Below are 141,542 nucleotides of genomic sequence, written 5' to 3' on the forward strand. Positions count from 1 at the left end.
CATGCAATTTGTACTGTTTTTTCACTTAAATGCTGTATTGCTATGCTAAACCAAAATCTTGCGTAGCGTCAATTAACTTGGGTAAGTAAAATTTCACTAAAAATTAAACCTTCCATGTGTCTCAGAAGGTATCAGATGCTAACATCCCAGCCTAAAACTCCCCAACCATTCGCCTGAGTACCATGAAAGGTTATATATTTGGGAACAAAGGAATACAAATGTCTGGGACTCAGATGCTAAGGGTAGCAAAAGGAAAGGCAGTGATTTATCGTAATAAGATGCCTCTTCCAGAATCCAGCATGGTTATTGACAACTTGTGCAAACATACCATGAATTATCTTAATAGAAAATGAGAATGAAACAGTCATCACAATCTTCACAAACAGCATGTCCAGGTATAACCGCTAATGAATTATTCTGCAATCAACCCTAAAAAGTTGTGAGAATATTAATTAACTGCAGTATTAATTAAGTGCACTATGCAGTTAATTCTGGAGATGCCAGGACTGTGAGAAGCCATTTTTTCCACTAGGACACAAAGCATATCCAAGTACCTTAGAGAGCCTAAGCGCAGATTTAGCTGCCTGTATAGACACTTGTGCTTCTGTCTCCACTTTTCCCCATCTGTCAAAGGTAACTGAGTTCTTCTTGTGGGGAATGAAGGTAGAGAATTGTTCCACAGCTCCAAAAAGGCCATGCAAGATTGGAATGTGCAATCTGGGCACACTGACGAGGCCTCAGGGTAAACAGTGGAAGATTTGGGGGATGTATGCAGACATATACAAAGTCAGGGCAGGAAAACCTGAGACCTTACACAAAGCCCAGACAGCCATGAAGCATGGTTTCTCTACTTTTCTCCCAGCACTCCCCCCAGACCTCTCCCTTGTAATCTCCTTGCACATACTCACCAAGGAGGACAACAACAAGGGCAATGCACACCAAGAGAAGCAGCAGTGAGATCAACCATGGCAGCCACAGTGGGTACTTCTGGGGATGTTGCTCAGACTTCTTTTTCTTGGGAAGTCCTAAAAGTGACAGAAACACATCAAACAAAACACTACAGTCAACTATGGGTCTGTCAGTCCACAGTCCATATTACCAAGGATGTACTACTCAAGGGAGGGCTCCTCAAAAGAAAAAAAAAAATCATTTCTGACATGGAAGTTACAAGGTTTGGGAGAAGAGCAGACTGGGGCAGAGCAGGGAATGTCTGTGGTTTCTGAAGAAAAGTCAAATTCAGTAAGTGTGTTCACTACCCAGCCAGTGAGCCAACAATGGTAATTGTTGGTGTTTGGGGGTGAGCCTTCACAGGGCCTCAAAAACTACAGTGAAACAATGTCTTTCTAGATTGAGCCCAAAGTGGCTAAATGCAACATTGCTCAAACCATGATACTTAAGACATACAAGGGAAGATTTCATGTTGACTTATTCCCAGAAAGCTTTTTCTGCCTCCTTCAGTACCCTTAGCTTTTTGAACTCTCTGTGCAGAAGATTGGTGTAATCTGAGTGAGGATGGGAGACAAAAAATGTGCAAGGCTATGATGGCACATCATCATTGGGAGATTGAAAGATATATTTTTCCTCCCATCTCTGTTTTCCAAGTCAGGATTCAAAGATTTGTTGTAATAAAACTAGGTTGTGCTAGGCTGGATATCTAGGGAGAAGAGAGGGCTGTGTCCAGCAGCCTGAATAAAGTACTCAGATTAAGATTTGCCAGGACGTCACTTTTGTCTAGAGGGATATTGCCAGTACTGAGGAGGTTTGGGAGCAGGCAGGAGAGTGGGTTACAGGGAAGGAGAAGCAAACACGCGTTAGGGGATTGTTCTAGCTTGTGGCAGGTACACAAGCCAGGGCAAATAGGAGGGTAAAGAGACAGCAGCACTCACTGCAGGACAGGAGTAAAGAAACTTTGGGAGAGACTACTATTAAAGATTAGATTTAGAGAGCTTTCATTCATTGTTCAGCATGAAGCTCCCAGGTCTGTCAGCAGCCAAGTGTGCCTGCCAGACATGCCTAGTAAGCAAGACTGTAAGAAACCTGCTCTTTGTGGAAGCCTTCTGACTACTTCCCAAAGGCTTGGGAGAGACTGCTACAGCAGGGGAAAAGGCATCATTTTTCATCATCTGGAGATAAAACATGTGTGGACAGACAAGGTCCAGGTTTCCCCAGTCAAATAATGTTTTTCTAGCCAGAGCTTTTGCCTTAGTGAAAACAAGGAGCCCCCTCAAGATCTGGAGTTCAGAAATAGCTCTAACAAATCTAACTGGTTTTTCTTTGATACATCCAGAGATTGTTTAACCTGTGCCCAGTCAGACCTGAACATCCCACACTCACACCCAGGTGGCACAGGGAGCACTGCATGCTGTGCACCTCAGCAACACAACTGAAGTGCAGTAATCTTGTGCACACTCAGTGGGTTGAACTCCCTGCAAAATGCTTTCCACAGCTGGTCTGTGCTCTGTAACATGTCCAGCATGATCACAACACAATAGACTTGATGTCTTTGGAATAATCATTTGGAACACAAGGGGGAACTTCCACCACCCCCACCTCACCACAGTGGAAATGTTAACTACATCCAGAACCAACTAATCTTGGTGCACTGAAAACAGTGAGCTTTCAAGACGGACAGGACTATATACACTATTTATTTCCATGACTCATGCCTCCGAGCAAGCAAGGAATAACCTGGAGGTGATACCTACTCTGTTTGGGATAGTAAAACTGAGATAAAGCTGTAAATAGGCAAGCTATTATATATCCTTAGGCAGCAGTAATTATTTATTTAATTTTTCAAAATTATTATTCATTGATTTATGCACACTTACTTTTCCTACCCTGGAACCTGCTGTTGTGTAGGGTCCTGCATGTCAGGCAGAAGCAGTGAGCCATACACAGAACACCTCTATGGGTTCCTACTTGTGGAATAATGACTACAGAGTACCTATTAACCAGAATATGCCTTAAATTTGCACGAAGTCTAGTAAAACAACAACTTTACCACTGCAATTTTTAATAGGAAAAAAACTTTGTTTGTTTGGTGTGTTAAATGTTTTTAGGAGTCACAGACATCAGTTACAGATTTGGATCTCCCTCCAGATCTTAAATAATTCTTCTTCTGTATATTTCAGAGTGTTTAAGTTTTTGGTCTCTCTTCTCCAAGGACCATTTCCCAATCAGCCATGGACAATGGGGCTGTGTTTCTGCAGCCAGTACCACTTCTCATGAAGCTGCAGAGTACAACTGACTGCTCTACTATAAGCAGGCATGTAGATTCTCCTACCCTCTCCACAAGCAGCAATCTGTAGTCTCACTCAGAGGCAAGAGCAGCCAGGACTTGGGCTTATTTGCTGCTTTGGGAGCCCCTCCACCTTTGTGACAGATCAGATTGTTTGTAATAAACCACAGCCTCTACTGTTGATACTCAGCATGGTCCAAAAATGACTCTTTTAAGACTACATAACATGTAGGGTACTGAGGGAGCCCAAACAGGTTCCTTAATGAATGTTTGTGCTCCCGGTAGTCATTCCTGTTCATGTTGCAACTCTCATTCACCTTTCCTCTTGGAGACGTTCCTCAAGACTCTTGTTTCAAAACTCTTTTAGTCTCCTGATCATTTAGCTCCTTTTTCTCAACAATCCATCAGGATCAGGTAGGAACCAAAGTCATAGAAGGAAAAATCTTCATTCCCTCTACTTCAGCCCTGCTCCCTCCAGCTCCCTTTCTCCCAAATAACCCGTTCATTCCTTACCTTTGACCACTGGAGCCGGCAATTCATTTTTGAACTTCACCTCAGCATAGGTGATTTCTGATGCCATTTAATCACAGTGTGACCCTGTCCTCAGTTTTGCCACATAAAAGGTGGTCCTTCTAGCTCCTTGTTTCCAGAGGGTGACACGAATAGGTTACTGAGCCTTTCCCATCTGTTCATTCACCCTCTACCCATCAATGAAGGCTGTGCTGAACACTGGAAGCACTGGTGATAACGCAAGAATTCCTGGGAGCTCAGAAATGCCCCAAAGAGATCTTCAGTTTCTCAGACCAGGAAATCAGCCCTGGCACCATGGAAGATTTTGAGACATAAAAGAAAAATGAGAACCTAACAACTGAAAAGGAAGTTGCACTGCTTCCCCATATCAGATTCTCAGCTGATAGGCTTCCTTTTCAAGACATTTATAGTTTTTTTCCCTCTTTTTAATTTTCTTACTTAATTATCTCCCCATATTTTCACACGTTTCTTTGTCTGTTAGTAATTCTACCATTACTCTCACATTTGCAGCTATCACAGGTCCTAGCCCAGTTTAACCTGCAGTCCAGAACAAAATGCATTCTGCCCTGTTTGGCCCTTGTGGTTAAGCTGCATTTGCTTAATGCATAGCTTGCATGTTGCAGCTATGTCTCGTTCTTCAAAGTCAGCTCCAGCTGGAAGCTAGCACTAGAAAAAATCTCAGACTAGGAAATGTTCCTGTAGAAGTGAGACTGGGGAGTTGCAGCCTTAGACAGAGCAATAAAAATAATCAGAATATTGATATATCCATGAAGAAACAGAAGGATCAGGCTGGAGTCAGAGAGGAGAACAAGCAAAGTGGAATTTTTAAAAACATATGTTGATGGTCTGAGAGATTATTGGGAAGAGTACACACAGAAACTTTTCTATTAAAACCTGATTCACAGCCTGTGAAGTTCAGAGCAGTGCTTGCTTCAGGCTCCATTTCAGAGGCTGAAAAGGGATGGTTTACATTTTTCTGCTACTTTTCCAACACTGTCATTTATCTCCCTTATCTGCTTTCTAGTAAAAACCTCTGATACCACCTTGAGCAAAATGTGCTTAGTCTGATTTCAAGCTGGAGCAGATCTTGAAAGGAGACAAGGGAAATAGCTGCTGAGATACATTCTAAATCAGAAAGACTTCTGAGAACAGACGCCAATAAGTCAGGCAGGGTGAGGAGGGTTTAGTCAGCAGATAGGACTAAGGTTTGGGTTGGAAGGGACCTTCAAAGACTATCTTCTCCAGCTCACCTGTCATGGGCAAGGACATCTTTTATTACATCAGGCTGCTCAAAGCCCCTTCCAACCTGGCCCTAAACATTTTCAGTTAAGGGGAATCTGCAACTTCTCAGGGCAATCTGTTTCAGTGCCTCAGCACCCTCATTGTAAAGAATTTCTTCCTTATATCTGATCTAGATCTGGCTTTTTCAGTTTAAACCTATGACCCCTTATCCTACCACTACAGGTTCCATCAAAAGGCCTCTCTCCATCTTTCTTATAAGCCCCCTGTAAGTACTGAAAAGCCACAAGAAGGTCTCCAAAACGACCAGAAAGAAGAAGCTAGTTAGTTTGGCTAGCTGGAATTCCCTTAAGGCAGAGCAGAATGAGATGATCACAGGACATCCAGAGAGCACAGAGGGTAACCAGAGCAGAGTTGGAGCTGAGCTAAGGCAGTAAAAGGAAGAACCTGAACCAGACAACAGAGAAGAACAACGTGGCAGAAGGTAAATGGAAGCTGAACATAGTTTATGGAGAACTGCCCCTAAGCAGAGTGAGGCAGTAACTGGATGTCTTTACCAAGGATTCTCTTTGTGTCTTGTGTATCCTGAGCTAACTTTACTTCTCCTTTATGTATTGTGTGCAAAGAGGATGACTTTCACCCAAGAATAAGAACACCTACAGGAGAGAAATCTGGTCCCTCAAGCAAGCATGCTGCCTGCTTCTCTTTTCCAGTCTTTCAGCACTATCCTTTGTCTTCAGTCTTGGCCCTCTCACTGAAATTAAGCCTCCCTAAATCTCTGCTGAAATCTAGTTAAGCTCTCAAATTTCTTGTTGAGAATTCAGAGCAATCTGCATGCTTCCCCCTGTCCCCACCCAACCAAGCCTCAGGAAACCAAGTCTTATGGGAAAAAGGCTTACTTCCTTGCAGGGTTTCAAGATTTCCACTGTGAAGAAAGAGGAAACACAATCAGCAGACAGAGAAGGAAGCTACAGAGCAGATTCATGAGCTTTTTCCACTGAAACACATCTCCAAACACAGCCGAGGCAGTTCAAATGCAAATTCAGGCTCTAGCTGTTTTTTTTTTTATTAGATTACATTAGACTGCACTTAAATATCAGTAGACAGTTCAATTCTTCTTTTTCAGCCATCAGAGTTGTTGCTTGTTATCAAAATTCAACCCTGAATCATACTTCCACGGGATGCAGTGCTGAGCCAACGTGTAACAACAATCACGTGATATTCCTGAGGGAAAAATTTGTCATTTGAATTTCATATACACTGAAGGCATGTAAATGAGTGAGAGATAGAAACAACTGGACCCTGCAGTTAGTTGTGGTGCTGAAAAAATAATAATAAAAAAAATTTTGCTTAAAACCCCCCAAAACTCATGCTTTGCTTCCTTGCATTCTTACTGCTCTTCCTCAGTAACTCCATTCCCCCTCTTCCTGTGTTCTGCTCACTCCCTTGTCCTCCCACAACACCTGTGTTTCCCCACAGATCTCTTTCAGCTCAGCCCTACCGCACATTGCCAGATGCCTCCCATTCTCTCAGCTCCCATGTGCCTCACAAGCTCCAGCTCCTTTGTGGGACTCTCAGAGTTCTGCTTTCCCTCAGAAAAGCAGCTGGTTGCTCTGTAAGATCCATGGGCACCCTTTCTCCCTGACCCAAAGAGAAGGCAGCAGAGGCACTAATGCTATTTCTCCTCTACCTGTCAGCGAGGTTTGAATAAGGTGATACCTGCAAGCCTTTCACCCCACAGCCAGCATCCCCCAATTTAGCAAGCAGGTCCATGTGAGCAGATGAAACTGTGCCATTGCACATGCCTTACTTCTTTTGAAAATCCAGCTGAACATGAGGAATCAAATTCAAATTTATAGGCAAAGAGTAGGACTGGAATCCTAAAGCTGTGACCCCACACATTCCAAAAGAAATCCCATTTTTAAATTGACCACAGCTGTGGTGGAAGCTGCAGGGAAGGGACACACTTCTTACAAGCCAGTTTGAATACAGAGGGGCAGCTGAGAGAATTGAGCCGAAGGCTGTGAGTCATCACAAGTGACATGGAGTTTACACAGGGACATCACATTTGCCACCCAAATACCTAGACCCTCTTTAGAAGATTTGACAAAAGGCAAAATGAAGCTGACATGGCGAAAATAATTTCCCAAAGGGATTATCAAAATGCATTTTTCAACAAGCTGACCTTGCAGCCAAATGAGGAAAATTGAAATGAGCATGACCTCCAGTAAGTGCAAAACCATAACAAAGCAAAGGTGTCAGAACTTCCTCGAATCCTTTATATTTGATATACTGAAGAGGAGGGTATAAAATAAGCAGTCAGAGAGAACAAGCACATCAAAACAAAGCTAAATTAATTATTTGTCACAATGGAATAAATTGGTGAAATTCACACACAAGAACCCTGGTTTGTGGAGAACTAAACCAAAGGATCTGTCCAAAATAAAAGTGATTGTGCAAAATGTATGGAATTAGCAGGCCTGGGCAAGATGGTTCCAGGGATTCTCAGGAAACTCAAAGGTGAAAGAGTTGCTAATAGCAATGGGTCATCTTTTGCCTTAAACTATCTTTTAATCAGCAAATCCCACACTGGCAGGGAACATATCAAAGAAGGAGAAGGGGAGAAGTCTCAGGGAGACTTAGGAAGTTAAAGATTTGACATCTCTAGTGGTCAGGTTAATATAACACAAGAATTAATAGATGGACATGTGTATAAGTATGATGTACTTTGGGGAGTGTCAGTATAACTCTTGTAACGAAATCCTACCTCTTGTGGGTCTTTGCCTACAGTCCTGGCATCACCTACTCTTATGGCACTTGTAGTTAGCACAGACTTCCAAGTCACTTAGATAAAAACCTAAACCAAATCCAGGCTTTATATCCCTGGACCTGGGTGAGAAGAGCATCAGAAGTGAATATATGCCACCTTCTTGGTCTTCTCTCTCCACATTACCTTGCTTCTTTTCAGGGATTAAGGCTATGGAGCAGAGCAGCCAAGGGAAGAGTTAAAAAGGCACTGGAACACAGAGAATGGGGACCCAAGGCCTGACATTGAGCAGTTAATAAGGGATATCAGATAACAAATCAAAGAGATTCAGGCAGCCCAGAGCTGCTTGAGAGCTCCTGAAGGATTTGGCTGGTTAGAGAGAATCTAGCAATAGGTGATCCCATTGTGTACCTTGCTGCATGGAACTGGTTAGGGAAGGGAGGGGAGGGGTAGGATGCTCCAGTTCATACTGCTCCAGGGGACAGTGTGGGAGCACAGCAGCCTCTTGGGATCTGAGAGAAAGGCACCCTATGCCCTTCTCAGCAAAGGCTGACACTGGCCAGAGCTGCAGGAAGAAGAGAACTCTTCTGGAATGACAGAAAGTGAACCAGGGTTCCATACAGATTGCTAAGAGATAAAGCAAAAAAATGGCTTCTATGGATCTGTGAAAGAACAGGAAAAATACATTTGAGCATCCGGGGTGAAGAGGAAACAGGGAAGTACTTAATGGACAGCGGGAAAGGGGAGTGAGAGCAATGAGTGGGATGGATTAAACAAAAAGTAGCATTGTAAAGCCACACAAGTTTTTGGCAGGTGGCAGCACTTCACCACAGGCAGACCTGAGTCGGCAGAAAGACACGGAATCCTGAGCAGAACCACCCAGCGTGACACGAATACACTGCCAGAGATCAGCAGCTCCCCAAAACACTATGGTTATAGTACCATGCAGGACACAGGGGAACAAAAGAAATGTAGGAGAGATAAAAAGAAATGTTCCTTCCCAAAACAGCTTGTGCATTTCTCCTCTGGCCACATCCCTGCCAAGTTTTAGTAAGTGCTGAGGGTTCCAAGCAGAAGAGATCATGTCCCAAAGTTACCTGAGCTGAGGGAGCTCAAACTCAGTGTGAACTGCAAAGGGAAAGTCATGTGCTCACTCTAGTGTGATGACAGGTTACCAAAATTCCTCAGGTGTAAGGGAAGGAATAAGAGAAGGAAGGACATGATCCAGAGAATTTTCAAAGAGACAAGAAGCCTCAACCTGCCTCTTTACATGTAGCATTAATAGAGGATTTTCTTCAGAAGAGCAAATATATGTTTTATTTATTTATTTCCCCCGATTAACAGATTACCAAATCAAAGCCAACAGAGGGCACATTCAGATGCAGTTACCTCAGAGCTTTGTTTTATGCCATTAATGGGAACATTGCAACTTTGTATCCTTCCTCTTTTGGATCTGAGTCACAAGTCTCAAGGCTATGTTGGAGATCAGAACCAGATACTGCAATTGCTTGCCACAGCACCATATCTGGCTTCAAACCTGGGCTAGATCTAAATCCTGGTCAGACCCCAGTGGCCTGTTTTCAGAGGTGGGGCTGCAGAGTTTATCTTCTTAGAGTGGGCATATGGAATTCACACACACAAGTTGTGGCCACATAACACCTCTCCACAGAAGCAATTCTTCATGCTTCATTTCCAGTTCGAAGGATCACACAGAGATCTTCAGTGCCTTGAATTCTGTTTGGCTACTCTCTGCCCAGTGAGGTGAATGCACATGATCTCCCTCTCTTGAAGGGGGAATAGGGGGAGTGGAAAGAAAAGCAAAAAAAAAGGAAAACAGTGGAAAACAACCACAGTCACCAAGCAAGTATCGGGCTGTCACATAAGTTCACCCAGAGTCATGCTGTAAGCTTTGGGCCACTCTTATTGGAACTTAAACTGTTTCCCTCCACATCCTCTGCATGCATGTAAGTGGAATGCAATAAAAAAACATTCTCATAGGGAGGTTCTGGGGTGAGCTGTACTGGTTAGGCTGTCCCAGCAGGTGGTACTGGAATAGCAGCACAAACCTCCCTGGCCCTGCAGAACTCCCTCACCCCCTCCTATCTTCAAGGGTGGATTTATCAGGAAGACTGCAAGTGGCCTGTGCTGCCCCTTACCCTGCAGCCAAGGTTGGCCCTGCAGGCCATTTGCAGCGTCCCAGCCCAACTTGTTACAGCCAGCAGCGAGGTGATGGGACATCATCTGCTTCCAGAGCAGCCATCCCATGTGTCCAGTCAAGATGGGACAAAGCCAAAGCCATCTGGAAATAGCCATAGAAAGCTGAACTAAATCCAGGGAGTACAGTCAGCTCAACCAAACACTTCTTGGCACCTCATCAATGAAACATAATGGGAAAGATTTAATGCCAGGCAGGGAGGCTCCAAGCTTTGGGGTTCAACCATATGCAGGAACCTCCTCATGACACAGATGGCAACACCATCAGAGGGGGAAAGGCAATTTTTTTTTGAAGAGCACACTCTCCAGGTGCCTGTGTCACCCACTTTTACCATGCCAGGACACTGAAGTCAGCACAAGGAAGCAAAGAGTGGGCAAATGGCACTCCAGGGTGCCAGCCTCAAGCACAGAGCTGGCACTGATCCAGAGGCCAAAGGGCTCATGCTGCTGACTTTCTGACAGCTGGGATTGACATAGAGGACAAAGTGCTCCTCGATGTGTCTTAAGACTCTGACTCCAGATCACAGTTATTTGCCTATTTAGCATTTTAAGACTGGATAGGACAAGCTCAGCATGCCATCCCGCTCTTCGCAGAGCCTCTGCCCTTTCTGTGGGGAAGGATGACTGTCAGATCTCAGTGTTTGCTTTCACTGACCAACCCCCCACATCAGACATCTCACCACACTGCTGGCCCAGTGTGGGATCTACCACAGCACAGCTGAGCACAAAAGTTGGGCTAGGAAATACTTCAGACTGGAGGTATCTTGTTCAAACCTTGCTCAAATCAGGACAACTTTTAGAGCTAGACCAGGGTACCCAGGGCAGGTTATCTGCTTACAGTAACCCTGTTTCTGTATGGAATGTATCACTTAAGGGCTTTTCCACCCAAAAAGAGTGATTTCCAAGCACACTTTGTACTTGCACCCATGGTATTGACTTCAGCTTTATGTACTGGTGACAGCAGCCCCTAACTCTGGGCCAGACACACAGCTGTATCTATACCCAATTAGCATATATTCTCCAAAGAAAATGCTCTCCTACCCCTTCCCTCTCACTTGAACACAGATCCTTGTCCCTGCCAGCTAACCCAAAGGATGGTTTGTGTAGCACTACCAACATAGCATCTCCCACATCTTTGAACAGTTTGCTTAACACCATAAACATGGACTCATAAACAAGTGCTTAGCCACCACTTTAAAGTTAGGCCCAAAGGAATGGAACTCCTCCTAGTTTTTTTTTTAAGATAACAGACATCCATACCTGTATGCACACTGACCACAAGAGTGGATGTGTTCCTGCCCTGGCACAGCTCAGTTCCAAGCCCTACAATACCGTGTTTGTGTATGAGGGCACTGAAGCACAAAGGGCAATAGCATAGCAGGACACGGCTACATTTGGAAGCACCAGTTCCGTCACTGCTAAACTATCATACTACAAATTAGCAGCTGCGATTTCTTTTCAGAGAGCACCCCACCAGTGCTAGCCAGGTCTCAGGTGATGTCTGCTTGCATACCACCTGCCACCCCCTCGACTGCCGGGCGCCCAGCCAGACCCTGGAGACGGAGCCCAGGGATTGTGGGAAAGCCCGCAACAAAGGGATTCGGCAGCAGATGGCAGCACATGGTCGCGGGTGAGACTGAACTCAACTCCTGGTCGTGGGTGTCACCAGCCCAGCCAGGCTCGCAGACCAGGCTTGCGGGGGCAGGGAGTGCAACTCCTCTGTACATGCCTAACACACAAGGCTCAACACAAAGGCTGCAAGTTACAAGCGGCTCCCTCCTTTAGGGAATGTCTCTTCAGACTGCTTCAAGGCTTCAAAAGCCAGTCGACTAAGCAAGGCAGCTGCCTCTACCTCAACACGCAGGAGCTGCCGTCCTACAGTGCCTGGGAAAGAAAAGGGAGAGCAGGCCATTCATTGCATGTCACCTGCCTGGCCTGCCCCAAACACAAGTGATGCAAGAAGTGCACCCCAGGATCCCAGCAGTGACTGGAAAACATAGCTCTGGTCAGGAGCCACTACGGGTCCAGCTGTTGCTGGCTGATCTTCCTATGCTCAACTTCAAGGAATGTCCATCATAGCCCCAGCTCTGGATGGGGACATCCAGCTATAGGTAATGGCAGGTGGCAAAATTAAGCTGTCATCCTGCAATGTGCTCTCCCTGACTATGAGCATGGACAGAGCTATTGTCTTGGAAGAAAAAGACCAGTAACAGTCTCCAGAGTGAGAGTCTATTGTTCACATAATGTAATGAGCACTCATCAGACTACCTAGACCTGGCGGCATGTGTGTTAACCACTTGTGCCATAGTACTCTGCTTATATACATTAACAGCCCCGTTTGGTTTTTGTTTGATTTCCTCCAACATACAGCCCTTCTTCTCCATTTCTTCAGGAGTCCAAACACAGCATCAAGACTTTGGGAAATCTGGCAGGTTTGTGTCTGCAATCCATATGGTGTGGCTGTGGTAAGAACAGTTGCTGCATGGCTCTGAGACACAAAGTCACAGAACATAGAACATAATTAATGGGAGAAGGGGCACGGAAATACGCACATCCCACCTCAACTACAGCTCCCACAGAAGAATTGACAACCAAAAACCAGACAAAACTGGGATCTTCCCTTTGACACTTGTTTCCTGATTCTTTCTATGTGCTACAGTCTGTCTCCCAATTGGAAGAAAGGGAAAACTTGCACAGGACTCACCAAGCTGTGCATCCTACCAGGTCTTGCTGTGAGGAAAGGCATGGGGCCTGGGAAGATCTCCACACATGACTAAGCTCTCCCTCATGAACTGTTTCCCAGTCTTCTGTGCTTCTTTATGCACAAACAGGAATATATCTCAGCACTTCCCCTTAGGTGAACTTCATCTGAAAATTCTTCTGCTCTGGAGATAAAAGACCCTTTTAGACTTTTCAACTCTTTCTGCTGCAAGTACCTACTGAAAGGTCTGAGAAGCTCTACCATAGCTTATGGGTAAAATGCTACATCTTCTCCCTGCCAGGACCTATACCACATGCCCATCCTATTTACAAAAATAAGGTAAAAGCTTTGGTCCTAGAGCTGAAAAAATGTCCTTTTTTTTTTTTTTTTTTTTTTTCCCAGACGCTACAGATACTAGAATGCTTGACAATTCAAATAGCTGTCTTCAAAATTTAAGATTTCTTATCTTTACCCAGGCCACAAGACTTGTGTTGTACTTCCAACACAGCCATATACACAGCTTTGCTGTCTGGCAGAGGAACATGGAGCAAGCATGCTGTGCAAGATGGCTGCAAGCAGGCTCGATAGAACAATGTCAGGGCCCTGAACATATTCTTCACCTCCTGGGGGACTGGCTGGACTCAAGTCCAGCTTAAGTAATAGAGGTGTTTGGCTTTGAGAAACCTCAGCAACATTGGCCTTATCATAGATAAGTGTCTCACCCTTGGACCCTGCCTGAGCTAGCACAGCCATGCCTGGCCATGTCCTTGTCTGGCCATGTACACTACTATCGAAATCCTCATCTATCTTTGATCTGCTCTATCTTTGTGCTTAGGTACTTCAGGACTGCTCCTCTGCTGGTGAGGCCACTGCCCCCGCCTGCTCTGCTGTGACTCATCTTCTTGCTTCCTCTCTTTCCAGGCAGTCTGTCCTTGCTGCCCCTAACAAAGGGCCCACTTGGCTCACCTTGACCATCTCTCTAGTAGGCAGAGACTGTTTCCCATCTACCAGCATGGAAAGAATAATTTATGAAAATATCTGCAGGCTGTAAAAGCCTTTAATGTCTGAGATGCTAAATATCAGGGCAACTAAGTCTTCTCACTTGCTTGTTTTCTCCACACTCTTACCAAGTCCCAAAGGAACCTACACTCAGGCCTGTTTCCATGTTGTTGATCTGTTTGGTATTGTGTGAGTTTTTTTGCCGTATGTGGAACGGCCATGTCATTTTTGTGTCCTTTTTCCACGCTCCTACCTCTTTGCCCAGACAGACCCTGAACCCATCACTCCTGGACTTGCTCTTGTTCAGTCTGCAGGCCACAACAGATATGCAGAAGGATAAGCAGGCTGTGAGGATCTTGCTGGAGACATGAAGACCTTCAACCTAGAGGCTTCCAAAGTAAAAACAATTTGACAACTTAAAAGACTCATATTTTTTCCCCAATAATACTTGTTTAATTACCATTTGCACCAGTACATCTTATGCTTTATATACATATATCTTTAATTTTTGCTTCTTCAGCTTTTCAAATACATAATATATTATCTCCAGAATACTAAGACAATACAGAAGAGGCTCCTAGTTAGTTGTTAATTGGTGCCATCAACTTCCTTGGTTGGGGAATTGATACGTAGTTGAAATGACAGGACCTCACAAGGACGGGAGCAAACAAAAAGACGACAAAGAAAACAAAATGCCAACCCAGGAGTCTCTGTTGTTGCTTGCAGACTACAGCCATCCACAAGTTCAGGAGGCAAGGAGTTGAAGTATAGTGAGACTGCAGCAGTGACTATAAAGGCAGGGAGGGCTGGCAGGGGGAAACACCAAGAGAGCCAGGGAATCAGGGTTAAATGACTACTTAAAATACATCCAAGAGCAGTCTGGTCCCCACTTCCACAAGTGGAACTGCAGCAGCTTTAGAGCTATTTCAAGAATGTTCCTCCCCAGAGGGATGGTCTAAGTGAAACTGTCTCCAAAATGCCCTCACTGTAGCCAGAAAAAAATGACAAAAGACCTTTGCCAATACAAGGTGCATACATGTAACTACTCTTCTAAAAGCCTCCCCAGAAAATTTTTGCCCAAAGGGAAACATTTCCTGGTAAAGGTGTGCTAGAGACACGGAAGTGTTGCTGTGTTGAGTGTTCAAAACAGGAAGAAGCCTTCCAGCAAAGCATCAATGCCCTAGTGTCCCAGTAACTGGGTACAGACAAGAGTTACTGAGACCAACTTCCCAGCTAGTGTTTGGGCTTCTGTGCCAGCATGAAGGGTAGCAATTCAGCAGCGTGAGGTTTCCAGCCTGCCCTGTGAGTTTGCCCACAGTAACCAACAGACTAATATCCTAATATCCCAGATCACATCCACAGCTGTGGAAGATGAAATAGTGTCCACGCTGCCTCAGGAAACTCTCCCAAATAAAAAAAGTAGGAAGTCATGGCTTTTTATCTCTCTCTAACTCCCTTAACCACACAGGAAATAGAGGGGGCTTGGACACATTAAAAATAAAAACATAAGTTCAATAACTAGCTCACATCCCTAAAAGTTGGATTCAGAAGAAAAGTCAAAATAAGGAATAGAGGTGGGAAAATTTTGCTCCCACAGATCTCAGGATTGAGCCTACTATACACTTCTTGCTCAAATGAGTGAGTTAAAAAGGGGAAGAAGACTGTCCATCAGAGAATAATCTATTGTCCCACCATAATTCTTACTGTAGCTATGCAATACTTGTAACACAGTGCCAAGTCACAACACAAGGCCAGGGCTCAGGATAGTGATGCAGGAACATGAAATGCTGAGTGGTGGGAATCACCTGGTTGTCATCTAGTGCAAGTAACTACCAAATTGTAAAAATAGGCGCTTTTTTTCCCTTAAAGCTATTTCCAGTTAAAACAGCTCAGTGACAGTGAGGCCTTTGCCTGGGGAGAAAGGAGTTAAAATGAGAGAAGTTCCTCCAGTGAACCTGCAATCCAAATCAGGAGCCTTGAGACAGGGTGCCCACCTGGAACTACAGCGCAACAGCAGCAGGCCTATTCAAGGACTTGCATGACTCCTCCCACAGGAGCACAAGGACATGCAGCACTACCAAGAATTGCACCAAAGATGGAAGAGTAGTGCATGCATGGGGAGAGTCACTCCTCACCACAGATGTCATTAATCCAAGAAGGTTTTGTGTTGAGAAAAGACCTATCTCCTTAGAGGCTCCATTTAGCAAGTGTAGCCAAATGCAGCTGTCCTCAGCACTGCAGGGGCTGCAGTCACTACTGAAAGCAGCCACAAAAAGCAACAGCTTAGCCAGACAAAATTTGAAGGACAAGGAACCCAGAGGCACCTACCCAGCCTCCTCCTGTACCCACTTTCTTCAAGATTCTTGCTTTCCCTGTATGGAAAGACAGGGAAAAAGAGCTAGGATGTACCATGGACTGGCCAGATGGAGGCGATAAGGCTACCCCTTTTCTCCTCGCCCATCTTGGGAGGAGTGAGTATGTTCTCTTTAGGTTCAGTGGGATCGAAAATAGTAAGTTTAAGTGAAGGTTTGATCTAAAAATGAAGGATTGTCCCAATTTGATTGAAGACTAGAGAGGTTTGTGCCCCCTCTGATCCCATTTGGTGCTTCTAGGTCATCGATTTGTCCCATTCCACTGCTTTGATCATTCAGAACTGGACCCAGTTGGACTGCTGAGGAGCCTGATTGGGAACAGCACTGAAACAAAAAAAGGAAAATCAAATGAGCAGAAGCAGTAAGACTTAACTTCTGGTTCTTCCCAACCCATCAAGACACTACCCTTCTTGTGTTCCATTCATTACAGTTTACCTGGATGCAGTGCTGAAGTCTCCCCAGAGATCTGTGGTAGCTGATACTGGTGCCTTGGATGCAGCTGCAGGAGCATCTAAATCTAAAAGAATATCTAAAGCAGAAGAGAGAGAGAGAGAGAAAAATACATCAGCTTATCTAGAAAACCCTACAGGCATTTTAACTGTCACCTTAAACAAACTCCTAGATGCAGGGCAGAAAATCTTTGAAGGGACTCCAGCTTTCCCTGCAGAAGTCAGACTTTTTGAGGGGCTTGTTGTAACAGCATCTCCTTTTGCTGAATGTGCACACCTCCAGCTTGCACTGCAAGGGTACATTGTCTTCAGGAACTATTCAGTCTCCACTCAGCACACCACCGGACACATTATTATCTCTCCCAGCAGACATAAGGCTCAGACTCAACCCAAGCTCAGCAATCATAACAGCTGCCAAACAGGCACCACCTTAACAGTACAAACCACACACTGGGACCACATGGGCCCTACTCAGAAGCTCGTGTTTTCTTCTCACTCAAACCTGTGGACAGCACTGCTGAAGTCAGCCTTCACAAAGGGATCATCAACTCTCCAGACACCTCTGCACGGTCACACTTTTAACACAGCATCCAGAAGACTGCAGCAACCTCTTTGTTACAGTATCACAGGATGATTTATGTTGGAAGGGCCCTCCAACGATCATCTCATCTAGTCCCACTGCCATGCCATGAGCAGGGACACGTTGCACTAAATCAGGTTACTCAAAGTCCCATCCAATCTGGTCTTGAACACTTCTAATGAAGGGGTATCCACTGCTTCTCTGGGCAACCTGTTCCAGGGCTTCACCACCCTCATGGTAAAAATTTCTTCTTTATATCCAACGTAATCTACCCTCTTTCAGTTTAAGCCTCTACCCTTTGCCCTGTCACTACAAGCCCTGGTAAAAAGTCTTTCTTCATCTTTCTTACAAGCTCTCTTTACATAGTGAAACATCTCCCCAGAGCCTTGTCCTGTCCAGGATAAACAACCCCAATCCTCTCAGTCTTTCTTCACAGGAGAGTTTTTCCAGCCTTCTGACCATTCCCATGGCCTTCCTCTGGACCCAGTATAACAGATCCACATCTTTCTTGCACTGGGGACACTGGAGCTGCCAAAGAGACCAAAATCCTTGGAACAGACCATGTCTCAGAGGGCACTAGGTTGAACACAGTTTGCTGAAGCAGCACCTGCCAGTGTCTGACAAACTGATGGCTCAGTGCTAAGGTTTACCTGCACTGTTTGCTTTACTGGATTTCTGCACAGGTGGTGGTGTGACATGGTTGGCAATGGCTGTGGAAGAAGGGGGAGGTATAGGAGGGACTGCAATTTTGCCTCCCGGTGGGGGTGGCAGCAGGCTTAGGCCCCCTGATCCAGACACACGGGGCTTGGCTGCTCCTCCTTTCTTTGACGTCATGTTCTGTGTTAAAAAAAAAAAAAAGGAAGCGTAAAGAAGAGTCTGCATTGCCACATCTAGAGAAAGAAGCAGGGTAAACTGGTCTGCTTACCCCAATGTTTAGTTTGATGGTCTGCCCTTCCTTAAACCCTAAGTCTAATTTGGGACGTGTGTCAGCTTCCTGGGACTCCTTGGAGATTTCAGTCTCCTGCTTCACCCACCTAAAAAGAAGAGAGGAAAACATGAGACCCTGTGTCAAAAAGGAAAAGTGTTTTAGAAAAATGTGTGGTTTCTCCATCCATCCCACCAAACTACTTTGCCTTGTCAAACCAGCTACCTCCCTACTCCCGATGTCACACAGCACAAAGCTAGGACCACCACAAACCCATGAAGCTGTTTAACACTGAACTTGGAGCATCACAAGACCTAAGCTTAAGACTTACAGATCTGACCCTGCAGGGGTTCTCAGCTTGCACGCTGGCAGCACACACAAGTGTCCCTTGCCAGAGCAAGGCTTCAGGGCCACCCCAAGGAAACCTGTGCTAAATGAACATGTACCACCACCCACCATGTTCTACAGGCCAGAGGAAAAATAGCATTCCAGAAAAGCAAAACTCACTTGAAGTGATCCTGCAAAGAGACGTTGAAGTCAAAGGCATCACCCCGATCTGTGAAGCCAATGCCTATAAAAGCACTTCGTCCTAGCAAGGAGACAGGAGTAGTCACTGGACGTGCCCTGCAACTGGGCCACAAATCCCTCTGCTTGTCCTAAACCACTCTGTGCTACCTCTCTTTGATACACCTGCAGCTGGATGCCAGCAGCTCACAGCAGTTCATTGTCCCCAGCCTTCAGGATGCACCTTTCTTCCCACGGGGCGTGCTTGGAAACCAAATGTCCCTTCCCAGCCCAGCCCCTGGACTATGTGCAATGTAGAGAACCTCTTCTGTTTACCTTGTCCTCAGATCCCTCCAGGCACACCACCTGGCCTTTTCAGCATTCCCAAAGTCATTTTCATCCTCCTGGCACACTCTCAGCTCTACCTGAGTCTCCTCCACCCCTAGCACTTGGCACCTACGTCAGCTCCCAACTCACCAGTCCCATCCTGAATTCGAATGACAAAGTAGCGGCTGGAATCTGCCACAGTCTCCACTGCAATGCCAGGGTATTGATCTATAGGAGCCTGGGCAAAAAGTTCTCCTGCAGACAGATAATCAGGTGTTAAGAAGAACAACCCCTTCCTAAAGTGTGCCCAGGACTGCCATGCACATCTCTGGGCAGGCTTAGAAACACAGGCTCGGGGGCAGCAATCACAGTCACAGCCTTGGCAAGGCACAGCCTTTCCCCTACCTGAAACCTTATCCTCCAGTTTTATGTAAGCAGTTTTGCCTTTGGAGGTGACACGAAGCCGTCCTGTCCAGTCTGGATGGTCCAGTTTCCAGTCAGATGCCCTGAAAGGAAGAGCAGCTGAACACTGACCATAGTCAACCTCTCCAATTCTGCCCAGCCACCTCAGCAGAAGTCTCTGCTCCCAAACCCTCAAGCCCTGCAGCTGCCTCATTCCACTTCCCTCCCCAAATAAGACATGGGGTCTCAGCTCCTCTCGTGCTGCGGCCAACTGACACACGACTCTGACTGGCATCTCTGGGCAAAGGGAAAGAGACACAGTCCAGAGAACATCAACTCCTCACCTGTGTAAGTTTGCCAAAGAGGGGAGACAGAAGCACAGAAACTCACTTCAACAGGAAATCCACAAAAGTGATTTGTGAGCATTGGGAAGACCCCAAAAATTAATTAGTAACATGCTGAAAAGACACTCTACATACTACCCTATGGCTGTAAAATAACACTGAGTACTTCATAGCCTAGAGGCAGCTGACTTACACCAGGCAAAACACACACACAGACATTTTGACTGATCCATCACACTCTGCCACAGGCTCTTGTGAAGGAAGAAAAAAGGAAAGAGAGAAAAAACCCAACCTATGTCATCACAGAATATTCTGAGTTGGAAGGGACCCACAAGGATCACTGAATCCAGCTCCTGGCCCTGCAGAGGACACCCCAAAATGACACCATGTGCCTGAGAGCATTGTCCAAACACTTCCTGGACTCTGGCAGGCTTGGTGCTGTAAAATCTACAGGATTTTATAACTGGAAACAAACATCCTTGGCCAGGCACAACATCCGCCTACAGTCTGTCAGGTTCAGGGAGTTCACAAACCCACTCCTCCAGCAGGCCTGTGGGCACACCTTACAAAGTCACCCTCTGCTGCTTTTGGCTGACCAGAGAAGGCATTTCTAACTGCTGGTTCTGCAGCCTCTTCTTAAAACTCACTCCGAATTCCGCCTGCTTTCCTCCCCACCACTGCGAGAGCCACCAGGCCAAATCCAACGTGCCGTTATAGCACATCAGCGTCACATCGCAGAGAACCCAGAAACCGGGAGCAGACATCAGCTCTGCCTGGAACAGCAAGCTGCCCCCTCGCCTCCTGCCCCTGATTAACAGAGCAGCCCCTGCTCGTCCACAGCACGGAGCGGAGGCTCCCCCACCTTCAGGCGCTGACCACCTGCCCACAAGAGGCACTTCCAGCCGGCGGCTCCTCCAGAGCTCGGCTGGAGGGGTCTACGGGGATGGCCAGACCTGCTCGCGGCCACAGGACACGGCTTTCCCAAGGGACGAGGCCGGGCCACGGCATGGCACAGCCCAGGCCCCGGCTGCCCTCCGGGCAGGGCCTGAGGGAAGCCGGGCCGCGCCGGGGCGATTGCGGGCGCCGCACGCTCCCTCACCTGTACCCGCGGTTGGAGGTGCGCGGCGGGATGCGGTAGACGTTGACATCGGGCTTCACGCAGAGAACGGACTCGTACTCCAGCTCGGCCGCCGCCATGTCGGCCGCGAAGCCCGGCGAGGAGCGAGCGGCGGGAGCCTAGTGACCAACGGCGCTGCCCACCGACATCTTTGATGAGGGCAGACACCGCCTGGGGGCGCCGGCGCGGCCGCGCCAGACGCGGGCCGCGTCCGTGAAGCGGATGGAGCCATCTTGGGTGCTGGCAGCGGGGAGCGGGGGCGGGAGGGCGCCATCTTGGAGCCGCCCCTGACACAGCAGCGGCGGCCCGCGCCATCTTGGGGCCTGGCAGGTCCCGCGGCGGGGCTGGCGCGGCCATGTTTGTTAGGGGCAGCCCTAGGGCGCACCAGCAGCGGGCAGGGCTGGGCGGGATGGCGGGAGCGGCGCGGGTGGTTGCGCCGCCACACGGTATCGACCTGCTCGTGTGGATCCCCCGGGGGCTGCTCCCTGCCGCCCTGAGGGGTTCAGTGTCAGTGTTCTTTCTGTGGTGCGGGGATTAGGTGGCTTTTTGGTAAAAGAGCAAGCCAAAAAGGAAATGCGGCGCAGAGCACGGCAGGGTTTGCTGCTGGAAGTGATTGAAATGGCAGCTGTGGAAAGCTTAGTTTCAGGAGTGGGTCTTCCCCCAAAAAGGGTGTAGATACTAGTTTATTTGTCAATAATGATAAGGCTGGCAGCATTTAAACCACTCTTTTAGAGATGGCTTCTCAGAGGAGACTGGTGTTGAAGTTTAGTGCTGTGCAGCGTCCTGTGACTGAGTCTCAAAAAGTACCAGTGTTTACTCTGAAAAGTGGAAGAAAAGGCATAAGAGAAGTTTAAAAATTACATAGAGCCATGTCTGAGCATTCCATGTCAAGCATTGGAACGGGCTGCCTAGGGGGTTGGTGGAGTCATCATCCCTGGAGGCACTGAGGCAAAAATAATCACGGAAACATCACTAAGTTTGAGGTTTTGGTTTGGGGTTTTTTTGTTTGTTTTTTTTTTGTTTTGTTTTTTTTTGTTTGTTTGTTTGTTTGTTTGGGTTTTTTTGTTTGGTTTTGTTTGTTTGGTTTTTGGTTTTTTGTGGGGTTTTTTTACTGCTTTTGTTGATTTTTGTTTGTTTTGGTTTTGGCTTTTTGGTTGCTTTTGTTTTTTTTGTTTTTGTTTTGTTTTGTTTTTTTTGTTTTGTTTTTGTTGTTGTTGTTGTTGTTTTGTTTGTTTGCTTGTTTTCCCAGTAGGGAAATAGCATTAGTTAATGCAGACAGAGCCATTCCCAGCCATGGCTGTCTAGTCACCATTCTCTTATGTTTTTTCTTGTTCTATAACTTCTTAAGATCAAGAACCAGTACAGCATTCAGAATTCAAGAAGAAACTTACATTTTTACCTTTTGGATAGCGTTGCTTGTTGACCTAATTTTTCATTAGAACTTCCTGCAGTGACTGCTAAGTTTTTTCATTAGGCACTAATAACTTACTGGGAGTACACCCCTCCATGTGCATAGTTATGGCTGCTTTTCCAAGTTCAGTGATTCACAATTAGCAGTATTAAATTTCACCTCCCTCTTCACAGTGCTGTCATTCAGCGTGCCACAGTCCTCCTACAGTCCCTCTAGAAGGAGAGCATCTCGGATGAGGGAGTGGCAAAGGGCCAACTATTATAAGGCATGTGAGCAAAGACTCACAAGCACCACCAGAATGCCAGGAATGCATCTCCCATTCAATTCCATTGAGACTTAACCAGCAGAGAACATAACATTCTTCAGCTTGGTTCAAACAAGCATCTCTGGACCAAAAAAATACAAAGCACTGCCAATAACTACTGAAGTTTAAATTTTTATTTTTATTATTTACTTTTTTTTTTTAAGGATTCAGCAGAGAGGTTGAAATCTTGAACTAGAACATTTAACCTGGAGGATAGAACTGGTTAAGGACCTTCCTGCAAAGCAGGGCTTGGCTGGCAGGTCCGTGGTGATAACCAGGCTATGTGTCCCTCAGCCAAAAGGAGCCCATAGGAGTAAGCTCCTATCAGCACTGCCTGTCTGGGCTCGAGGAGTCCCCCTGGCAGGATGGCAGCTGAGAATGAGATGAAGCTACAGGAATTTTCCTGGCAGGCTGCTGACAACCTGTCTATCTTTGTGGGTAGAGCTCAGCCCTGGCCTGTCTTCCTTTTTCTGGTTTTGTGTTGGAGGCAGCATCTGTGTCTTTAACAGACACACTCAGGAGCAGAAGTCTACTCTGTCACAGTTCATTTTCCAGGCCAAAACGAAAATACTGAGGCTGTTTCTTGTTTGTCTGGGCTCTGTCATTTCTGCTAGCAGTCTTGATTTCTCAAATTGTGAAGGGCAAGGGGGAACCCCCTTGTTAAACATTAGAAATGCCTTGCCCTGGAAGTCTTCCATTTTTATTGTCTTGCCACATTTTGTGCAAATCACCCGTTTCAGTTAACCACTTCTTTTTGTCAGTCAAGTTCCTTTTTAAAAACAAGACTTTTAATACCCTGAAAAGTAAAAAGCAGATTAAAATCCTTTTGTCATGACCAGTCACGGTTTGGTGAGTACAGTGTTCTGTATTTGATGAAGCAAACTGTCTCAAGCTGGGACAGAAGCTGCTCTGGATTGGTAAGAATCCTAGAAATGAGATTAGCTAGGTGAACGTGCTCACCTGGTAAGACATAGAAGTGGCTACAAGACAATAACAGATCAAACATTTTACAGTGACGTGGCAGGGTTTGGACTTAGGAATTACTTCCAGCAAAGGTCACACTGTGTCAACAGGCAAGATGTCATTCAGTTGTTTTACAGAATATAGTAAAGTATATGTCTTTGAATATAACTCTATTAATATTTTATTTCAAGCACTATTTTATTTTGACAGTTTTGAGAAACTTCCTGTGGTTTGACTCTTTATTTTATGAGCAGATGATATCTAAATCTTGAAATTACATTAAAATGAGTCATTTTATCAGGGTGAAAGAACACCCTTGGCACACACAGGATGCATGCAGGAAAAAAAATGCAGTTCCTAAAATGTCACGTGAGGCTTTTCTCAGTCACTCCAGAGACAGAATTGATGGTACTTGCTCCAACACGCTGAAATCACTGCTTTGCTCAGGTAGGTATCATAAACTGGAGAATTTTGCTATCCTCATCTACTTGCCATTTATTATTCTTTACTCCTGAAAACTCCTCTCCCTCCTCCAGTTCCCCCTTTCATTTTCAAACCACATTGCAGCCCTTCTAGCACTCTAGAAAATATAGTGTGGGCAGTATCTTCTAATTGATTCATCAGTTTACTTTAGAGTAGGACTTGCATTACTATTTTACAGCATTCCTTGTTTCCCTGTCTTCTTCATACCATTTTCTGTAGCTATATGGGGAGGCAGCAGGGTTCAACTCTTGCAGCACTGTTTGCCAGTTGTCCTTCTGAAAGTTGCTTCTACATGGATCAGCAAGACCACAAGAAATGGAACAAACTTGGGAGAATTTTAAATTAAGCCTCCAGCTTTAAGTTAAGCCTTCCAGTAATGTCTTTCATAGCTTTCCTTGCAGGTCACCCTCACTTACAAGTCTATTGGCAGATATTACCAAAACCTGATAAATGACGATGTTCGTTACAATTGTTTATCTCATTTTCTTCTTAGTGAAGCAGTTTGAACACTTATGCATCACTCCACTTTCTGACTGCATGTTATGCAAGAGTGAGATTAATGATTTGAATTTTGTCTAATAATATTTATATTTAGTCCTGCATACAACAATCTCTGACTTAAGTATTTAAGTACTGGCATAACAGAGGTTAAAAAAGGGTCAGTTGTCTTATTTATGTCTTCTCAGTTGCTTCTGCAGGCTGTATTTACCTCTTCCCTATTCAGTTTCCTTGCATTTTGGTAACATTTTTGGGACCTTTCAGTAATACAACTGCTGTCATCAATTCAGCAAGGGTTTAGTTAGCAGGAATTTTTTTGACAATTCTATTAATGCCTAAAGAATGAAGATTGGGGTTTTTTTTTTTGCAATTCTATCTTAGCTTTGCTGGTTTTCTCCTTTCTAAATGTATGAAGTCCAAGAATAATTGAGCAATTAACATTTTTCCTCTACTATGGTCATAGTTTTAAAATGTCACTTAAGTATGCTGTAGGTCAGCTTCATTGTCTTGCAGTAAGACACCTCATATCTAAAATGGCTGAAGAACATGACTCTGTAGTTTCATTTTTATTTCTACAAGTAAATATCTGTCTGTTCTTCTTAAATATTAATTTCTTGTCTTTCATAGAATCTTAAACCGTTAAGGTCTTGTCTTTCTCCTGGTCAAGATAAGCTTTCCAAGGAACCACCAGACAGCTCAGAACACATGTATAAGAAAAGGAAGTGGTCACTGGCACTTCCCTAAAATACCACTTAGCCAACAGAATTTATGTCCTGTCTGTTCTATTTGTAATGTTCAGAAAGTGGAGCAGGGTTATTTCAGAAAGACAGGCATTGCTTTCTTAACTTAAATGTACTTCACCAGTTATGCCAAAAGAAATTGCTCATTTTAAAGGAAAGAGGAACTAAAAATGCTGATTTGCCTTTCTGAAGCGGGAAGTCAACCAGGAAACACACCTGGGCACAGCATGGCCATATGAATAGAGAGCTCCACTTTAGAGACTAGGAAGAACCAGATGGAAATCAAAGGGATGACAGAGATAGGAGAACATAACTGTATAGAACCCCCCGTTTGAATAGCAAGCTTACGTACAGGTTTAGCCACTATGAAAATGATGAAGATGTACAACAGGTACACTAGTAACAATTTTGTGTAGGCCAATGCCTTTGTATCCCAACAGCTCTGTACTGTCTCCTGACTCAGGGGGGATGCTTCAGCAAAGGTTAAGAGAAGAATTTGGGGAGGAGGATCACAGAATGACTAGGTTGGAAGAGACCTTCAAGATCAAGTCCAACCCATGCCCTAACACCTCAACTAAACCATGGCACTGAGTGCTACATCCAATCTGTTTTTAAACACATCCAGGGATGGTGACTCCATCATCTCCCCAGGCAGACCATTCCAGTACTTCATCACTCTTTCTGTAAAAAACCTATTCCTAATATCCAACCTATATTTCCGTTGGTGCAGCTTAAGCCTGTGTCCTCTCGTTCTGTCAGCTGCTGCCTGGAGAAAGAGAGTGACCCCCACCTGAATACAACCACCTTTCAGGAAATTGTAGAGAGTGCTAAGGTCACCCCTGAGTCTCCTTTTCTCCAGGCTAAACAGCCCCAGCTCCCCCAGTTATTCGTCATAGGACTTGTGTTCCAAGCCCCTCACCAGACTCACTGCACTTCTCTGGACATGCTCTAGAGTCTTATGTCCTTCCCAAACTGAGGGGCCAGAACTGGACACAGCACTTAAGGTGTGGCCTCACTAGTGCCAAGTACAGGGGAAGAATGACCTTCCTTTTTATTCCTAAGTTCCTTCAAAACCTCGTTGCCCATCCAGGCTGGACGTTTGCCTCATTGACTCATCTTTCGCCACACAGGGACACACAGGTCTGTTCTTGTGCCCTCAAGATCTCTGTTTTGAAGTACTTTCCTGGACTCCTTTGTTTTTAAGGGCTGCTTCTCAAGGAACTCTCTTAATAAGTCTCCTAAATAGGCCAAAGTCTGCCCTCCGGAAGTCCAGTGTTAAGAGTCTTATCGATGTTCCTCCTCATTTCACCAAATATCGAGAACTCTCTAATTTCACGATCACTCTGCCCCAAGTGGCCTTCAACCACCACATCTCCCACCAGCCCATCTCTCTTTGCAAACAGCAGGTCTAACATAGTCCCTCCCCTGGTGTGCTCACTCAGCAGCTGTGACAAAAAGTTGTCCTCCACACACTCTAAGAACTTCCTAGACTGCCTCTTTTCTGCTGTACTAAGCTTCCAGCAGATATCTGGTAGGTTAAAGTCACCTACAAGAACAAGGGCTGCTGATCCTGAAACATTCTCCAGCCACTTATAGAATAAGTTGTCCACTTCTTCCTGGCTGAATGGATGATAACAGACTCCCAGCAGGATGCCAGCCTTGTTGGCCTTCCCCCTAATTCTTACCCACAGGCATTCAACTTTGTCATCATTAGTTTCAATACCCACGGCATCAAAAGCCTCCCTAATATAAAGGGCCATCCCTCCACCTCTTTTCCTTTTCCTGTCTCTCTGAAGAGCTTGTAGCCATCCAGTGCAGTGCTCGAGCCATGTGAGTCATCCCACCACGTTTCTGTGTTGGCAATTACATCACAGCTTTGCTGTTGCACCATGGCCTCCAGCTCTTGTTACCCACGCTGTGTGCATTAATATACATGCACCTCAGCTGGGCTGCTGATTCCACCCATATCTCAGGCTTACCACCCTTGGGCCTGCTTCCAGACAGCCCAGCTGCATCCCCTTCCCCCTTCAAGACCTAGTTTAAAGCCCTCTCAATGAGGTCTGCCAGTTCATGAGCTAAAATCCTTCTGCCCTTAACAGAAAGATGGAGCCCATCCAGTTCCAGCAGGCCAGGTGCCAAAAAAGTTGCCCCATGATCAAAGAATCCAAAATTCTGCTGATGACACCAACCCTTAAACCACTTGCTGATAATGTGGGCTCTCCTATTCCTTTCAACATTTTTCTCTGCCACCAAAAGGACCTGTTCTCCTGCCCTATCAACCACTTGACCCAGTGCCCTAAAGCCCCTTTTAATTGCCCTGACACTCCTCTTTTCAATCTCACCACTGTCAGCTTGGAATATTTTACCACTGCCAGCAGTGGGTAATAATGAGAGAGCCGAATCAACCCAGGAAGTCTCTCAGTGACATCCCAGACCCAGGCCCCAGGGAGGCAGCAGATCTCTCTGGGGTCTGGTTGGCATATGGGGCCCTCTGTTCCCCTCAGAAGGGAGTCACCCACTACGACTACCCTTCTTTCCTTTTTAACGTTAGAGGTGCTGATCCCTCTGGCAGATGAAGCATAATTAGGAGGTTCACTGGAGAGATCACTTTCTTCTATGTCCTCTGGCTGACCCTCTAGATCTAGGGCCTCACACCTATTCTGAAGTGGCACCTGGCTAGGGGATGGGAGTCGGGAGGAATTTTTATTATTATTACCTCTCTGAGTAGGGACCCATTTCCACTCCCCTTCATCCACCAGGTGTCCTCCTATTGTCTGACAGTGGGAGGCATAGGAGTCTTCTGGCTCCCGGTGGGCCTCCCTCAAGCATGGAAGGGCAGAACTCTACCAATCTATTTCCCTTTCACTTTCCCTAATACTCCTTAGCCTTTCTACTTCCTCCCTAAGCTCGGCCACCAGCGAAAGGAGATCGTTCACCTGTTCACACCGCAGGCAGGCTTCTTCTGCAATGACCTCTGGAGCCACTGACAGGCTCAAACACTCCACAAAAAACGAAACCAAACCAACCAACCAACAAAAACACAACAAACAAAAAACGCCACTAGCAGGAAGAAACCTGCGCCCCTGCCTGCTTGCCCTACTGCGCGAACTGCCGTGCCACGCCCCTGTCTGCCCGCTGCTGTTCCCCGCGCTCCCTAGAGCCCTCTTTTAATCACCCGCCGCTCGCCGGAGGCAAGCCCCGCCCTGCGCTTGCGTGGCTAACGAGAACCAAGGACGTGAATTACTGCTAATTTGCTGTCTGTTTTACAGTTGCAGAATGTCTCAAGTTCTGGACAACAGCAGTTCACAGGAACGGGCTGCTGTATATTATGCATCAGAATCAATTGTCTGCATTGCAATCTTCACCATCGTTTTCATCATAGGTATCCCCGGCAATGGGTTGGTGATCTGGGTAGCTGGTCTGAAAATGAAAAGGTCTGTGAACACTGTCTGGTTCCTAAACCTTGCTGTGGCTGATGTCATGTGCTGCTTGTCCTTGCCATTTTTCATTGTTCACCTGGCCCTTCATGAACACTGGCCCTATGGCTGGTTCCTCTGCAAAGTCATTCCATCAGTCATAATCTTCACCATGTTTGCTAGTGTCTTCCTACTTGTGGCCATCAGCATTGATCGGTGCCTCCTGGTGATGAAACCTGTCTGGTGTCAGAACCACCGAACAGTGAAATTTACATCGGTAATATGCAGTGGCATTTGGCTGCTGGCCTTCATTTTCTGCTGCCCTGTCTTCTACTACCGTGAGACAAGCACTTATGATGGCAAAACAGAGTGTGGGTACAATTCTGGAGTTGACGATTACATAGATGATCCTGTAAATGTATCTGTAAATGAGTTATGGGAAGAATACTCAACCTACAATGGTAGTGACTTGTGGGGAGATACCAATGAAGGTAATGATTCTGTACCCCTTGCCTCAGTGGTAATAAACAGCACTAGGGCTGTCTTTGGCTTTGTGCTCCCTTTTGGCATAATGGCAGTTTGCTACGCCCTCATTGTTTTCAGAACACATGCAAATCAGTTTCACAAGTCACACAACAGGACACTGCGAACAGTTGTGTTTGTGGTAGCTGCATTCTTCATCTGCTGGGCTCCATACCACGTAGTTGGGATGCTCACCATTGTACCTAGTCTTCGAACAAGACTGATGGAGTCACTGATCCTGTGGGATCACCTCTCTACAGCACTTGCATATGCCAACAGCTGCATCAACCCCCTGCTTTATGTTTTTGTGGGACGGGACTTCAGGGCAAAGGTACGGCAATCAGTGCAAAGAATCTTGGAAGGTGCCTTTAGCGAGGAACTCACATCTTCAGCCCTTCACAGAAGCCAGACTTCAGCTGACAAGAACCTGAGCAGCACCTTGTAATGCAGGACTTCCTATCACAACTGTAGAAAGAACAAGCTATAGCGCTGCACATCAATCACTCTCTGCTTTAGCAGGTGGTTTTGCTCCAATATATTTGATTAATCTGCCGCTCCAACGCAGGACACTGCAAGCATTCAGCTCGTGACAGATAACCCTCTTTATATCCTACACTGGAGACATGGGAAGTTGGAAGCACAGAGCAATTATTACAGAGTAATAATTTGAGGGATGACTGGTGAAGCAGAAGACACAGTATTTTAACCTACACAGACTATTTTAAGAAAGTGGGGCTGGCTACAGATTTGTGGTGGGAATCATGAAGTTGAACCTCTCAACTGAGATAAGAATGTTATTTGCATATATCTGTGTTCTACATCTCCTGTCTCTGATAAAGTGCAGCTAAAACTAACTTGGATATTGGTCCTCAGAAGGTCATCACAGCTTTCCTCTGACTCTACCAGGGCTCTGAGGTGTGTGTAGGAGTATCTGGAGATTCCCTAGAGGGTACTGCTACATTTCCTTATAGCCATGCACTAGAACAGCACTTGCCCCAGTCAGCTGCACTGAACTGACTTTTGTGCCCTGGTAGGTAATCTGCTTCTTTGTCCTGGCAAATACATCACTGTATGGTAGTAACTGGTCAATGCACATGCTGAACCTATGTTCATTAGCATGTGCACACTCGCTGTCTCCCAAACACTCCCTCCACCAGAGTCCCAAATCTTCCTTTTAGGAAGCAGTTTGAGATTATCCAAATGTACCTACTGTATTTTGAGATGGCACGTGAGCAGAATTTGAGCATGCAGTCACTGATGACCCAAGATTAGGTGACTGCTGGACTATCAGCCATTTGGCAAAACCCTGGAACTGAGAAGTGATAACCTCCAATCTGACCCTAAAAAGGTAGGGAAAAACCATGTTGTGGCTCAGTCATGTTGAGCTCTCTTTACAAGAGAGATGTGCTTCTTATGTCCTTCCAGTGGAGAAAAAGTTTCATCCAGTCAGGCTATTTGGGGTGTTCCCAAGTTTGAATGTTCCCCGCTCCTGAAAAGCAGAAATATATTTACTAGGTACTCTAAAGAAGCAGTTTAAAATCTGCTTTTAGTGTTCTTCCTTAAAAGAGAAAGGTCAGCAAATATTAAGACAAATAGACACTAAGCATTGGTAGAGCTTTCACTCTGCCTTTCTGGTGAGCATGAATTGAAAGACTCTGAGATCTCACTGCCCTGAGAACAGCCAGCTATGAGAACCTTCAGCTCTTAAAATCCTAAAAAGTCTCCATCTAAAGAACAGCCAGGTGTGGGGCGGTCTATTTAGCCATGTCCACACCCAAATTCTAAGGTGGGAATCAAGCCATCCTGACAGGCGCCGCTGAAAGAAAAAAATCAATACTGGCACCAAAACAGTTAAACCATAAACATTCACTTTTTCTTTTTATTAAGAAAGCATGCACAAAAATAAACTCGTGAGACCACGCCCCTCTCTCCCTGACCACTGACACGAAGCATTGGGGCCACATCAGGCTGGAGGGGCCTGCAAGACCCCTCTGTGGGCCAGGCTGGCCCCCCTGCCCTGCCTGCAGGCCGGTGCCAGTGCACCTGCAGAGCTCCACACCCACCCATCGATGTCTTACCACGCACTAACACCACACATTGATTTCAGGGGCAGAGGAACGAGGCTAATTTGCACACTGACCGGCATGTATTTACATATGCAAATGAGGCACAACTTAATACGCAAATGAGGCAAATATGCAAATGAGGAGCACTTGGATACGCAGAAGGAGCCATCTTGGTTTGTTTTTCTTCCGGTGGTGTTTTCAGACTTCCACAGGGCCGGCTCTCAGTAATGTCCACTGCAAAACACTAACTGGCACCTGCCGTAAGTTGTCTCTCATTGTTGTCTCCAGTGCCACTTTCCACAGAAACCTATCACACATGCTTCCAAATCTGTATCATTCGCATCCTGAGGCAGCAGAGATAACAGCTGACTCCATGTTGAAGCTGTCTGGGATTCCTCATTTCTCTTGGAAATGTTCAATGACGAACGCCCCCCCAAACACACATTTAAAACAAAACAAAAACAAAAAAAACCCCCAACAAAACAAAAAAAAAAAAAAAAAAAAAACCAAAAAAACACCCAACAAAATATAAAAAAAAAAAAGGAAAAAAAAAAGAAAAAAAAGTGCTGTTCTCCCCTTCCAATGCAATGAGACACTGTCCACTTCCCTGGCAACAATCCAATTTCCAATTTGTTTATCCCTACAGCAAATTTAAAAAGCAGTGCTAGTTCTCCACCTTCCTGCAGTCAGAATACAGGTTATTACTTTACTCCTGTGCTCTAGGTCTGTCAAGCAGCCATGATAGTCTCTTTCCACATTTATTCCCTTCACTGGTAAATACGGAATAAGGGCTGGGGGAGGCTTTACAAAATATTAAGAAGAAACAAGAGGTTTGACAGAACAGAGTCCTATGAGAAATGAAGGGGAACACAGGACACAACTTGGGGGAGGAAGCATCTCAATGCTCACTCCCGTTCCTGCACCTTTTCCACCTTCCTGATTTGCATGTGCTGACAAAGTTCATCCTTCAGGATTTACACTAGGTTACATCATCTCCCCAGCTGAAATGCAAGGGGTCTGAGACACCCTCCTCCCTTTCATACTACACTCTTTGGCTGGTTGGTTCAAAACCCTGCCCTGCTTCACCCTCTCTCCCCTCATGCCCCTCTTACAAAAACTGCTTCCAAGGGCCTCTCGGTCCCTGACCAGAGGGTAAAGCCCTTGACCAGCAGCCCCCCAGTTCAGCCCCACTCTGCACAGCAGCTTCCTCTGCCCACCACGAGCCCATTCACCAAGTGGGAACCACTGATGGAGGACGTGCACCTCTCTCTCAACCATAGGCAAAGACAGCCTCCAAAGAAATATGAGGGGTGGAGGACCAAATAACAATTGGACAAATACTGATGGGAGAAAACTTCCAAATTTGCATATAAAAGGGAGAGCCTCACTACATATTTTGAAAAAGGGCTTGAAGAGGTGTGGGGTGAAATTAAAAGCTCTGGGGAACAGAATTTGCTCAATCACGCATGACACCCCTGACTGCTTCTTTTACCTGATGGGTATGTAGGCTTCACCTAGAGACTGCAAAAGGCAGTGTAGGAAATGGGTCAGGATTCCCTCAAAATCTCTCAGTCTTCACAGATGGCACCACATTCTGAAACCCAACTTCTCAGCTGAAATACCATCTCTGCTACATTCTCCTTTCTCCAAACTCAGGTCTGCCCTCCCAGCTCAGCTCAGCTCTCCCTACCTCAGGGATTACCATCTCTCTGTACTTGGGAACACCACTTCTTTTCTTGCTGTTCCTGCTGGTGCAACAAAGTTAACAGAGCTAAGATCACCCCTCCAGTGCCCCTTCGGCCCCCTGACCTTTACAACATTTACGAAACAACATAACTACAGGCTCCCAGGGTCCACTAGGCTCTCTCACTCCAGTAGCCAATACGACAGATTCACCGGCCACCTTGAAGGGAAAGAGGGATTGTTAAACGCAAAATAACGGAGGCAGAGAAAGATGCACTCGAGGATTCAGCCTTCCAAGGTCTTTTCATGGCACCAAGGACCCATCTTCCCGCCCTCCACAGGGCACTGCGCAACATGAAAGAGCCGATCCAATGCGTCTGAGGCCACCGGAGGAGGGGGAGGGCTGTGCTCAATTATTGGTAATAATAATAATAATAACAATAATAATAATAAACAAAAGAAGAAAAGAAGATAAAACAGGACGCAAGGAAGGATTATCTTCGGCAGCATCTTGCGGTGGCTTCTCTGGCGGAGATAGAGAATATATATCTATATACAGGCAAGGCAGGGAGGCTGGGGAGGGTGGTGCTGACACCATTGACCCCATGTCCCCCTCCCCTCTCACGTCCTTCATAAAGGACGGACTATCAAGTCTGTAACTAGCTAGGTGATTAAGTCCCAGTCAAAATCATCGGGGATTTCCTCATTGGCGCCTGGAGGAGGTCCTGGAGGCCGAGGGACCAGATGATGAGCTGAGCCAAAAACAAGAAAAAAGAAGAAAAAGGAAAGAGAAGAGTTAGATTCTAAAACTACATGCTTTTTCACAGTAGGGCCTTGGGCAAAAGAAATCAAATTTGGGCCTTCTTTCCAACACTCTAACAAGCAAGAACACTACTGGCATTAATCTCTGTCAGTATCTACCAGTGTCTGGGAATGTTCTGTTGTGAAATTCTCCACAGTAGCTTCTACAGAAGTTTCAGCCTCCTTTACTTACCTCATAATTGACTGCTGATAGAGCACAAATGACTTTATCAACAGAAGCTTCTCATGTACAGCTGTCTTCAAACAACTTAACTGAGGGTGAGGCTAAGCTAGAAGACTGTTTATGTGAAGTGAAAGAAATCAGGCCTTTGAAATCCTAAACGTTCCCAGAGTATCACAGAGCCCTAAATGGAGGGTCCCTTGCAGTCCACGCTCCCTCTCTACCCACAGTGCTCCATTTGATTACTAAGTGCTTTGGGAGAAATGCACAAAGGGGTTGGGAACCAGTTCTTTAATATTTATTGGTGTAATATGCCTTAATGCCCTTACCTGGGCGATTATATCCAGGAGAGTCCTGGGTAGAAATCTGGTACATAGGAGATGGCCCGGAGAAGAGATGGGGAGGCTGGGGCTGACCATAGGAGTTCACTGAGAAAGGAAATTAATTAAGGAAAAAAAAAAAAACAAAACAATGGTTAATGTTCAGGTCAGAAGTCTTGGCCCAGACTGGGCGGCAGCTCAGCCACAGAGCAACTCACTCAGACCCACAGGATACTGAGGAGGTGTTCAGCTGTTGAGTCCTAACTCCAAGCTATGGCTTGGTCAGGGATCTTGCTCTTGAAACCAGCAGGAGTTTCTCTATTATTGTAAGAGAAGAAAATTTTCATCCAGAAACACTACAAGCTGGCTCAATATCATCCATCCATTTAGTTCAGTACTAGATGACACACAACATTACAGTTCTACCAAGACCACCATATCCCCTCCTCAGAATGCATCCCCTACTCCTTGTATAGTATTTCTCCAGCAAGGGTGCAGGAGCTTTTTCCTTTACTGTTCCTGCCATCTGGAATAGCAAACTCTCTACTTTGGCATTCCTCTGATGGTCACCTAAAAAATACCATCCTCTTCTCCTCTTCCAGGTTTGCCTTTTAAATATATTCCTGCCTGGAGGTTGCCTGTCAATAGTATGCATCACATAAGAGCAGTCTGTCCAGACCACAGGTATAGGACATCCCAGATCTTTAAAGCCAGAGAAGGCTGAGTTGCTATAAACAGCTCTGACAGCCTAGCTCTGGGCTGCTCAGTGCTGCATTGCCTGGTAAGGCTGCAAGTAATTCAGGATACTCACAGAACTGGGCCTTCATTTGTATGTCATTTTAGTCGCCTCCTAATTACCTTGGTTCATGGATTGCTCCTGTTTGCCACTGTTCAGGGCACAAGAATCAGAGATTCGAGGGGGCTGCTGTGGGCCAACCAGATGAGGCAGCTGACCAGTCTGGGTAAGGAAGTGATTAAGGGAGTCACAGAGGTTGGCAATATGGTGTTGATCCAGCGTCCAGTTCTTCCGCTCAGCCTGGCGCAAACTCTCCATGAGCTCTACAGGGGACAGAGGAGAGTGTCAAAGACAGTAGTCACAATGTGATCTTCCCTGCAAAGAATTTCTGTCTTCTGTCCCTAAATCCTACCTCCTCCTCACAAACCAAACTTTATAGTTTCAAATCTGTCACCAGATTCCTGAACAGTTCCACATCTAAGATACTGTCACACTGATTCAGGCAGGGCAAAGAAGAGTTGAAAGGAAAAATCTCAGTCAGCTTTCTGACATATTTTTATGACTTAATTCTCCCTGCCCCAAGTCCTGCAGTATTTATTCAAGTGTTTCAGGATCTTTAACAGAACCCATGAAGTAGGACACCTCTTTTTAAAAATGAGGTGAATCACTGAGAAATCCAGGCACTTGCCACAGTTACATTGAAAAAAAGATCCCTGCACAGCACTTGCATATTCTAGACTACAGCTCTAATCATTGAGTCACTAGGCCAACACTGACCTGAGAATTGAGAGTGCTCAATACTAGACCAGTTCAGCCGGTTTACCATCTTGAAGCTTTCCTTCAGGGAATCAATGTTGGAGCACCAATCAGGGGGAAATGCTGGAATGAAACAGGGACAAGATTAATACAATATAGATCACCCTTTCTCTCCACCTCTTAATTTAAAAAGATTGGCCCCTCTTCACCAAAGAGCCTGATGCTACAGCAGCTAGAAATCCTTTCTCCCTTGGAAAACCAGGGGCAGTATCTCCTTTTTCACTAAGGCCTTGACTTTATGCTGCATCCCATCCCTTAACAGAATCCCAAACCCAGGGTGGATATACGCTCCATTCTCCAGGTAAGAAAGAAATTTCCTTCTCCAATTTCAACCATATCTGGCTTTCCCCCATTTTCTACACACAAGTAGGCACTACTTAGGGAAAGCTCACTTGTGGGATTTCTGTCTGGGGGCTCCTCCCTGCTCCCCTTCCATGACCCCTGACTCACCAAAGCCAGCATTGTTGATTGAAGCCTGTGACTGCTGCTGCTGCTGGTGTGGCTGCTGCTGTGGGTGGGAGTGTGGGTGATGTTGTTGATGCTGGTGGTAACCTCCATGCTGCATCGGGGGCGGGTGCATGGACATCACTGGTGGAGGGCCATAACCTTCACCACCCTGCTGCTTTCCTCCTTGGGATGGGCAACCCTCTGGGGTTGGAGTGTGGAGTGGGGGAGCAGCACCTACTGAGGAGGGGCCTTGCTGCTGCTGCTGCTGGTACATGTAGTAATTGTGGTTGGAGGGCTGCATGTCACCAAGGAGTGAAGAGAAACCTGCCGAGTAAATGAAAGAGGAGGGAGCTTTAAGAAAGCCTGGATCAGACCTATGCTTACATTATCCAGCTCTAATTTCACACTGCTCATCCCGCTATTTATGAAACTTTAGGAGTGCCCTCTACAGGCTGCCAGCAACCATCACCTGTGCAGTTATGCCCTTGCTGTGCTCCAGACACAAAACAAAAGGCTCTACGACAAAGACCCAGGAGGATTTTAGTACAGCATTAGGCACTTAATTCCTCCCTGAATTTTTTCCTAGACTTACCAAAGTGACCCAACCTCTCCTGAAATGTCAAGCACACACTGCTTTCCTATAAATGACCATTAAGCATACTTAAACAGTAGAACATTTAGAAAATCGATAACTTAATGTATCTGACTTGCTCGTTTCCAAAGACTCCCTTCAAGTTCCCTTCTTACAAGCAGCTTGGTCAGGAATCTTCACAATTTTTCTCACACTGATCATAAGAGGTCATAAAAGACTCTGCTTTTGTACAAAGAGCACACTGCACACACCAGGGCTCCTTTATTAGTTTCGTTCCTCCTGACTCACTGGGTGTGTCATTTCTATCCTCCTGTATTTCAGGCAACCCTTACACGTGAGAGCATCAGATATTTTCCATCCTTCCTCAACACCAGGAGCTCAGCGTATCTCTTCTATCTGCTTCCTCTGTTCAATCTCTCCTTACACTGCAGAACCTCTGTGGAAAACCACAGTCAGGGGCACTGCATGCCATTAACCTGAGCAACTCACTTCTTCCTTTGAGTACCCTTACTTGACCAAAAAAATGTGAGATGCCTCACATTTTCACTAGATTCAACATCAACCCTTTGAGTATCCTACTACTGTCCTGAGGCAAAAGGATGAATACCGCCATCCTGACTCAAAAGTTGCCAACAAATTTTTTTTCCAAAACTGCAAGTTTTCCTACACTGCCATGCAGCTTACAACTTGGAGGGAAAAGAACAACAGACAGCTGCTAAGATTGTAAAATCAGAGGAACACACCAAGTCAAGGTTCTTCTCTACATTTTTCTAGCTTGCTCATACTACACCACCTTACATGACAGGCTCCTATTAGGAGTGCCAGCATGATGAAAGCAGTGAAAGTATACGCATTTTTATTTCACTGAAGCTTCAAGTTCAGGAGGCCCTTTCTGGAGTGGCAAACTTTGCCTGCACTGTGTGATGGCTGATAGCACAGGTGAAAAGCTCATGTAACAACATATTCTTTTTTACAGCAGATTAATATTTAGAAGACTGTTTAAAGGGAGAAAGAAAGTTCTTCTGAAGTATTTTCCATGGACATCTCATCCCTGAAGTGATTCTGCCCTCTTCTGGCTGCTTATTCACTCCCAGAAATGCATGACATGAATCGAGTTGGAGGCCCTCTCTTCTCTGCTCTCAACCCACAAAGCTCAATTTTCCAAGGCCTTGTACAGTCCTACTTTTAACATCTGATCTGAGCAATGATGATTTTTCACTCTCCTTTTGAGAAACTCCAGATGCAACAATCCCCTCCCTCTTAAGAGTTTCTAGCCTGACAGACTGAGAATGTTTCTCTGACATGCTTTTCTTCAGGACTTCATTTTTCTCAGCTTCTGCCATTTTAGTATTTGCATTTGTATCAACACAAGGCATTTTTAAATCATTGTGGTTTTTTATTCTGAGAGAACTAGGGGGAGCAATGCGTGAAAGAATGTGCAGATTTCTTATCAGCTCCCGGCAGAAGTAATTACAGCATGCCAAAGAAGGAAAGTCTGTTTGCACAGGCTCCTAAACGAGGAAAGATCTTAAGAGATGCCAAATGGACAAGACTGTGTGGGCAGATACCTGCCCACCCCACATGACGCATGTAGTTACTCACCGTGCTGAGAGGAAGATGATTTCTCCAGCATGGATTTGTAGAGATTTCGGAAGGACCAGCTAAGATCCTGGAAGTTGATCTCGGAGTAGGAGAACTTGAAGTCATGGTTGGCACTGTACAGCGGAGGTGGCACATCGGCCCCTTCACGGCCCTGCCCCCCTGCTACAGTAGAGGCAACATCCACAGGCCCTGCACCCTGCTAGGGGAGGCAGAAATAAGGCCTTTAGCCTGTATTAGGATTTTCAGCTTGAGACAGAGATCAGACTAGATACACATAGAACATGCACTGATATTCCATATCAGTTAGCTCATCTTCCAACACATCTTCCCAAACACCATTTTTCTTGAGGAACACCAACCAACCACAGCACAATGGCTCCCGCCTTTTCCTCAGCTAATACCATTATGCCTTTATCCTTATCCCCATCCAACCCTTTGCTAAAATTCACTTCCTCCTTATTTTCTATCTCTGCAATTTCAGCTTCTTCCCTTCTTTTTATTTTTGCCTCCATATCACAATTTTCACAATTCCCTCTTCTCACCACTTCGCTTTTCCATTCATGCACTCCTCCCACTCTCCTTTTCCTCCCACTTCTATCCTTTTCTCTGCGGCTCACCTGACTGTAGTTAGCAATGGGGGTAGTGCTCTGGATCGACATCTGAGGGGTGGCCTCAGGTGGCAAAGAGGCTTCTGTGCTGACTGGAACAGCCCCTCGGGGGCTTTTACTTGCCTCTTGCTCTGGGGAGTCTTGTGGTATCTGTGGATGGGGAAGAAAGAGAAAAGGAAAGGAGCAGAAATCAAAAACAGATGGAGAAGTGAAACTGCAGATGGGAAGCCAGCTCCCCCGCTGTAGAAGTTCATGGCTTAAAAAAGAGGAGGACTGGGCCTTAGTCACTGAAAAGTCAGGATAAAGGACTTCAAACAAGATTAACTTTGCTACTGAATAGCAGCGACAACAGGCAATCAACAGGACATACACTCTAGTTCGTTCAGTCCTGGCCTTTGTCTGCCCATCTGTACACCCTGACCCCAAAACTTTATCATGGTCTGGTGCTGGAAGGGAATTCCCAGCTCCATGCTGTGTGGAAAGAAAAACACTCACGTCATCATCTGGAGGATGCCGCCTCTTGCGAGATATATCTGGACATGTATCTATTGTCCAATAAGAGCCCTGAAAAAAAGACCCACTGGTGAATGAATGATGAAATCACAGAGCTTCCTGAAGTAGGGGGCTGCTGACTCAAGGCAGCACCAACTAAACATTAGGACCACAAGGACCATCCTCTAGAACCTCAGACAACTGACACTCGGGTGTTGCCAAGAGATTCCTTTCTTGCACTGGGTTGCATTGAACTACGAGGAACAATGCTACTGGTGGAAGGCAGAATCCTCTACTTTCCATCACTCTTGAGACAGGACACAAAAGGATGGTTTGAGCCAAGCTAAGTGAACTCTTTTGGGCCTGCACACTCCTTTCAGTGGCTTCCTCACGACTTGAATTTACGATTAACTCAGGAGAACCAACTCAACGTTGGTATTTGGCAGAGACAGCCAGAAGGATTGCTCTTTTTTCATGATTGTCAGACTCCACTTCAAGCATCCGCAGAGGGCCCATGATGGCTAAGAAATAAACCATGGTTAAGAACTAAACCAAATTATGTACAGAGAGGTCTGTTTAGCTTGGATAAGAAAAAGCTACAGGGATCAAACCACTGTCTTCAACTGTGCAAGCATATTATAAAAGACAATAGAATCAAATTCTTCTCAAAAATGTACAGCACAGGAAGAGGCAACAAATACAAGTTGCAGCAAGGGAAAGTACAGTTAGATATAAACAAAACTTTCTTCACAATGATGGTGTTGCAGCACTAGTAGATTGCTACCTCATCCCTGGAGATATTCAAAATTTGACAAATCTCATCAGCCTAATGTGACTGTTCCTGTCTGGAAAAGGATAGGGGTACATGTCAATCCCTAGACCTCCCTTTCAACATAAAACAGTGTATAATTATGTGTGTTGTCTTCTCACTAAGTATAAAAACTCTGAAGTGGATTTAGCTTGTTTTAACCTCCCATTGAGATCTGAATAATCTGAATAAGCAACAAGCACAGGTTTTCATTATAAACCCAGCCCAACATGCCAATGAACACCTGCAAACATATATCCTTAAGTCAGTTAGGATTTCCTGGAATAAGCCACATAATTAATGGTATTTTTGAGCTGTGATCCTCAAAGATCTACTATTTCCATTTATAGATGCCAACTGAGCACCACAAAGTCCTTTAAATATAACCTGAAATAAAGGCCTGAGCAAATGGTCCTTTCTTGTAACATTGGGATGAGGGGGAGGAGACAATCCTTGTGTCTAAATACATAGCTTCTTGCCCCTACCATCTCCTCCTGCTTGTTTGGTTGTGGGTTTTTTCAGACAATAAGAGCTGCATGCCAAGATACCAAGTCTTGGTTTTGCTAGCAATTCCCCTTTACAACCTATGCCTACTATCAGAGCTTTACCAGTCTTTAGTTAGCCAACATATTCCTAAATTCTTGAGTTTTACTCGTAAATAATTTCTACAGATTTAAACAATGTGATGACATATTTTCCCAACACCAAATACTTTGCAATCTATATAGGTAGCAATTCTGCTCTCATTTCCATGGACCTTGCCTCCATGAAATCCATGATGTCACATCATAGTCCTACTGTTCATCAGCCACTATGCTCTCTCATAACAGAAGGTTGGACTATATCCACATTTTACACACAAAGATAAAGAAGAAAAAGAAACAAAACTAATAAAGTACATTCAATCACACTTTTGACCTCTGCCAGTATCTTTAAAGTCAACTGAGGATCACAGATAAGAAAAATAATTATTAAAACCCTTGAAGTTCCTTTACAGGTTCCCTTTAAGTAAATGCTTCTGTAGCCAAAGGGCTGCAGTAAATCTTACTACTGCTTCCATTTTTGCCTACACTTTAGGTTTCAAATTCCAACCATGAGTTAGAAAGGGCAACCCCAGCTTATTTCCCTGCAGTTTTAAATTGCTTGCCCAGGAGCATGCAGATTTCTTACCTTTCCAGGATCATCTCTTGGTCGAGGCACCTTTCGAAAACATTTATTCAGAGAGAGGTTATGACGAATAGAATTCTGATGAGAGAGTAAGAGATACAGGTAAGTGCTACAACAAAAACATACAGTCTTCTAGGTATGCACTGGGGCAGAGAAAATAGGATGGTACATACTTAAAAGCCAAAGCACAGTACATATTGCTGGAATGGGGCAGAACAGAAGCTGTGGAAAGGGATGGATTAAGATGGTAATATGGGGCTGAACCACCTCTACACCTACAGAAGGTGCAATGAAAATAGTATTAGTGTGATGCAGAGGATGGTAGTGATGAGTGTTTTGTGGTTGTTTTTTTTTGGTTTTTTTGGTTTTTTTTTTGTGGTTGGTGGTTCTGTTGTTGTTTTTCTTGGTTGGTGGTGGTAGGTTTTGTGCACACGCCTTCTTAATGGACCACCACATACATTCAACAAAATTCTCAGAGAAAATGGGACTGCTGGCTCTGCATTTTCTCCAGTTGATCAACTTAGTTTTACATCACTTATTTTAATCAGTGAGGCTATTTTGCATAGAATTAAGAAAGTCTTATAATTAGGCAAAAAAGGGTACTTCAGTGATGCAAGCCCTCACCTTCCAACCGATACCAGCATTTTTGTAGTAGGGAAAGTTGTCGCAGATCCAACGGTAGATCTCACTAAGTGTCATCTTCTTGGCAGGTGATGAGTTGATGGCATATGTGATCAAAGTGGCATAGCTGTAACGTGGCTTCCCATCTTGGTGCACTGCTGCCTCATCCTTACTCAGTGTGGCATTGGGATCTGTTGGTGAGCCTGGGGGACACTTTCGGGCAGAGCCTGGAGGTCCTGCTTGTGAGGAACCCCCTAATTTTTCAATAGTAGCCCTTAAAGTAAGCTGTGGGAGCCAGTCTATGGAAGTGAGGCTGCTTTCCAGGTCAGAGGCCATGGTGCTGGAAGCAGGAATATCTGTGAGGAGAAAGGAGAGGAAAGTAAACGCTTGAGACACAAACAAGGTGAAGCCTAAGAACAGAAACATCCATTTGCATTCTTCTTCTGCTATCACAAACATCTGTATGAAGATCATCCTACTTCATGTATCTTATTCACAGCTAGCCAGAATAATTCCAAAAGGCCTATGGCCTCAGAGAGGACCATCCCTACTGAGAGCCACTGGGACAGTGCCTTTCCACACTGATGGTAACATTGCTAGTGCAGTCTTACCCAGGGCACTGTTCCCAGGTAAAAAGCTAAGATCTGTTTAAGGGAAGTGGAGCTCTTTCAGCAGGTATATCACATTCACTCCTTTACTGCATAATCCATGTAACCTTGGTACTCTTCACCAAAATGATGTGCAATCCAGTAGGTCTACAGTGTCAGGTAAGAGGAAGATCATAGCTAAAAGGGAATACTCACTCATGCCATACACAAACCACAATTTAATTAGATCATCTGTGAAGTCAGGACTATCTTAATTTGAGGGGAAATTAATTTCTCTCTGAGGCCTAGCCTCTCTTTTTGCATTATGTGACATTATAATGAATCCTATTCCTTAGAGCTAGGATTATATATCTCATTTTAAAACACCAAGATCATGCATAATACTATATATAGATAATTACATCTACCATGTCAAGTTGGAACAGACTATATTAAGCTCATAATACTTAAAGCTTTGCCTGCCATAACCAGTTTTTCCTAAAAAAAAAGGAAAAAGAAATATATATATATATATATATATATATATATATGTATATCCCACTTAATTCACAATATAGCAGGCAAGTATCTTCTCCAATTCTGAGACACAGAAAAAACTTACTTGTCTGAAATCACACAAGTTTGCTGCAGGAAGAGACTCAGAATCTTTTAATTCATAAACATTATATACTTCCCCTCAGAAAAATAAACCACACCTGGCTAGCAGTTGTATACAGGGATTTCTACATAACAATTATTTTGTAAGAAGAGAACATTTTGCAGCGTGAACTTTTAAGAACTTGCACACTTAGCACACTAAGTTTTCTGTAGTCTGTTGCAGTAGACAAGGCAGCAGGAAGTTCATCATTCCTACTCACAACTGGCTGCATTACTATACTGGGAGCAATCCCTTGAAGTCTGGACTGAGGTAGCTAATTTTCCAAGGCCACGACTTGCACTGCTCTTTTCATAAAGAGAAGAATCATGTCTTGAAGGCATGCAAATTCTACACCTTTCATTTCAGAAATTAGTCTTTCCAGAAGATTAAATGGTACTGTCTTTGAGCATGCTGAAGCATACACAAGGCAAGCACACAAACACACTTATGTATGTATAGCAAATTAAATGCTTGCATACATATAAGAGAGAAGAGACTGACATGAACACACTCTGCTTAGGAAAGATTCGTCAGCAGACACCTCCCACTGAGTGCATCACTCAGATGAGTGGATCAGATGAGACAGGGAGACACCCATCTGCATGAATACCAATTAGATACTCATTCTAAAAATAGGCATTTGACAATAACACAGTGTGGATGCACAGATCCAGGGACAGATGCACCCAGCATTTTGACACTGAAGCTACCCGTTCTTCCCCCACACCCATATGCACTATACCTTTCACTTCTGCACTCCAGTGCTCTCACAGCACTAAAGCAATGAAGTCCATACTCCAACGCATTCATATGCACTAAACCTTTCATTTCCATGCATGTGCTCACCACACCTCTTAGGGTTCAAACACCTACACAATACCCCAACAAAATCCATCCCTCAGCCCTCACAGGCAGTGGCTTCACAGCCCTGGCCTCAGGAAACACGTCCTAATTGCACAGCTAACATTGTCACTCACACTCTTAGGCACTCAGACTGAGAAGTACAATTGCAGCACCACAGCATCTATGGCGAGTGGAAACATTTTTATGTCTCTGGAGGAAAGGAAAAGCCCATCAGCTCCAACTTACCTATCTACTCATGTGCCACATTATCACTTAGGACAGGCATTACTACCAGCTGCACAGCTAACTGATCCAAGCTGCAAAAGACTTTCTATTATCCAGCTCCCTCAAGTTGTGCTTTACTGAATAACTCCTTTTGACTGGTTTAATCTAGTATCAAATATTTGAAATTTACACTAATTTTAAAAAATAGCAGGACTATTCTTTTGTGAATAATACAAGGGAAAAGCAACAATATATTTTTATCCAGTAGGGATGGACAGAGCAACCAAAACACAGCTACATTTACATGATAACTTCACAGGAAAAGCCCTCATTAAAAGTAGAATCCCACTTGGAAGAAAACAAATATGAACTAAATGGTAAGTTGAAAGCTTCATTTTGTAAGAGAGCCTCATAAAAATTTTTGTCTCATATAAATTTTCATTTCTATGGTGCAAGCAGAAAAAAATTACTGCTTCTTGTTAAACCATTATGAAAGATCAGTTGCATTAACAATACAGCTCCAAAGTAAAATAAACACAAATTTCTCTGTTTCACCCCCTCCCCCCTTTTTGGTTTTTTAAGACAAGCACATAAATCAAGAAAATTAGGTTAGAAAAGCCTATGGCAGTTTAAGATACCAAACTGAAACACCAGAAATTCAAGAAACAGAAGAAAGCACTGTTCTTTTCACAGAGCTTCAGGTTTGTCCACATTATGTTAGTAGAGCATCTGGGATGATTGGCTATGCAGTAAAATGTAAGGCTGATATGCAATATCCTCATCATCAAATACACAAGCTTTTGTGCATTTGTATAAAATACACTTGTCAGGGAGATAAGCAAATTAGAATTGGGTCAGATTACACCCACACTGAGAAATTTAATATTTTCATTCCTTGGCTTATAAAAATCTTTGACAAGAAAACAAAATCCAAAAATTAAAAAAAAACTTACCACCAAAACAAACCCTCTGTCTATATATGCACTTGTCACCCAGTACTGAAACAATCACTTTTCAGTAAAACACAGCAGCTTTTTAAGAACATACACACTAGACAGTAATTTAGGACAGAAAGCGAAGAGTCAGACCAAACAGCAATCACATAGGAAATTTCAAAGCAGTGGAATAAGACCTTTTTTTCCAAGTTTGCAATTCTTGATCATGTTACTGGATTTGCTGGCAATGTGGGATCTGTAATAATCAGGCATAATCAAACATTAGGTAAGGTGGCAATTCCAGAACACTTTCAGAGCAACTAATCCAGTGCAATTTGCTACTAAATTATTTAAAAGAATACTTGCTATGCAGTAAATGTTACTGTTACTTTATGTTGCATTTCTCATTCACCTGACCCAAGTGTTTGGCGCATCAGCTTGACACTACTAAATGGCATGATAAAACAAGACTGCAGCCAAACCAGAGCAGCTAATAATTCTTCCAACCTTCTTTTCCCAGCTTATTGCCTGGCAAATCTTTTGAACTCTTCTCTTATGATCCTACTCAAACAAAGAAAAAAACAGTAATAACTAATAAACACACTGAACTGAAATCAAGGGTGCTTTAAAAATCCTACCACATTGGCACGTCAGAATTTATTTTCAAGAAGTAAAAAGAAAGTCAAAGAGCAGAATTCATAATCTCCCACTTTACAAGGTAAATGCTATCTGTTTATGTATTTGGCTGAATTTAAAAAACAAGGGTAGGGTAGCCAAGGTCATAATCACCATCAACAGCTGGAAGGTACTGCAGAGTCTTCATGTCTCAAGCACTAAACAGTTACAGTACTGTACTGTACAATCCCAATTCAGACAGGTCAGAGAGATGCAAAAAGTCCAGCCAAGCACTGATCCCGAACTACAGTTTGGGACAAGAATCTGTCCAATTCATAAGAAAAATGTATTAAAGAAAATCCCTGCATTGAATACCTTTTAATAACCTTTAACTAATAACCTTTTAACTAATTTGCTTGGGACTAGACCTACAGCTTTCCAGGAAAACTACTGCCTTACTTTGAATCTTTGCAACTAGCAAATGGAAGCGCCTGCTGCAAATGCAAGCCAGGCTCCTGTCGATGGAGCAGTAAAGGCCATCCCTTAGCAGCACTGAAGAAATCTGTACTTTGCTACTTTGCAAATGCTCACTCTAAGCCAGTCAGACCTTACCCAGGATCACTGCTACCTGCCTATCAGGACAGAAAAACATATGAAATGTGGGGAACAACACACTAAGGGTCACACTGAACACACAGTTAATAAACATTTATAGCCTGAAGCCTTCTCTAAGGCTGGATTCAAAGGCTGGTCAGGGAGCCATACAATTAATGGCAGGATGCTGTGTACTGCCTACAGAAGATGCCTATTCTAGAATAAATATCTACATTTACATTTTTCTGTGTTTAAATTCACTGTTGCTTTATTTGCTAGTATTCTGATCCAACAAAACACTATGACAAACAGATTTAAAGGAGACTCAAGTTTCTTAACATGAACTTTGAGAGAAAAAATGCACAACAGACTAGCAAGCAATGACAGACATTGCTGTGGAACACCTATGAACAGGTGACCACTTGTATTTAGGTGCCTGAAACACAGATCCAGTGATCTAAATAACAATATCCATTTAATATACTCAGAGAGACCCCTAGTCTCTAAGGTATTTAGCAGATTAAAAAAACTGTCAAAAAATGACTATTTGACTACAACCTTTCTGAAATAATGTCACATTGTGAGGAGTAAAAGTATAGCATGCATGAAGAAATGAAGAGCCTCTACTTTGGTGAAAAAAGGCAGTTCTGACGTACTAGTGTAAATTACATACTCAAGGACACCTGTGTCCTCATCCAATATAAAAAGGGGAAAATAATCAATTTTGCTGAGTCTAGAAGGAAGAGAAATTTGCCATTTTAAGATATGTGCTTTTCCTCACAAAGAAGGTGGTGTGAACTAAGACAGCAGGAATAAAACACTTAAAAATGTGACCTTCTCTAAGCAAACATTTTCACAGAAATACTTGTTTCATGCAAGAAATAAGAAAAGAGGATACTGATTATCTGCCCAGACTGAAATTGCTATCCATCATCTTGGTAACTACTTGTGAGAAGCCTTCAGGAAATGTTTATATTTCTGGGATCAAATAAAGGAAGAGAGGCTGGTGGCTATAGCTCATAAAACGAAACTTAACCTGGAAGGAATGAGAGGTGTCATGCTACAGACAAAAGAAAGGCATTGCAGTTTGACAGCACCTTTCTGTCTGCAGTGCCATATGAAAGGAGGAAAACCCATCCCTGGGGGCAAGGAGGTAAGAGAAATTCTCATTCCCTAGAACCATGCTTCCCTTTTTGGGGAGCAGTAGAACAAGCCAAATAATGTCTTCCCAATTACCCATAGGCTTGCATGTATGGCAACAGGAGGCACATGGCACTCACTAGTCATGAGCCACAAAGGGAAAAGGGACCCAACCAAAGGAAGCTACCCTCACCTAAGAGCACAGGGTGTGGTATTGCCCGAGTATGAACTGTCACCTTGTGAGCCTGTCCATGCACCAGGCTCTGACCCCACAGCCCTGCTCAAAACTGCTGCGTGTGCAAGGCAGCATGGCTCTGAATGCTCAGTGCTATTTCATGGAACACAGGCAGTAAGTACTGTGACTATGGTATCCTGAATGGAAAATTTGCTCCAAGTCACACAAAACACTGAGATGGTGCTGAAAATTACCAGTTAGAGGAAGATGCAAACTTTTAGATAATGTATAGCTTAATATAAATTGCTGGACTAATTGTTTTGTTATAATTAAACTGTTATGCAGATATTATTTTCCTTTAATAAACAGAAATCTCAACAAAATAAGATTCATCTTAAGTCTCAAAAATGAAAAAAATTGTTTTCACTGTCACTACAGATTAGATAAATATCATGATAGCACATTTATCATAGGACCTTTCAATTCCCTCCATTTTGTGAAAGGTGCACAAGCAGGCTACAAATTTGTATTTTGAATTTAGTAAATGAACAGCACTGACTGTGCAGGCATTTTTGGTACTAATGAAGCATGAAGTCTTGTGAGAACTATGCAGTCACCCAAACCCTCGTGTTGGAAGTGCATCAGGATTCAATTCCAAAGGCAATTATGCCCTAGCTTCGTTTGAAACTGACAAATGGTATAGTTTACAAAACCTGACCCGCTTATTTAAACTTATCAACAGATGGCATTATAGCCAAAGTCTGAAATATGCTCATGTCAAGGGAGGCAGTATCTTTATGGGCATAACAGGCTAGGATTGAGCATAGCTAGGGCTTCGCCAGATTTTAATAAGACCAACTAATCAAATGTTTTTGTTGTCTGCTATATAAACATACAGGGAAAAAAAGCATTGATAAATACTACACAAACATTGCAGACACTCCTAAGACAGTCTGAAAATATGTGTTCAAAGTTAGGACCAGTTTGTTTATTTATGATGCTGTGTAAGGTAAAGTGGGAAATGTGTAACACCTGTCAAAAACCAGTAAATTATACTGAGAATACTGGTATACATAAAATATGTTTGAGCTGGAAATTATTTCCTTTGTAATAAGACTACTAGAAAAGATTTATTCTGATAATAAGCCAAATGTCCCATGACAACTCTCTCAATAACAGATTTGAAGTAAAAAGTAAACCAAGCACTTTGAAGAAGTGCAATGAAAATACATCACCACAGCAGAAGTGTCTCTGCAGCATCCTTCCACCCTCAGTACCACTATGCAATATTTCACCATTGGAAGTAGCAGCTGTAATTCCAAGCATATGCCAAGGCAGGAGAGAAATCTTTGACATTTGCTTTAAGAATATTAACAGAACAATTACTCTTACACTCAGAAAGGTATAGGGAACTGGTTTTGGAATAAGTCAAATTTATGAGCACATATCTGAAATGAAATTTTCCCTTGGAAACTGGGAAGTCTGTGGTAGAGAAACAGTAGGTAACAGCAGGTATTTCCCCTAGCCCTATGAGAGCCCCCAAGCTGAAAGATTTCACCTGCCTATCAGAATCACATGCAGTAATAAACCTGCAGCAGAAGATATGTAAACACTGATTTAATACCTAGATTGTCTCTGAAATTAGAGACAACATCAGAAGTAGATCAGCGTGCAGACTATCTTGCTCAGAAGATCTGCAGAGCATTGCAAAGATATATACAGAAACACAAGTTAAAAGAATGCAACATGTTTATAAACTAAAACTGTATTCTTATTCACATTAAAAAATTTGTCTCTCAGTGAAACATTACTGTTAGCCTTGCATTTTAATTATAGCAATAGTGAAAAGCTTCTATGGTAGAGAAAGGAACGTCAGCCACATACAGGGAAAATGAAAATCTGACTGCAAGTGGTCAGAACTTGTTCACCAAAGGCTGAACCACTGAAATCAGATTAGTCAATATGAACTCTGCAATAGTTGCTGAAACAAACCACAACCCGCTCGTGGAAATGGGTATCAAGCAGTAGCAAGAACTCCGTACTGAATTCACAGGAAAAAAGGAAATCAGTATCAAGTGCAGATTAGTTGAATACCATGCGCCCAAAATGTACATAGAGCACATGCTCCCAGGGTTGAGGTTACCAAAGCACTGCAGAGAAGCCTGTTAAAGAGGAGTCTGAGAGTAAAGCACAGCTGAAATTGAAGTTCAAGAATGATCAGAAGAATCAAATAATGCTGTGTGAGGCTCATAAATTAAGTCTCAACCACTGTTTTAACATAATTCCTTTTCACTATTCTGTTAGCTGTTATTCTCAAACTGACAGAACTCTCTTCCAGTAGAGAAAACACCTGACAATCCCTGCCTGGCTCACAACTCTAAAATATTTGTACCAGACTTGAAATTCAAGAGGATTCAGAACCAAACTACCACAGAACACACACCAATTAATGGCTTCTTTTTGCTTAAAACACTAGTACTGCTGCTTGGCATCCTACTCACAAAATGCTCCATTTTGTGTATCATCCTGAAACTAAATCTTCTGTTCATCTCTTTACAGACACTGAAAGAAGTCCCTTTCTTCCATACACATGCTTGCCACAGTTGTCACCTTGCAGCTGCAAGTAAATATTATTCTGCTCTAACCTTGAACATTCCAGTCTTCAAACTATTGTGTCTTTGCTTGTAACAACCTTTATTTCTTTTGCAATCATGCTTCTTTACAAAAGAAGCCAGGGAGAGTGGGGTACATACAGTAAGACAACTACATTTGAGTATCAGTTAGACCTTTGAATAGTTTTCAAAAATGCAAATAATGGCTATTTGCATATTTGAAAACAGCTAATTGCAAATATGCAATTAACAGTGGGACCCAATGATCTCAGAGGACTTTTCCAACCTTAATGATTCTAGGGTTCTATGAAATAAGTACTTTCCAGTATGTCTGGCCTCTATTGGCTGGCAATGTTCCTGTATGTATCAAGGTATGAGTCAGCTGAGGAAGAATGCAAAGAGATGCTCATGCAAAAAATGGAAAAGCACAATGTCATGCTTGGTGGCTAGCAGAGGAAAGGACAATGCAGTAAGGGACAGCGACAGATAGGGAAGAAACAGAAATGTGAAGGCCCCTTAGAGTGAGCACAACAAGATGGAACCTTATGCGGTGGATGATAGCCAAAGCACAGGCTTGTCAAGGAGGAGATGGCAACGTGTTGAGAAAACATGCCAGGAGGACAGCTTCAGCAATCGTGCTGCTAACAAGATGAGAAGGTAACACAGTTGTCAGAGGCCAGCAAGAACAGCTCACAGTAAAAGAGATGGTAAATGAAGAAGGAAGCATAAGAGTTACCCAAAGAGACTCAAAGAAGCAACAAAAGATTCAGGCCATGAACCGGAAGATGAGTCCTACACTGTGTGTTCAGAGCAAGAACATGTTATAAGCCCAGCTGTGGAAGCTTGCAGCAGAGGAAAGCAGGAAACAAAGGCAAATCTCAAAGGAGCTTTCTGAAGTTCCATATTGGCCTCAGGTGTCTTAAACTTGCAGCAATTAATTTAAAAAAATATGTTAAGGTGGTACGCAAAGTTGCATCATTTAATATTCCTGGCATGAAGGAGGTAAAGAAAAGCAAAGAGAGGATACTAGAAGTAGGTCATTGTGTCTAAGTCATGAAAAAAAAAAAGAAAAAAAAATGGAGAGAGGTAAACAGCTTAGTGCAGAGGCTACTAAGCCTCTCAATGAATGACTAGAATAGTTAGGAGGGAAACCAGGAAAATACTGTCACAAAAGTCAAGGGAGGACAAGATTTCAAGACTGGACATGATCAAGTGTCAAAAACAGCAGGGAAGCCAAGAAGGATGAAGATGGAATAGAGACCCTGCGACTTGGCCAAGAAAAGGTCATTAGAGATCTCAGGAGAAGCTTCAAGGGAGTGAGAATATCTATACTGAAGTCAACTTATAAAACAGTTCTAGACTGCACACAATCATACAGAATCTTTCAATTTTGGAGTGACTGGCACTTCAATGAAACAAAAACGCATCGGGGTTTTACTGTTTCCTAATGCCAAAAAAAAAAAAAAGGCATATAAAGGTTTTAAGTTCAATATCACATTGTAATTAAGGCAATCAGCAGCAAGAGCAGGCAGCCATTATAAAGTGGTTTTCATCCTTATACTTTGGAGCCCTTATAAAGGATCAATAACCTATTCCAGGATAAATGGGAAGCCATGCATGGAGAAGCATGCAGCCCAAGGTCAGCCAGCAAAGTAATAGCAGAACCTTGAAGAGAACATTGCTCTCCCAAAACCCAGACCACTTCTCTACATTCAAAACTTGTCTGCTTTGTTCAGGTAGAGATAAAAAGAATTTCAGATATAACTGTTTTAGCAGCTTGTTTATTTTTCTTTGCAAGTTCCTGATGGGAGGGAGAATTTGTCTTGGTTTAACTTAACAACAGTTTTTTTACGGGAAACTGAGAATTCAGGAACTTTGCTCCTTTAATTTGTGACCACAAAGTGCTCAGATTCTTTCCCAATTATTCAGATTTGAACTTTTAACAGTAATTACATATTTCTGCTATAATCAGCCACAGTCTTTATAGAGCAGAGAGCATAAACAAAATTTGAATTGCTAATGGTAAAAAACAAAAAAGCAAATATTTTTTTCCTCGAGGTATAAAAGCTCTCACTCATCATCTCACCCTGTCCCTCATTACTCAGTCTCTCTTATACATAAAAAAGGCCAAAAAAAGAACACACATTCCCTTAGTTCTTGATTTCACATCAAATAAACTGACCAGCTCAGAAAGATGAGGAATGAGGTACTGGGCCTTACACAAAATGCTCAGCCCAGTTCTGAAAACCAAGATCCTCAACTGCTAGAGGGAACCGGAGAATGCAATGGAAGGGATTTTTATTCTAACTAACTACAATATAGCTATTCCTGAGGAAGGAGAGGGGCCAGAAGAGAAGGGAGGGTGGGAGAATGAAAATGAGCTGGACTATGGAGACCAAGTGCCATTCCCCAGCCAAGCAGAACTGGATATTTTCAGTGATTAAAAAAAGAAGTTTCTTAAGATAACCTCAGACAAAACATCCTACATGTCCACAGGCATCTAATCTAATGAAAGGCAACCAGGAGAGAGTCAAAATGCAGGTGTGGAAGTAAGACCAGAGCCTGTGAGATACAGTCAAAGATTCCTGCCAGTGAAGAATCCTAGTGGGGAGATGAGGGATGCTTGCTTGATAAAGAAAAAAGCAGCATTTTAGGCTTCTAGGACCATAGGACAGAATGCCAAAGGGGCCACAAGAGAAAAGAGATATAAAGAACAGGAACAACTAAGAGGAGGAGTGGGTGTAGGAGGAAATGCGAGTCAAGAAGTAGGCAGGCTGGAAACATGCTGGGCCTTAAAGGTGCAGGAGAGGAACATGAGTGCCACATGATGCTATGGAACCCAGAGACTCAGGAAAGGTCAGGCACTACCAAAATCTCTGCTGTCTACCTTTAAATCTGTGCTGCCTACATAAGGAAGTATCAGGTTCATAATAGGAAGACTGGGCAGGTCAGAGACAGATGGATAAAACAACGATCTAGTCCAAATCTTGGCAAAGCACCAGAGGATATAGCATTAAATTGGTCTTAAAGTTGGCTGTGAGATCTCCAAATTTTGAAACATTCACAGTATTTTACATTTGCACTTCAAACTTAAGATGAAAATTTGCAATTAATTAATTGTGAAAACATACTGCTGCATGCTTGCTCTCAGTAATACACATACACAGACGGCCTTTAAAAAGTTAAAAACATGAGTTCGGGGCAGAAATAGGTTATAGATTTTGATGTTCATCATATATCCCTTAGAAGGAAGAAGGAAACAAAACCAGCAAAACAGATAGCAAGTAGCAATACTGCCTCCTACAAAGACAATAAGTATTTGGAGGTTGAACACATCAAGTGGATATTCTTGCTAAAATAATGTGTGCAACTGCCAACAAAACAGCAAATTAAAGGCTTTTCTTTAGGCCTCAGAGTTAACACAACTGGAGAGTTCAAACATGTTAGCTATCACATTAGGCTGCCCATCAATCTAGGGACTACTCATCTTCTTTAAAATGCCTCCCAGACTAAAACCAGTATCCTTTAAAGTTTCAGTTCTGATGCACCACTCAGGAGCAGATTCTGCAAATGGAGTACTACAAAAACATAGAAGGTTCTGCATGAAAATCACTAGTTACTACTCTACCCAAGGTTGGGAGAAACAAATGGAAAAATGAGTCCAGAAGCATTTTTCATCTTTTGGTTGCTAATGACCGAGATCCAATTCCTGCCTGACAGCTGTGTAAAATGAGATAATCAGCTCAGTCCTGCTCTTGAGGGACAGCTGTCCATATCACAGTTGCCATTAACCACACCTCCTTTCTGACATTTGAAGTAAAGAGCCAAAGATCCAAACTGGGATGCAGACTGAATTTCCCACTACATGAAGGTCATTTGAAGTTTAGGGAAAGAGGTAGTAACCTGTACCTCTGTGAATAGAATAAACTTCTTCAGAGATACCAACATTCAGCTGTATTTTTAGAGGGGGGGAAAAAAAACTCAGCAAAAAAACCCAAACCAGAAGGACTACTGTAGTCACAATCCCTCTCTCAGACTGAAAACTTAGATCCCAACTCATCAAACTGCTTCATTCTTTTATTCCAACTTTCTGGACACCTTATTCTAACCTAGAAACTTGCCTACAAAACCACATTTCAAGATAAAACCCAAGAAGTTATAGAACACATACTTAAACAGTATTACAACCTCATGATCTTTCAGTAACATAATCCATTTCCCATAACTCTTTAGACCGTCTAATTTCATTTTGCTTAAGGGCTTGACCTGAGAAATGCCACACTATCAGTTCTCAGAGGGGAGCTGAGTGCCCATAGGACAGGATCAGACTCCTTCAACTTAAAAAGTCAACTTTTGGAAGCATGAATATCCAAATTTAAATTTAGAAACCCATATACACACACAACTGTCTTTTTCCTCAAATGTAGACGACTTCATTGCTTCTGTTGAAGCCAACTCTACATTCTTAGGCATCTATAAGAATTAGGCTATATACGTAGGTACATTCATGTGGTTTTTAAAGTCTAATTTTAGGTGGTCAGGTTTAACATTCTTAATGACGTAACACATTCTTATTGACGTAACACTTGCATTTAAATGTGTCTATAAAGTACCCTGCACTTTAATGAAGATAAATAATACCCTCCCTTTTTCTTGCATAAATACTTTTGTATAAAATAAATGGTGCAGAGCAGCTGCAGTATTCCATCTCAGAGGAAGCTGCATTTTCACCTGTGATAAACATTTGATGTGAATACCATGATCACTTTGAAGAGCTGTGCTCACGAAAAATTATTCCCTAAAATTCATTAGTATGTCCCAGCTTTTGTATAGCTGTGTTTTAGATTATGAGATCTTTCGAGCAGAGATTGTCTTAATTTGGTGTCCAAGTCAGTACCGAATGCCTTGTCAGCAATTAACAAATAAATAACAATCTATAGCACACCACTTCCAGTCTTTTTTGTGTGTAATGAACATTTAAAGCTCAGGCAACAAATACAAAATCTTTATCACTAATGGAACAAAAAAAATGTTTCATATGCAAAAAGGTAATTTTTGTGGAAGAGCAGAATTTTGTTAAGGCTGGTGTATATATTCTGTAACGTGCCCTGGCATCCATCAGAGGCAAAAGCACTTGAAAAATGTCAAGTCATGACTGTGAAGAAGGGGACAGCGTGAAGTAAATTAACCTCACGAGCATGAAAAGTCAGTTTACCCCCTTGAATGTACAAAGGCCAAAATGCCTCAGTTATCTCTTCCTTTGTGCTAGATAACATAGCTCTACTCAAAACAGGCTGATTGCATAACTATAGGGCAACAGGTAGGAGGGCATCTAACAGTACCCCCAGAACATATGTATGCTTGGTGGTTCAGCCTTCCCTTAGAAAGAGCCACTTTTTGAAGCTGTGGATAACTGACAAAATTCTCTGCCAAAATGGGGAATCACTTTGGCATCTTTTGTCTGATCTTGCAAGCACATTACACTAAGGAGTTCCTTCTTCAGGGACTCCCTGTTTAACCATTGCTCTCCAAAAGGGCTCCCTGTCCTGGCCCTTTGATCTTGGATTTCCTCACTACTACCTCCCCAAAACCAGCAATACCTCAGGTGAAATATCCAAGATTCTTCTGGTACTGGAATCTGCTTTGGCTTTGAGACAGAGTCTCCCTCAGACTTGATTTCTCAGGAAACCACTACGGTGGTGTCAGAATACTCATTTGTGGCTGGGAATTAACTGCCTCACTTACAAAAAGCAGCAGCTTGGCTCATGAAGCACCAGCCCTAGGATTCACATTCCTAGCCCTTGAACACAGCATAAAACACAGATGAAGACTGGTGGCAACCAAGCAGCTTCTTTTGGCTTTCGGAGCAGGTTCCAGCAGCACTGCCACAGCCTTCATTGCCAGGCCCCTGAGCACCACAGGACCCACTCTCAAGGGCACTCTTTCCAGAATTCATCACACAGTCCCTTAGGTACATTAGGACACACATCTCAGACTATTTGCATGGGAATCTGTAGGTTCAGACCCCAAGCACAGCAAGGTCTGCACCGCACAACGATTTTATTCCCACAGTTACAAACACAGTAGGACCCACATGGAGAACTGACACTCCACCCCGTGGGTGCATCCTTGGACACTGGCACTACAAATCACTGTTCTTGTCTCCTCAAAGCTTTTTTTGGCCACTGTTATCATTCTCAATGACCCCTAAACGACAGAAATTAATTCACACCAGTGATGATTAACGCTGAGTCTAGGATGAATGAACTAGGGAAAGAAAGTAGAAGGGAAAGGGCAGAGAAGCTTCTTACAATCAAATAGGGCTAAGGTCTCCCATAATCTAAATAGTGAGGGAAATAATCAGGTCAATTCCATTTAGCTCCATAAAGGAGCTAAATGAATGAGTGAGAAAGACACACAGAAAAACAAGGTGGGGAGAGGTTCAGAAACAGAAAGAGCTAAAAGATTAAAAGCATGCAGATACAATGAGAGAAGAAGAGACACAGAAAACAAGGACAGAAGGTGAGAGAAGACAGCTAGGAATAGAGAGGTGATATAATGTGGTCACTCACTCTGTCTGGAAGATTTTCTGGAGGGAGGTGGATTATCTTCAGTGCTGGTGGTTGGGGTGCTGCCCTTCACACTCCTTCTCTGAGACCCATACTCAAACGGTTGCTGTCAGCTATTCCAATGGATTCTTCAAAAAATATTTCGAGGGCAGAAGGATTGTGGATGAAATCAGGATCTTGAGTATTAAAACAATCTGGTTTGGATTGTCAGTCCCCTAAAAACGCTGGTTTTATCCTGGGATGGAGATCCTCTCTCCCTTTTGGCAGCTAACTACTAAAGGGGTGTTCCCCGGGAAACAGCCTTTTCACTGATGGTCAGATTATTTCAGAAATCAATTTCCCCAATCTGCCTGCCTAGAAATCTTGTTTCTCTAGGTACACCTTGCCTGTAAGGGGAAAAAAAAAAAATCTCTTTCTCTAAAACAATTCTTGCTATCTCTGTGGATATGATCACTGAAATCTGCTTTTTCCTCTCCCTGTAACTAGGAGGTGTGTCTTCTCTCCTTGCACGGGGTATTTGAAGAAAACCCTCTTGGGATTAGGGGATGAGGGATCTTCCTTGGGATGAAGGAGGATGAGATCAGTATTGGAAATTACCTTTAACTCCAGTTAACAGCAACTGGAAAAAACTAGCTAAATCTCTCTCTGCTTTCTCTCCCTTGTTTTGCTCTATCACCTGCTGAGCAGATGTAAATAATTAAAATTACTAGGTAAGTATCTGGAGCTCCTGCTTATTTCTGTCTTGGGAATTGCCTCTCCTGGGCATACAGGATTTCCTCTGTAAAGACACCCACTACTACCTGGTCTGGGGAAGGGCTGTCCGCTCTGCTTGAGAGAAGACTTTCCTCAGCAGCAGGAGGGAGTCGGCAGTAAAGGTTATTGTCACAATCCTCAGGAACTGGGGTCTGAGGACACCTCTCCCCGTAACAAATATCGAGGGAGCTCCAGAAGGCTCTATTCCACAACAAGAAAGAGCAGACCTGCTTCTAGATAGTTACTAGGGCTGGGTGCCGGGGGCCTCCGCACACCCTTGGCTCGTTAGTGGGGAAGGGGGCAAGTGTTAAGCTCCCTCACCAGCTGCGGGGAAGGGGCCTGGCGGGGGGGGCGCCGGGGTGTCCCCACACCGGGCGCGGGGCTGCCTAACGGGGCTGCGGACGGGGCGGGGGGCGGCGGGCAGGGTCTCTTCCCCACCCCGGCAGGCTACGGGGGTGTCCCCCCACCCCGGCCGCTGTCCCTGGCTTCCCCCCAGGCCCCAGCTCCTCCTGCCCGGGCTCGGCTACCACGGGAGGCCGCGGCGGCTCACGGGCCTGCGCGGGGCTGCGCGGCGCCTCCGCCGCCTTCCGCCGGGCCGCGGCTTCGTCCCCGGGGGGCTCCCCGGGCTCCGGTGTGGGGGGCCCGGCCCGGGCGGCGCTGACTCTCTCCAGGCCCCGCCGCTCCCGCGGCTGCTGCTCCGGGCTGCGGCTCTACTGCAGGCCCCGGCTCCTCCCCGGCCGCCGCTCCGCCTCCCCCGGCTCCCCCCGGCCGCGGCCGCCCCCGCCTCCCCGGGTTAAGGAGGCGCCGGGCCGGGGGAGCAGTGGCTGCCTGCCCGCTCTGGCAGGCAGTGGGGAGGAGCTGCCCGCCCGCCGGGACTGGCCGAGGCCATCCCCGCACTGGGGCTCGATTCACCGCGGAGGTGGCCGTGGGGCCCTCGCCCCCGGGCCGCTGCCAGCAGCCGCCTTTCGCCACTCTAAACGGGGGGCAGTGGCTGCGGGGTCAACCCTGCGACAGCCGGCCATAGCCCCGGCACGGAGGCTCACAAATGGCCACCTTGGGTCGGGGTCTGCCGACCCGCGCTGCTCACACCAGCCATGCAGTGGTGGTGCCCTGCTTCAGCCCTGAGTGCTCCGAGTCAACTCCCACCCCAAAACAATGCAGCTCTCTGTCTCTAGTAGTCTTCCCTCAAGCATTGTGTGCATCCACAACCTATTGCAGAGACATCACCAGATCTTAAAAGGTGTTTCTACGACAATACTGTTAAAAGTCTCATTGCTATCTCTCCTATGTGTTACAGCCAGCTAGAACCATATAGAAACCCCATTAATTCACCTCATTAATGTGTATAAATATCTAAAGTGGGGGTCCCAAAGAAGATGCAACGAGGCTTTTCTCAGTGGTGCCAACTACTAGGATGAAGAGGCAGAAGCTGATGTACAGAAAGGTCCACCTGAAAATGGGGAAGAACTTTACTGTGCAGGTAAACTGCACTGTACAGACTGTCAGCTGGAAAAGGCTGCCCAGAGAGGTTGTGGAGTTTCCCTCACTGGAGATACTCAAGAACCACCTGAATGCAATCCTGCACAATGCACTCTGGGAGGACCCTGCTAAAAGAAGGAAGATGGACCAGATGACCCACTGTGGTCCCGTCCAAACTAACTCATTCTGTGACTCTGTGAATTACACTCAGTGCTGTCCCACTCTGACCCAGCAGGCCAAAAACTAGGAGTCTCCTGTTGACTAGAAGTCTAAGGGACGCAGACCAAGGAAGTAGTTCATTATAACATTAAAGGGACTGTGCAGTAAAGTACACCAAATAAGAATTAATACTCCAAAATGTGTGTGTGAGGAGGAGCAGCTGCTGCCTGGTATACCATACACCTGCAGCCAGTGTGGTAGACAGATAATTTTGATGTGTCAATCTGAAAAGCATGACCGAAACAGCCCCCCCGGGGCCCCTATCCCAGTTATCTGAAAGTCGCCCTATATTTCATCATCTCATCTTTTTGTGTGTGCTTTCACATCTGAATCCTTACAAATGCTATAAGGCTTGAAGTAGAGGACAGCACATATACTAGGAGGAAATGGCATTTTCTGAGAAAATATTTTTTTTTACTTTTGGAAACTATAATATGAAAATTGAGATAGCAGAGGGGGTGTTTTAAGACTTGCTGCTTTTGCAGAGCTGAGTTTACCATTGCACCTGCAATGACTCCTTGCATTCCTTCAACAGGTCAAAACCTGTGCCATAGTTCCACACCTTCATTTCAGGAAGTCAGTCATCATCCTCCATCCTCTCAGAATTCTCTGTGTCCTCCTTCTCCCATACTATCCCCTTCTTCTGCAATTATGCCAGCAGCTCTAGTCACAACTTTCCACCCTCTGCTACTACCTGTTCTGTCAAGGAGGGTTTCCTGCCTTTTTCCCCATATTATTCACATTATCTCACTACAGATCCCCATTATGGTGTTCTTGATCATTACCAAGGGCCAACAACCATCCCTTTTCCTCCCACTGCCATAGCAAAGCTCTGTCCTATTCTGTCATTTCTCCCAGCCTCACTCAAGTCCTGCGTGAACAGCTTAAGCTTCAGCTCCCTTATTCTTTTGCCTCTCTTTTGACTTCTCTTTGGGCTAGGTGGTCTTTGGGTGTCTGCTACTCCTAGTCCAAGTTCCCCAGTCCCCCTCTAGCTAGGATTTGTGTCCATACAGTGCTCAGACTACTCTTTACTGAGATACAAGGCAGGAGCATCATTGTGCTGGGAGGCAGACGGGTGGTATCTGCAAGTTGTTTGATCTGTAGCCAAATGCAGAGGTGGTAAAAAGCTGTGGTTGAACTCGACGTGTGCCAGGCATCCGATGTGTGTTCCCTACTTATTTTTCCTTTTGGTTTTCAGGATCCTCGCATGAGTATCTGAAGTACTGCCTGCTTTTTATAGACAATTAAAAGGTATGATGTAACTAACTTCTTCCACTGCTTGTAAGAATGTAAATGCAAAAATTACCATCCAACACAAAAAGTGCCCTAGGGAGGCAGGGCAAAGGATCAGTGTGGCAGAAATGCAGAGAGATAAACGGATTGTGATCCATCATCATATTCAGCATTCAGAGAACAAAGACACATCCCAAACCCTTTCAAAGCTAAATAGACAGAGGAGAGCAGATGGAGACACAGGGAAAAAGAGTAAACCAGTCACCAAGTAGCTTATTTTTACATTACATTCAATGTATTTTATCCTTCTCACAATTTTTTCAATATGCCACAGGCTTTGCGCATGACTGAATTGTTAATATTTGTCTAAGATCTATAAATTTTGACAGATGGGTAGCGGGCAGTTGGGGCTTCTCGCATCCAGGAAGGTGTAGGAGGTGGCTTTGGTTTTTGGCAGTTGGGACACTGAAAGTCTCAGCATTTGTGAAGGAATTCTCTTCTACATCCTGCCTGAAGGACTGTTCCTTCCATTTGCAACTAGTAATAAACAGGCATCTCAGGAATCCTATGTAACATGCAGGTATCCTAACATGTTTTTGCCCTGGGCAGGGTTAGGTGTTTGGCTTGGTTTTTTTTAAAAAAAACCCTTCTTAGCCAGGAAAATCTTAGTTTATGTACTTGCACACAAGTACAAGAACGACTGAGGGAACAGGGGTTGTTTAGCCTGTAGAAAAGGCTCAGCGGTAACCCTCTCACTCTACAACCACCTGAAAGGAGGGGGCAGCTGGGTGGGGGTCGGCCTCTTCTCCCAGGTAACAAGTGACAGGACAGGAGGACATAGCCTAAGGTGGTTTAGGTTGGACTTCAGGAGGAATTTCTTCACAGAAAATGGTGATTAGACACTGGAATGGACTGCCCATAGAGGCGGTGCAGCCTATGTCCCTGGAAGTGTTTAAGGAAAGACTGGATGTAGCACTCAGTGCCATGCTCTAGTTGCTATGGTGGCATTCAGTCAAAGGTTCAACTCGATGCTCTCAGAGGTCTTTTGCCACCTCACAGATTCTGTGATTCTGTACATACATATGTAAAAATTTACTGGCTCCTCACCTTGTGTATCTTGAATAATTTCTTGGTGTGTTCTATGTAAATGACATACCTATGCGCGTAATGATGCATCTTGCACAATCGAGAAGCCAAAACTGGTGGTTTAAAACTCACCACTTCAATTAGACGTTTAGGATCCTAACTACAAGAAAGCCAGTGTACCTGATATCTCCACCAGTGCCAACCGCACCTGCCGGGAGCTCCGAAGTTTCAAAGGTTGGACAGTCGTCGAGAGACGTGTTTGCTGGCCTAGCCTCGGACACACAGGAAAGCACACACTGTCTCCAGCCGCCGCCCCCCGTCTCTGCAGTGGGAATCCTCATGTGACAGGCTCTTATCTCCCGGTATAAACCTCCACCCGGCTCCCTCACCCTGACGGCCGAGCGGGCATTCTCCAGCAGCCGCCCCCGCACGCCACCCCCACACCAGGCAGCTCCCACCGCCGCTGCCGCGCCCCTCCTCCGCCCCACCGGGGACACCCCGGGCTATTCCGGTCCCGCTCCCGTCGGGCTCTCGGGCCACCTTAAGAGCGCGCAGAGCCCCCGCACTCAGCAGCCGGGCGGCTCCTCCCCGCCCCGTGTCGCATCCAGCCAGGGAACGTGTGGCGGGCGGCGGGGCTGCCCGGGGCCGGGGGCGGCCGCAGCCCCTCACGGTGGCGGCGGGGAGGGCGGGGCGGCTGCCCCGGCGCAGGAACGCGGCCGGCGGCAGCAGCGGCGACTCCGCCGGGGCGGGGGCGTCCGGCCGGGCCCTCCCTGGCTGCCCCCGGCCCGCTAGCGCCGCATTGCGCGGCGCCCATTGGCGGGAGGCGGGGGCGGGGCTAGCGGTCTCATTGGGTTTCGCACCCATCCATCAAGGAGGAGAGGGCGGTGGAGGCGAACTTGCCCTCCCGATTGGTCGTGAGGCCCGAGAGGAGGCGGGGCCGGGCGGGCAAGGGAGGAGCCGCTGCCATTGGTCAGCGCCGCGCGCGTCAGTCACATGAGTCACAAAGGGCCGCGCGAGCGGCCGCAGCCGGGGGCTGCTGGTCACGGCGTGCGCGCGGGGGCCACTTCCTGCGCGGGGCTCGGCGGCTTCCGGCTGGCCCGCCCCGCGGCCTCGGGCGGTGGCGCCCCCTCCCGTCTCCGCTCGGCGCATGCGCTTTGCGTGACGTCAGGGCGCGGGCGGGGCCGTCTCCCGTGTCCGGGGCACGTGGGGAGCGGCGCCCGCAAAATGGCAGCGGGGGGTCCATGTTGTGCGTGAGGGCCGCGCCCCGCGCGCTGCTCTCACCCGTGTGCGCCCCTCTGGCTGCGGGTGGAGACGCGGAGTCAGTGATGTTGGGAAAGACCTCTGAGATCTCCGAGTCCATCCTGTGACGGAACACCACCGTGGCAATAGTTCATGGCACTGAGTGCCACATCCAGTGTTCTTTAAACGCCTCCAGGGGTGGTTACTCCACCGCCTCTGAGGGCGGCCCATTCCAATGTCTAAACACCCTTTTGGTGAAGTAATTCCTCCAACCTAGATTCACCCAATTTAAACTTCCCCTGGCACATCTTGAGAGTATGTCCTTTCATCCTGGAAGCCTTTAAGTTTAATTTAGTTACTCGCACAGCGGGTAGGACAGAATTCTCAGGGTGAAGAGAGCTTTGCCCTGCACCCTTCCCACACACTGCACTCGGGCTTCCAGCAGTGGGGTGTGTTTTGTCTTTCAGCCATTCCCTGCCTGAGGAATGCCAGCCAAACCCAAACCAGTCGTGCTCCAGAGGTTTAGTCACTGGGAAAGGCAGTGGAATATTTTAGGTGGACAGAAGCCCCTCTGTCTCTTGCAACCCACAAAAATGGTTTCCACATGGACTGTCCCGTCTCTTCCAGGTCCACCTCTGTTTTCAAATAGGACCTCAAACAGTACAGGCTCTCCCTGAAGTCCTCAGAAGTCCAAGACAGGGCCACTGGCTGTACTTCCAATACAATGAGGCTTTGTTGAAACAAGGAAAGTCGCTGTGTTCATTCCTTAGGGACTGAAGGTTGGGTCTTTGTTTCCTCCAAGACTCTGTGCAGGCTCCATGCCATCCCACGTAGCTGTGATAGTCACTTTTCAGGCAGCAGCTGCACTTTAATGTGCTTTGAAGCAGGTAGTGCTGTGAATTGCAGTACTAACAAAGCCTGGTTTTGGTCTTGTAATTGGATTCTTTGATGAGTGACAAGGCACAAGTTCTAACTGAAGCTTTTCCCCTAATTGGTGCATTTGTAATGTCTCTTTTCATTCTGGTTCTCTTAAGCCTTTTAAATCTTTAGTTTGTGCTGTGACCTTTCCCTCTGCAAGGACAAAAATAAAGTCTGTCTCCTGTATCTGGTCTCTTATTTTCATGAACCCTACATGAGTTCTTGGTTTTTTAGATCTCTGCAAGGCACCTTCATTCTTTTCATGGCTTTTTAGCAGAGGTTTAAACCTGGCTCACCCATTTTTCCCTTGATCTTTCAGACAGGCACAGTGGCTGTAGGTAGGCACGGGAACAGAGTAGGGCTTATTCCCAAGGATCGTGAGCAGAGGGAGACTGCTCTTTCTGTGTCCAGAGGTCAAATGCCCTGTTTGAAAGAGAGATGTGCCAGTGTATCCTAGGCAAATGCTCTTTTTATTCAGCTTTGGATAATTGGAGGTAATTGGTTTTTAATGCATTTTTTCCCCTTGAAGCTTATCCTCTTTGTGTGAATGATTGATTAAATATTCAGAGAGACAAAAATAGGTGGATTACAAACCCCAGTCATTAGGACATACAGTCAGTACATGGGAGATACCAGGGAGATACAAAATGAAAAATACTTGCTGCACAATGCTTAACTATGTGTTCAGATTGTGGTATCTCTGACAGAAAGTAGAGCAGTGAGGCAGGAGTCAGGATACAGATCTAACACAAACTGGGGAAAATATTTTAACCATGATGTTCTTGGTCTGCCCCAGCCCTTCCTATGGGTTCCCTGTGGCTGAGTTGTGCTGTGAATGGGCCTCTGGGAACAGTGGCATCTGGAAAGGTTCGTGGAGGAAGGTCATATACAGGAGTCTTGTTCTAGAGCTTCTGTTCAAACTGAAAAACCTGGAAGGTAAAGTCAGAGCTGTCAGAGTCTGCATGAGCCTATGCAATTCTAAGTAGTACTTAAATGCAAACTCCTGTGTGATCCCAGTGCTTGTAAGGATAGAGAACTGGGGACCCCTGGGGAGGGGACTCCTGGCCATTGTCGTCTGGCAGACCAGGGTGTCGAGGTCTTCACAAGTTTTTCTGGTGGCTTAGGGTCTGCTGTGCTCTATTCTAGAAGACTTGGGTGAGACAAAGGCACTTTTTTAGGAAGAGAAAGGAGTGTCAGTGAATAAATTTGTTTTGCATACATTTTCAAGTCATGCTGTTTTTTCTTCAGTGTAGATAATTTAAAGAGTTTTCCATGAAAAAAAATATTTCCATGATAATTGCACTTTCCTGACTCAAAAGATTTGCATAATGTTACTAGGATAAGAATTGTGAAGTACTCACAAGGGAAACATTTCAGTTGTTGGACAGACAGACAAATTGATATCGAAGGTCAGATTCTAGGGCCCCAAAGCTCACAGAGGTACTGTCACGTATTACCACAGGCTCAATGAATACAAAGTACAGCAAAGTTATAAAGTGATCCTTCTCTGAAATGCCTACATGAAAAGGTACCTTCTTACACACGAGTTAAGATGCTTAGGTGCATTTTGGCTCTTTCGACTTGATAGGCAGAAGTAATTTTTACTGTTTCTCTTGCTTGTTAGGCCTGCAGAATAAAAATAGCTCTGAAAGAGGAAGCTGGATACTGCTCCTTCCTTTTGAATTGTATTGACAAAATTGTATTCTAAGTTTTGGATGCTTATAGTGAACAAACCAAAAAATCAATTGGTAGCTGTCCTTTAAGGAAAACCCTGTTTTGTGCATCAAAGTTTGGGTCTTCATATTGGGCATTGGTACCAGGAAAGGAAAGCTGTGGACACATTCCCAGGACTGGCAGCTAGGAAAGCTCTGGCTGCCTGTAAGTGTGGGCAGAAGTTGCTTGAAACAGTAAATGAAGAACCACCTGAAGTCACTTTTCAAAGAGCCAGTACACTTCACAGGCACTGAAGCACAGTGAGTCTGATTAACAGCCTATCTGCCACTTCAAAAGCAGATGGTGTGAAAATGCAGACAGGATATAAAGTTTGATTGCAATAACTCAAACTAATGAGCAGTTCATGCCATTGCATTCTGACTGAGAAGCAGACATCAGAGTTAATAGTAAAAGATTAAAATCCTTAGAAGTGCTGGCGGATACCTATGATATCAGCAATAATAATCATCTTGGATGACAAGCATTCCTATGGATCAAAAGGAAAATAGGATACCTGTGTGACTTAACTTATAATTTCAGAGTCATGCAAGAGGTTCTTCAAAATATACACTAGGGAGAAGCTTGAATTTGCAGCATTTAATGATTAGGAGGGAAGACAGAACAAGGAGTTGCGGAGCAAACAATGAAATGAATGAAACAAATAAATGAGAAATGGGAAGCCTGTGAAACAATTAGTGGATGTGTTGGATCAAGGGTGGTTAAAGAGAACAATCAATGTGTTTTTTCACATACACTTTCAGTTTTGAGACTTTTGTAGTTCTGTCCTGCATGCACTCTGTTTTTTATAATGAAGCAGCTTTCAAAGACTGAGGGTGGATAATGAGAAATGTTGGACCAAACTGATAATCTTAAAATATAATATGCTCTACCTCCGAGAATTCCAGAGAATTTCAAGTGAGTAGTAGTGGGGCTTCTTGGATTAGGAAAATATATGGTCTGCCATGAAAAGCTGCCATGGCACCAGAGCTTCAGGGAACACAACACAGACTGTACCCACGATTTTGTAAAAGGTGCTAGGGATGAATCAGGGAAGTAGAATGGTGAAGCTTTTATCTGTTTCTTGAAAGCTGGTTGGAATGGTAATTAAAAATATGTCAAAACACCTGGAAGATCCTGATAACTGAGATTAATTCTTTAAGCAAAGAGTATTTCATAAATCCTCAGCTCAGTTTTCGGGATGCATCAACAAAGAACTTAATAAAAGAGAAACATTTTAATCTGATAAGTTTATATTTTTAAAAGGCCTTTGAGACTGCTCCACAAAGGCAGAATCTTGATAGGGAAAAGGGATTACTAATGGAGGTCACTGTGGGGCCTTATCTTGTTTCATATTTGAATTCATGGCCTTGGCATAAATAAAAAGAGCATTTGGATGAAATTTGCTGATGGCACAAGGACAGAATGATCAGGATGTTATAAATGAATACTGAAAGATGGATGAAATGAAATCTTGGATGAGATTTGAGTATGCAAAATTTACTACCATGGATATAGAGACTAATAACTTTTGTTCCTGGGAACTCAGCAACTGGAAATGAGAGAGAAGGAGAAAAAGGGATCTTTGAGTATTAGGTGGTCACACATCATGGACTGCTAAAAGGTAAATGGTATGCAGAAAAGTGTCAAGAGAATATTTTATGTAAAAAGTCTCATAGAGAATATTGCAAATAATTCTGATCATTCATTCTCAATAAAGATTCATGCAAATGAAAACAGGTGTTTTCATTTAGGATCTTTTGGAGAATGAAGATCCTATTCCTAGAACTTTAGCTTTAAAAACTTTGCCTAGTAAAATTAAGGCTGGGAAAGGATCTGATGGTTTTCCAGAGACACACTTGATGGTAATCAACAGATAGAGAAAGGAGCTTTCAATCAGGGGAATGCTACAAATTAAAAATTTATAAGTCCCAAAGTGAGGGTGACCAGTAAGAAAAAAAATCCAGTGTCAATTAAGGACTTTCTGCGATGTCTTTCCCTAAAATGACCCGTACATGGAAGGTGACTGGACAACACAAAAATATTTGAAATTCAGTCTCAACAGTGCAATTGCAAGGGCTGATGTTACCCTTGTGGGGTTTAAATTAACTCTGTAATAATTATAGGCATGAGATTTCATCACCATTGAGGACAATGTTGTATGAATGCTCTAGAGACAACACAGAAGTCTGCCCTCAAATAGGAGACCTCAGGAAATGGTGACATGAGAAACTAAGGCATGCAAAAACTCTGAGACATTGGAAAAACTGAGATTGCTATTTTGAAAAGGAGAGATATAAAAGTGGACAGCTAGTTTATAAAATAATTGCTAGAGTAGAAAAAGAGACTTAGCTTCTGTTTTGCCTGTATCATATACATGAGAACAAAAGGACCATTCATTTAAACTGGGAAGTGAAAACTGGGGATCACTTTTCCATATCATGAGATTACACTGGAGAATTCATCGCTGAAGGAAGTGGTTGGGCCAAATGCTTCACTAGCTTTCAGAAAGGACTGGAAATTTATACAGCTCTCATCAGTGTCTAGTGCTGTCATTGGTGACAATAGAATTGGGGCAGGAGTATGTGTTAGGGTTGTGTCCCCACAAGCTGTTGAGAGGTTCTGAGGGGGAACATCCTGGTTACAGATGCCTAATTATTTGTTAGGTTACTGATGCCCAGGAGAGACGACAGCAAAGAATGTCCCAAGGATATGTGAGTCACACTAAAACTTAGCTGAATTTAAAATGAAGATACAGAGCTCAAGAAGGGGACTGACTAATGTTTCCTTTCATGGACGGTCATCTGCTGTCCTACTCTTTCACTCAGCCTGAGGTGGAAACAGGAAAAGGAAACAGCCATTTAACTCTAACTTAATTCAGTTTCTTGTCTGAACTATTCAAACTTTCTGATCAGTCCACATTTGAAAACATAACATTTTCCTTCAAGTGGTGTTTACCATTGGCCAGACATGATCCTAATTTGTTGCAGGGTTTTTTGACAGCATTGCTAATTATGTTTGAAAGTTGTTGGTTTATAGGAATAGCCAGGATCAGATGTCTTTCTGTCCAAGGAATGAGGATCTGGGACAACTACATTCCTGTGCGTAATCAGAAGATTTTTGTCTCAAGTATTTGAGGAACACAGGATTAATAGAAGGGGGGAGAGTTATTTATAAAGGCTTTTGTAAGGCTTTCAGTGCATTTCTGAATGGCTGCTGTCCCAAAAATACTGTCCCCTTCTTAAGGAGTCTGTGTCAGGAAGAGAGATTACTTGATACCTGCTAACAAATTGATAAGAAGCATTTGCAGAGTCCCTAAACACCAGTAGGCTTGATTCAGTCTATGAGCTTTGAAATCTTAATGTGAATCATTCTTAGTCCTTCTTAAAAAATTGTATGAGCCAATATTTCTGCTCTGGGTTGCTTAAAATGACATTGCTGAGGTTGTGGCATGCAGCCTGGGATGATGCAAAATATTTAGAGGTAAGTTAGTCTGCAGCTTCTGGAAAAGTTACTGTCAACAAGATGAGTAGCCATATACCCAAAATGACCAGTTCTGGCCTGGAAGACTTGTTTACTATTTGTATTATATTGGATTTAGAACAACTATGCTTTCCTGACTCCAGCTTTCTGGTCATTTTTGCAATATGCAAGCCAATAGGTCAGGGATGCAATGCAAGAGGTATTTCCCAGTATTTCCTCTTCAGTTCTTGGTAGGCAGCACAAGATTTAAGGAAGCTCTCCTTTCCAGCTGTGAAAGAACATGGATATCTGTAGATGAAGCTCTGGGAACAAGGATCCCTATGTTAAGCATTGAGAGTAACATGGCTTTGTTTCAAATCAGCATTGGCTTTGGTGGTTCTAGGGAGACTTCATGTCTGGGATCAAATCAATGGGAGTTGTGGGGAAGAGCACAAATGTGGTAAAGCAATACACTTGACCTATTGACCAGTGTTTCCAGTAACTTGGATCCTCAAAACCAGCAACAAGCTCTAATTTTCTAAAGGAAAAAAAAAACAAAAACTTGACTCTGTCATCATAGTGAATCAAACGTTACATGTAGAGACACGTTAGTGAAAGATGACTTTGAACCTAAACTGCATTAGGCTCTTGACTCAAATTATTTTGGTACCATGCAGAGAGCCTAAAGTAATTGGGCCACATGAAAAGTGAACAAAGTGTTGAGAAATTGATTCAATGCCCACTCAGAGAGTAAGGCTCACTCTGGCAGTAGATTAAACTCCTTCGGTTTTGAGGCTACTGGACATAGAGTGGCCATAGTGTTAAATTCTTACCTTCTATAACAGTCTGGCTGTGGGTAGACTTCCTTCTGGAACATTCCTTCCCATGTTCTGACTTCTAAACTGTGTACAGAACTGTTAGGACAATTCTATTGGGCTGCAAACTAACTGTAATCATCAAATTTTAGTGGGGAACACTCCCAGTCACCGTTTCATTTACTAGTGCTGTTGTGTAATCAACTAATCTTTTTCACAAAATAGGGTACAGTGACTGAAGATCTGTTCCCGTTCTAAATTGTAAAAAATCATTCACATTCTCAATAAAATCCTGTGTCTATGAAGTTTGTAGAGGCTCCTGTGTCTTTCAGATTTATGTGATTCACTGCCACCATACAGTGGTGGTGGTGGTGGGATGAGGTTTCCTCATTTCGGAGCAGGTCGGTTGGGCTGCCTACATTTGTGGTGTGACTCTCTAGTGCCTGCCTCTGCTCTGTGGCCTGAGGTAACAGTTCTGAATGCACTGAACATGAAGATGAAACATGAAGCTGTAGAGAACTGGATTAGAAAATCACCACAAGTTAGGAGCCCTTCAAACACTCAGCCTTCCTGTCTTGAAAGTGGATGTCAGAACTGATGTAGAGAATAAAAAAAATAATTAACAAATGTGAAGGATGTTTACAGCTGCACCAGGGCTTTTCCAATTGGCTCCTGTTGGAAGTGGGGTGGCTCCATTGCATAACTCCTTTCTGGGACCATGCTGAGGATCACAGTACTGCCAGATATCCACACAGATCTTCTGCTTTTGGTTTAATGTTGTGAGTGCTGCTTCTGCTCACTGCTCTCTCCTGGGATCTACATAAAGGATTAAAAGCAATGCCTCACCTTCTGCGGTGAGGGGCCCTCACTCACATCCTGTGTCTGGCAAGCAAGAGCACACACAGGAGACGGGGCTAAAACCATCCTATGAGAAAGATTAACAGCACCAACACAACATCAGTGGCCATTGTACGTTTTGTGTGGCAGGGGAAGGTTCAGCTCTGAGATGGGGCTAGTGAAGGAGCTACTGCACTTCCTCGGATTATTTCACATGGAGCAGAAGCTGGTGCTGGAGCACCAGTATGGAGCTGGAGTGTGGCCGGCTCCTCCTGAGATTTCATCAGCTCAGTTACTTGGGAGTGACAAGATGTCGTGAGTCACCCCTGCCTGTGGGAAAAACAGAGTGGGAAACTCTCTGTGGGCTCTCTGCCTGACTGGTAAAGGTGGTTTGTTGGAGTTTAGGCAACATGATCACGAAGGAAGTTGGGTGGTTCCAGCAGGCAGATGTGGCTGGGCTGGAGCAGAGGACAGGGGCAAGAGCAAGACTGGCATGAGGGAAGGCACAAAGGCAGGGCTAGGCATAAGTAGGAGCAAAAACCAAAGCAGGACTACAATCAAATACCATTAGGATGTCCTGCTTTTGCATTGTCCATTCAGTCCAATGGTTTGGTGCCCTCCTTAAAAAGGAAGGGAATTATTCTCTACCAGATAAAAGTGAATTGACAAGAGGGTGAATCTATGGCTGCCTTGAGAAATGCTGGTGCTGCAGTGTAACCCAGGCTCTAGCAGAAGGTGCAATAGTGCCCACAAAAGGAATGTGTCAGGGCAAACCATCTGATGAGAGAACTCTGCCTTTCATGAGGCCTCTGCCCTTAAGCCAGAGATGGGATGGGGCCCTGGGCTAGACAGAGTGGGAGTCTGAGTCTGCCTTCTGGTTTATATGTTCCTCAATAAGCAGGGGTGCAGTCCTTTAGGGAGATTTCTGCAATAGCCAGATGGGGTTGGTAATTGTACATTCATTAACTGACCAACTGTGGATGATTCATTCAACAATTCTCAGAGGCAGAAGGAAGATTTCTAATTTAGGGTGAGCTAAACTTCAGGGTTTAGGGGATAATAGGAGAGAGTCTTGATTACAGTACGTGCAGTAGTCAAGAAAATTGCCAGTGTGTAATTAAAAACTGTAGAGAACACTTGCAATGACAGCTATAATCTGGACTCTAGATATCAAATCAAATCTAATAGCGTTAACATTCTCCCCTGTTCCCCTTTAAAGTGAGGAAATTTTGATGCGGCCCAAGTAAAGACCTGTGGAATAAACAATCACATCCTCATTTAGGTTGGAAAGGATCTCCAAAACCATCTGGTCCAACCTTTGACCAATCACCACCTTGTCAACTAGACCATGGCACTAATGCCACGTTCAGCCGTTCCTTGAATACCTTCAGGGATGGTGACTCCCTGGGCACCTCCCTCCAATCCAGTGGAGAGAGCAAGCCCCTCTCTAAGAATAGGGGGGCGTGGATCTTGGTAATTTGTCTGTACTTCCAAGTACTTTTCAGTTGCCACCAGATGGCAACAGAAATCCGTTTCAGCGCTGCAGCATCCTGCAGAGACTGCTGCTCAGTTCCAGCTGCTTTCCAAAAAAAGATGAAAGCTGACGTGATTTTGTCGTCACTAGGCGCGTACGCGATGGCTTTCGATGAAGTCGGACCCTTGAGGACAGCGAGGGGGTGGTGACTGGCCAGCTGAGGCTCTGCTGGCCGGTGGCGGGCTGGTGGCCTGAGCCTCACGGCTGTGGGCAGCCCCTGCTCACGGTTCAAGAGGAACGAGGGTGTGCCAGCCCACACTGCAGTCAGCCTCTGGTGGCTGTGCAGATGTGATCTCGGTGACCCAGAAACAGAAATAGCTGGGGGTGAATTCAGGGCAGGCACTGAGAGAGATGATCAGGCTTTGAGAGGGCCCCCAGAAGCATCATAGCGGGGAGCAGTGCAGTCCAGTTTGGGGGGGACGGCGGACAAAGGGGAGTGCAGGGCTGCTAGGGCACCCAGAGCTGGCAGACTGATCCATGCGGTCACTGATGTGGGATTTATCCTCACATCAAAATTCGTTTTCTCTGGCAGCCTCGGTCATCATTTTGACCTCAGATGACTTAAGCACGGTTGCCATGGGAACTGCATTGCTGTCCCCTCCATCCCCTCCATTCCTTGTCTCTAAGAAGCAGCTAGATGTTCGTCAAACACTACAATACATCAGCCGTCCCCCGTGCCCTCTGCCGCTAAGCGGCGGGTGGTCCTGCCTGTCTCTGCAACAGGTGAGGGAAGCGCTGCACGACCTCAGCTCTGCTTCCCCCTGCCCCCAAGCATGAGCACACACCGCTTAGCAAACCCTGCCTGCCTGAGCGCTGAGCTGTTTCCTGGGGCAGCAGGCCCATGTTTTCTATCCTATAAATAACTGTCAGGGTACATCACTGCACACCTCAGAGCCTCGGCTCAGAAGCAAACAGCGTCAGACAGATAAGTGGCTGCAGGAAAACAGAATCCCTAAAAAGGGCCCTCTCGTGTCCAGGATGGGCAGGGCTGAGCTTGCGAAAGAAAGAGGGGTTTCCCTGTCACGCACACAGCTGATGGCGCTAATTTAGCTAATTCTAAGACAGCGGCTGGCTCATCTGCCAAGTCCTGGCAGCGTTACAGCCATTCAGAGAAAGAAAAAAGGAAGAGAAAGGAAAGAAGGAAGAAGGAGGGCGAAGGAGGGGAGACTGGTGAGGGAAACAGGGAAAAATGGAGTGGCTGGAAGAACTGTGGCGAGGAGAGACAGCAGAATGGATCGACTGGGAGGGCAGCTGGAAAGCTTCGTGATGGGCACCGGAGAGGAGGGTGGGGCACAGCCAGAGGTGAGAGGGGAATTAACATGTTGAAATGAACGCTTATTAGGATATAAGTACCCCAGAAAAACCATCTGAAACTTGTAGCTAAAAACAAGATAAGGGAAATTTGAAGATGCAAAAGGATGTAGAGATGGGAACCTTAGGAAAAAAATATGACTTGGCTGTAAGCCTGCAGTCTTACAGTGTAGGAAGGAAATCTAAAAACTCTTCAATACACATACAGTAGCCATGACATACATTGCAGAACCCCTGCAACAAAACAGCAAGATCTCTGCTGTTGCCAAATAGTGCCTTCTATATTGCACTGTCAACAGAAAAGCTCTAGGAAATTTTACAGATCTGTGCACATCTGGGGAGCAGGCCAAGAAGCTCGTGCTGCCCGTTAAACCAAGATCATACATCAGTATTTAAGTACAAAAGAATACAGCAAAACAAATAACTCTTTTCCATGCTATTTAGCGTTATCCACATATATAATGGATACATGTGTCTACATGTTGTTTTGTAAATGATCTGGCAATTTGGGGCTTCCTGTTTAGCATTTCCTTGTAGCTTCTGCCCTCTTTCAACTGCAGTGAGGTAAGAAAATCGAAGCCATGGGAGGAAATGGTTACGTGCCATAAGGAAGCAGGATATTGCAGTAGATTTGTGTGCATTTCAAGACATAAAAGACCTACTAATTGACCTTAAAGTTGAATAAGAACACAATATAGATACCTAGAATTGACCTAAAGTTCCCCCAATGGTTCAGCCGTCCTCAGTCGTGGAAGAACGCTGTGGTTCAGCAAACAGAGGCGATTCAGGTGCTCACTCGGGTCCCTGACATGGTTTGTGTCCCAGGACAAAGTGGGGCAATCCAGAGCCCTCCTTCCCCTACACTGGGAGCCCTGCCTGGGGCTCTGCACACCGGCCAGCAGAGGGAGGTGCTGGAGTGAGCTGGATCCTGTTGCACAGTCCGGTTTTTGCCAGCACCTTCCTGTTCCTGGGTACCAAAGGCACCAGTGAGAAGGTGGACTTGGGCCTCCTCCTTGTTCTTGATATTAGCTCCTACTCAGCCCTATCTGTAACCTTTTGCCTTCATGCTTTCACTTGAGCCTTATTTTCTAGTCTCACTTTTGTTCTCTCTTTGCCTCCCTGTATGATTAGCCACAGCCTTCCTGGATCATGGCCTCACCTTATGCATATCTAAGACGGAAAAGAAGTTCTTTGTTCTTCCAGAAAAAAAATAAAAAAATCATATTTGGCTTTGAGCAGGAGCGATAAACTTGGAATAAGAAGCAAGCACATTAACATAAACACATGTGAAGGGGAAGCAGCTTGTATCCTGTTTAGGGTGATGATCAAGTTGTGAAATGCAGCCTTTTTTTGGTCAGAAAGGGAGGAAAAAGAGATACGTTTCAAAAACGAGGAGGGACTCTTGGAAAGGCTATCAGAAACTGATTAAACCTAATAAATATGCAAAGTGGTAAATCAGTGTTTCACTGATTTCTTGCCTCAATTAGGATTGTTGACATCACTTAAAGCCAGTCTGCTGAGTCCATATCAGGCTGGTTAAATGACCACATTAACCTTTGTGGTTAACATCACACCTTAAGCTCAGACTAGATTAACTCAGAGAGAGAGAGAGGAGGAGGTAGGTATTGGAAGAAATGAGGCTAGAGAGAAGAAGGATGATGGAGAAGAGATTATGCATAAAATAACGGTTGCAAAGGCAAGAGAGGTGTGTAATGTACAATGCTGGGTACAGAGCAGAGCACAACATTTGGGGTGAAAGGGGACAGGTGAGCGAGTACGTGGCAGAGGCAAGAGCATGAGGTAAGCAGGGGAGGCTGGAGGATCCAGTTGCACATTTCCATTGCATTACCTGCCTTGGAGTTTTCACTGCAAAGATGCTAAGGTGCAAAAGAACAGAAGTGCCAAGAGGTGGGGAGCAGAGGATAATGGGATTATAAAATTAGAAGGCTTGAAGTCTATTTCCAGGTCCAGCATGACTGATCCATGTCATATGGCAGGGGCATTAAACAACTCTGACCTTTGTTGGGAATATTTGTTGCTGTGCTGTGGAAGTTTCTCTGTGCAATCCTTAACACACTGTTCTTAGTAAGGGACTTAATGACAAATCAAGGCTGACTTTATCTAGAGTGATATTAACATGCCCAAGAAGATCCCCTCGTTCTAAGGCCTTGCTGGCTACAATGGCTCATGTTGTCATTGAACCCAGCCGTACCTAACTTATGAAGGGAAATAAACTGGTGTATATCTCAGTGACATAATTATTCTGCTATGATTACCCTTACATTTGTTTCTATACAAAATAAAAACTACCTCAATCAGTTATAAGTACACACTTTCAAAGCCAAGAAAAAAATTTTTAGTCTGGGAAAAAATTTTGGAACTTTGAAACAACATGCACACCAAAACCAGATCATATAACTATCAAAATAACCATTCACTGTGAAACTGGCTGATAAGAGATTTTTGTAACAGATCTGAGACAAAGTGACTCACATGAAAAACTACAAGAAGAATTTGTTTACCCTTCTCAAAAGCTGCCCATTTGTGACCTACACTTCAACAAATTCAGATAATAAGCCTAAAATTATCCTATGCACAACAGAAGAGTCACATTTTCTGTGCTTGTTTGTCCCATGATGGGGTGGAAAGAAGTGTAGTCAGAAGAACTCAGAAGCTTTATCATGCTTGCAGATACCTCATCCAAAAGAAGGAAAACTGTCAGTCTTTTACAGAGGTCATGAGCCAGAGTAATGCCAAAGTAGTCACTTTTGTTGCATATACATAGAGGCAGCGTCCTTTTCCTTGTCCCAGGTGGAGCAAGTCAGGACACCTGGGCTGCTTCAGCTGTGAACAGAAGACAACTAGAAAGCTTTGAAGAGGAGGAAGTACCCTATCTGCTTCCAGATTTTCCTAGATGCATTTCACCATGCCCTTTGGCAATCCCAGAGGCACTGGGGAACCTTGCAGCCCGATTGGGTTTAAAGAGCCAGCCTAACCCTTTAGGGATTTTGTCCCTCCAGCCTTTCTGGGGAAAAAGGAAAGGACAGCAAACCAAGGAACCTTGCAGACACTGCATCTATCCAGGATTGCTAGTCTCAGGTCAGTGCTGGCATGTTGGCTCTGTCCCTGTGACAGTGAGATCCCCTTGGAAGCACTTCTACCCCAGCCTCTTGGGGGAAGAGGGAGAGCATAGGTGAGGGAAGATGAGAGGAGGTCCTGACGGTCTGATCCTGGACTGGATCTGAGAAGCAGCAGTGCTAAAGTCTGGGTTACTGTCTTCAGGGTAGCCTCATTCCAGCTTCCTTGGCCTTCTTTTCACCAGGATGAGCAGTCCTGTTTGGTCAGTGCTTGTGGGAGGGCAGCAAACAGAAGCTTTCTCAGGGGACAGGTATAAATAAATTAGCCCCTTTCTTCCTTACAATGGGGGAGAAGATCTGGAAACAGGATGAGATGACACAGCTGGTGCGTTCATCCAGATGTAGCTCTCCCTTTTGCTGTGCTGCCTTTCACCTTTTCCTCAGTGAGTGAGGCTGGCAGGTTGTGTGGAGGTTGGAGATCAAGCCAGGTCAGGTGAGACTGGAAGCCTGGGAGATACCAGTCTCCGGAGCAGAGCGGGAGGTGTTGCCCTGAGGGAAGTGCTTAGAAAATGGGAGGGTAGTTGCATGTGAGGGAGTTAGGAAGGCAGAGGAAGAAAATGTCATCGGGCTAGTGGTGAGGGCAGAGATTTCAAATGGTAACAGAGCTCCTCCATGAAGATTACCTGAGTGCATAAGAGAGGGATGCTGCAGGCAGAGGGGGCCCCAAGGGAAAGAGGCTGGTGGGAGATCTGTTGTAAGGTAGGAATGACAGAAGTGGTATCTGGAGTGAGCAGATGCAGACTTGCCTGTGTTGGATTGCTGTGTTTAGTCTCCAGCCAATTTTTCAGGTTGTGATAACTTGTGTTTGCAGGATTTGTGCACTGGGTGGGATAGGTTACATCTCCTCTTCTTGTTGAAAGGGAGTTTAATTTATTGTTCACTTAAATTGTTGTGGATCTGTCTTAATTTCACATTGGTGGAAGCTGGCAGATTCCCATTGTTGGGTCACAAAGTGGGGCAGCTCTGGTAGTACTTGAATGCCTTTCGTTGCTGGCAGATGTGGCAGCACCTTTCCATCTGGGGAAGAGCCAGAGTGAAGTCAGGGCTATTGCAAGATCCTCCCTACTTGGATCAAATCCACATCTGCTCCATGTGTCCTACTCCTACTGCTTAACATGCCCCCCACATCTGGTGCACATATGCACTTGCTCCTAGTCTGATTGTGCCTTCCTGCTTGAAGGATGACAGAAAGGGGTGCAGAGGCAACAGAAGAGGAGGATAAGCTTTTTCATTATGTAAAGCATAGGGAATAAGTTATCTACCTTACATAACAGAAATCAGCCTCGTATTCCCCATCAGAGATTCTGCCTATAGAGTTACCCCACTGAGGTATCTCAAACACCTTCACTGGTTTGGGGAAGTTGAAATATAACTGCCCAGCAGCTGAGCCTGTGATGGGAAGGAAAACAGAGTGGAACTGGAAAAGTTGGTACCTGTTGGGGATAGTGGGCACCAGTAATTGCCTGAGAGCCACTTGAGCTTGTTATCTGCATCTCTCTGGATCTTTGTAGCCTTTTTGTAAGAAAACAGAAGACCCCAAATTACCTCCTTGCTGTCTTTTGGGCACCTTGAAAACTGATGGATAGAAAGGGCTGGGCAGGTTTAATGTCCACACCTGCTGCCTGGCAGGAGGAGACAGTTGATCTCCACAGGGCACACTGAAATAGTATAAACCTGCTTTGCCACAGCAATTTACATCAGGTCCAGATATTAGGTGATTAGGGAGCCAAAATTAGAGACTGAAAAGGTTGTACAGTATTGAAGCACGTCATGTTGTGTCTCTGTGACTGGCAGGCCTTTTACTGCCTTTCAAGCCACTGAGGTTTGGTTTAGCCTTTTGAAAATTCCAGGAGGGAGAACAGGCCATTGGGCTGTAAGAGTAGATTTCTTCAGTGTTAGCTTGGTCCTCTCTTAGTTGGGAGGAGGCAATCTGTCTCTTTAGGAACAATGTCACAGTACTCAGCAGCCCTTATTCCTCTCAGTAAAAAGTAAGAATATGCTTAGGCCCACATAGGCTGTCTCAACAATACTTTCATGCTGTGTGCAGCAATTTCCCAAGGCTGTATCCTAACTTCTTTTGGTGTATAATACCAGCCAGTGAGTGGCTTTGTTTTTCTTCCTAGTTTAGGAAGAGTGTCATGCTGCAACATCAGTTTCTCAGTCATCTAACCACAAAAATTTGACACGTGACTCTGAAGGTCATTTTCTTGTTTCTGGTCTGGGCTAGATGGACAGAATCTGACATGTGTATATTCCCCCGATAGCATCAGCTATGCACATTCCCAGCAGGCAAGTGAGGGTTTATGATCCATAACTATACTTTCTTGCATCCCAGAAAATTGTTTGTTGGTGCCAGAGGCTTCAACTAAGTAAAGGAGCATGAAATCAAGAATGAAAACAAACAACACTGAACATACAGCACTTGTGGCTCTGTTTAGCAGACCTGGCAGCCTGTGTCATGGTGTCTGCTTTTAGTCCAGAGGGAGAGTGTGGATTGCCTAGCTGGTGAAGCACTGGTCTGGTTCTCTGGATATTGGGGTTTGATTTATGGCTCCATCACAGATCTTCTCTTGGGCCAAACAATGTAGTCACTACATGTCAGGTTTCCACACCAGCAAAACAGAATTAATACTTCTTCTGTTGCCTTATGTATATAGACCTTGAGATAAGTCTTCAGGATATAGTCTCTCTTTCTCTCTTTTTATACATACAGTGCTTTCTACAGTGTCATCCTGATTTAAGTTGGACCCTTTTGGAGGACTAATTAATCCTATTAATAATGCATTTCTAGCTGGCTCCAAGCTCTGAAGATCATGTCATCAGTAGTTTCATTTGTTGGTTTCTGCAATATCCTAAGCTCTGTGGGGTGACCTCTGGAAGAATCAGAGGAGTGGCTGCCATGGGAAAATAATTCCAGATCTTTCACTGAGCCCGACACAGAATAGGATGGAATTTAGGGAGGCTTGGGTCTGTTGTATGAACATCAGATAATGGCAACAGTGGTCAGACATTTATTTTACTACTACATTTCACGTTGCAGTTTAAGGTGTTCCCAGAAATCTTGCATCAATGCTTGATTAGGAATCAGTTGCAGATAAATATGTTATTCAGAGAGTTTTGAGCTTCACTGCATTTTTAGGTCAGTTCAGGATTTAGGGTCTCATGTGACAAGCACATTGTCTTCTCTGTCTGATCCAGTGATTCTTCTGAAAGGCTAAAGAATGTGTTATCTGATAAATCTTTGGACCTGTTAAAGGTGGTTTGGCTCAGGGTCCCAAATTCCCAGGGAAACCTGAACTCTTGGCATAGGGTAGCTGAATGTGCCCTGTGCCTTTGTGACAGGAAGAGCTGCACAGTCTGCACTTAACATCACAGATAGTGCAGGAGATTCTTCTTAACCAAGAGAATCTTTGAAGACCTGAAGATTACTGACTTGCTGATGTAGTGGTCTTTCACCCAACAAGAAAATCCTTCTGTGGGCAGTGGAGGAATCCTGCACACATTCTGTCCCTGTCACCCAGTGCTGCACTAGTTGCTTCACAGGACACAAAAATGCTGCAAGAACATACTTCCCTTATACTGAAATGCAACTTTCTGAGAATTAGAAGAATATGTATCACCTACTAGAAAGAGATGTGGTTCTGTATCAGCCTTTTTTTTTTCTGTTTCTCCTTTTCTTAATTTTTATTACATCCTTGTACTTTCTTTCACAAATATATTTATTTTGCCTAGCTATTTATTTCTTACATTGTCTTAATCTGCACCTTGGTTTTCTCTTTCTTTTTCTGTAAGACAGATAGTTCCTTCCTCTTTTTTTTGCTTCAATTCTTCTTAATCTCTTTTTCTGTTTTATTGTCTCAGTCACTGTGCTGCCACAAGGTCTATAAAAACAGATGAGTTAAAGTTGCAGAAAAGAAGTGTAACAGTGGCTGTAGTGCCAGGATGCTGGCTGGAGCTAAGAGTTTGGTGTAAACAGTCTGCAGTCCACCACTGCTTGTTCTTTGGACAGGTACTGCAGTGCTTGTTAGTTAAGGCAGACATCAATACAGTGGCTTTTGGATCTGAAGGGGAATAGAGGCAGCATTTAGGCAACTACACCTAAAGCAACATGTTCCAAAAAAACTACACTCAGTGATTCTCATGTGCTGGAGGCAAATTTTTGTCACTGCTTTATTTCTGAAAATACTGTCTGCATCCCTACTAGAGACATGAAATGCAGTGGTGATCAGTGTGTTTTCATTTTAAAAAGCCTCCATAGGAAGCCTGTCTCACCACTGGATGCAGCTGGAATGGTGGAGACCCTAAGAAGTTAGTGATTGTAAATTCTAGGTCTGGCAGTGGGACATCTCCCCATACAAAGGATAATTAAGCATGCATTGGGTATGATGCAGCCTGATTCCTACCTTACCTGGCATAGGTACAGAAAGCAGGTGATCTTGGCTCCTGGTCTTTTTTCACCATGAGCATAGTCAAATTCATTAGACAGAGCACAGGTATATTCTAAGGACTACAGCAGGTGGTTTTGAGATGTAATCAGAGCAGCATGGGTTTGTCCTTCCATAGCAACTTGTGGATCCATGAACACCGTGTCTAGGAATGTAAAAAATGGTTCCCTTAAAGAAGAATCTGGACACTGGTCTCTTGTTCTGGGGTATTGCACTAACCATAGAGCTACCCTGTCAGTGGAGAAAAAGCAACCACTAAGAATGTGGGTTTTTTTTAGAAGTACAGAGAGGGGTGAGTGCAGGTTCAGGAAAGCAGAGGCTGCAGGCTGCCCCTCTGAAGGAAGGCACCTCTCAGCAGTTCTGACTTCTGCAGTGTAACCCAAAGAGTGCTGGGATTTACTATTTTCTTCTGTGTCATTTTGTATTATGGCTCCCCAGGGCATTTAGTTTTTCTCCTCCTGGGCTTTTGGTTTCCATTTAAGGGACTGAGAAAGTCCCAATGCTGCAGTGCTCAGCATTGTGGCATCTGAGACTGGGATCTGCTTTTTGTTTCTCTTTGTCTCAGTTCTACATCTGATAAAGGCTCTTTCCTCCATTCAGTGGGGTGCTGTGAAAAATCAAGACTGTCAGATGCCCAGATCTTTCAGTGCTCCAGGAGTGGTGTAATGAGTATATGCACTGTGGATGGGAGAGGGTGTACAATTAGTGACATATTTTGAAGCACTTAACATATTGTTCTGTGATCCCCTGAAGACTGAGGATCTGGCAAGATGCTGCCCTATCCCATATCAGGTTCCAAATGGCTGTACCAGAAGTAGAAGTAACACAGCAGTCCTTCAGCTGGGGAACTTTAGCTCAAAGGCATAGTCTCTGGTATCACACCTAAATGTCAAGGCTTAGTGTCACTCAGCCAGGTCCCCTTTGTTTTTGGCATGTTTTATTTCTACCCCCTAAATTCTTCTGCTGTATTTCTGGGTGGAGTGTATGTGAATGTATCTACAGGAGATGCCTGCTCCTTGCTCTTACTTCTGAAAAATCTTATTCTGTTTTGTCTGTCCCTTCACACTCACATTCCCAGGGAGATTGGGTTTTCCAGGGCGGATGTCTGTCAGACTGACTGCTGTGAGGTGTTCCCTTCTTTAGAAATTCAGCTGCTTGGGGATCTGAGATATGCACATACGGATGTGTGAATAGGTGGGTCAGAATGAGGATTACTAGGAGGATCTCCAGGAGCCTCATTGCACCCCAGAGGAACACACAAGCAGCATGGGGGATCGAGGGGCCTCTGCAGACCAGCTGAGTACAAGGAAAATTACACTTAACATCCTCTAGCTGCATAAAGTACAGTCACTCACCATATCAAACCTCATGTTTGAGGTTTCCACATGTGGTACTGGCTGTGTCTGCCAAAAAGTCTGCTTTACATGGCCTCCCTCCTTCCCTCCAGCCTGGCACTGGTGCAGTTGATACCACGGCTGCACTCCCCTAAGTGCTGAGGACGTGAGAGGCTGCATGAGGATGCAGCCCAGCTCCCTCAGGGCACCTGCTGCCTCCCAAAAGGCTGATGGCACTAATCAAGGACAGAGAAGGGCAGCTCCCCACCCCCACTTGTGCTTTTAACCCTGTGGGGACCATGATGTCTTTTCACCTTGGGATGCAAGTGAGGGATCGCAGCAGCAAAGGCTGGAGGAGGAATAGGGATGCACACACAACGAAAAATGATGGGGGGGATGATGAGAGGGAGTGTGGCTGGGGAAAGGAGGGACCACTGATGTGAAGGGCAAAGAGGAAATACATGTTGAGGGGGAGCATATAGAAAGATGCACACTGCTTGGAAACAGACACAGGAGTAGGCAAAAGGACAGAAAGGACAGATGGAGAAACCACAAAGAGATGGAAGTAGACTTGACAAAAGAGAAAGAAGGGAAAAAAAAAAGACAGTCAGCCTGAGAGGATGAAGGCACAAATGCAGGAGGTGTGCCAAGAGCTGGCTAAAAGAGGGTTATGGGACATACTGAAACCAAGGCACATGGACAGTGGCTACAAACATCTGGGCCTGCCTGGGGCAGACTTTTGTAGAAGGGGAACTACTGATGTTTAAATTTGGTGCTTAGTGGGGAGAAGACCACACTGGCTGAAGATGCAAAGTTCAAAGTCTGTGTGGGTTCCTCAGTCTTTCCATGTGGGTGATTTCCACCATATGTTCCCTGATTACCATTCTTGTAGCTCTGTCAGTTGCCAGAGATTTTGGATTGGCCACTATGTAGTCCCTGCCTTGTGGCTCCTTGCTATCTTAGACCTGCCATCTCATTTCTTTAGTTCAATTTAGTTCAATAGTTCAATTTACTTCAATGGCCAGTTCTACTTATCTGTGTCATCAACAGAGGAATCTACACTCTTCCTCATGCATCTAGTCTCTGCTTTCCCAGGTGCATTTCCCCATACTCACATTGTTTGTAGAACGATAATGCACTTGGCAGGAGAGCTAATTCAGCAGTATAATGTCTTTCAAAGTGCACCCTGTTCCCACCTGGTCAATTAAACTGGAACAAATCTGTGCAGAAGCACTGACCTGAGGCCAAGCACTTTGCCTCCTGGAAAGATGTGTGGTGACTTCCCCTGTGAACACCACCTCAGCCCTACTTGGAGCTCTGGGATGGGCAGCTCATCCCTGCTGTCCTGGCCACTGCCGGTCTGCTCAGGCGGACTGCAGTGGGGTCAGAACCAACTGTGATGGTGTTTCCCATGCAGTACATCCCTGTACAGCCTGCCTGAAGGAAGCCCCTACTGGAACAAGTGGTATCCATGCTTTCTCGGGGATGCTGTTGCTCTCACAGAGCAAAAGCCATGGAGTGGTGCTGAGCCTGTTTCCTACAAGCTGTCTTGTCTCTGGGGAACTTGAATCCAAAGCTTCTCAGTACTGGAGATGTTTGTCAAAGCTTATTCTTGGTCCCTGAGCTCTGAGCAAGTGGCCTGTACCTTGCTGAGCAACAGGGCCACAGCGAGAGCTGTTTCAGATCAAACAAAAGTGTTATGGGAAGAGGACTTGCTGCAGTGACTTGGATTGGAAGGAGGAGGCCATGCAGCCAGGTCTGTGACCTCTCCAGTTTCCAGAGCCTTCTCTGGAGAGGCCTGGGCCAGAGCAGCCACAGCTCCGGTGTGAGTCCCCCAGGAACCTCTGCAGGGAGGTGCCACTGGACAGTACAAAGGAGCTCTCCTTCCACTTCACTGTAAAGCTGTGCAGAGCAGCACTTGTGACCCACCCTTTGCAAATGGTCATGTAAAATATTAAAAGTATTGCCCTTCACATCTGGTTGGAAAGGTACAGATTTCTTTTGAGGATTTGTTCAATAGCATTAACTTTCTTAATGCATTCAGCAAAATCTTATCTTTACTGTTCAAGCTCTCCCATTTTCCGGGTTTGAGACCTTATCACTGTAAGGAGTGATATTTTTTGCAAAACAAAATATGAAGGAAAAAAAAAACCCTTCTTCATTGCCTACAGAAGTTCCCCTGTAGGATTTTGCTTTTATTTTTATGACTGTGAAAGCTGGAGTTTGGGTAAACTTTGCCCAGTAGAAATAAACAATAAAAATGCAGGCTTTCAAAGAGGGAACAGGTGACTACCAGTACACAGAGATGCATATATAAAACCAAATATATATATATATATATATATATATATATATATATATATATATATGAATGCAAGCAGAGATATGAAACAGAAACAAAAATACAGCTATATATTATGTAAACACTCATGATCATATGTGTATCTACATACCTTTGTATGTATGAAGTAGCATGTATACAAATATCTTCAGATATTTAAATGTAAGCTCAGAAATAAAGGCATGTCCATAAATATGGGGATAAAGAAATATGTACAAATTTTAATATGGTAACATTATAAATATTATGAATTCGTGCATTGGTAATCTCAGGCATGCTAATGTTTGGACACATATGCAATGTCACACATTATGTGTCTGTTTATCTATCAGAATGTAGTTACTTAGATATGAACATTTTATATAGAAATGCAAGTGTAATGCAGCAGGCCCTAGAGAGTCCTCCACCTGCCCACCAAACACACTTGGGCAGCTGTGCACAGCATTCTTGCACAGCTAGGCTGGCTGAATGCAACCACTCCAGTTTTCAAAGGGGTGAGGAGGGCCACGGGCAAGCAGGGACACGCGTGTGTGGGAGTGCAAGTGAGCTATGAAAGGGTGAAGGAATGATCCTGGGGGAGGACAAAGGGCTTGTGGAGAACCCAGAGGGAGCAATAGGAGAGCCAGATGGGTTTACATGAGCAGGGCAGCATCACTGGAGGGTGAGAAAGGAGGCTGGGGAAGAGAAGAGAGCACGAATCAGGAAATGTGCTATTCCCCTGAAAAGGAAGAAGTGTGAGGGGACAGTTTAGGGGAGATACCCACCCTGTTTTGCTGGCACCTGTTTCTGAGGGGGGTAGGCAGAACTGCCGGGATGGGATGGGATGGGATGGGATGGGATGGGATGGGATGGGATGGGATGATGAGGCTGCATATTGGAATCCCTTCTGCCCCCTTTCTGGTGGTTGACCCTGATGGCAATAGAGAGCAGGACTGACTGCATAAGGCAGCTCTTCCTGAAGACCGGTTTAATCTCCTCTTTCCTCATCTGCTCTGCCTGGATCTCAGCACAGGAGCAGTGTGCAGGGTTTTGGGACACTCTTCCCATCGCCCCCTTTTTTGACCTGCATGGGCTGCTCCTTGTGCTCCTGGTGACTGAGCAGCAAGCAAGGGGTGCTGTGCTTGTGGGGAGAGGGGAGCTGCCCCGGGGCAGCTGAGAGCATCTCCTGCTGCGAGAGGAATGATAAACCCCGGTGCGCTAGTCTAGTTTAGCCTTTGTTAGCCCGCAAAGGGATAAGGGTGAGGCTCAGGTCCCGCTGAGTGTTTACAGCTAACTTTAGATTACAATAGTGAGGGCAGTGGAGAAGGGTTAGCCAGGGGCTTTGTTCTTTTCCTGGGAATCCTGCTGCTGTAATTACTTGTGATCTCAGCCATTTTTACAGTCTCTGTTCCCCTCCGCCCCAGGCTACAATCCTTCATTCTGTTGCTGGAAAATGCAGTGTGATTCGGGTGAGCTCCCTGGGAGCAGAACATGGCTTGGTGAGAAACACCTCCAGAAGTGGTGTTTGTGACTCCGCAGCTCTGCTTGCCCGGTGTGTCTGTGTTCTTATGTCAGAGCTACCGTGTCAAGATCCGTGTGTTAATGTGTGTGTTTGCTGGGGCGTGTGTAGGTCTAGTGGGTGGGTTCAGCTCTGCCCACTCTGCGTGTGTATGTGCTGGCCCTGCGTGTAGGTTTCTCTTACTAATGTTGGGGTGTGAGAAATACGCCGAAAAGGGGACGTGAGATAAGGCCGCTCACCCTGATGAAACGCCTCCACTCCGTGCCATGGGTGCAGGCCCAGACTGGCTCTGCGTGCCAGCAGGCAGCATTCCCCAGCACCCATTCCACTGGTGCTGGATTGACCAGGCTGGGCATAAATTGTGAGGAAGCCTGTGCTTTCTGATCGGTATCTATGTGACTGAAACACTGCAGCTGGTTAAGCAGCTAGAGCACATTGCTGAGCTGCACTCCTCAAACTTCCCATCATCCTTCCCTCAGGCTGGCACAGTGCCCCGCACGTACCAAAGAGAGTTTCTTCTTATGCCTTCAGAGGAAAAATGTTTCCCACCCTCCTTAAGACATTACATTTTACCATCTGAATATAGTCACTTCTTGACCAATATGAAGTAAAGATTAGTTTTGTGAAGACTCAGCAAAAACAACCCAGTCCTTACACATATACTGCTCAGCCCTTGGGGAAAGGAAGGAAGCAAGGGGGAATGATGACTGGCAACCCTAATTCCTTCTATCCTATACCTTCTGGTCCTCTCCAGACATCCTCATGAACTGACCCCTAGTCCAACCACTCTCCTGAGCTGGGTTTATCTTCTTATAGTACTTTGCTAGGAAATTCCCTTTGTAATTTCACATCTTGGTACAATTTTTTTTTCCTCTGCTTATGTTGTTAGGCTTTAATTGAACTTCATTAGCCAGGTTGGCTTCTTACATTGCCCTTCAAATTTAGTTTCTTGCTCAGGGTGGAGAAAAACACAGTGTGATGAGGTGACTGATATAGAAAAAACCCACAGCACATATGTTTTGGCCAAAGCCTCTTGTTCTTGCAGCCCTGCAGCCTCCTGATAGGTCACCCCTGAGCTCCCATCAAAGCTCTGCTGCTGTCTCCTCCACCCCAGATGCTGCAGCGTCCCAGTTCACGACCGGGACATGGGCTTTGGGGCAGTTTCAGTTGTAGTTCACCTGTACATTCCAGAGGAAAGGAGGCTAAAACAAAGAGAGATCATAAGAAGGGCATTTGCTTGTGGTAAAAAAAAAAGTGTACTTAGAACATTCTCTGTGAGTCACATGCACATACTTAATTATTGCTATTCTGAGATACGAACCAGTGTTAGAATAAAATCAGATAAATAAATAGCGCAAGGGAAGGCAAATGTACAGGTATATAGCTCCTCTCTTTGCTAGAAAGCCTGGTTTCACAAGGCAAAATCAATCAGGAAAAAAAGCAGGCTTGTGGCCTAGATGCAGGCCAGGAGTCTTCTTCCAGTCAGAACAAAAGAAAAGGACAAGGCCTGAAGTGTTGTAGGAAATGGGACTAGGAAACCTTTGAGGACTTCCAGGGGGTTGTCACGTCTTTCATATACACCAGGATATAATTTTCAAGGGGATGCCGGTTTCCTCTCCAGCATGTGGGTTTCTGCAGAACTATTCATTCTTTTAATAAGGTTAGTTCCTCTTTGTGAATCATTGTTAAAGCATTAAATATTGGTTTCCGCTGATTTTTTTCTTTTTTTAGCAACAGATACTTCCCTTTTTGAAAGCAACTGTGAAAGTATTAAAACTTTTAACTTTGGTTTACTTCAGATTAACCAGCCAGCTTAATGACCAAAGTTTTCAGACAGTAGCTTCAGCCTACACTGCACCATGGTTGAGGGCAGAATTTAAAGGTGCCTTGGGTTTACTGCTGTGATCTCTCCAGTGCTATGTCTGTGCTTTTTTTAGCTGGGTAATTTTGTAGCTTCCTCCTGTACCTCTCTGTTCATCTTTTCTGACTATTCACAAGTTGTCCTTTTCCATCTGATATTTTGCTGCTGTCTTTTCCTTCCTTTTCTCTTCTATTCTTCTGCCTTGCCCTTCTAATCTGCTTTAGTATTTTCTTTCTTCACCTCATTATGTCCTTTTGTTTTTGGCTTCTGTGTCTCCATTGGTTCTTTTCTCACTCGCTTAACCTCCTGTTGTTTACAGGCCAACCTACATCCCACCCATCATCTTGTTTCTCTCTTTTATCTTTCCTCCTTTTCTTCCCCCCCCTCCTCCTAACCTCCTCTCAACAATAAAAGTTACTCATGGCTTGAGGGGGAAGCATCTGGCCCATGCTGGCTCTCATTCTCTCTCCTTTGTTCTGAATGCTCTTTTGTTATAAACACAACAAACAGTAAAGCACAAAATCAGCTCTCAAGGCAAACACTGCATAATAATCCTCCTTGTCCCCCCGCTCCTCTTATCTCTGAAGAATTTGTTCTCCAGGCAAAATAAGAAGAAACACGAGATAGGATTCGCCAAATTTGGAGGCGAAATAGAATGGAGAGCCTCATCATATGGGGCAGCACCACTAAACTGCAACTTGGGCAGATTCAATAAAGTAGTTGAAATATAGCTTGCCAGGATTTTGGACAGCAATGTGATGATCCTGTGGTTCATCAATCCCTGTGGATCTGTCTGTGCTCCTATTAGGTTGTAGAGCCATGGACGGGACCAAAAATGTTAGTGTTTATTTATTTTTTTTTTTTAACCTAATTTTTGTCACCTTCTCCTCATTTGTGCCTTGAGCCAAGGCCTTGTGTATATGGAATATGTTTGCCAGAGAACTGTACCTGCTGGACCTCCACTGACGTTTTCAAAAAGCCACAGCAGGGTGCTTCTGTGGGGTCACATGCCAGCTCCAGTCCCTGAGATAAATTAAAATAAAAACAGGCTTGCTCATTGTTGGAGCTCTTGCTTAATGTTAGATAGAGATTCTCTGATTAAACCAGCTTTCCTCAGAAAATGTAAGCTCCCTGGAAGTGAAATGCTAGTTGGCATGTACTAGTTTAGACATGCAAGTGTTCTCAAAGCTAAAAAGAAAAAAGCTTGTTAAGCAAAAGACAAGCCTTTCCCAATCCCTACAGCTCTGTGGTTAGGATACCGGTGTTTAATGTGGGGCAGCCAGCATCAAGTTTTGTTTGGGACCAGTTCTGCCTGGCCCTTCCCCTAACAACCTTAGGTCTGGCTGCCCACATGCCATGGACCGTCATCCTAGCACAGTTACTGCACTTTGCATAATACACGATTATTATATTCACAAAAAGACTGGATGGATAGTTTTGGTGCAGTACCAGATAGCTCTGCTAAGGAGGTGTTAAGGTACTTCCCCCAGCAGCTGATCTTCAGAAGAATTAGCCGTGATGTGGGAGGTAGGTGTGTGTCCTGGGACAGAAACAAAACCGGTATTTAGGAGGAACAGGGTGTGATGCAAACTTCAAATCTAAATATTTGAGCATCAGCACACAGGGGCAAAACTCACTGAAATGGGTATTTTCCCGCACATTCCTTATGGAAATTGGGGTTTCAGTGATGCATTTTGAGCTTGAGAAAGAAACAGTCTTTTGTATTACTTTTTCAGCTCTGGTTAAATAAAGACGTGCTACCCATGACGTTCTGCATTATGTGTTTATGTGAGATTTAATTTTCAGCTAAACTTTTATTGCTTCTAAATTGGACCGGTAGCTATGTATGTATTTAATCTAATCTTGTAGTTTGGATTGCTCAGTATTTGCAACAGACTTATGTGTGTTAAGAATAAACAACGAATGAGGACATTTCAGAGGAATGCAGTCCAAAGATTGTCTCTGAAATGTGAATATGCTTAAAGCCTCCAGAAATACGGCAACTTCTCACACTAACAAGTAAATTAATATTTCCAGAGCTAATGCCAGAGTTTGGGACAGCTGAGTGATCAGATTCAACGTGGAGCTTGCTATGCTTGCAAATAAATGGAAAATAAGCTAGGAAAAAGAAAAATGCGAGCCAGAATTACTCGAACAAAGTGTTAGGGAATTACGCTGGACAGAGGTGAGGCTGACACAGCTCCTTATTCCCAGTAGCACGAATGACCCTGTATTCCCTGGAAGCACGTGCATAAACCCACACGGTGCAGCTACACAAACAGCACCAGTGACCTCTCAGGAGGAGCAGGAGGAAGCTCCAGCTCCTGGAGGGGAATAGACATATAAATATGATAAGGTGGATCCTTCCAAGGAGCTGGGCTCAGACAGTCTGACCACAGACACCAGTCTCTCTGATGCTGGCACAAGGCTGCAGCCCCGCTCCTGTTGCTGGTACACACACACAGAGCTGTGTGCACGGATGGCCAGGGCACTCCTGGTCCCCCCAGGAGCCAACCTGGCATGGTCTCACCCTTAGAGACAAGCAGACACCAGTGGTACTCACCCCTACAGAGAGCACCTTACAGCTAAAAATAGGATTTAATAACGAGATAGGGCAAACTGTGCTAACCAAGTGCAGGACAAGACTGGACACTTTTGCTGGTCAACCAAGAATTTTCATGCAAGTGGCCCTTCTTCCCCCATATCTCTCCCCTCTTTATTTCCTCCCCTAAACATCCCATAGTAAGTCTTGTACAAGTCCCAAATGCTCTTCCCGTGCATCCTGTAAGGTGTCTGTGCCCCTGTACACAGCACCTCCTCTTTCACAGTTTGAAAGATGCTCCAGCTTTGGCTTTGTGATGAATTTCACACCTGGACTGATGGCTCTCCTGAGCTGCTGGCCCAGGCAGGGTGTCCTTAATCCGGGTTGTCACCTGGCAATTGTGTTCCTGTTTTCCTCCGGGTGTATGAAAATGGAACCTTTGATGTGCTAATGGCTCTCGTGAGGGGTGGGGGAGTAGCTGGGGCAGAGTGTTAGCTGGGGCCCTCCTTCTGCCATTGTCCCTCCGTGCTGTGCTGTGGGTGTGAAGTGGCGCTTTTGTCACACAGCCGGAGGAGGAGGACTGTGCAGGCATCCCGTGCCCTTACACGCTTTTTCTGCTGGCAATAATATTTTAACAACAACAACACACAGAATACCCATGAGATATTTAACAAATAAATATAACATATAAACACCCCGTGACGGTATTTATCACTCACCCTCATGAATGCCATAAAATAAACGGGTATTTCTGAGAGTGAGTGAAGGAAAGCTTTGCCCTGTTAATTTTCAGTTATGTGTGGCCAGGTGACGACACCAAATAAACAGCAGAATCGAATTTAAAATGTGATTGTTCCAGTTCCCCAGAATTTGACGGCAAAAGTGGTGTCTGGTCTCAAGGTATTTTGCCTAACAATAAAAAACAGGGTAAGTCAGCTTTTTTTCCCTCACTGTCCTTGCCCCCAGCTGCTGCTGTTTTCTGAAGTCAAAGTCCTTGACAGATTCTTAATTCAGTGAAGACTTTTATTGCTTGGCAGCACTTTTGCTTGATTCAAAGAACAGCTCTTCATCATTCTCCTGCAAGAGTTTGGCAAGTGTTTGACCTGAAGGATGGATAGTAAATGTGGAGCACAGTAGCATTTGATTGAATTATAGACTCATAAATGGTTTGAGTTGGAGAGGACCTTAAAAATAATTTTGCTTCTATCTCCCTGCCATGCGGTGGTGGTGACACTTTCTACTTTTTTTTTTCTCAAAGCCACATCCAACCTGGCCTTATGGACTTCTAGGGATGGGGCATCCTCAGTTTCTCTGGGCAATCTCTGCCAGTGCCCTACCACCTTCACAGTAAAGAGTTTCTTCCTATTATCTAAACTAAACCTGCCCTCTGTCATTTTGAAGCCATTCCCCCGTGTCCTGTCACTACATGCCCTTGTAAGGAAGGGTTTAAGTCTGGGACTAGATCCAGCTTCAGCTTTGCCCCCGCAGATTCTAGCATCGTATGAAAAATATATTTTTGGTAACCAGACAAACAAAAAATTCCCGAAACGCAGCTACCCAGAACTGTACTTCATCCACAGCTTTGCGAGGTGGTGGGAGCACCCGCAGAACACAGCATTCGGTTGCAGCACTGCCCGTGCTGTTTGTGTGCCTGCCTCTGCACCGTCACTGCCCGCCTTGCTGCTTTAGCTTATTGACCCAATAATAAAGAAATTTATTTTTATATACAACAAATAATAAATAAAGACGTCGCTTTACGTCACGCAGCCGCTGCAAACCGCCCAAAGCACTGATTGTGCCATTAGCCAACACTTCGCGCGTGGCATCCGAGGTGTGGCGGGTCCTTGTGCGGTCCCTGCGGCGGGGGGAAGCGGGGCCACCGCCCCACGGCCACCCCGTTGTCCCCGCCCGGCCCGCTCCATCACCGCCCTGCAGCCCCGCACGCAGATTGCCGTCACGGAGGGGCGTGAGCTTCGACCTCCGTGATTGCTGTGTTTTGGTGTTGGGTCGCATGCTGCCCCGCCCCGCCGTCTCCCCGCCCATGGCTGAGCGCATAAATCGGCGGGCGGGCGCGGGCGGAGGCGTGCGCGGGGCGGGCTCGCAGCAGTCTCGGGTGTGGGCGGGCGCGGAGCCGCCGCCTCTCGCGGGTTCCGTTAGGTGCGGCGGGCGGCCGTTCGCTGGCAGTCGGGCACCGGGACCTACTGGCCATGGACACCAAGAAGGTAGGGAGGCGAAAGCGGCATCCTTCCCGCCCTCTTTCTCCCCGCTGCGGCCGCCGCTCGGGTCCCCGGGCGCTTCGGCGGAGGGCTGCGGTCGCGGCCGGCGTTCGCCTGCGGCTCGCCGTGGGGATGGATGCGCTGGTGGTCCCGGCAGGGCCGCTGGTCGTCCTTTGGCGGCTCTGTCTGTGGAGGGGGGGGAGGGGGCGGCGGACCGCGCAGTTTGGGAGAGATTGTCGCAGGTCGCGCGATCGATTTTGGTTTCGTGCGCGTGGCCTGATGATGCACATGATGCTGTCCGCGTTGTAGGATATTGATCACGAGGTTTGTTTCGCTGGCGGCGACGCACTCGCTTGGTCCCAGGGTTTAGGATGCTAAGCGGGGGACTGATGTTAAGGACATTTTTTTAGGTGGTCGCAATATGACTTATAAAGGCACTTTTAAATTTCAAGAAGGTGGCAGAGCATGTCCTTCTCATATGGAGAGCAGGGGATATTGGTCGGTATCTGCTCGTCTGCAGCAGAGAGTGAGGTGTGCAGCAATGGCGTGAGCTCATGACTGCGTGTATTTGAACGTACTAAGGGGGACCAGCACGTACCCACCTGGACCTGCGGCGGGATGCCGGGGAATTACACGGGAACAGCCAGAATTGGAGAAGGCCGGGCCTCTCATCGCCATATTGATGGGATATGGGGGCAGTGTGAGAGGACGAGGCAGAGGAAAGGAGAGCGTCTCGTCAAGGTCGTTCAGAGAAGTGGGGAGAGGCCACTCCTGCCGGGCTCAACAAGTTGTACAGCTCTGGGGTTGGAGGCAGTGAAGGAGGGGAGCGGGTGCGGAGCATCTCCTGAAAATGAATGCTGCCGACGCCTGTGGTCGGAGGGAGGGGTAGCGGTTTGAATTCCGTGCTGGTGTACAGACCTCAGCCTTGAGCCTTTGGATAGAGTGGGTGTAGCTGTACTATTTCTGAGCTCCCTGTTTGCCTTTTGGGAAGCGAGGCACTTGCAGTACTGACAAATGATCCATACATTAGATCACGGTCTGGCTCACTGGAGGGGATGGGTCATGCCATGTGATGTCTAGGTGGTGGGAGGCTGGGCAGGAGACGAATAGCAGGCAACAGCCAGGAGAAGGAAGTATGAAACTGGGTAGAACAACTAATCCTGTAGCTCATTTATGTACCATGGAAGTGAGGGGGCCCACATAGCAGGGACCTTGTCCCTGCAGCACCCAGAAGGAAAAGGCCAGCTGTGGTCACTGCAAGCCATGACAAAGCACAGTTCTGGGGGAAAGGTGCTCCTGTGTGAGCCATGTGGACAGCTAGGGTTTATCTGCAGCTTTGCCATACCTGCTGGCTAGAGATGATCTGGCCTAGAGTCCCAAAACTGCTTAGATGCTTTGAAAGAGCTGTGTCCTTGTGGTTCTGTGCCAAATTTCCTTGAGATAAAAATGAGGGGAGCAGTCACAGGGTGCCAGGGAGAATGTCTGGACTACCTAGGGTGTGTTCAGGTGTGAATGCTACCTCCGTACTCATCTACCCCCTGTCCATTTTGTCTCCACCACTGACCTGGGCAGGAGGACATTTACATGATGTAGGTCGGTGGAGGAAACCATCCCTGGGAGTCCTTTCCCCAAATTCTGTTTATTGAGGCAGAACTGGTCGTGTCTGAGGGTTGTTCAGGCCAGAAGCACATTCGTGCTGGGCTTGAAAGATTGGTGGAGGTGGAATGAGCACTGACAGAAGGTTATTGTGAAAAACTTTGGACACTTTTGAGAGCCACTATTCCTGGTGCTGAGCTAGAAAGTGAGAGACTGGAAGAGCTGTGATAGTAGGCCCCACCTAGTAGTTTACTTTGCCAGGCTTAAGTACAATAATTGGAAAGTCTTGGAAAAGGAACTGTTAATATTTTTGGAAAAGCTTCCAAACCTCCTGAGATGGGAAGGAACACAATCTTTCCAAATTGTCAACTCAGGCAGTGGCTGCCTAAGTGCCAACTCCTGAGTCACCTGCCCCCCCCCCCCCCCCCACCTCCCTCACTCGGAGCTGGCTTAAATGCCACAAGCTTTAAAAATGAACAAAATGTCAGATGCTTTTCGCTGATACTTAAATTTCTCAGTCTGTGGGACTTCTGAGGTTGGACCTTTAAGCTTTCCCTATGGTTCTGAGGGCTCTGCTGTTTTTATTTTAATTTAATGGAGATTCAGGTCTACTGAAACTTCAGGGAGTGTGCTTCATTTAAGATACCAACTATTGCCACAGCTTACAGAAAAATAGACGGGGAGCTTGGTAGCAACTGCTGCCACCTCTTGAGGCACGCTGCTGTGCCAGTGCCCTGGGGCAGGGTTGGGAAGCCCTAGCATGGGAAAAACAAGCCTGTTGCCGAAGAGAGTGCGTGTTGTAACTGTTGTGAGTGACTGCCAGTGTAGCTCATGGGCAGATCTGAGACTCAATTTATGGGAACTTGTCAGCTGGCTCAGGGAAGAGTTAGACCCTTCTTTCATGACATGCCAGAGATCAGCAAAAGCTCCTGTAAAGCAGATCAACTCAAAATAACAGCCACTAATGCAGGCAGTGTATTCATTACTGTAATGAGCTGAGAATAGTTGCTGAAGGTCAGGCGATAATAAAAGGGAGGCCCTGACTAGCCCTCCTACTTGTAGCCACAGAACTTTTCCTGCTGTACAGTTGCATCTCCCTTTCCAGGGAGGGGGATCCAAGGGATGCAACTGGTACTCACCCTTGCTGGATAAAAGCCCATTCCCTGCCCTCAGAGCACTTGCACATGGCACCTATGAGCTGCAGCTGCTGTTTATGCTGAAGAGAAGCTGAAGTTGTGTAGAAAGCCGAATTAACTAAATAATTGTTCCCTCTCTTCCCACAGAAAATCACAGCACCTCTTGTCTATGCTGTTTGCATTGCTGCCATTGGATCTCTCCAGTTTGGGTACAACACTGGTGTAATTAATGCACCTGAGAAGGTGAGAGGAATGAGCTGGGGAGGTGGGATTGGGTGAGGGGCTGATGGGAAGACAATGATGTAGAAAGGAGAGGGACTGTCTCCCAAGCACCCAGTAATTTGGTTTTGGTTTATGAAATCAGTAAGGCATTTAAAACCCCCGTTCAAATACAACATTGAATAGGAAAAACAAAGTTTTGGGGAAGGGAGAGAGCAAACGGGTTAATTCTCATAATTAGGAGCACAGGAAGGGCAGGAGGGCTCTATCTGCCATATGTGGTGTGTGGAGGAATGTGAGCTGCCTCAGTTTTGAGTCAGAATAAACCAACCATGGCAGAAGGAATGTAGGGAGCATTGTGCAGAAAACAGTTAAGGGTTGGTAGGAATTACAGCTGCCCTAATTTAGTTTATTTCAAGTTTATTTTACTTGCTTATTCATTCCTTGTGTTAAGTATATATTCAGTGCTTGTAAAAGGGTTGTGACTTGGACATTTGACCAAATAATCCTAGGACTGTAGCCTAAGAAACAAGAGCTGAAGAAAATGAGAGATGTGGTTTTCATGTAACTTTAAGATGGTTCCTGTCAAGAACTGAGTCACGAATACCACATCCACCCTGTCTCCGGGAAGAGATGTTCACGACGGGCTGGGGGATGGGGTCAGTCCTCCCTAGTTCATGTCCTGCTGCCATCTGCTGGGGGCAGGCACTCTGTCCCCCTGCCCCCGCAGCCCATGCCACAATTTACCTCACTAGCTAGCTAAGAGGATGCCTGGGAAATCAGCAACGTGGCCCTGTCACATCCCCTGGGATGGCATTATGTAAAATATAAACTATTTTTCACGCCTACTTCAATGAAGCCTTGTGTGTCTCCAGCTATTTCTATACCAGAAATCCTATCCCTGCTGTCAGTGTTTTGGTATTGCCAGAAATGTTCCCATCCACTCACTGGTCATGTTTTCTTGTTCCCTTTCATTCCCAACTGTCTCCCGCCTCCTCCCAAGAACCACCAGTGACTCACATCATCTGAAATATTCAGAAGATAAGCCTGTTTTCCTTAATAAACACTGCTGTCCTGTGGGTACCCTGCCTGCCCCTCCACTCAGTGAAGCTCTCTCCCTCATCATACTGAGCTACTTCTCAGTGAAAGCTCTCCTCCTTCTGTGCCCTTGTCTTCCCCTTGTCTAGCTTGTTGCTGCCTTTTTGGGTCTCTCTATGTTTTCATGGCAGCAGAAGCAGAAGGAAGACAGTAGTCTCCCCTCTCCCCAGCATAAAATGCCTCACTCTGGATTGTAACTCTCACTACCTGATCACTCTTGCAGATCATCCGGAAGTTTTTCAACAAAACCCTGTCAGAAAGGAGTGGGAAGGCTGTCTCCCAAGAACTACTCACCTCTCTATGGTCGCTTTCTGTAGCCATCTTCTCAGTAGGAGGCATGATTGGCTCCTTCTCAGTCAGTCTGTTTGTAAACAGATTTGGCAGGTAAGTTGGGAAGAGGAGGATGCAAGCTGTTGGGGAACTTTTCCCTTTACAAAGGAGCACTGGGAGGAAGAGGGCAGAGGTGGGAAGAGATGTCTGGGGAGGAAACAAGAATGTGTGGGCTGCAAAAAGAAGGATTGCAGGCCAAAGCAGGAGCTGAATGGGAATTATTCCATTCTCTTCCCACCCCTGAGATGGAAGATCATGGGCAGGTTTACCTTTACCCCCACTCCCAGTGATTTTCCTGCTGTATTGCCAGTTTAAGCTCAGTCTTGACATCTTTACCCTGGCAGGAGGAACTCCATGCTGCTGGTGAATGTCTTGGCCTTTACCGGTGGCCTTCTCATGGCCTTCTCTAAGGCAGCAAAGGCAGTGGAGATGTTGATTATTGGCCGCTTTGTTATTGGTGCTTTCTGTGGCCTCTGCACCGGCTTTGTGCCCATGTACATCAGCGAGGTCTCACCCACCAGCGTCCGTGGAGCCTTCGGCACCCTCAACCAGCTGGGCATTGTTGTGGGCATCCTGGTGGCTCAGGTAGGCCTGGTAAAACCTGATCCTGCCCTCAGGTGGGGGAAGGAGGGCTGGGAAAGGGCAAGGAGGGCTTTACTTGCCATCAGGTGCAGAGTGTGGCTCCTGTCATACTGGGGTGGGGGTGAGGAATTGAAGTGTTTGAAGTCACTCTTATTTCTCTTCTGTTCTCGGTGTAGATCTTTGGACTGGAGGCAATCATGGGCACTGAAGGACTTTGGCCAATGCTTTTGGGGTTCACGGTCCTCCCAGCAATCGTGCAGTGTATAGGTCTTCTGTTCTGCCCTGAAAGCCCCCGCTTCCTATTGATCAACAAGATGGAGGAGGAGAAAGCCCAAGCAGGTAAGAACTCATCTCAGAGGGGCAGGGCAGTGCTCTGGCTCCCAGCCTGCACTGAACTTGAGTGGGAGGCCAGGACTGATCCTGGTGCCTGTGGTGAATTAGGGTGTGACTCCTGGAGGGCATCAGGCCTGGCCTGCCTTCCCATCCTTTAGGTTGCACCAGTGCCAGGAAGCATGAGAAACCTGGCATCCCAACAGAGGCTCCAGGTGGGATCAAGATGTGAGGAGTGGCACCTAGCCTGGTGGGATGTAGCAGGACCAGCTGCTGCCACTCTGCCAGCTCCTCTTGAAAGGCAGGAAATAGCTGGCATTTAACAGGGAGCTTGGAGGGCTGGGGTCAGCTCTAGCAAGAGTGTGAACAGAATTTCAGGATCAAACATAAGTGTGGAGCTCAATCAACATGAACAGGACCTGGGCCTGGTTTCTGTGCTGTTCACAGCACCCTGACCTCTAGGTTGAAAAGAAGAGCAAGGCTGCCAGCAGAGGTTTGGCCTTTCCCATGCAGCAGGCCTCAACACCAACTCAGGGTGTTCAGTCTTCCTCCTGTGCCCTCCCTGCAGTAGCAGATGGGACACACACAGCTCCCGTGGCCAGTAGGTGCATGTCTCATACCTCACTTCTTTGGATTCTTCCCTCCAGTTCTCCAGAAGCTCCGTGGTGATCGAGATGTGTCTCAAGACATCCAGGAGATGAAAGAAGAAAGTGCTAAAATGTCCCAGGAAAAGAAAGCAACTGTGCCAGAACTCTTCCGTTCTCCAAACTACCGCCAAGCCATTATCATCGCCATCATGCTGCAGCTCTCCCAGCAGCTCTCAGGCATCAATGCTGTGAGTTATCTTGCTGTCCCATCTTCTGGGCCTCCCTTATCTTTGGCTAAACTTGCACTTGCTACTGCTGTGGAGAGAACTCTTAAATCCCAAAACATCTTTGTGCCTTGACTGGAGGTCACTGTTTCGTCATCTGGCAAAAATGCTAAAATGGAAAGTGGATATTATGGCTTTCACTTTCCCCACATGTACCCTGGCCTTGCACCAAGTGAATGAACCTTGACTGGAAGCATGCTGTTTTATAGCGTGGAGTGCTGCTTAGAAGCTCCCTGCTGGATGTGCAAGCAGTTAGGCAGAGGATGAGGGACATGCTCTCAAACATGGAATTGTGATTGTGTCCAACTTTCACTTCTCTTCCCAGGTATTCTATTATTCCACGGGGATTTTTGAAAGAGCTGGTATCACACAGCCTATCTATGCCACCATTGGAGCTGGTGTGGTAAACACAGTCTTCACTGTGGTGTCGGTGAGTGGAACAGGGCTGATGTCTGCCTGGTCGTGCCCCTGGCAGATGGGACTACAGACAAGTAGCCAGGTGGTGGCAATGCACTGACCTGTGGGAACAAAGACCAGAGTGCATCAAAGGCATGGTGGGAGGAGAGGTGGGCAGAAAGAGATGTTGTTGTTATCTTAGATGAAAGAGAAGGTGGAAAAGGAGTGCATGTGGGGAAAAGAGTGATGAGAGAAAGCAGTAGCAAGAACCAGAGTGGAAGAACTTGTGCTGACAGTGGAGCAGCCTGGTGACCTGCACTGAGATCACCATGATCTCTGAGGTTTACAGGCAGATGAGCAAGAGGTGCAGGAGATAGTAAGCAAGGAAGTCTGTCCTACTTTTGCTGCCAAAGTAAAGGACTTTTTTTCCTTCCGCTTTCTCCTTTCCAGCTGTTCCTGGTGGAGCGTGCAGGGCGCCGGACCCTCCATTTAGTTGGTTTGGCTGGCATGGCTGTCTGTGCTGCTATTATGACTGTGGCTTTAGCTCTGAAGGTGAGTGATCAGTGTTACTGTCCAGGCTCACCCCAGCAGGAACCTATGAGAAAACACATCTGCTTTGCTCTGCAATGCTGCCCTGTAGGCAGGAAGAGCCAGGGCTAGAGCCAAGTGTGCAATGGAGAAAGCAATTTTATAACTCTGGGAACTGCTACAGTGTTTGCAGTGCAGCTGAGAAAGTTGTGGCGCTGGAGATGGCATTGTGCTGATCGTATTTTGTTCCCTTGCAGGACATTGTGGACTGGATCAGATACATCAGCATTGTTGCCACTTTTGGCTTTGTGGCTCTTTTTGAGATTGGTCCTGGCCCTATCCCATGGTTCATTGTGGCAGAGCTCTTCAGCCAGGGCCCACGACCTGCAGCCATGGCAGTGGCTGGTTGTTCCAACTGGACCTCCAATTTCTTGGTGGGAATGCTCTTCCCTTATGCAGAGGTAAGTCCTGGTTTATAAAGCACTGTGAGAGCACTGCAGGATTGGAATAGGTGTCCAGAAAAGTAGTAGAATCTGCATATTTGAAGACTTTGACACATGACTATATGACATTTAATAACTCACCCTCTCCTGGAAGTTGTCCTGGCTTTGAGAAGAGGGCTGGTGAGTCTTCCAGAGGTCTGAGTCAGTGTTACTATTGTTACTGGAGGCTGTTGCTTACCTTATATTCTGCTGTCTTAACTGGTTGCAGCTTGCAAATATTTGGAAGAGCCATCTTAGTTAGCACATCAGGGCTTTTGCTTTAAAAGCATTACTTTTGATCACCCTCAGGAAGATTAAAGACCTTTAGAAGCCCATAGGAATGTAATTTCAATTTTAAAAATGCTGTGATGAGAAAAAAGTCAGTAAGGGCACTGTTGGAGAAAGGTGTTGGGATTTTAACCTCTCAACAGCAAATGACCTTACATGTAATTTGAAAAATAAAACCTTTTGTGTTTGTCCTCCCTGCAGAAACTATGTGGCTCCTATGTCTTCCTCATCTTCCTTGTTTTCTTGGTCATCTTCTTTGTCTTCACCTTCTTCAAAGTGCCAGAGACCAAGGGCAGGACTTTTGAAGACATCTCTAGGGGCTTTGAAGGACGAGGAGCAAACAATGACTCGTCACCCCAGAAGACCCCCATGGTGGAGCTGAACAAAACAGCTGCCTAAGATCCATGACACACCCGTTCTTTAACTCGTTCATGCTTAAAGAGTCATTAAAGGAATGAGCAAAGAAAACCATGAGAACTGGGACGTTTTTCCCCTCCTCAATTGCTGCTATATCCTTTTCATCCACATGCTCGCCCATTCTGCCAGGCTTGCCAGCATTAAGCAAATCAGATACGGGTGATCTGCTGTACTGGAAAGCACCTGGCACTTGCAAAAATAATCTCATCTTTCCTGCCGCAAACATCAGGAGAACAGAGAAGAGCTGGCAATATTTTTACTTTTCTCCCATAAAATTGCTGTTTGGGGTTAACATACTTATGCACACAGTGATCATTATGTATTTGAATCTAATTACTATTTTTGTAGTGAGTTGAAGTTGACCTGCTAAACAAGTCCCCAGCCCTTTGAGTCTACTCTGTGTGCGTGTGTATGGTGTTACACTGGAATTTAGCAAGTTTACCAAAAAGCCATCTTGGTTTTTCCTATCCAGTGTACACTATTTTTAGCCTCAGGAAAAAGGGGACCAAGTCACATGCATATTTTTTCCTGCTCTTTTATTTTTTTGTATAGACATACTGAAAGCATACTTTTACTTCCGTTTATTTATTTGTATGTCACTTTGTAAATATTTATTTTTTTAATGGTGTACAAAAATGTACAGATAAAGAAATTGGAGATGTTTAAGAGAAATAGCTATCTAACAAAAGATGCTGTAGACTTGAGGTGCAATAAGACTGTAAAGGAGAAATGTACTAAAAAGGAGATTGAGCATTTTAGGTGGCATGTACAGCAGAGCCAATTATGCACATCACCTTGAAGTTATTTGTGCCCTCTGGAAAGAAATCTGAAGAGTTGTGTACTTGTGGGAAGAGGTATGTTTCTGCATTAAAATCTCTGTTATTAGGGATTTTTGGTGGCTATTTTAAATAATTGTTCTCAAGTGTTGATGAGAGTGTGATGTTGCATCTTACAATGGGTTTTGTTGGATTATATTTTCAGACATGGTTTTAAGCATTCTATGGATGATTGAGGATGGTGATTGCAAACCAGAGGGTAATTTTTCCTGCCTTCTCTTAATTTTATTTCTTTTTGGCTTCTCTGTTATAGTCTGTCATAAATTCTGAAATTTGCAGATTGTCATTCAAAGGAGAGTGCAAGGATAAAAAATTACGTTTCAAAGCTGTATTTTCTTAGCAGTTGTTCCTATAAATATTACAGAGGCATATAGCATGACCCTCCTGGACACAGGAATGGTCAGTTGTGGTACATGTAAGTTCATAAGAGTAGAGATGCAGGACTAGACACCACAGCTACTGGAATTTGCTGGTTTAGCAGTGCAAAAGGTCTGTAGTGCTCAGTCCCCTGCTTGGTTGAAGGCCAGATGTTTATTGCCCCATATATCCTCTCTGGAAGGTCTGCATGATGTTGTGGTGCTCACCAGTGTGCTTTGTAGATGTGTACAGCTCTGTTACAGTGCCTCTGTTCAAAGGGATGTGGCAGGCAGTAATCGTTCATCAGTAAATGTCGGTCTCCTTGCTTGTCATTCGGCTGGGCAATTGAGTTTGTGTGTCCCCCAGCCTTGCTGCCGAGCTAGCACAGCTCAGGTCAGGCAGGCAAAAAGTTGCACCTAGGGTGCACTTGCAGTCAAGGAGGGGCAGCTTTAATCACTGCAGTGTTCTGTGACAGGCTCCGGGCCTGTGTCTCTCCAGACCTGCACAAAATATCTAAAGGTAGCACAGAGGGTATGTCCAATTAAATTCCTGCTCTTCTGAGATCAAGTTGCAGTTTTTGGATGTGGTTGAACTCGGGTCATCCTGCTGGAATTCATTACTGGATAGCCTAGAAGAGAGGCAGGCCCATGGATTCTGAGGTGGTAAAAGGAAGAAAGACTTAGAAAGGTTAGAATGACAGTAAGACTTGTGTAGCATGGATAGCCCAAGCTTTCTTGCCAACATAATGCTTCAGAGCAGGTTAGAGAAATTCCCATTGATGTATTTTCTGGGGGGTCTGTCTGACATTTTCAGTAACTAGTGATGGCATTTCTACCTTCCCTAATGAGAAACAGTTGCAGAGATCAGTTAAATTTGCTGCTGTTAAATGCTTCCTGTGAATAAATTTGAAATGCCCCAGCTTTGCACAATGCAATCATATTACATCCAGTTTCCCCAAGCTTTTTATTTAGGCTTACATTCCAGATATTTATTCTTGAAAGTATTATGTAAGACATCTCTCCCAGTTTTGATATTCTGGCTCAGTTACATAGATTTCTGTGCCCTTCCTTTGACCCTCCAGCACATCCAGACATGATATTTCTATATGGGTATCTGTATGTTAGGAATTTCCCCCCACAGCTGTGCATAAGAGCATTCCGTACTTTGCATCAGATGTGTGTTGGCTTGGACCGAAATGTGTAGGCCTTTCTCACACGGTATCTTTATTTTCTTTTTCTGTAGCGGCATTGTGAATATTTTGGATGGATTTTATATGCTTATTAATGTGGTTGTTTCCTGGTTTTGAAATAAAAAATATGAAATAAATATCTGATTTGGATTTTACCTTTATTCTGTAGGTGTTATCTTACTTTATCACAGACTGGGACTGCCCCCTCAAATGTCACCACCATCTACCTTGCAACCTTTTTGGGTACCTGAACACTGGATTTGCTGGTTTATCCTACTGGAAGTGATAATTTTGCTCAGCCTTTATGCAAATCACCTTTAATTCCCTTACTACCATTTCTCATCAATTCTTAAACTGAAAAATGTGCTTCTCTGATTCTTGTTTGCCCAAATCCTTTTTGTTTGTGTGCAAATACTTTCCCAGTGTAACAGGAAGGGAGAGAAGTGGCTGGAAGTTATGAATCCTGCCCAGAGCTAAAGATCCTGAGACTTCTGCCCCTGCTCTGTTCCCACTGCACTCCTCAACTTCTCTGCTAGGAGGGAGGAGGAGGACCCCTTTCCCCTGTAGCTGATGCTTTCCTCCCTGTTTGGGATGTGACCTTCATGTCCTCCTGTGCGATCGTACCCATGTACACTCAGTAGTGGATATTGGAAAGGAGCAGGGGGATGGAGAGAAAACCCCACTGCCCCAGGAGCTGATCCCATAGCTCAGGGACTACAGCATTCCTTGGACCACTCTCAGGTCTCTGGGCTGCTCTCAAAAAATATGTGAACAAAATATCCTTCAGTGGAAGAGGATGGGATTACGTGAAAGGAAGGAAAAGATGGCAGACCCCAGAGTACCTTAGAGCAGGAATATGGCTAATATAACTCCAGTATGCAGCAGGCTGCTCAAAGCCTAAAACAAGGAAAAGATAGGGAGCAATGTAAAGTCTGAAAAAGCTCAGCAGAGCAGCGATCCCATGAAACCTTTCTGAAAGCTGCTGTTTCCGGCTGCTGTGTGTTCCTAGCTCATGCCTGTGTTTTGCTAAGCTTGGTATGCAACCAACCTTGGATCTGGGGAGTGCCCTGGGCTAATCTGTCTAGGATTGTTTTTCAATTCTAGCTCAACTATAAAAATAAAGCCCAGCCATCCAAACTCATAAGCATATCCAGCTCAAACTTAACTGTTAACGTTTCAGTGTTCTTCATCAAAAGTGGAAGCAGAGAACAAAATCTTTTGTGGCCAAAGCATGCGATTCACTGAGCACTAAATTAGTCTTTTGTGTAGTGTTTGTGATAAAATTTGGGTTAGGGAACAAGGCTTTGGTTTAGATCTGGTTAGTTCTTAAAATTATAAGGAAGCTTCAAAAGGAAAACCTGTTTCCAATTAAATGGTTTGAATGCAATTTAATGGTTTGAGGATGGGCTGTTTTCAGCTGAAAGTGCTTATCGCATCCAAGTGAGCATGTAGGCAGTTCTTGTGGCCACCACAATACCCCACAGAAATGCATCACTGGGGAGTTCTTGGAATGAAACTGCTGCTGAGTGGACAGGAGAAGAACCCCAAGGGTCCCAAGTGATATCAGCCATGTCAAAGGTTTCAGTGCTGTTTTACAGGCTGGAGCACAATAAAGTGTCACAGCATCACTGCCAACATTTGTCGCTTTCTGCTTGTGTTATTTCTGATGAATGTCTTTGCATAATAGCCAAGAACAGCAGTTTATTTCTGTGAGAAGAAATATGGGAAAAAAACCTCCAGCAAACAACATTTTATTGGAGGTATATTTCCCTGCTCCATGTCCAATGCAAAAATCTTTTTATTTGATTTTCATTTCTGAAAAGAGGACACATTCTAGACACCTCAGTAACTGGGGAGATATGGGGCAGCTTCTCCCTTGGGAAGTTATCTGGGTGAGAGCACAGGCAGGACACTGCAGTCTTACCTCCATGCAAAGTCACTAACCCCTTTTTTGAGGGTTCAAGAAGGAACATTTGCCAGTTCGGTGGGGGACTGTGCCATCACTGCTTTCATTTGAGAGGAAAGAAAGTGTGGACACATTGCCAATGTCATTGTGATGGGCCACAATGGAGCAGCATCAAGAAGTGACTCACCACAACCTTTTCTCCCACTGTACACATTGTGAGAAAGGTCCTGCCAGCAGGTAAATCAAATGCACGTTTTGTTGCACAGAAAATTTATGTCTCTCTGGCATTTTTTTTTTTAGACTTCCTGCAGATCAGACCAAGGACACAATTCTAGCATTTTCTTCACTTTTAGAAGGACTCTGAAGATATGTGAGATGCTTGCTGGAAAACCTGGGGTCTGGTCTGTCACTTAGTCTGGCTCTGTCTTTACAATGTGAGTTACCAGACAAGAGACAGTTGTCTTCATAATATGCTGCTGGGAAAAGGCAGCACTCAGGCTGTCAGACAAGGAAAGAATATGGTTTTGTCTCCTAAAATATATATTGCTACCACAATTTAAATGGTGTTACTTGAAAGTATTCCATTTCTGCTGGAGGCAGGCTGTAAAGCAATCCACTTGCTCTGATATATCTTGTTTCTATGCTATACCTCACTAAATTACAGTGTGTACAAGAACTGTCTCTTCCTTTTCCATAAGCTTCAGCAGGCCTGATAGACACATGACTGACCTGCTAAGTCTGTTTTCTGCTCATGTTGCACAACCATTTTCTGTTTAGCAAGAGGTCACATGGATTTGTGTAAGGCAGTCATACTGGTGCACCAGTCACTGTGACATGCATTGTGGGACCACTGCAGATCCTGTTCTGAACTAGCAACTGGTCATGTAGTGATCAGCCTGATCAAACAGCACCCTGGTTTTCCATCTCTGGTCTCTGTTTCGTCCTGGTTTTCAGTCTTCTCCATCGTGAACAAATTTGCCTTCCATTAGTAAATTTGATTCTCCATCACAAACAAACTCAGATGTTTATTGCTTCCTTTATATTCCTGTCACCAAGTGCCATTGTCACTCAGACTGCATATTATCTTGTTGCATTAAATTATTTGGGGCCTGGACTAGCTTTTCCAGTCCTTTGCTCTGCTTATTTCTTGCAAAATGCTCTCTTCTCTGGTATGGATCAAAACCCACAGTGAAAGTCTTAAGCTAATAACTCTGCTTTGAGTCCAGTATAAGATCTAAAGAGTCCTCAAGGTTTAGAGGAAAGTCACCAGAATAATTTTCCACTGAGGAAGGCATAAGGATGCAGAACCAGGAGAGGGTGAAAGCTAGGAGCAGAGGTGAAAATGTGGAGGGACATGAACACAGCCATGTAGCAGGAGAAATAGGGAAGAGAAAAAAACACAAAATAATACCCAAGATCTGTAAGGAAGGTAAGATGTTTATAAGTATGAAAAGATGGAACAGGATCTAAAAGAGAAATATGAACTTTAAAAGAAGCAGGTGAGAGATTGAAGAAGGGAAAGACTGAAGACAACCAAAGTATGGGCCCTTGACCTACACACAAAATAAAATAAAGCCCAATAGGACTCCAGAAGCTTGTGAATCACAGGCAAGAGGTCATTGGTTCTTCAGAGAAAGAGAAATAGAGATGTCACCTCCACCATGAGTCCAGAAGTATCTTTGCAGCTGAAACAAATAGCTATGTCAGAGTCACGGTGTTCTTCGCAGTACAACCTCACCTCTCGATCCACAAAGATTGGGTTTGGCTTGCTTGAAAGATGGCTCTAAAAATGCCTCTTGAGAGCCACAGGCAGGTAAAACTGATGGGCATGCAAGATACAGCTGGCTCAGCTGGACTGAAGCTCTCACAGTGGCAAATCAGAAGCAGCCTGGCCATAAGCACAAAGCAGAGGTATCTTCCTACCTGTGTTTGGTAGTGCAAGACAAGATCCCAACAGAATTGGCCAAGGCCAATGTCAGCAAAGCCCAGTGTGGGCAGACACCACTGGTGCTGAAACCTGCAGGGACTTGTCCATCTCAGAAAAACTTATCCATGCCGAAGTGTTGAGAGGAATACTGTTCAGCTTCCTTATTTTGTGCCAGAGACCAAATTTTTTTGGAGTGATGGAGCAGCACCACACCACCTTTGTGCTCCTCCTTTTTCTCATTCTGATGCAAGGGTGACATTCACACTGATCATATGTAGTTCACAGGTAATGGTGTGTGTTGTCATGCTCTGGTCACACACATATACACAAAAAAGTTAAAAGCATTGCATTAGTGTAAGGTTTTGGTGTTTCCAACCACACAAACAAAAGAAAACCAAGCAAAACCAAATATAGGGGGGAAAATAGAAATGAAGGGAGAGAAACATTTTTCCTTGTGACTGGAAAATCCACTTCCTGACTGGCTGTGTGAGAACAGTGCAGCCAAAGGAACAAACACCAGGACTGACTAGAAATTAAGCTTTAACAAAGATTTAGTGCACACAGTTGGCTCTTGAAAAGATAGTTTCATTTTTTTTCCTTGACTGCGACTTAATTTTTATTAACAGGTTTTGTTCTGCTGAAGGCAGGCTCAAAACAAATTAGTGAAACCTTAAAAATAGAGACTGAGGAAATCTAAAGCTCATGGGAAGACTTAAAGGAGTGAATTCTGCAGAGAGGGTTGACAGGGAGGGAAGGATGGGACTCATGCCTGGAAATGTTGACAGCTCTTAGGAGCCAGAACCAGCCACTGCAACTTGAACTGGCCAGGCTTGGACACGCCTCAGTTCCCTGGCAGCCCTCTCTGGACTGGAGGCCAAAAGGGACACGGGAATTGTCCCAAATGCACTCACTTGGTACCCAATATGCAGTCGCCGGGTGCATTTGCTTGTGCGGGCCTCTGAGGGAGACTGTGGAGGCCTAGCATGGCTCATCATCTCCTTATCTTGCCTGACTGGGAAGGACAAGGTGAGGAAAGAGGAGCACAAAGGAAAGGGATGATCTCCTCCTGATACTAATGCAAAGGACTGCAGGACTGGAAGATCTAGATGGATCCAAAGGGTTTATGCTGCTTCTGCTGCTGGACTCTGAACTGGGTGCTCCTGGGAAGGTTTTTGGAGCACAGCCATGAAAACCATGTTTGAAGTGGCTTCCCACCAACACTGCAAACCCCAGCTGAGATTCATATTAGAGTCCACGTCTTTCTTATGAAATAAAAACTTATCTGATGTGTGGTTTGTGGGCGTGAACACTTTGGTTGCACAGATACCATTGCTTGCTCAAGGTAGTACGGTGTTAAAAGTGCAGTTGGGATAGAAGATATTTCTATGATTAAGCCAGACTATCACTCCCATTGTTAAAAACAACATCATCTGAAATTATGTCCCCTATGTCTGCTCCCTTGATTCACACTTAAACCTTGATGGACAGATATGAAACCCTCAGAACAGTTTTTATTGCTTTTCTTACAGAACTCCAGAGTCTGAGTGGTGATGAGGGACTGAACATGAGTGCTTAGCACCTGAGCTTGTGCTTATTGTGAAGAGAAGTGGTGTCTCTAAGGGAAGCTTACGAGGGACAGGTGGTGGGTTTTTATGAGTGAATTGTGAGGAGGTGTTGACACTGGAGAAATTTCTTATGACTCTACCCCATCTCCTTATCTCTATTTGCCTGTTAAAATCAACTGTTCCTCCAAAATAGTCCTGCTACCTGGGTTTTCCCATTCTAGCTTGATCACCTGAGTACCCGAGACATAAGCTTCCTCCTTTCCATCTTTCCTGTCTGTGCTTGTAATACCAAGCCCTCATTCCCAGTGGACTGGGACAGAAATCTGAATGTGGCACTTCTTTGCAGTAAGGAAACAACAATGCCTCGTTCTCTGAAGCACCCTGTCACATGGGGCAGAAAATGGGTGAATAGCTACTGTGGGGTCTCTTCTCCAGCCAATCCAGATCCATATTAACCAGCAGATATTGGCATGCTGCACTTTGCCATTCTACCTCACAGTGTCTGACCCAGCTATCCCAGTATCGCTCTAGCCACTTCCACACCCCAGTGGACAGAAAAATGCTAGGCAACCTGTATGGCCTGCTCTCTTAGCTCCTGCCCTCAGCACTGAAGCATCCTGTTGGCTGTCCCAGCATGGCCAGAACAGTGGCCATGTGGGCCCAGCAGCTTCTGCCTAGATAGATGCACTGTTGGATAGTTTGTAAGGAATAGCTGATAACCATTATGCATAAGCTGAAACTAGTGTAAAAACTTTCTTCCTCACTCTGTCTCCCTGGTTATGCATTTTCCATTGACATCTCCTCCGGCCTCTTGAAGGTGCCAAATATTTCATGGGCAAGTGCATCTCTATAAATTACATGCTCAAGTAAAGCAACATTCAGTGGACGTAGAACATCAGCAGAACATCAGAAGTATGTGGTGTTAATAGATGGGGGATGCTTCTTTTGTTTCCAGCTATTGCTCATGAAAAGGCTGGGGGAAATTTGCTAAAATTTGGTCAATTAATTATGCCTTGGTATAGTCTGTCAAGCTTTTTCTCTGTTTCCAGAGAAACGTCCAGTGCTACAGAATATTTTGTTGGACAACCAGCCTGTGTAGGTGCAACACTTACTCTTTCTGATGTGTTCTACCATGTGTCAGGGTGCTCAGGGCAGCCTTTGGGCAATGTCAGAGGACACCAGCCTGGAGTTTAGAGGAGCTGCTGATGGCATCATTCACAGTCACTGGGATATTTTTCATCTTCCCAGTTCCCAGTATGCTGAGTAGTGGTTTTGCTGCCATACCTCCCGCTCCTTCCAAAGGAGAATGCTGTGCCTACAGTGTAACTCCTGTCAAAGTGCATCACATCAGCCCCCCCTCCCCTAATCCACATAGCCAGTCCTTTCATTTCAAAAGGCAGTCAGTTTGCCCTTGGTAAATCAGCACCACCCTTTCCTAACCACATCCTTGTCCTTGTTGCATGTGGCGCTGGGTGACAAGAGGACACAGCACTGAGGTAAGGATGGTTGGTCTGGGGTTCACTGACTCATCCTAGTTGGTCTGCAGAGCTGTGTGCAACATTAGCACTTTTCCAATTGCCAGGGATGACACATGAAAAACTCTGGTCTCATAATCACATCAGGCAATTTTTTTCAGCAGCTTCAGAAGTGTTCTAGCACCCTTGAAATGTATTCTATTCAATCTCATGCACTGTAATATATTTAACTTCCCTAAGTAGTATCAAGCCTGCTGCTGCCCTACTCCTTGCTGTCCCTCAGTTTTACAAACCATTATGATATGCTTGGAAATCTTGGAGCAGGCTTTGCTTCTACAGACTATAGCAAGGAAGGCTTTGGCTACTTCAGCCTCATCTAAGGATGAGACACTGGTCACTACTTTGTCTCCTCATTCCTCAGCAGACCTGTATTTTCCTGGACTGGTTACTGGGATAGTTGCACAATCCCTTTGTCACCCATCCTATTCCATATAAGTTTCTCCTCTAGCTGGCCTCTAAGGCCTTTCTGATTTTGTCCTTCTGTACCCAAGCAATGCTTCCATCCTCCTTCTCCACAGCCTATCTTTTTTCCAGCTCTTGCACACATGCTTTTTGCACTTGAATTCATGAATTCATTGTGAAGCTCCTTCCTTAGTTAGGATGAGTTTCATTCAAAATTACCAGACTTGCTGCACAAAAAAAAAAAAAAAAAAAAAAAAAAAAAAGGTTTGAAGATGCTGTCTTGCACAATGGCCAGGGCAAACAGTTGTGCTGTGCCACTGTCTTTTTACAATGCTCTGATGCTGCAAATCAGTGGAAGAGTGACTGATGGCACAACTGGAATTGTGGATTTCTGGCACACAAATAGTTGCCTACCTTCCTTCTCTGGTGCTACATGAATGTGGACACAAGGGAGGCTGTCCATGCGGAAGGCTACTACACTCCCAAAGCCCAGCAAGCACTTTCTGCCATCTCAGAGCAGTCAGCAGTCAGGTGGATTGATTTGATGGTGGTTGATTTGATACTGAAGATGATGTTTAGGGAACTGCGTAAGAGGAAGCCAAGGAAGGATGGAATGGAGTGAAGCACTGAGCAATGAACACAGCAGAAGATGTGGCAGAGACAGTGAGTGACTCTGGAATGGAGTCCTAGGGCTGTGAGGAAATGGTCCCTGTAGTGAGGTAGCCAGAAGGATTATCATATACCCAGAGCATTGGGTCACTTGCTGGCAGTGTGTCTGGCAGTTAAAGCAGGAGACAGGAGAGAGCTGTATGTGATAAGGAGAGAGATGGAGAGAAGAGTGGTCAGATCTCTGAAGGCAATGGTGGTTGAAAAGACATTTTATAGGAGAATCCTTGAAAGTGGTGTGGCTATGAGTGGAGCTGTTTGAAGTGAGGTGGAGTGGCCATCAGGTAGTTTTAGCTAACTATTTAGGTGTCTTGGTGTGAGACCCCACTTTTTAGTCATGGCATCATGACTGCAAGGTGGGCTGGGAACAGTCAGCCATGAGGCAGATGAGGTAAATAAACTCTAGCCTATATCCACCAAGAATGTGCAGATCAGCACTTGCTGTCACCCAGCAGCCTTTGTCTTTTTGTCACCATGCTCCCTCCAAAAGAGTTCTTTCATGTCCATCCAAGAGTGTTCTCTGGATACAGAGATGGCTGCCAAGCACACTGAGGTGGTGGGAATGAACAAAAAATGCTGACAGCTTTGGAATAAGTGGCATGCTGAAGGCTAATCTTGTTTCGGCAGCTAGAAATAGGACTTGGTGTGCTCTGGGTCTCTCTGTCCTGTGAATAAAGCAGAGCTTGATAGCCACTGATGAGGAGGCTGGGAAAACACCAGTGCACTTGCAAAAATTTTGGATATGCAAGTTAAAAACAGACAGCAATACTACAAAACACAGGAAATGTTTGGAGCATCTACTTACTTCTGACAGATCAGATCTAAGAGGTAAGGAAAGACAGGAAAGGAAGGGGAATGGCAAGATAAGGAAAGGAAAGGTGGCTGGGCATTTTGGGTGCAGCAAGAAGTTGTGTCAGTGTGCAATGTCTTCTGTGGGCTTTTGACCTGGGCAATCTTGTTGGAAGAAGGGACAATCAGGGTGAAAGCAGAGCACACAGACAGGGTAGATGACTTAGGTTTTATCACGGGGTGGTGCTTGGCAGGCGGGGTTCGAACAGGAACTGGTGGCCGGGCTGTGTTTGTGCAAGAAGAGCCTGGTCCAGGCAGCAAAGGTGGCAGTGCCACCTCCTGGACAGAGCAGGCACTTGGAGCAGCTCGCATCCCACTCTCCTGCTGACCGGCTGGGTGATCTTGGGCTAAACACTGCCCTTCCTTGCACCTGGATATTTTCATTAGCAAAGGGATGGCCCGAGGGAAGTCGGTGATCAAAGTTCAAGCCCATCTGAGTGAGATCTTCACACTGTCAAATAAAAGTGCAGAGCTACACTCGGGTTGACAGTCACTGCTGGAGGAGAGCAGGAAGGACAAATATTGCCTCGCTATTTCTTACCAAGTTTCTACACCCACGTGTATTTATTAACTGTGGGGTGTTTGTTTTTTTTTCAGTAGGGACCTGTCCTGCTGCTATCTCCAGCTGCATCACAGCAGTTTTTCAGCCATGTAGTTGCATCATATTGGCACAGAGATTGCACTTGATTTGGTAAATTCAGCACCGTCAAGTTGTAACAACCACCACAATGAGGGAGCTGGGTGTGGTGAGAGATGACGGGTAGCCTTTGACAATTTCAATTAAGCACACCATAGGTATATTTTCTCTGGGTTATGAAAGCAACACATTTAAGTCTGTGTCTTAGATCCGTACAGACTAGATTGCAACTGCCCCACAGGATGCGAGCAATCAACATCTTCAGAAAGTTACTCACATCCTGCAAAACAGAAAATAGTATGCACAACTGACTGCAGAATGAGATTTTTCACATGAACCCAAAGAGAAACATGACCAAACAACACATTTTACACACAGTATCAACCGCTGGAATTTATTGACAGCTGCCATTCAAAACAACCTGCATAAAGGTCTCAGTGGAAACTGATAAAATGCACAGGACCTTTTAAGTGCCACAGGCAGGTAAAACTGATGGGCATGCAAGATACAGCTGGCTCAGCTGGACTGAAGCTCTCACAGTGGCAAATCAGAAGCAGCCTGGCCATAAGCACAAAGCAGAGGTATCTTCCTACCTGTGTTTGGTAGTGCAAGACAAGATCCCAACAGAATTGGCCAAGGCCAATGTCAGCAAAGCCCAGTGTGGGTAGACACCACTGGTGCTGAAACCTGCAGGGACTTGTCCATCTCAGAAAAACTTATCCATAAGATATGCAGAAATGCTGACAGAAATACTTGCCAGTATGTTTCCTTATTTAGTAAAAGAGGCAAAGCTTTTGTGGAGCAGTACCACACCATCTTTGTGCTCCTCCTTTTTCTCATTCTGATGCAAGGGTGACATTCACACTGATCATATGTAGACCACAGGTAATGGTGTGTGTTGCAATATTGTAGTCACACACACACAAAAATTAAAAGTGTCATATTAGTGTAAAGTTTTGATGTTTCCAAGCAGATTGTTTAGAGCCATCTTTTTCTGTGAGCAAGTTCTTATTTCTTTTTCCAAATATAATTGGGGAAAAAATAGGAAATAAATAAGAAAATTAAAATGGGGGAAAAAAAGTAGAAGTAAGGGAAGAGAAACGTTTTTCCTTGTGACTGGAAAGTTCACTTCCTGACTGACTGTGTATGTGAGGACAGAGTAGCCAAAGCACAGTCACCAGGGCTGACTAGAAATTAGGCTTTAGCAAAGATTTAGTGCACAGTGTTGGTTCTTGAAAAGATAGTTTCATTTTTTTTCCTTGACTTAAGGAAAAAAAGTCCCTTCTTGGGACTTAACCTTTTTATTAACTAAACTGAGCTGAGAGAGTACGCTTTGTCCTGCTGAAGGCAAGGTCAGGGCACATTAGTGACACTTTAAAAATAGAGACCTTGGAAATGCAAAGCTCCTGGGAAGCTGTGGTGCACACTGGGTGTGCAGGGTACTGGGTACCTTGGCTTGTGCAGTGCCCTGACATGGAGGACACTGCAGAGGCAAAACACAGACTGTGGTTCCTCATCTCCTTATCATGCCTGACATGAAAGGGAAAGAAGGTGAAAGAGGGACACAAGGGAAAGGGGTTATAGTCTCCCTGCACAGTGCAAAGCACTGCAGGACTGGAAGTGCTGGGCAGCTTCAGGGCCAGCTGACTGGAAGATCTGAGAGCTAAAGCAATTGTATTGCCCCTGCTCCCAGTCTCTCTGAACTGGGGGCTTCCAGGAAGGTTTTGGAGCACAGCCATCACACACGTGTGATGTGTGAGCTGTGGGTGTGAGCACTCTGGTTGTACAAACACTGCTTGCTTGATTCTTGCCAGTAGTGTCATGAAAAGGTACAAAGAGTCCATATGCCCAGCCTCATCTAGGGAGGCCTTCTGGCAGCCTTGATCACAGCTTACAGATCTGTAAATTCCTTTCTTCTGCAGGGAAACTAAAGGCAAAAGCTGAAATACTGTAACCATATAGCCATGCACACAAGCCCAGCTTTGCAACAGACAGAGTCAAGGTTTTCACCCAGATCCCCTGAATGACCTAGTCTCTACACAAAACTCTCAGTGGTCTCTGTAGCAAAGGGGACACAAAATTCTTGCTGAGCCTGTGATTTGCCTCTGATGTACTTGGTGCCTTGCAGGAAGAGTGCAATGCAGCACCAAGGTCTCTTCCAGTAGCAGCCAGAGACCTGAGGCTGTGTGTTTGCCCAAGGAAGCCTCTATTACTAGAGTTGAAAAGACTGAATGCTCCTTGCTAGCACTGTCTTGGGTGATTTGTCTACATCAGTGGCCCAGTTATCACAAAAAAAGGGGCCAAAACAGCACAGAGATGGGGAAACTGAAAGTATGGATGAAGACAGGCTCGCATTACCCGGCCATCTCTGGGTCCTCTCTTGTACCTCAACAATTTTCTTGTGCCCTTGAACACACTTGATCCTTCCTTCTACTATGTGGTATTTTCCCAAAATAATACCATAATTTAATTTAAAAAATCTTTCCTGCTTTTTTCATGCTGAGATTTTCACAGGCCACCAACCCCAAACCCTCCCCCCCCCACTCCATTGCCTTCCCAATGAGTTTAACATTACATCCCCACAAGCTGATTACCTTTGGGCCATGAATTTCTTCCTTGCTCCTGAGGTGCCTCATTCCTGCTACAGCACAGTGCCCTGGGGGAAAGACAAGCTAAGGAGTGCAGTTTTACTGGAGTGTGCTGACTCTGTGTTACCCTGTTTTCCAGGCACAGAAACGTGCCTGGTTATGTGGCAACACACTGGCAGCATGTGTTTCCCAGATGCCTCAAGGTTGAAAGAGGCCATGTGTGTGTGTATACATATATATGTATACATATAATGTATGACTGATATTCACTCCTGCACCCACAATTCTTGCAAAGCTTAGATCCATCTGCAATGTAATTATCAATAAGCATCTTTTAGGGCACCTGACAACTCATAGGGGTAAATCATGTAATGACAAAGCACAGGGCACTCTGAAATATGAGTGCCATGCCACCACCCCGCAAAACATGCAATTCTTTCCCTCCCACCCAAATCCCTAAGCACCAAACCACAGCCCAAGCCAGACTACAGCTCAGCAGCAGTTCTGTGGCTCCTGGCATGCACCTGAGCTACAGGCTTCAGATATAAATAATCTTTCTGCAGAGTCAATGGTCCTGTTTTCCCTGCAGAGCTAATTCAGCTTCATAAGGGAAGCAGACCCATTGACAACATAGTTTATTGAGATCCAGCAGTAATGTGACTGATGTCCCAGGAAAACCTGTTGAAGGATCAGTTGACATAACCAACACTGATGAGGCAGAGGACCAGACCTAGTTTGGCCCTCCAGCTCATCTCTGTTCAGGTGAGATGACTGTGAATAACTGGTGGAGCTGAAGTGACACACAACCTCATCTACTCTCATCAGAGTTCCCAGAATTGTGCCTTTCAGTTCAGCCCTTTCCACCTGTCCTCACCTGCTTTGTAGGAGGTAGGACAATTTGAGTGGAACAGGCAGTGGGAATGCCTTCAGACAAGACAGATCTCCCCCTGCGTGTGACAGAGATTAGATCCACATATTGCTGAGAAGCAGAGAGGCTGAGATGCTGCAATTCTGGTTTGATATTTGCTTGGCAGAGAGAAGCTGGTTTATAACACTCCTGTGCTTGCTGCTCTTCCCTGGGGCTTCTCTTTCCTCCTCATCCCCACATTTTGCAGGGCATACAAAACAGAATGTGACCTTCTTTGTGTAGCCTCACCATGACTGTGGGCAGTATTAGTAGTGCCTTTTAGCTTTAAGCACAGTTTTCTTGCAATGACAAGCTGTTTCTGCTTAGCCAAGGAGTGGCCAATGCTCTACAATTACAGGCCCTTTTCTGAGCCCACATGCAGCCTCAGTCTGCCCATTCAGGAAAATAAGATTACAAGGATTTTTGTCAAGTGCTTGAATGTCTGCAAAATAATACTGCTGTTGTTTAAATTTGGTATACCTCAGCTGGCAAACTCTTTTGCCTACCTTTTTTTTTTTTCATTTCCTCCCATGCTGTGCTTTCTAGACATCTCCCTTTGAATATTTAACCTTTGGGATCCTTTCTCCTCAGGTGCATGACCAGCCCCCATCTTTTCTTCTTCCTCCCTGGCCAAGCAAGATAGGTTCCTTTTACATCACTTTGTTCTCTGTGGTATTTGCAACACCCTCCCAGCCTTGTATCACCTGTGAATTCCATTCCTCCTGGTTGTGTTTTCCCTGCCTTTTCAGCACCTAGAATGAGGAAGCCTTTTGTGCTGCCCTTGCTGCAATTGAACCTGATACTTGAAAGGAGGAGAAAAGCTTGGAATAAACTGCTCTGATGATTCATCCCCGGGGCTGAAAGATTTGTTCCTTTGATATCAGTCCCTTGATCAGAGCTCTGCTATGTTATCTCTGTCTGGGGAGACTTAATTCCTGGCACATTTGGGCTGGTGGAATCCCAGATACCAGAGCCGGTGACTGGAAAAGGAGACCACTACATTCTTCTTCCAGCCTTAGATATGTCAAAGGGTCTTCAAGGTTTAGTACTCCAGGGCCTATAACCCCCTTAAGGCAGCTTTTGTCTGCATTTAATGCAACTGAGAAACCTCTAACTTTCTTCCCCCGCCCCCACCAAAATCCATCACCTGCTCTCTCTATAACTTACACCCTTGCAGAGGTGTCCCAACAGTTTCTTTATGCCTTGTTCTGTGGGCAGCTTTCCCTGCCAGCTCACCCTCTACTTGTCTACCACATCCTCACAAGATATTGAAGACCCTTTCACCATTCCCTTTTGAGACTGTGCACTGACCCACTGGTCGTGGAGCAAGATGAGTGAAAACCATGGAAGGAACACAGAAAACATATCTTGAGTCTAGTCCAATTCAAATGTTATGGTCAAAACCTAATATCAAAGTGTTGGATGAGTGGGATGTACTCCCAGGTATTGACAGCTGAACTGGCAGAGGAGCCATGGGGACCTGCGGTTTTCTAAATTAGACTTAAGTGGGAATTTTTTTGAAAATTTGCCTAGGAGCAAGTATGGGGAATGTCATGCAGGGACCACTTCTCTGTAGAACTAGATGAGTTTTCTAGTGGTTGGGGAGTGTTTTCTCCATATGCACAATTATATTAAAATGCTATGCTTGATGCAAAATGGTTCAACATGATTTGAGATTTCAAGACTTCAGACAGCTTGGTACTGTGGCAATAACCACCATAAAAAATCCTCATGACTTCTGTTAAAGAGAAGAGGAAACAGTTCAAGTACCAAAAAAGAATTAAGCATTATAAAAACCCTCCCCTCCTTTCTGGGAGAAAATATACCACAAATGACATTACCAGCAGTTAAGATCCGTTATTGCAGGGGATTTAGACATGGTGGTTCTGGAGTGAAGCCTTGCTGTAATTTTATATGCAAACTTATTTCTTCAAAGTGAAAACTCGTATTGAATAGGGAGAAAACTCCACCTTCCATTTCATGTCTGGCCCATGCCTGGCACAGACAGACACTTTGGGAAGTGGGAAACACACAGCAGCATCAGGCTGGATGAGAATTAGTTGTATCTGCCATAACTTGTAGCCATACAGCCAGGGCAATTGCTTTGGCTAGTAACCACACGTGCCTTTTAAACCTGAAGACAAGGGAGAGAAGCTAGACTGGGCTTTATAAAGGATGTGTGAGAGCAGACAAGTCTACTACATTCCAAGAGATGTATGTTGGAATGAGACTAAAAGTGGTAGATGTGGTAATATTGTCCAGGCCTTCTCTTCTACCTACACTGATCACACCTTTTTCTGGCCAAATGGGAAGTAAAAGCCTACAAATGAGACCAAGGAGACTGTGGGAATGCTGGCAACACTGACAGATCATTTTTTCCAGTTTCATCTTCCTCCTGGTGTAAGTGTCAAACTATACTTCTCTTTGAGGGCCTGACTGTGTGAAGGACTCCAGGAAGGATGTATGAGCAGAAAAATCTATCTCACAATAATGATCAACAGCTTGTCCTAAACTGTTTTGTTGGAAACTAAGCCCATTCATTTCTTGACCCTTAATATTTTTTTAACTGCACAGATAAAAAGAAAAAAACTAGAAAAAAAAAAAAAGAAGAAAAAAAAGAGGAGGGGAGGGAGGAAGAGGGTTTAAATGTATATGTATACACATATTTATGGCTGTGGAATAGATTTTAATTTTTATCTTTCACTGATCTTACTAAAAATTTTGCACAGTAAAATAAGTTGGACTTTTATTACTCTGATTAATTTAAGAGAAGGAGCCTTCTGTTCCCTTACTTCATGAACCAAAACCACTTAACATGTGAAATTGTGTCCTAAATTACATTTACAGAAGGAAAAATTGAAGGAAGCTAGGAAACACTTAAGAATGTTATTTAAGGTTTGCAGGCTTTCTAGACCCTCCCCCAGTCTTTTTAGGTAGGTGTTACCATAGATCCCCTTACAACTTTCTGCCCTGAGGGATCTTAACTTTTTTTTGTGGCTCTGGATGGCTGCTATGTACAGCAAAGTACCTGTTCTGACCAGCCTTAGGCTGAGAACAGTGGAAAAAGAAAAAAAATAATCCTTTTCCTTTTTTTTCTTTTTATGATCACCCAAATGAAATCTGGCTATATTCCCTCAATGGGAAGTTATTTTACCCCTTTCTGAATTTTTCAGCTCAGTATGACATACCTAAAGCCCCTAGAAAGTAGCAGCACATTTATGATTTTTTTTGGAATAAATTCTCCTTTCCCCTGCCCACTCTCAGTTCAGCAAAGCCATGTGTATTAGCAGGGAAAAAAAAACCCTTTTCTGTTGCAGACGTGTTAACAATATTTATAAAGAGTACAAGGTCATTGTGACACCAGGCAAGCACGTGGATCTAACTAGATTACAGCACAGTCTCACAGAAAGCAAAGAAAAAATGTAGAAAATCGTAAGTCACCAAAAGAAAAGTCTTCTGAGAAAAGTATGGTGCTTTAAGAGAGGCAAATTCAAGTTCAATTTATGATTAAAGAATTAAAATGCTGAACGAAGTGGTTAAAGGGGGAACAGAGAGGTAATGTTGCAATCTGGGAATGTTTTAGCCAGTTTGCTTCTTATCCTTCAAACTGCATTATTTTTCCTGGATTTTGCTCTTAAAATGTCTTTTGATTAAGCCATTAGTATCAATAGCGATCACAACAACCCTGCAAATGTTTAAACAAAGCAGGGCATTTGTTTGAGGCTTAAAAAAAGAAAAGGAGAAATATTATGAAACAGTACTATCAATGCCTTTTTCTTAAAACAACTATATTAACAATCTTTGAATAATTAACCGAAACCATACTCAGGATTGTCAGATAACAGTGAGTATTTGGGCCGGGTCTGGAACAAAACAGTTCCTGACCAACCAGGCTTGGTTTGATGCCAAGCCACATCTGTGCCACATGTTTTGTGGGTGACATAAGGAGCTCCCTCAGAGGTGCTGCTGCTCTGAAACCACAGGGAGTGAGGCTCTGAGGTTCCCTCAACTCCTCTGCCCCTCGGTCCCCCTCCTGCCCGCAGGAGTGACACCACCCTTCTCCCCAGCTGCTGCTCAGAGGGACTTTGTAGTGCAAGTGACTAAGCTGGTTTATTACGGCCTCTGGGCACCTTGTAGGAAAGATCGCAGACACCTTCAGAAGCAGCTGAAATCAATGAGATCAAGTGTGAAGTGCTCAGCCAGTGAAACTCCCAGCAGCTACACAGACCCCCAGTGCCATCCACACCAGCACCCACACCGTGTTTTCTGCCAGGTCTTCAGGTTCAACAATCCTAAAAGAGATGTTGATACCTTCCAGGGCTGCTACCTTGGTTTCATATCCTAACTGCACCTAAGGCCATGCAAATTTGAACACCAATATACGGTAACAGGCAAGGCATGAGTAATAAGGAAGGAGAGCATAACATCCTCTTTGACTGGTGCCACTAGAGCTGCCCAGTGGGGTCCCAAGCTCTGTACATGTAACTGGTGCTTAATTAGCTAGGGCTTGAGGGCAGATATGAGGGACAGTGATCTCAGCTCTTGTGGCACTGCAGCTCTGAAATGTAGAATGATTCAGAAAGGAGACATGAGCCAAAGCAAATTGTAGAGGCTGCTGCAGCATGATTGACATATTCAGGATATTCTTGGGTTTCTATTGAGTCAGATATGCTTAAAAGCACTTTTTTTGCTTTAAGTTTTTTTCAAGTAAATTTAACATAAAAACGTGCTGTTCTTGTGCAGAGATATGTCAAGCCCTGCAGTTTGTAAAGTAAAAAATGTTTCACGCAAACAGAAAACATAAAACTCAGTGCCAAGTTAAAGCGACTTTAGCCAGGTCCCTAGTTCCCTCCAGTCTGCACCTCATAGGAAAGTGTCTCTACAGACAGGGAAGCCAGGACTAGTGACCTGCCATGGGGCACAGAGCAGCAGCACAAGTCCTGGTAGAAGTGGTGTTCTATGTCCTTTTAAACTGATCTAAATTCTACTTCCTATTTCTGTTGCTTTCCCCCATCTGTCTGTATCTTCTCCCTGCTGATACTTGAGAACTGACAGCAAGCAGGTGCCCCTCTCTGTCCTCTTGGCAGGTACTGGGATGCTTGGGATGAGCACAGGCTTGGGATGAAAGCAGCAACAAGCATTTGTGAAGTAATGAGGTACAGAGGAGTGAAAGGACTGTCCATTTGAAATCATTTTACACTTCTGTGTACACTTCAGCTCTGAGCTTCTGACAGGAGGCATGCATGTGTCCTGGTGCCAAAGCAGGGCTGGTTCTAGCAAGAAGTATTTTAATTAACTCTGGGACTCCTATCTCTCTATTGAGAAATGGACATTAGTGAAAAACTGACAATGTCTTTTGAAATTGAACCAATAAAATTTACTAAATACAGGTAGACCAAAACCTGCTGATGAGAGGGGACTGAAACAAGCCCAATCTGCAGGCTGACAGCTGAATTCTGTATGTCACTCACTTACCTTTAGCTATTTAATGAACAGCTCTGCAGGTGCCTGTCCCCCTTGGGTAGGCCATATGTCAGGAAACATCAGCTAACCCTGTCTTAAAGGAAACTCTTAATCTCCTTTATTCCAACCAACATAATGCAGCAGCCTAGCAAAGGCCACAGCCAAGGCTACACAAATAAAAGGATGTGTTTTTGAAAGGCCATGGGCAAGAAAATCTGTTAGCTGTGGACCTTACATACAGTAGATCTTCTCCTAGCTCCACAGTGAAAATGCCTTCGCTGGTTGTCCCCCTGGAGACCAGCCAGCTGAGATTTCTGAGCCTGCTCTGCAAAGTGAGATCTGGTGTTGGATGTGACTTGCCCAGTATTTCTGAGTTTGCTCTGGCACAGGCTTGTTGAAGATGGGCCAAACACACTTTCAGCTGGCTCCCTCGAAGGCCTGTATGAAGGAAATCCCTTCTCAGTTAAAAAAGGAAAAAAAAAACCGGAAAAAAAAAAAAAGCTCTATCCCCAGCTCTAATTCTTACTCATTTTCCCCCCTCTCCCATCTCTGTACCAAGAGTATGGGAAGTGCTGCCAGGTCAGTAGGGGGTGTCTGTGGGTCTTGGGGAGGTGTCAGAGTGACACAAGCCACAAAGTAAAGGTCTCAGAACCCTCCCCAGGGCAGGGTGTGGGTTTGGCCGGCACGGTACGGAGCAGCTCAGCACCAGATTTAGCTGCTGCGCACTCCCCCGTGGTGGAGACTGGCCGGGATGTGCTCTCGCAATGCAGTGAACGGCCGTCTTGTACGGGACATCCGCGCTCACGGGATCTTGAGCCGCGACAAGCTCAGCGGAGCCCACAGAAGCAAACAGGAGGAGTTGTCCTGGGGCTCTGGGTCAGACCCTACTCAGGTGTGACCGAGGAACCTGCAGAATGGGAAGAATTCAGAGGGGACATATTTCAGCTCTGATGCCATTCCAAGTGCCGCTTTCCCTCCCCCCTGCTCCGTCCCCACCCCACCGATCAGGCTCTTTAACATGACAAAGAGCCCGGAGGAGCGGGCCGCGGTGAATATTGCGGTCCCAGGCAGGGAATGGCCGGCTATAAAGGCCTGTCTGCGCTCCGGGGCTGCCTCGGCTCGGCGGTGAGACCTGCCCCCCAGGCGGAGGTGACTGCTGGTGTGAGGGGGGCGATCCGCCCCTCCGGCCGCTCCCCATGTGCGCGCACTTGGCGCTGCCCCCGTACCCCGCGCACCCCGGCGGGGCTGCCAGGGGGTACCTGGAGCTCTACTGGAACGCGGCGGGGGACGCAGGACAAGCGCCCACGGCGGCTGGGCCCGCGGGAAACGCCGCGGCCAGGCACTCTCCGGAGGCAGCGGGGAGGAGGCACACAGCAGGTAAGGCCTTGCAGCTGAGTCCTGGAGCTGATCCCCAGGATAACTCTGCTCCCAGGTCAGGCTCAAACGACTTGTAGCGGATTTTTCTCTTTCCTTGCCTTGGCTTCCTAGTGTGTGACCTAGGCAACTGCGGTGTGGTAGGCAAGGAGGAGGGGTGACCTTGGCCAGTCACAGCACTTTTCCATGCTGCTTTTCTTGGGTGACTGCCAACCGGTTTCCTAAACCTCAAAAGAGCCTTCAAGAGTCGAGGCACTGTCAGGTTTGTGCTCCAGGCTGAAGGGGAAGAGTGACAACTTGGTCTTATGGAAGTTCATGGTTCTTGGTTCGGGAATGTCTGGGCCTCCTTTTAGTTAATTGCTGTCATGTGTGCCATCGAGAAAAACAGATCCTGGAGATACTGCTTGTGGTATCCCTCGTCCCCTTACAAACTCCTTGCACATTTTATGTACTTGTTAATCATGAGCCAAGGCCTGGGTGCTGGGAGATCTGCTCCTTTAAATCGAGCATTGTTACTCACACTACTTCTTTCATTTTGCCATTTTCCTCTATTTTCCCTCTTCTTTGTGTGCTCTTGTTGCTTCACCTTTCCCTTTTTAACCAAAAAGTCCCAGGCCTCACCACAGTGACATTTTCTGTTCCTGTCATTCCTCTCCCACTCCAGTGAGGGGCAATAGAAGAGCTGATAAGAGCAGGTTTTCTCCCAGCCTCACATTATGGTCAGCAGGGCAACACCCTAGCAAGGTAAGTGGGTGGGAGGAGAGCTAGGTTTTGGGGTGCCACTTTCAAGCTGTCATTTACTATGGAAAGCTACAGGCTCAGGCAGAGTGACTATGGCTACTCGGCATGTGGCTACCTGCCACGTAGGCTCTCTGCATGCTGCCTGCCTGACAAAGGCAGCAGGCAGATGGACTCTTGTGTGCCCCCGTTGGGTTTGGTATATAGACTTTAACCCCATCTTCAAAGACTCTCCCCTCATACCTCTCTCAGAGAGAGCCCTGTTGTGGAAGTCAAAGCCTACAGATGTCAGGACCTTGTGGGAGTGGGTCTGTCACAGGCTTTCATGTTCATGTCTGTTGCACTGTTGTTTGTTTCTCGCTTCCTCTCTCCTTTACTCTCTTCTCATGGGAGAGGGAGCACTTTTGTCCTGAGCTTGAGCTGCACATGATACATTTCATGGGGCTTTGGGATGACAGGTCAAGCAGCAACCTGGGGGAGCTTTAGTTCTACAGTGTCTCACTGTGGTTCCTGTCTAACAGGAGACTTTCCTGTTTTCCAGGCCCATGTTCCCAGCATACTCATTTTCTCCCTATAAACTTTTTACTGCACAGCCTGTAGGGGCCAAGCATCCTGTGATACCACACGAAGTTTTAGCTTGCCATGCAGCCAGGTCACTGATGTTCAGCTTCCTGAAGGCTCTGCAGTCTACCCCCATGCACATAACACCGCAGGCCCTTGCACCTCTATTGCTGACAGCCTCTTTCTGCTTGCAGACAGAATCCCTTTGCAATCCTCATGGCCTCGCTCTCCAGCGCTGGAAACCTGCCCCACTACATCCCTGGCTGTTCACCCAGCCCCTGCTCTGGGTGGTGTCATCTCCTAGGGATAGCAAATGGCCCAGAGCAGGCAGGCCTTCAATGGCAGGCACCACAGAGACAGGAATGCCTCTGTAAGGAGAATAACAAGGGGAACACTACCACAGATGTGGCCTCCTTTCTGAGGTCCAAAAGGAGTCGAAGGCTTTTGAGTGATTGCTTAGTAGACTCTTAGCTTAGGACAGAAGAAGGAAAGGTTTTGTAGGATGGCTGGGAAGCCCATTCCTCCAGGGGACATCAGTACTTTGCTCTGGACATATGTTCTGGTGATTGAGGAGGGTGTCTCAGTGTCACAGCTCTCAGGGTGACTGGTAAGGAGGTTGGGAGACATTGGTTGGGCTCAGTAGTCAGAAGGTGTGTACTGAAATGGCACTGCCTCATTCACTGCACTTCCAGTAGGAGGAGAGGGGATGGACCATGCAGGATAGTTTGTAGAGGAGTAGCTGGAGGAGGGAGGGATGGGCAGATTCATCATTATAGTTAAGGGAAAGAGGAATGACTGGTATCACAGCCCTTTGACCAGTCAGGTTGCCCTGAGAAGGTCTCAGCCTCTCTCAGACCCCAGTAATCTGGCATGTGACACGTTTTCTTATTGCTGCAGCCTGAGTGACTTTACATCTTGGCAGGTTTTGTCTTCACTAGGAGCCCAGATTGTTCAGGAAACTTTTCCCTTAGGTCTTTATCTCAATTTTGCCATCCACAGAGATCCCTTAAGACATGTACCAGGACAAATGAGAAGGGCTTGAATGCCTTCCTCTGCACTCTTGTATTTTGTCTCCTATGTTTCTGGTGCAGGACTGCTGCCTCCTTTCACCTGTTTCACACATCCACCTTTCCTCTCTCTCTCCTTTTTCATGTGAAATTTCTCTCCTTCATCATTCTCTCACTAAAAGCCTCTCTCAGACAAATAGGTCCTTCCACCTACAGTGTCTCCAGCAGTGGCATGGCCTGTGGTGGGAGACAAAGTCAAACAGGACTGAGCCAATATCCAATGCCTGATGTTCTCCACCTGCTGCCCTCACTGTGAGCACTGGCTGCTCTGCCCCACCGCACACCCTGGTCAGAGGTTTTTTTGTCTCTCTTGAGTGCCTTGGTATTGCTGGGCAGGCAGTTCTGGGGAACCCACCCAGCCACCCAGAGCTATGCTTGCAGTCATGACAAGGCCTTTTTACACCACAGTCAGACTGAAATATTATTGAGGCCATCTGGAGGAGGAGAGCTCACTGTGAACCAATGTGCACCAAGCTCTAGCACCACTCCCTGCCCTGCCTTTTCTGCCTGGCAAAAGGGAGTCATAAACATCCCAGAAGGGACTGAGCTGGGAAGCTGCTCGCTCTCAGTGCACATATCTGTGCTCTCAGATCCATGACGAAAGGAGGGTCACAGGAGCCTTTGCTTCAAGAAAGCTCCTGTCTGGTAGGCAAGGAGCTCTACAGCAGGCAGGGAGAAAGCTAAACATTTTCTCTTACACCTCTTCTCATTTTCTTTTTATTTATAGAAGTATCCCCAGCTTCATCCAGTTCTGGGAATTTCAGCCAATTCACACCAGATTCAGCTACCAGTCCACATTCCTCATCCTCATCCCCACAGCCTACAGCTAAGTCTCAGAAAGGCAAAGAATATGGTGTGGAGGGGATCAGGAAGACCAAGAGCCGGACAGCTTTCTCCAAGGAGCAGCTGCTAACCCTGCACCAGCGCTTCCAGAGCCAGAAGTACCTCAGCCCCCAGCAGATCCGGGAGCTGGCTGTTGCCCTGGGGCTCACCTACAAGCAGGTGAACACAGACTTTGACCCACAGTATATTGATCTCACAGTGGCTGAGTGGTCACTTAAGGGAGTGCCAGGATGGAAAGATGAGTCCCCAGCAGGGACTGAGGCAAGCTAACAGTTGCTCCCCTGCTTATTCATGCCCAGAGATCAGAAGCACTTTTGCAGATAGAGGGGTCAGTGGCACCTCATTTGGGCCTCCCAAGTCGGGGGTCAGTTAAGGGTTCTGTTGCCAGCACCCGTAGTAGAATTGCAAACCCAGTGATGAATATGTTGTTCGCCACAGTCTACCCTGGGCTTGACAGCACTTCACAGATTTTTTTCATGGGCTGTGAACTTCTCAGAAACCCTGTTCGCTGAATCACAGGGCTGCTGCGACTTGCTGAAAGCTCTTGCTAGTGTCTCCCAGGTCTTATCTTGTCCAGTATCTAATAATGCTCCACACTCAGCACTGCCTGGCTGCTTGACACCGTTCCCTCCTCCCCCTGGTTGCTGCTAGGTTCACACATCACTGCCCTTTAGGGTCTCTGCTGATCTCCAGGTAGGTTGCGTGTAGTGAAATGATGCCTTACCCAGTGATGCCTTACTAAAGCAGGGGAGGCTGGGCGATGGGCACAAGAGCTTGCAGTTACAAGTCCAAAATCTTCCTGAAATTTGAATCTCAGAGCTGGGCATGATGGCCGGGATGCCCTGGGACTAAAAAGGTTATATGTGCATTGTAAGTGCACACGTACAGCACAGACTAAACTGGTTCTGTCAGGAACAAGGCAGGTGGGACAGTCTGCTCTTTCTTCAATCCACATCCCTGCAAAAGCTGCTTTCACAGTGCAGACACAGCCCGGGGGTAAATGGCCCTGGAATTCGCCCCAGCAAGGAGCTTTGAATTTGGGAACTGCTGGGGACAAGGAGCAGATCTGTCCCTTCTCTATTCGCAAATATGCAGAAACGGCGTCTTAGAAGTTTGCCTGTAGTGCAGGGGGCTTGTAGAGGTGCCGGTGGATCTGATTTACACCAGTCATTCACCTCCATGTTTGGAATGAGTCAATTCGTCCCAACTATCACTGTCTCTTGACACCGAGCCACCCCCTCCCCCACCACACAGTTGCACTAGCCACCTGCTGAGGCTGCTAGACAGACCTCTCCCCTTGGCAACACCCCCCCAGGAGTTCTTAAAGGCTTTTATCTGCTGCTGCCCATGTATCTCTGCCATCTGGTCACTCCCTCTGGTTCTTCCTGCTTGTGAATTTAGTTACATTTGTTCTTCCCTCTCCTTTGCTGACATTTTCTTTGCTTTCCCTTCCCCTCCCAGGTGAAGACTTGGTTCCAGAACCGGAGGATGAAGCTGAAAAGGTGCCAGAAGCAGAGCCTGTGGAGCGAACGTGCTCAGTGTCTCACACAAGTAAGAACACAGCACATGGCTCATCATGGCTCTTCCGTCTGGGCAGATCAGTCCCATATTTCCTCCATGGGGGCAACTTGAGTGTGAGTGTACCTGGCCTTCTGGTTTGCTCAGCACAGGGGCACAGACTTGGCACCACACCATGTGTATTGGTGGTAGCCCAGCAGTGGGCTGGCTATACCACAGAAGTGTTTCCAGGGAAAAGCTGTTTTCCTCTTATGTGTATATGATTATATATATATATATATATATATATATATATATATATATATATATATATATATATATATATGATTGTGTATCCACCCCTGAGCTATGAGAACATAGTTCTTCTTCCCCTCCATGCCATTGCTGCTGGTCCATAGACAATATGAAATGTGAAGGGGCAGAGCCCCAGTACATGTTAGGCCTGTGGACACCAGTGGAGAAGCTATGTGTTCTGACTCTCTGCCTTTCCCTTTCAGAGTGGCTTCCAGAGTGGTACTTACCTGGACGTGCACCCCAAATTCCACCAGGGCTACCCCATCACCACAGCTGGCAACATCCAAACCATGCCTGCCCCCTGTCAGCACTATGGAGCAGGGCAGAACGCTTACACAATTGTGACCAGCGAGGATGGAGGAGTCTTTGGCAAAGGCGGGGGGACCTGCAGTGTCCAGCAGACAGTGGGCTTCATTGCCCAGCACAAAGTAGACTTTTACCACAGCTATCCTGGCAATGTGGAATATCCAGGCTCAAAGACAGCTGATGGCTGTAATTTGCACCACTCAGCCACTATGGGGGCTCCTTTCCCAACTGCTGCCAGCCATCATCTTTATCATTCCTAAGCACTGTGGATGTGGGGTACTTGGGCAGCCAGGAATCAAATCTTATTCTCATCTCTCCCTTTGTTATTGGTGTGCTGGCCACCTCAGGGACACCTTGTAGCTAAAACCTGTTTTGGCATCCAGATGTGTGCCTGCAGACATGCAGCTGTGCAGAGACCCGTTTGCCCAGGTACACGCACACAGAGCCCTTCATTTCTGTGCCCGTACACGTGCACACACACATTCCTTTCTTGATTGGCACAGACAACCAAGCTCCCTTATAGCAAAGCCCAAGATCTGGCTACCCAGCTTATGCCCTGGGTCTTCTTAATTATGGATCTTGTAACTTGTTTAAGGGGAAGCACAGATTCCTTTGGGAATCTCATTTTTATGTATCACTGTACAGTTGTGTGCACATAATACATGAAGCCAGGGGCTGTGTGGAGAGGTGCTGGTCACGTACCTTTAACTGAAGTTGGCAAAGTTACTGCCACGTGCCAGTTATCCATTTGAAGTGTAAACCATCAGTTCTGTATATCAGCCATGAGATGAAGTGATGAAGTGTCTAATGAAGGGAATTGTGACAAGTAGCTTGCAGAAAGGCTGGTAAGATGATCTTATAAGCTCGTCCTTGTAGTCTGTATCTTTCTGTGCTTCCCCCTGAGGAAACCTAACAGTGCATTCAATCTGGCAAATAAAAAAAGAGTACTTTTTAAGATGCATTATGTATTTTTATATATCTCTTTTTTCCCACTGCAATAGAGCATTGCAATATAAAAACCAGATGAAACATAAATAGCCATAGCAGCCGTATGCATTGTTATTTGATGCTGAAAATATAAACGGAAATTTTTCTGTATTATTAATGGATCAGCTTCATGGCCCTTGGCAATGCCAGATAAGTCAAAGAAACAGGTGAGTAACTATTACCTACCTTAAGAATTTTCCATATCCAGCAGTATTGAATATGGGGACTGTCATGGAGGTACTGTAATTTCTAAACTTGACTATGTAAGTGCCTAAGTACCTAGAACCAGATGTGTGTAGCAAAGTACATGTAATAACAGGCCTCCGGTTCCCTGAGTCACAGGTTTCCTATCACTCTTTGATGATGACAACGAATTTCTCTTAATTCAATGAAGTAGCTGCCATGGTTAAAAAAAAGGGCATAAAATGAAGGCAGTGATTTCTGTGACTAGAGTAATAAGAGGCATGGTCTTCTGTTGACAAAGCCAATTTATGTCCCTGTGCTTCACAGCTGTTTGTTCCCTCTCCCACTCATGCAGACACTCTTTGACTCTACTGTAAACTGTATGGTGTGCTGACTTTGGCGGTGTTCAATTTTCTTCACAGTATCTAGGATGGAGCTGTGTTTTGGATTTGTGCTGAGAGTGGAGTTGATAATACAGAGATATTTTCATTACTGCTGAGCAGGGCTTGCACAGTGTCAAGGCCTTTTCTGCTTCTCATTATCTCCCTGACAGCGAGAAGCCTGGGGGTGTACAAGGAGTTAGGAGGAGACACAGCTGGGACGACTGACCCCAACCGACCAAGTGGATATTCCATATCATATGGCATTGGGCTCAGTGTAGAAAACTGGGGGGAGGAAGAGGGGGACATCCAAAGTGATGGCCTTTGTCTTTCTAATAATCATTACACAGCATGGGCCTCTGTTGTCCTGGAGGTGGCCTGCCTATAGGAAGGGGTGAATTAATTCCTTGTTTTCCTTTGTGTGTGCGGCTTTTGCTTTACCTATTAAACTGTTTTTATCTCAATCCACGAGTTTTCTCACTTTTGGTCTTCTGATTCTCTCCCCCATTGGTGGTGAGTGATCAAGTTGAGTGGCTGCATCGTGCTTCTTTGCTGCCTGGCGTTGAACCACATCACGTGGCCAGCATGATCTGGGGAAAGATAAGGCCTTTTGGATGGTGAGTCATATAGTCTTGGCACAGCCCCCACCCTCTCCTTTTGCAACCATCAAGTGGCTAAGGATGGGCAAGACTGTTCTTGAAACCATCAGAGGGGTGGGGAACCATTAAGCCGACTGAAAAGGTGCTGGCTAACATTGGAGGGTGGATAATAGTGGCAATTATCAGGGCTCTCACACCAGAATGAAGATATTTTTCAGTTCTTCTCAACCCAACAGTTCTGTTTACTTACCTGAATATAACCTAAAACCTTTCCATGCCAACCCATCAAAGGCTGCTGTAGGTGAAAAAAGTTGAGCTTGTGGCAGTCCTCACTAATAATTCTTTGGAAAAGGAGTCACATGTCATGCCCTGCTCCTTCAGAGACGCTTTAGGACAGGCAGGATTTTGCTGTGGAGACTCTGGGACTGGCTTGCAGAAAGCTGCTGTCTGTAAGAGCAACAGCTGTGATCTCCCTGCTATTGACCTTCAGCAAGGTAGTGCTAACAAACACTACCAAATCTTGTGGTTTCCTCAGAGACATAATTTTTCAGAGGTCATCATCCAAAGACAGACCTTATTGCCACAGGCAGTTAGGTGTCTAAAAACCTGCAGCAATTCCAAACAGGCAAGTAAGCAGCTTCCAGGAAGTGAGATCATTGATGTCTGCTGTATCAGGAGCTGCATTCCCGATGTCCTATGTAAAAAGAGCAGGAATGCAGCTACTGTTAGAGGGAGTCCCTCAGCCCCAGGCAGCCAGAGGGACACTGGGGATTTAGTTTCTTTTCTGGTCTTTCTCTAGTATCTAAGCAATGACTTAGCTGGATCTTGGGGCTCCCCTAAAGCAGAAGTCCCAGTGTTGTAATTTGTAAAAGATTTAATGGTCTGGACACTCTCCAGCTGCTAGACAGCAGATGGACTTTTGTCAAGTATGAGAAATTAATTCTAGCTGAGTTATGAAAGAGATTCTCAGATAGGACCTGAGGATACTCTTCAAAAGTTTGGACAGCATGAAGACTACATGGCCCTCACAGGTATGAAAAGACTTAGGACTGAGGTTTCTCGGGTTTTTTGTTATTGTTTTTTTGTTGTTGGGGGTTTTAAGTTTTTTTTTTTTTTCCTTTTATTTTAATGTCCAATTGCAATGATTTAGAGTCATTCATGCCTCATGACTATTCAGTATCAGCCAATATGCTGTGTGGCAATGCTTGACTGAAAATTTCTGAAACCCTGTTAGCTCAGCCCTCGAGTCATGCGATGCAGTTAGATAGCTAAATATGCTTACATATGCCCGTAGGGAAGAGCCTATTAAAGCAAAGATTATTACCTTTATCTGCGCTAGAGAGACAACTGGGGCTGTGAGCCCTTGCTCATGGATCACTCAGAAGAAACATGTAGCTTATAAAATCCCTGCAGGCCACATTGACATGGAGAGCAAGGAATGAGGTTTCCACTGCTCTTGGTATTTTACCTGTGGGACAGCTGGAACCCAGTGAACTACGGAATAAAATCCTGGTCTACATAATCTGTACCAGACCCAATTTCTTCTGTTTAAGTGGTATTCTCTGCATCACTGGAACTACATCTGCACCTTTTTTGTCACTGCCGATATTGTAAACGAGGAGTGTATTCCCACAAGCTGTAATGCATATGAAGTGCTCCAAATCATCTTACAGCTTGATCCTAAAAAGATTTGCTGGCAAGGCAAATCATGTTTGCAGTGTGCAGAACTTACTGGTACACAGCAGAGTTACAGGAAGCAGCAGTCCTAACAGAGGTGTAATGCATCCTAGCAGAAAGAGCTGTTTCTGGCATGCACTTTCTTCCTCTAAGGAACTAATGCCAACATTTCTGCAAGTATGAGGCTGGAGGCATCTTCATCTCCACCAGTTTTGGTAGTGCCCAATTACCTGTGCAGTTGTTTCACATGGTGATGTGATTCAGGTGCGTGAAGGTAACAGAAGAGATCACCAGCTCTGTGGAAAGACAGAGTCCTGATTTTTTAATTCCACAGGCTCTAGAAACACAACTGTGAGTTCTTTCCAGCCCACCTTCCAAAACTCGAACAACAGCTACTCCACATGTTCCCTCCAGCTACATATGCTTGCCAAACCTGCACAAAACCCAAGCTGAGCAGCCAGAGGAATAACACAGCCATGAGGGAACACTCAATTTCCACAGAACACTCCCATAGTACATGGAGTAACAAACCATAACATGCAGAACAATCATTCTCAGCCCCAGGACTGTTTTAGCAATAATATCTGTTTTTGCAGAAGGACACCTGCCAGCAGAGTTCTGGCTATCTCCTTACCCTTGCAGCAGACACAAAACATACGAAGCGGCACAGGTAAACTGCAGCAGGCATCCTCTGCAATTGTTCTGCAAAGACTGCATCTTGAAATAACCCCAAAAATCATAAGCTGCTCATTTTAAAGCTGAAAGACAAGGCATAGTATGTATGACTTGTATAGGTGATTGATATGGTTCAGCTTTACTTTGTCAAGGCAATTGTTGAAATTAATACTGTTGCTAGAGAATTAACCAGAATTTATACAATGTTACTGGGATATGAATCTCCCATCCAGATGAGAAAGGAGCTCTTGTTATGTAATACAGAAAACCACGTGAACCTGGCATTTCCCTCTTTTACAGGCCAGATGTACCTTTTTCTGCTGTTAAGGTTGGTAGCCCATACATATAAGTGACACGTTCTTTTGTCCTTCTCTACACAGGCTCAAACCTCTGCTCCTCTCTCCCTTCATGTATCTACTGTACCTTACACCTTGTGAGCAGAGGACTGCAGCATTGCAACTGAAAAGTGGGGATGTGCTTTTGCACCCACACAAGCAGGTTCTGTTCAGCAAAGGACCTGCAGCAGTTTGAGCCTGAGCAGTCGGCTGCCAATTTAGCTAATTGCGCTCTGTGGGAGTACCCATTGAATTACCCCTTCCAGATGAAGGGCTTCAGTGGTGTAAGGTACTTTAAAGAACCTGGGATTAAGCCGAAACACAATTTCTGCTAGTTTGGAGTATGACTAAATAGCAACTTGGTTCTGGTTTTGTTTCAATGCTGGAGGCAGGAGATTTAGTTACTTAGTCGCAGACTTCTGGTGCCATTTGAGGTCAGTACAAGAAACCCAACAGAGCTGCATATTTAATTACGCGGGATTCCAGACCTCCAGTTGTGATCTTCTGGAGCACCAGCAGGAGGCCACACAATCTCCAGGACACTTTCTTTTGCTCCATCCTCTTTCATCAATACTTTATTTTTTTTAAAAGCATTGCTGTTCAAGGGCTAATAGAAGCACGTTACAGGGCTGCACATCAGTTCAAGCCAGCAGCTTGTCCAGTTGCCTAGTCCTAGAGCCTCCCCCGCCCTCCTTACAGTAGACTATACACCTGCATATTAAAAACAGACTGATAGACTTCTGTGACTTGCTCCTTCTTAACAATTACTTGATCCCACCCTGGGAGAAACACAGTAGGGGTTATTTTTTTCCTCCCTTTCCTCAGTACTGCAGGTCTAACCTGTGTAGCACAACCACTCTCGTAGCCAGCTGTTCAAATGCAAGCTGGTGACAGCATCACAATATTAAAATAAAGTAGTTTATTTTCAATTCAAACAACTTTGTAAGAACATTAACATTAAGAACATTGAACATTAACGAGAAAAAACAATAAAACACAACATGGACATAACATAAAACATGCTTGGTAACACTACAAAACACAAACTTTATGAAAAAATTATTCAGCAACAACAAATATTCACCTCCTTTGCAGTGGAAGCTCTGCTGCAAGACACACAGGGCAAGGATCAGAGATCACCTGCTAGAGAAGCAGCAAAGAAGGTGAGACTTGAACAACAAACAGAACTTAACCTCTGCTGCTCACAACTGCAACATTGCACACTGGCCTCAATGAATGAGGTTCAAACTCATCAATACCCAAAGCATCTTTGCCAAGGGTTAGCTATGAGCAGACAGGCACACTTAAATAGGGAACTAGCCCCAGGCAGCAGGGTGCTGAGCCCCTCCAGTAGTTAAAACAGCAGTAGTGGAGGAGAGGCAAGAAAAACAAATAGAACATGAATTCAAAACCCTGGAAATCCCATGGGTGAACACGAGAGGTGGGAGAAAAATATACTCAGACCTGAGACTCATACCCACTCTGGGTCCCCATGGGGTGCCAAGGTAACTGGCATTGATTCTGTATAGGAGAGCTCGAAAATGGTGTAACAGTGTCAGAGGTGCTCTGGAAGTTGAAGGTGTCTTCTACCTCCACGCTGACATAATCTATATTGTCAAAGTAGCTGTGATAGAAGTTCATTTGCTGGCTTAATAAACCCATGGTTTGCTGGGTATTGCAGCTTGTCCCACCTTTTCCAAAGAGCCCTTCATCCTCCAGAGATGAGAACGAGTAGAGGTTCTGCCCATTCCCGTAAGTCTGTCCGCTGCTGTAAGCCTGGTGCACGTGGGGCACAGCCTGAAAGTTCCTGCCAGAACCGGCAGGGAAGACCTGGTGGAACGTGGGTGCCATATCCATGTAGGCAGCCTGATGAACCCCATTCTAGGAGACAAAGAAAGTCGTTCAGCAGTGCAGAACCACACCAACGGCCCATTCTTTTGGATGGGTCCTCTTTTCTCCCCCAGCTCCCCCTCCAAGCCGAACAATAGCGCCTTTTTCAGGCCCATTGTCCTCCCAATAGACCAGTAATCTCAGAGATGACCGGTTAGTAATCTCCAGCTCAACGTGTCCAGGAACAACTACGCTGGGGGGAAAACTTAAAAGAAATGCCATTGTAAGCCCTGTTACGAGGAATTCAACTGGCTTGGTAGTATTGAGTCCTGTGGTTTGTTTGAATTACCAGGTTGGACATGATACACTTCTCCCCGCAGACTGGAAGAACTATGACAGGTGCTGATGGGGAAGTTTACTCACCTGTGGTAAATACATCCCTTTATCCATCCACTGGCTCTCCTTTTGGCAACGCTTAAATTTCATCCGTTGATTCTGAAACCATGTTTTCACCTAAAAGTGATGCAGAAAGGGCATAAGAAATTAGAAATTAATTTTTAAAGAGCTTACTACACATCCTTGTTTCTGCTACAATCCCCTTTCTAATACTGTAAATAATTTCAGCAGCTAACAACGTGCAGCAGATGCGGGTGGCTGTGAAATCACAGAGCTAAGACATGAAAAGTAACATTCCTACTCCTCAGATCACCACCAGACCTTTCCTGACTTCAGAAACCCTACCTAAAACAGCGGCCAAGGCAACTGCAGAAATCGGGCTGTACAGCACCATCTCATTGCTGTGCCATGGTTAGGGCTCAGGAGCGAATCGTTCTTTTAGTCAGACACAAGCAGCTGCTGGAGCAAGGACCCTCTCTCTAGGGAGAGACCATGGTGCCACTCCGACTAGGAAAGGCCACTTGCATAGCAGTGCCGGTACCTTTCTGCATTGAGAGACAACACATGTCCTTGCAGAACAGTAACCTGACTATGCACAGCCCTGCTTTGCTGCTCTGCAGGCCCTTTGAAACACCTGCACAGAGTGGGTGGATAGTGCTGGAACCAAACCTAAGACTGAGTCATAGATTTTCACACCCTCTGCTCTCTAACGTAAGAGGTAGCACTTCCAAGATAATCAAAGAAATTTCTCTCTGGGGTCCAAGAAAAACGAAAACCATGCAAAAAAAAAAAAAAAAAAAAAAAAAGAGAAAGACCCCAAATCAGCTGCTGCTCAAAGCAAGATGTTCACCTGCTTGTAGGTGAGCTCAAGGGCAGCAGCCAGCTCCCGGATCTGCTGGGGGCTGAGGTACTTCTGGCTCTGGAAGCGCTGGTGAAGGGCTTTCAGCTGCTCCTGCGAGAAGGCTGTGCGGCTCTTGCCCGTCTTCACCACACCCTTGCCTTGCGCCTTGACCTTCTGGAGAGAGGAGTGGGGAGACGGGCTCCCTGCTGCGGTAGGGCTGGTGGCGGAGTCGGGGGTGTGGTACTGGGTGAGTGTCCCAGAGCTGGAGGAAGCTGGAGAGTCAACTGAGGAGAAAAGAGAACTGGGGTGAGCAAAATAAGTCAGGGAAGACTCAAAAAACCTTGAAAGCCCAGCTTCTCGGGAGAATTTAAGATTGCGGGTGCCCTGGGGACTCGCAGGGGCTCCGCAGCCGTGGGCAGGGCAGCGCAGCGCGGGGAGGAGGGCACAGGTCGCCTCATGGCGGCACAACCGATGCGCCCCTGTTCGCCCCTTTGGCTTGGCCCGTCCCGTCCGAGCAGAGCGGGCACGCTGGCGCCCGGCTCCCGCCGCCCTTCCCGTCCGCAGCACGGCATCGCCTCCCAGCCCCGGGGCACATGGCCACTGCCAGCCCGGGGCAGCCCGATCGCTCGGCCGGCCGGCCGCGTTACCTGAGGGACTGGGCGTCTTGGCCGTGGGCAGCGGGAGCGCGTCCGGCGCCGGAGCCTCCTCGGTGGGCACGCTGTCCATGCTGCCTGCGGAGAACCAGTAATAGTCCCCATACCTGGCCGCGCCGGGGTAGAGCACATATTGCGGCGTGGCTAGGTGGGTGCTCATGGCCGGGCCGGGTGCCCCTGCCCCGAGCATGACGCGAGGTGACCGTCGGGACTGCCGGCAGTCCGCGGATAGGCACTCCTGTGCGGGGGAGATAGGGGGGATGCTTTAAGTCCGCCCCGGCCTGGCCTTGGCTGGAGGGTATTGTCATGGCCATTGTCATGTTAAAAGTTGGTTGATTGGGGGGAAGGGATTTCGACGGTATTCAGGGACCGGGGGAGGGCTGGGACACCAGGCTGCGCTTGCCAACTTGGCTGGTAGATGCCACGGTGGGGATGAGTGCATCACTCCCTGCTGGGGCGTGGGAAGGAGGTCCTTGCTCGCCCCTCGGGGCAGCAGGCCTGAGCAGAGTCGCCCGTTGAGCTGGACGGAGCTTAGCAGACATCCCCCACATTTCACAGGTCCCCACCCAAACAGAAAGAATGGTCCAGGAGCCCGCCGCGGGGCATGAGGAGACTTTGTGCGTCTGCATTGCAGATCGCAACCATCATTGCAAAGAGATAAGCCCTTCACCTCCCCGCAAGTGAATCCGGACGGGGGGAAGGGGGGATGGCCGTGTCTTGTATGGCGGGGAAGAGGGGTCAAAGAAAGCCAGGCTGCTTCTCCCAGCGGCTCGCCCAAGGCTGAGTCAGGCAGTCCTGTTCTGCACATATTCCAAGCTTCTTTTCCCCGCTATTTAAGACTTTCTAAAAAGTGATGTCTTAAAAAAAAAAAAAAAAAAAAAAAAGAGTTACACATCAGGGAGGGATGGGAATCACCGGGGCAAATTCAAAAGGAGACGAGCACTGCAGCTGTAAAAGAGCTGTACAGATCTTAAGGATTTGAAGTTAGGGCCTACGGCCTTCTTGGCGGGAATAAACTGTTTCTCTTGCCACCTCCTTCCCCAGCTATTACTGCTTACTTTAAGGAAATTAAAAACTTATCGGTAGGATCTCAAACCCGCCAGTTACAAAACCTGGAAAACCACCCGGAAAAAGTACAAACGAGGGCACGTGACGCACCAAGCAAATTCCCCACCTCCACCAGCGCAAGGAAACAGAACACAGGCAGGGGTGTAGCTACTTACCCGCTGCACTGTTAAACACCTTTAGGACCTGACAGCGGAATAGCTCCCTTGATTTCAATTTATCTCCGCCTCCCATCTTGAGTCCTAATGAGAAATGAGCCCCAGCTGGTCTCCTGAGCCAGCAAGGAAGGGTCCTTGCCGGGCTTACTATTGATCACCTTCTAAATAATGATTCAGTTTCTCAGAATCCGCACAAGATCCAGTCAGGACTATTAGGAATGTGTGAGAAAGAGGTTATAATCTCTTATAATGAAGTGTAAGGGATGAAAAGACCGAGCTAGAGCCACAGCCTGGTTCTGGCCGCAAAGCAAGCAGAGGTAGCCGGGCTGTGGGTTTCGGCCAGGTCACTCGCTCGGTGCTCGCAGAGCAGATGCACGAATGGAAAGGGACTTTCCCTCGGAGGCGAAGCCGTCCTGCTGCCCTTGGCGGGGCAGAGAGCCGTCGGTCCCCGTGTCCCCTGCTGGCACGGCTGCCCCGGGACACGCGTGATCTCCGCGGGGGCTCCCCGAGTTCCCCAAAACCAGCCCCTTGCAAAGACGGAAAAACCCGCGGGGTTTCTACATGGCCCCAGAGGTTGCGGGAACCCCCGAGTCGTCCGAGGACACACGGCTGGGGAGGATGAACCGCGGCAGAGGGATTAGAGTTTTACAGACGGAGTAACACCGCCTCTGCCAGCAAATCCTCCCTCGGAGAGCTCTGTGTGTGTGTTTGGAAAGGCAGCAGGACTGCTCACAGTCTGCAATTTTCATACATAGATCGTTTTTTTGCGTATATATCAGCTTCTGTCCCAGGGTCAGACCTGCTTTGTAGTGAGCATGCAGCTGATTTAGTTCCCCCTCGCCTTTTCTTGTGTCTTTGTTCATATTTTTGTCTTCTCATCCCATTTATTCTCCATTCCCTTTGTTTTATGCTTTAACCACTAAATCTCTTTTTCACATATTCCCTTCCAGTGAGGATAATTTGCTCCCTCACCCCAACATTACTTCTAATCAACTTACCAAATATATTTTTAATGTAATTGTGAGAGAAATAAGACTCATATAAATGTATAAAATCATACCATCTAAACTCAGAATTTATTTAGTAAAAGAAATCCAGTTTTCCCCCAAATAAATGATACACATGGAAACATATTGCAAAGGTAAATCCAGAAGTCATACAGACACAGGGAATGCTATGGGAAATATGATGTGGACATTTGGGAAGCTCATGGGGTGATCAGGTCTGGAACATCTGCCTGTGGCACCATCAGCCTTTCAGACTGGATATACTGCCCATGAATCTCTAGAGCTGATGTGCTTTTAAAAAATGTTGGGAATTTTTTTTTAATTTTAAAAATTTTAAAATCTCTAGAGATTATGTCCTTTTAAAAAGTGTTGGGAATGACTCACAGAGCAGATGCAAGTATCCACTTGTGTTTCTTTTGGAACTGTTTTCAGCTGAAACAGCAACACAGGTCAGATCTAGTCTAATCCTGTTTTCTCCAACAGGACCAAATAGCAGGAAGAATTTGGGTTTTGACCCTGGGTTGTGTCCCCCTCTCCCTTCATTCTGTGGCTAGCCCCTTCTTTTTCAGTTCTTAGCTCATTATGTACTGTGGAGCATTAGTCAGGTGAGTAATAAGTTGGCTTACTCTTGACAGGCATCCCCTCACCCATGAAATTGTAAAGACATCAGCACACATCTTTCCTATCAAGTGTATGGGACTGAATGCAGCCACTCACTGGGTTTGTAGCATGCTCTAACAAACCCTTTCTGTAGTGCTTCAGCAGCAGAGACAGAAGCTCAGGTGCAAACACAGTCTTGGCCTCTTTGTCTAAGCACAGTGAGATGGGACTGTGCCTGGAATGTGTTTCATTCAGGAAGTTCCCCCTACAAGGATCTCCCATTATTCTCAGTAGGGTCCCTACCTTCAGAGGGCTGGAGCTCAAGCTTGCTCTGAAGTGATGCAAAAGCACCAGTTCACATAGATGGAGGCTGGGGAAGCACCAGCTGGTTAATGCTCTAAATCCGGCTCTGGAGCTCACACCACTGGCTCAGAAATGCTGGGGTTTTCCTACCTCAGAACATCGCTAAACTAATTTTGATCAACAGGATAATGCTGTAGGGGTAGAGATTGTCTCAAACTTTACATAGATTAGGTGCTCTCCTGCCTCCCGCAGCTGGCTGTAATGTGGGTCGCCTGTGTTTTGGTAAATGTTGTGAAGTGCCACTGCGTGTCGCTGTGCCATTCTGCTCATGTTGGAGGTGCTCAGCGGGGCAGCAGGGTGCTGGCTCGGTATTACTGCACAGGGAACCACGGCCAGAGCCCCACTGCCCCTCGGAGATTTTCCTGGGAACCACCATCCTCTGACAGCGATGTGTGTGCTTGGGTGTCGGAACCCAGAATGTCCCTCAGACACTCTTAGATGTTCCGGGCCCAGGTCAGAAGCATCTGAGACCCTGGCATGCAGCCAGAAACCCCTGTGGTTTTGAATCTGATCCAAGGAACAATTTACCAGCCTTGCAGGAAGAACAAGAAATCACAAAAGTTTAGATATTATAGTAGAAGTAGTCACAAAGTGAAAGGAAGAATCTTTGAGTGCTGTACAGGGGGGTTTTAGGCCTTGTACAGAGGAGTCTAAGTTTTATACATAAGAGTCAAAAGTTCTAAGATAGAGAGATTTGAGTGTGCCCTGTCCTCCTTCTTTCTCCTTCCTAAACTCCCTGTTCATAGTAATGTTGACACTCACAAGTTAGTTTAAGTAGAAAATCTCCATTCTATATAAGTAATAAGCATTAGAGAAAAACCATAAACATTTAACACATAATGTATAATATAAAAGATGACACCAACCCCCTAGAAAGTCAAAGTCAGTAAGTGTGTATGTGTGCCTTTATCTGAGCTACTGAATTGACCACAGCAGTTAAAAAAAAATATTTTAGATAACATACAATAAACTACCTTGAAACCAGATTACTAAAAAGTACTAAGTCTTTCTTTGAAAGCACAGGTTAGAAGAAAAACTTTTCCATCTTTCAGGGTCACCCCAATGTGGGGGTGAGCCCTAGTA

General features: G+C 45.5%; 7 protein-coding genes across 14 annotated transcripts in view; 3 read left to right on the forward strand and 4 right to left on the reverse strand.

Moving 5' to 3' along the window:
• LOC128803502 (C-type lectin domain family 4 member A-like) overlaps positions 1-4,109 on the reverse strand; it is an 8,046-nt gene extending 3,937 nt beyond the window's left edge. Inside the window, exons 1-2 of the mRNA XM_053970548.1 lie at positions 3,752-4,109; positions 909-1,025 (exon numbers count right to left, since the gene is read on the reverse strand). Of these exons, the coding sequence (XP_053826523.1) occupies positions 909-1,025; positions 3,752-3,818 (184 nt within the window). The 5' untranslated portion in view covers positions 3,819-4,109. The remainder of the gene's footprint in view (positions 1-908; positions 1,026-3,751) is intronic.
• A 10,194-nt stretch (positions 4,110-14,303) lies between these two features.
• NECAP1 (NECAP endocytosis associated 1) lies at positions 14,304-20,899 on the reverse strand. Its single transcript, XM_053969905.1, has 8 exons — positions 20,692-20,899; positions 19,252-19,352; positions 18,997-19,101; positions 18,523-18,604; positions 18,016-18,124; positions 17,741-17,927; positions 16,497-16,590; positions 14,304-16,385 (listed from the first exon to the last, which is right to left on the reverse strand). Exons 1-8 carry the CDS (start codon positions 20,787-20,789, stop codon positions 16,337-16,339), a joined length of 825 nt encoding a protein of 274 aa, XP_053825880.1. The 5' UTR covers positions 20,790-20,899; the 3' UTR covers positions 14,304-16,336.
• Positions 20,900-22,562: 1,663 nt separating this feature from the next.
• On the forward strand, positions 22,563-29,906 carry C3AR1 (complement C3a receptor 1). Of its 2 annotated transcripts, XM_053969904.1 has the most exons (3): positions 22,563-23,834; positions 28,491-28,542; positions 28,708-29,906. In XM_053969904.1, exons 1-3 carry the CDS (start codon positions 23,672-23,674, stop codon positions 29,489-29,491), a joined length of 999 nt encoding a protein of 332 aa, XP_053825879.1. In that variant the 5' UTR covers positions 22,563-23,671; the 3' UTR covers positions 29,492-29,906. The 2 variants fall into 2 exon arrangements, with proteins under 2 accessions (XP_053825879.1, XP_053825878.1); XM_053969903.1 differs by having other exon boundaries at positions 28,378-29,906.
• A 3,383-nt stretch (positions 29,907-33,289) lies between these two features.
• On the reverse strand, positions 33,290-62,370 carry FOXJ2 (forkhead box J2). Of its 7 annotated transcripts, none has more exons than XM_054002898.1 (13): positions 61,890-62,370; positions 57,740-57,893; positions 56,943-57,325; positions 41,990-42,342; positions 41,369-41,443; positions 39,394-39,462; positions 38,908-39,048; positions 38,291-38,489; positions 36,100-36,420; positions 35,611-35,712; positions 34,956-35,156; positions 34,107-34,205; positions 33,290-33,547 (listed from the first exon to the last, which is right to left on the reverse strand). In XM_054002898.1, the coding sequence occupies exons 4-13, from the start codon at positions 42,320-42,322 to the stop codon at positions 33,459-33,461; spliced, it is 1,629 nt and encodes a 542-aa protein (XP_053858873.1). In that variant the 5' UTR covers positions 42,323-42,342; positions 56,943-57,325; positions 57,740-57,893; positions 61,890-62,370; the 3' UTR covers positions 33,290-33,458. The 7 variants fall into 7 exon arrangements, with proteins under 7 accessions (XP_053858873.1, XP_053858850.1, XP_053858842.1 ...); XM_054002875.1 differs by lacking the exon at positions 61,890-62,370 and adding an exon at positions 58,014-60,634; XM_054002867.1 differs by lacking the exon at positions 61,890-62,370 and having other exon boundaries at positions 56,943-57,067; positions 57,740-60,634.
• A 30,438-nt stretch (positions 62,371-92,808) lies between these two features.
• On the forward strand, positions 92,809-103,719 carry LOC128821707 (solute carrier family 2, facilitated glucose transporter member 3). Its single transcript, XM_054002919.1, has 10 exons — positions 92,809-92,915; positions 95,789-95,884; positions 97,182-97,342; positions 97,633-97,873; positions 98,047-98,209; positions 98,848-99,035; positions 99,397-99,501; positions 99,918-100,019; positions 100,253-100,456; positions 100,967-103,719. The coding sequence occupies exons 1-10, from the start codon at positions 92,901-92,903 to the stop codon at positions 101,162-101,164; spliced, it is 1,473 nt and encodes a 490-aa protein (XP_053858894.1). The 5' UTR covers positions 92,809-92,900; the 3' UTR covers positions 101,165-103,719.
• Positions 103,720-123,205: 19,486 nt separating this feature from the next.
• On the forward strand, positions 123,206-129,981 carry LOC128803782 (homeobox protein NANOG-like). The gene is made up of 4 exons (XM_053971038.1): positions 123,206-123,386; positions 126,477-126,751; positions 128,054-128,143; positions 128,608-129,981. Exons 1-4 carry the CDS (start codon positions 123,206-123,208, stop codon positions 128,968-128,970), a joined length of 909 nt encoding a protein of 302 aa, XP_053827013.1. The 3' UTR covers positions 128,971-129,981.
• Positions 129,982-135,004: 5,023 nt separating this feature from the next.
• On the reverse strand, positions 135,005-137,456 carry LOC128804153 (homeobox protein NANOG-like). Its single transcript, XM_053971686.1, has 4 exons — positions 137,261-137,456; positions 136,623-136,897; positions 135,800-135,889; positions 135,005-135,427 (listed from the first exon to the last, which is right to left on the reverse strand). The coding sequence occupies exons 1-4, from the start codon at positions 137,454-137,456 to the stop codon at positions 135,005-135,007; spliced, it is 984 nt and encodes a 327-aa protein (XP_053827661.1).
• Positions 137,457-141,542: the final 4,086 nt, after the last annotated feature.

Source organism: Vidua macroura, chromosome 2 (assembly GCF_024509145.1).
Source record: "Vidua macroura isolate BioBank_ID:100142 chromosome 2, ASM2450914v1, whole genome shotgun sequence".
NCBI lineage: Eukaryota > Metazoa > Chordata > Aves > Passeriformes > Viduidae > Vidua > Vidua macroura.

Bases quoted from the DNA above. Each gene is read 5' to 3' on its own strand.
- NECAP1 (XM_053969905.1), bottom strand. From the start codon at position 20,789: ATGGCGGCGGCCGAGCTGGAGTACGAGTCCGTTCTCTGCGTGAAGCCC. The intron at 19,102-19,251 runs GTAGGGGAAAGG...ATCTGTCTGCAG, and splicing joins ACTGGAGGATAAGGTTTCAG to GAGAACTTTTTGCCCAGGCT. The intron at 18,605-18,996 runs GTGAGTTGGGAG...TCTCCTTGCTAG, and splicing joins TCGAATTCAGGATGGGACTG to GACGAAGTGCTTTTATAGGC.
- C3AR1 (XM_053969903.1), top strand. From the start codon at position 28,385: ATGTCTCAAGTTCTGGACAACAGCAGTTCACAGGAACGGGCTGCTGTA.
- FOXJ2 (XM_054002898.1), bottom strand. From the start codon at position 42,322: ATGGCCTCTGACCTGGAAAGCAGCCTCACTTCCATAGACTGGCTCCCA. The intron at 39,049-39,393 runs GTGAGTGTTTTT...CCCCATCCACAG, and splicing joins GGCATCCTCCAGATGATGAC to ATACCACAAGACTCCCCAGA. The intron at 34,206-34,955 runs GTAATTAGGAGG...TTCCTTTCTCAG, and splicing joins GGAGCAATCCATGAACCAAG to TGAACTCCTATGGTCAGCCC.
- LOC128821707 (XM_054002919.1), top strand. The intron at 97,343-97,632 runs GTAAGTTGGGAA...TTACCCTGGCAG, and splicing joins TTTGTAAACAGATTTGGCAG to GAGGAACTCCATGCTGCTGG. The intron at 98,210-98,847 runs GTAAGAACTCAT...TCTTCCCTCCAG, and splicing joins GGAGGAGAAAGCCCAAGCAG to TTCTCCAGAAGCTCCGTGGT.
- LOC128803782 (XM_053971038.1), top strand. From the start codon at position 123,206: ATGTGCGCGCACTTGGCGCTGCCCCCGTACCCCGCGCACCCCGGCGGG. The intron at 123,387-126,476 runs GTAAGGCCTTGC...TTTTATTTATAG, and splicing joins GGGGAGGAGGCACACAGCAG to AAGTATCCCCAGCTTCATCC. The intron at 128,144-128,607 runs GTAAGAACACAG...TTTCCCTTTCAG, and splicing joins GTGCTCAGTGTCTCACACAA to AGTGGCTTCCAGAGTGGTAC.
- LOC128804153 (XM_053971686.1), bottom strand. From the start codon at position 137,456: ATGCTCGGGGCAGGGGCACCCGGCCCGGCCATGAGCACCCACCTAGCC. The intron at 136,898-137,260 runs GTAACGCGGCCG...TTTTCTCCTCAG, and splicing joins CAAGACGCCCAGTCCCTCAG to TTGACTCTCCAGCTTCCTCC. The intron at 135,428-135,799 runs GTGAGTAAACTT...TTTGTCTCCTAG, and splicing joins AAGGGATGTATTTACCACAG to AATGGGGTTCATCAGGCTGC.